This window comes from Dipodomys merriami, unplaced genomic scaffold (genome assembly GCF_024711535.1).
Source record: "Dipodomys merriami isolate MVZ:Mamm:240054 unplaced genomic scaffold, mDipMer1.0.p SCAF_5, whole genome shotgun sequence".
NCBI lineage: Eukaryota > Metazoa > Chordata > Mammalia > Rodentia > Heteromyidae > Dipodomys > Dipodomys merriami.
Genome location: NW_027206068.1, coordinates 39,253,819 through 39,362,232, shown reverse-complemented (window position 1 = coordinate 39,362,232; position 108,414 = coordinate 39,253,819). Strand labels below are relative to the sequence as shown.

The 108,414-nt window shown below is 37.0% G+C and overlaps 3 protein-coding genes across 11 annotated transcripts; 1 reads left to right on the top strand and 2 right to left on the bottom strand.

The window, feature by feature from the left end:
- Nucleotides 1–9,585: 9,585 nt before the first annotated feature.
- Fam237b (family with sequence similarity 237 member B) lies at nt 9,586–10,087 on the top strand. The gene has a single exon (XM_069997274.1). The coding sequence runs from the start codon at nt 9,586–9,588 to the stop codon at nt 10,000–10,002; it is 417 nt and encodes a 138-aa protein (XP_069853375.1). The 3' UTR covers nt 10,003–10,087.
- Nucleotides 10,088–13,112: 3,025 nt separating this feature from the next.
- Cfap69 (cilia and flagella associated protein 69) lies at nt 13,113–66,185 on the bottom strand. 7 transcript variants are annotated; one of them, XM_069996425.1, is made up of 23 exons: nt 65,882–66,185; nt 60,786–60,845; nt 59,567–59,632; nt 57,368–57,477; nt 54,984–55,060; nt 50,598–50,696; nt 48,342–48,491; nt 48,061–48,238; nt 45,264–45,387; nt 44,250–44,298; nt 44,034–44,155; nt 41,353–41,569; nt 37,818–37,982; nt 32,638–32,756; nt 30,849–30,967; nt 28,858–28,939; nt 26,807–26,999; nt 24,514–24,651; nt 23,514–23,590; nt 21,268–21,465; nt 18,706–18,792; nt 15,823–15,927; nt 13,113–15,689 (listed from the first exon to the last, which is right to left on the bottom strand). In XM_069996425.1, the coding sequence occupies exons 1-23, from the start codon at nt 65,999–66,001 to the stop codon at nt 15,519–15,521; spliced, it is 2,826 nt and encodes a 941-aa protein (XP_069852526.1). In that variant the 5' UTR covers nt 66,002–66,185; the 3' UTR covers nt 13,113–15,518. The 7 variants fall into 7 exon arrangements, with proteins under 7 accessions (XP_069852526.1, XP_069852527.1, XP_069852530.1 ...); XM_069996426.1 differs by having other exon boundaries at nt 60,786–60,859; nt 65,882–65,937; XM_069996429.1 differs by lacking the exon at nt 41,353–41,569 and having other exon boundaries at nt 44,129–44,155; nt 65,882–66,183.
- A 980-nt stretch (nt 66,186–67,165) lies between these two features.
- Nucleotides 67,166–94,231, bottom strand: Steap2 (STEAP2 metalloreductase). 3 transcript variants are annotated; one of them, XM_069996423.1, is made up of 5 exons: nt 94,129–94,231; nt 82,674–83,198; nt 80,530–81,057; nt 77,458–77,622; nt 67,166–67,250 (listed from the first exon to the last, which is right to left on the bottom strand). In XM_069996423.1, the coding sequence occupies exons 2-5, from the start codon at nt 83,163–83,165 to the stop codon at nt 67,221–67,223; spliced, it is 1,215 nt and encodes a 404-aa protein (XP_069852524.1). In that variant the 5' UTR covers nt 83,166–83,198; nt 94,129–94,231; the 3' UTR covers nt 67,166–67,220. The 3 variants fall into 3 exon arrangements, with proteins under 3 accessions (XP_069852524.1, XP_069852523.1, XP_069852522.1); XM_069996422.1 differs by lacking the exon at nt 67,166–67,250 and adding an exon at nt 71,614–74,947 and having other exon boundaries at nt 94,091–94,231; XM_069996421.1 differs by lacking the exon at nt 67,166–67,250 and adding an exon at nt 71,614–74,947.
- Between the last annotated feature and the right edge of the window lie 14,183 nt (nt 94,232–108,414).

Below are 108,414 nucleotides of genomic sequence, written 5' to 3'. Positions count from 1 at the left end.
GAACCGCGATCCTCAGATTTCAGCCTCCTGAGTAGCTAGGATTACAGGCGTGAGCCACTGGAGTCCGGCTATGGACATCTTTCTATCTAAAGACAGTAACTAAGTGATAAACTATAGGAAGTCTGATAGACTTGTGTGTCGGTGACCTTTGCATTATTTTTACATTGAACAAGCTCTGAACAAAAAAGTTTAAAAAATAAAAAGATAAAAGCCCTTACTGTTTTCATCATTTAAAGTATTTGAATTAAAAAAAAAAAAAACGGTCGTGGGGCCTGAACTCTGGGCCTGGGCGCTGTCCCTCAGCTCTTCAGCTCAAGGCTAGCGCTCTACCACTTGAGCCACAGCACCACTTCCTGCTTTTTCAGCTTTTGTGGTGCTGAGGAATCGAACCCAGGGCCCCATACATGCAAGACAAGCCCTCTACCACTGAGCCACCTTCCCAACTCTTATTTAATTCTTTTAAATGGTGGAATATTTTCCCTACTATTAAATTTGAGTTCCAAGAGGGTTTTTTTTTTTTTAATTTTTCTTTTTCTTTATCTTTTTTGCCAGTCCTGGGCTTGAACTCGTAGCCTGGGCACTGTCACTGAGCTTTTGCTCAATAACACTCTACTAATTGAGCCACAGCACCACTTCTGGCCTTTTCTGTTTATGTGGTACTAAGGAATTGAACCAGGGCTTCATGGGTGCTAGGCAAGCACTCTACCACTAAGCCACATTCCCAGCCCAAGTTCCAGGATTTTCTGCTCCCTTTTAGATAATGAGAGGTTCTAATGAGGTTCTAAAAATAAACGAACAAAAAACAGCCCGGGAGCAGGGAGCAGTGGCTACTCAGGAGGCTGAGATCTGAGGATTGTGGTTGAAAGCCTGCTGGAGCAGCAAAGTCCCTGAAACTTTTATTTGCAATTAGCCAGCAAAAAAAGCCAGAAATAGAGCCCTGAAAGCTCAAGTGGTGAACATTAGCCTTAAACAAAAAAAACTCTGGTACAGTGCCCAGGTCCTGATCCCAAGCCCCAAGACCTGCACATACAAGTGAAAATAGAGCATTGGCTCTCTTTACTTCTTGGTTTTACTGGACAGGCAGAAGACAGTGAGCTCTCTGCACAGGCTTGTAGGAAATTCCTGTCCATCTAAAAGAGCATGAAAATAGTGATCAAGTACGTATCCCATTCAGTGCTCCCAGTGGGAATGAAAGGCCTGGAAGGTTAAAAAAAAAATCTGAGTTGGATCAGGCACCTTAATTTGGTTTGAAACATCTCCATTATCTTAATAGGCAATCTGGATGCACTCAATATATTGAGTGGTTTGTGTTTTGCTTTTGCTTTTTCAATGGAGGAAATATAAAATTGGAGATTGAGGCTGAATCTTACTGAAAGCAGAAAAACATGTTTTGTATATTCCTTTGCTTCTCAAGAGATAGGAAACTTGTTATTTTTCGTGTGTGTGTGTATGTGTGTGTGTCTGTGTCTGTGTCTGTGTCTGTGTCTGTGTGTCTGTGTCTGTGTCTGTGTCTGTGTGTCTGTGGTTTGCACCAGGGCTTGAACTTAGGGCTTCATGACCTTGGTTGGCTTGCTTATTCACAGTTCACACTGTTTCTGAACCAATCCTAGCTTTTTTCACTGGTTACTTGGAGAAACTCTCAGTATTTACTGACTGGACTGGCTTTGAACCACGATCTTCCTCAGTCTTCCAGGCACCAGCCACTGGTGCGCAGCTTCATTTATCCTTTCTTAGTGAATTCATAATTCAGGATATAAAAAGGACTTAAGAAGGTGTTTAAATTATTCTTTTCTCTTTGAAACATTTTGTTATAATGACCAATGTTTTCTGGGGAACGACTTTCAGATCTTTTTTCTTTTGAAGTGTGAAGGAAATAATTGGCTCATTTTGTATTTTGAGAGCTGCTCTTAGGTGCCATTGGTTTAAGTTTGGACTTACCTATAATATCTATGACAAAAATGATTATATCTCTCCATTAATGAAATCCGGGACAGGTCGTCTTAGAAAAAAATGTCAGTAATGTCAACCTTGCCATGTCAGATTTCTAACATAAAATTATCTCATAGATGATAGTTTTTTTTTCCTTTTTATAAAAAATAAATGATGTCTTATTAGTTGAAGAAAACTCCTCTTTAAAGAAGATGAGATATATAATGTATAAAAATTACTTGGAGATCACAGAGGAATAAAAGCCAATAACTACATCAACATCACATTATTTCCTTTTAAGATACTGAAGAGTTGCAACAAGAAAGCAAACAAGATTACTTACAAAACATTGTTGTAGGCTAGATATTAAAGACTATGGCAGAATTAGAGACAGGACATAAAACTGAGTAATCTTGACCTATTTTATTTTATATCGGTACACCGGAAGTATGACTGAGTCAAAGCTATGACCCATCCAGCCCAGCATTTCATTAATAAGAATTGTACAAATACAGATGGTACCGAAATATATTATGGTAAATGACACAAGCCAAGCCCAGAAAGACAACTATGATAACATGTATTCTCAGTGATTGTGGAAGTTAAGAGATAAGCTCCTGGAAGTAGAAACCATAGAGGCCATAAGAAGTTGGGAAGGGTAAAGAAAGAAAGGACACTGAGAGATTAGATGATAAGTACCAAAATACAATTAGAAGTGAGAAGTGGAGCCTGGCGCTGTTGGCTCATGCCTGTAATCCTAGCTACTCAGGAGACAGCACTGAGGATCACGGCCGGGACAGGATATAGTGCATGAAACTCTTATCTCCAATTAGCCACCAGAAAACTGGAAGTGGCGCTGTGGCTGAAGTGGTGCAATATTTGCCTTGAGCTACAGAGCTGAGGGACAGTACCCAGGCCCAGAGTTCAAGCCCCATGACCAACCAAAAAAGAAAAAGAAAAAGAAAGAAGTGAGAAGTGGTTATAATGTTATATATCATAATTGGATAACTAGAGTCTACAACAGTACGCATTTCAGTATAACTAGAAGTGAAGTTTGTCTACACAGAAATAATACACGAGAAAATGAAAATGCTAAATACCCTTATTTAATATTGTAAATTAAATATACATATTGAATTATGAACTATACACAATAACTAAGTTCAAATATTATATATTAATTAAAAAATAATTCTAAATAATATTACATTTAGAAGCTAAAGGCATAGGTCTTTCGTAGTGCATATATTTGTTAGCATGCATAAGTCCTGGGTTTAATTCCCAGCATCAAAATCTTTGTGCTTATGGTTAATACTCAACCATGTAAGCTATTCCTCGTTTCAATTTTTTTTTGCTAGTTAAATGGATATGAGTATCTCAGACTCATTTACCTCGATTGGTTTCAAACTGAGAGCCTTATATCTGAGTTTCCAGAGTAGCTAGTCTTACAGGTGTGAGCCATGGACACACAATTCTAAAACAAATTTAAATCTTTTAAATTTAAGAAGTTGGATGCATAACTCAGTAGTAGAGCACTTACCTAGCAAGTGTGAGGCACTGAGTTAAACCCCCAGTACTGCTAAAAATATTTTTAAAGAAAACACTATCCTAAATTCATAAAAGAACAGCTACACAAGTGGCAATAGTTAATCTTGTCAGTGGGATTAGACATACCTAGCAGGAAAGTAAAGCACACTTCTGGTTGTGTTTGCCAAGGTGTTTCCAAATTGATATTAATAGACAGTATTCATCTTGGCTATGCAGAACCATTATCCAGTGGTTGGAAATTGCTAGGAAAAGAATAAAGACTACAGATAGAAACTATGATTTTCAGACCTTAACTCTTACTTTCTCCATTTCTCCTTTTTTATTAAATATATTTTTTATTGTAAAGATGTTATACAGAGGGGTTGAAGTTACATGAGTAAGGTAATGAGTACATTTCTTATCGAGCGTTGTTATCACCTCTCTTGTTTTTCCCCTACCATCCCTTCCCTCCCCTCTTCCCCTACTCCTCCCCTTCCCAGAAGTTGTAGAGTTCCTTTTCAACACAGTGTCTTGTACATCTCATTGTTAAAATGGGTCAACCTGAATCCTTATTTCCTGTCCCCTCCCCAAATTAGAAAAATGTATATACAAAATGCAAGGCACCAACATTCCTCCTTTTTAAAATTATGCTAAAATAAATCTTTATTAAAACATTGTTTGTCGGATTGTTTTTGTGAGATATCTTAAAAATGCATTTTATGAGTGGATTTCAAGCACTTGCAAATTTTCATTAAAAACTGGAAAACTGAGCCCTTCATCTGATAACTGGCATTAGTCAGAAGCAACCATTTGGCCTGCAAACCCGGAACTGGCATAACATCTGGTTTCTGAAATGAAGGAAAGATTGTACCCTGAACTTGTGAATTTGTTAGAAATTTCATGGCATGCACCCAAGTGCCTAGTTATCAAACTGCAGCAAATGGAAGTTATTCTGAAAACTGTCAGAGAGATATTATACGGTCCATACAAGAGAACTGTGATTTGAATGATTAATGATATCTTAGAATAATAATAGAGACAAGAAGATAATGAAGAGTCAATTTTAAAGTTCTGATCTATATCCAGTGAAAATGATCTCCTAGAAATAAAATGAAAAAATAAAATGAAAAAAAATCTTCAAATAAGACTAAAAATTTGTTGCCAGTGGATGTTCACTACTAAGAAATAGCAAAGAAGTTCTTCAGGCAAAAGGGAATAAAATCAGATCATGGATACAGGGGAATAAAAAATATTAGAAATTATAACATTGTATTGTATTGTGGGGTTTTTTAACATATATGAATATAATGCATTTATATTAACTATAGCGGAAAGGATGGGAGATTAATGGAATGATAATTCACAAGATTTTTACATTTTATGTGAATTGATTCAATAATAACCCAACTCATCTGTGAAAAGTTGAGTGCAAATTGTAGCCCAAATAATTCAGAGAGGAAATGAATAGCTACATACCTTCAATTTTTCAATATTTATGTCCTAATGAGATAAAACTATACTTCCTGTTTGTCTTAAAAATATTTTGAAAGGGTTAAATACTCATGATCTGTTTTATAACTTCTGAACTGAACTTTTTCTTTCATCTCAGAGTGCATTATATTCCCCTCTGTTCCTAAAAAAAAATAGTTCCTTCAATTTGTCAGCAAACAATAAGTGCTTGTTTTCTCTGCAAAGCACTGATATCAGCTTCATTTCCTGTACTCTTTTCCACAAGGTCACCTAATCACACTTTGATAAATATATTGTTACTCCGGTTTACTAGAGGCAAACTGGAATTGTAGATATTTTAAATCAGTATCTTTCATTATAATGAGTTAGAAAGTCAGAAAAAGGAAACATTATTCCTTTTGTAGGAAGCAGCACTGCTCATTCACCATGTTCCTGCTGTGTGTGTGTGTGTGTGTGTGTGTGTGTGTGTGTGTGTGTGTGTGTGTGTGTGTGTGTGTGTTTGTACTTCTGCTTTCTGGGAGTGATAGCAGTGTTTCAAAAGGAAAAATGATGCTTAAGGGAGAGGCAGAGTAAAGATGCGTGTTATGAGTAGATCTCAAGTACTTGTAAATATCAAATAAACTGGAAAACTGAGCACTTTATCTGGTATCTGGTAGTAGTCAGAAGCACCTATTTGTCCTGAAAACCTGGAAATTGTATAACACCAAAGACTGTGAGGGGGCAATCAACTAAAACTCTTCATTGAATACCCTTTTATTTTATGCCACTCACTAGAAAAATGTGAAATATTGACATCGTTTGTGTAAACTAATAAGGCAAACAATGTATTCTAATAGTAAAATAAAAAGCTAACAGTTATAATAATTCACAAATGGATGCTATTATGTAGTAAAAATGATTAGTTATAGTGATAAAAGAAAAATTATATGAAAGGGACTTAGGTATGGGATCATGGCCTAAAGCAAAGATAGTCTGTGTTTTAATTTGGAGATAAGGTTTGTGGACAGTGCAGATGTGTTAGCATGGTCATGATGGGATGATGGATGCCCTTGCTGCTTAGGAAAATGACTTGATAAAATTAATGAATGGTCAGGTGCCGGTGGCTCACACCTGTAATCCTAGCTACTCAGGAGGCTGAGATCTGAGGATCATAGTTTGAAGCCAGCCTGGGCAGGATAGTCCATGACACTCATATTTCCAATAACCTACTCAGAAAAAGCCAGAATTGGTGCTGTGGCTCAAGTGGTAGAGTATTAGCCTTGAATTAAAAGAGTTTCAGGGACAGCACTCAGGCCCCAAGTTCAAGCCTCTGCACTGGAAAGGAAGAGGGGTGGGGAGGAGAAGAAATAGAAAAATAACCCCTGGGAACAAACCTACAAGGAGGTGAAGAGCTTGTATACAATCCTGATATGCTATCAGTCAGAATATAAATTAGCCCAACCACCATGAAAATAAGTATGGAGGTTCTTCAAAAACAAAAAATAAGAGAACTGCCATATGATCCTGCTATACCACTCCTGGACTGATATCTGAAGGAGTCTAGTTCAGCACACAATAGAGATACCTGTGCCCCTATGTTTATACCAGCAATATTCACAATTGTCAAACTATGGAAGCAGTTTTGGTGCCCACCAACAGATGACTCAACAAAGAAAATATGACAAATATGAAATAGATAATTGTAAGGAAGAGTAAAATTATATTATTTTCAGGGAAATGACTAGAAGTAGAAATAGAGCAATGTAAGACAGCTTCAGAAAGATATATCACATTTCTCTTCTATGTGGAATTTAGACCTGAAACAAAATATAAAATGAATGTAAAAGAGGGGCCTGTTTTTGGGTGGAAGCCATGAGAAGGAAGTATAAGTAGAGAGTGATGGGGGAGGAAAGTGATGCCAGTATGTTATGTTCACAAATAGTAATATCACAGTGTACAATTAAAATGCACAATAAAATATAAAAATAAAACAAAATTGTCCATGAGTTATGCCACTTTTTAAGGTAAGGTCTTGATGCATAGTCCAAGTTGCCCTTGAACTTGAGAACTTCTTGCCTCAGCTTCCTGAACAATGAAATTATAGATTTTTACCACTATACCTGACATTTAAGAACGGGTTGTATGCTTCTGAGTTTTGCTACTGCACTACTTTTCACTACATTTATTCTTTTTTTTTTTTTACAGCCCTTTGTAACAGTCTAATGGATCTTCAACTATATGCTTCTTTTGATTCTGTGACATTACATTATCTTTTTTTCCCCCTCTTCTTCCTTCATTGGTTTGATTTGCAGTTTATGGTGCTCTGAATTTGAGCATTGTTTCCCAAATTCACGTTAAATCTATTTCATCCACGTAGGGAAGCAACCAGTTTCTGTCAAAACAGAAGCCTTGCAATCTAGCTGTTTTTCTAGATAACTTTTCAATATGCAAAATCAATTCATGAACCTGTGAGGACAGGTAGCCAGTTTATGAAGTTGCTAAAGCAATTGGTTTGGATTGACTTTCTATCCAGCCCCATCTGACCATTATTAGTGGGGTTTGGGTATAGATAGTCCAAATGATGTACAGAGGCTGGACTTGATGGACTGGAATGACACTTAAAGGAATGGCCCAATCTACTAGAGAAGGCTAAAGAATAGTGAGTTAAACTGTGTAACACAAACTCTGTGTGTGTGTGTGTGTGTGTGTGTGTGTGTGTGTATGTAAGTTCATATATGAATTAGTGTTAATTTAAATAGTTCCTAGTTAGACCTTAGAACCCACCAGGGAAATTTAGGATTTTAGCAGATGTCCAGCCTTAATACACAACACTGTCAAGAGAGCAGGGTGAATAGCTCCGGGTATGTTGACACATCACTGGCGATATTGTCAAAGAGAGGAAAGGAGAGGGGAGGGGAGGGGAGAGGAGGGGAGGGGAGGGGAGGGGAGGGGAGGAGAGGAGGGGAGGGGAGGGGAGGGGAGGAGAGGGGAAGGGAGGGAAGGGGAGGGGAGGGGAGAGAGAATGCCAGTGTGGAAGCCCCAGAGTTCGAGAGATGTTGGAGGAGACTGAGGCCGGCGCGGAGGGTCTAGGGGGCGGGCCTAGGGCCCCCGCGTGGGTGCGCAGGGAGAGGGCGGGGCCTCTGGCTGGGGGAGGTCTGACCCCGGATCCCCCGTCCCCCGCCCGAGAACCGGCGCAGCTTTCAGGGAGCCTCAGCCTGCCAGCGCGGGAGCGCAGTGCTGCCCGGAGGGTTCCGCAGAGCAGACCGAGGAGCGGGGAGAACGCCCCGGGCGGGACCCTGGCAACCCTCTCCGCCTTTCCCCTGCCTGCGGGGTAGATCGCGACCTCGGGGTTTCCCCCACCGGGAGCCGGAGCGGAGGCGCCCGCGTGCGCTCAGCGAGCTCGGCGTGTCCAGGGTTCCCCGACGCGCGGGACGCGCGCCTGGAGACGCACGGAGGCAGAGGTATGGATTCCCACGCGGTCCCCTCTTCGGCGTCCGATGACCCCACTCGGGGCGGAGAACACTGGGCGTGAGCCCACCTGCAAGCCGGGGGGAAGAGAAGTCACAGACTCAAGTTCCCTCCCTTTTAGAACTTGTGGTGCCATCTGGCCGCTGACAGCTCAGTCTCGACCCTATCGAACCATCTGAATACCATCTGGACGCTAACTTTCTTAGAGGGGGGTGACTCCAGGCAGCATGCATACGGGAGGTTAAGTCCTGGGTTCTGATCTGCCCTCCTCCTCTTAACTCTCTGGGCTGGCTGTCTAGGTTATGTCAGGTTCACCAGGGGTTATTTCCACGGCCAGGCTGGAATAGTAGCTCTGTGGTCATTCATTCCAATAGGGTCCGTGAGTTTCACCTATGTTGTGGAAGGGCTGATTGATGGAGCAATCACTTGGCAAAGCAATGGAAAATGTCAACACTTGACTGAATGTACTTGGCTCAACTAGTTTATAGCTTCTGTTTCCTGCTCCATCCCATATACTAGTTTTTATCTTTATTTTCCTGCTCCTTTGTGTGTTCAGCTCCAACTAGTTCCTGAACAACCTAAAATAAGCCAGAATCTATGAGGCAACTGCTCTTTTCCATTAAAAAAAGTGTATTTTTTAAAAAAAGACTTAAAATGGTGCATGAGGTATCTGTACCACTTATTAATAGATCTGTAATAAACAGAAAAAAAACTCATTGAAAACAACAAAAAGCTTCTCGTGATTACAGGAATTAGGCTGCAGTTGGATTCACTTACTTTAAATGTAATATAGTAAGAGTCTTATGGAGGCAGGAGACCCAAGAACATGCTGGCACACATCACAGGGTATTTTTCTAATCTCTCTAACCGGTAAGAGTTGAGCAAATGGTCTGTTTCTTCCAGCTGTAAAAATGTGTGAAGAAATCAGTCTTTCCTGTTTTCATGAACATGTTGGCTTTCAAAGAGAGTTGGAACATTGGTTGTGAAGTTAGAATTGCCATGCTGTTTCACAGGAGTTAGCAACTTAGAGGGAAACCATTAGAATTAAGTTGTATCATAAATATTTGATAAAATTGTAACTAATGTGATATTATAGATATGATTAAATCACTAGTTATTCAAAGTTAAATTAGATCCCCAAGTAGCTGTATAATTAATATTAAAGTTAACAATATACTCCCTCTTTTTTCCTTTTCTTTTTCTATATAGAATATGACTTCTGCCACAAGATGGTTCTGCCTACAACTGGGCTGCATTACGCTTGTTAGTCTGGTTAATTCTGACTTTGAATTTCAAAAGGGGGTGCTTGCCAGCATCAGCCCTGGGATCACAGAAGACATTGATCTCCAGTGTTGGAACACTTGCTCTTTGACATTAATAGATCTTAAGGAACTCAAGATAGAGCACAATGTGGATGCATTCTGGAATTTCATGTTGTTTTTGCAAAAATCTCAGTGGCCTGGACATTATGATATCTTCTTAAACATAGCTCAGGATTTCTGGGACATGTATATAGACTGCTTGCTTTCAAGGTCTCATGGAATGGGCAGAAGACAATTAATGCCTTCCAGGTATGATTTTCCACAGAAAACAAGAGGAAGCAATTTCAATGTATACTTAAGAAAATAGCAGGTTTAATGATGAATATAACATTTAATCCTAATTTTACATTTATCAAACAAGATAGTAACTTTGCCACAGTTTTTTTCTGAGATAATAGCCTTCATTTTTACTGATTTAATATTATTTAAAGATCTTATAAGCACTTGGAATATAACACATTTTGGTAGATCATAAAAATTACCTTATTTTCCCCATGAGTGTCCCATAAATCATTCAAACTTGTAAATTTTAATGTGTTGAAGAATTTTTAAACATCAGAAATGTTTTTAGCTTTTGGAAATCAAATTTTCCATTAGGGTTGTATGAAAAGAATGGACTCTTAAGAGTCCTTCTGAATAAATATTAATTCTCCTTGCTAATCTTTCAGAAATAAATGTCATTAAACATGAGTTTTATATTTAAGATGGGAAGCACAAAAAATACATCAAGCAAGAGACTACCACCTGAAAGCTTTACTCAGTATTTATAGGATCAAATGTTTCCTATTGTAATCACAAATACAATGTTTATTTCTTTAATGTTGATGGTTTTATTTTTACTGACATGTAATTGCTTTATTGATATTGACTTATCATTCTCATATTTCAGGCAATTTGTCAAGAATTTGATTTTAGAAAGCATCTTTGCAAAGCATCCTTGTTTAAAAAATATCCCTGGAAATAAAAATGTGATTTTTAAATACAGTAACTCATGGAGGAAAACTGTAACCAATTTTATAAAGTATTGATTTTAAAATTGTGCCATTTTTGTGTACATTATCCTAAAAAGTGATAGTTAATCTTATTCAGTATACTGTGCAACTCCTGAAATGTACATATCACCATGAAATCATATATCAAAGTCTAAAAACTTTGTTCTCATTTTTATTTTGAAAAAGAAACAACAGAGTCAATAAGAACCTTTATTTTAGTAAAGTGATCAAATGTTTTATGTTTTACATCTTATTCCAAAAATGATATAGTGCTGTATAGAAATATATCAAGCAATGAGATGACATGAAGTAGATTAGGAAATTAGAATGCTAGGAAGTGAGAACAGAAAACTAATACTTTGCAATTACAGTTTATATTAGTGGATTTCATGAATAGAAGTCTGTATCTTTTTTATAAAGGACACATGTAAATTTGGTCTGAGTTTCTCTTTTCTTTTTTTTTTTTCATTAATATAAAAAAAATTTAATTGAGCCACTGGTGATTCAGAAGTTAGGCATGGACTGCTACCAGGTTGGTTGCATGTTTTTGCTAATAATAGAGACAAATCCTTCTCAAGCTGAAATAAATAAAATGCATATATAGGTATACCACACCCAAAATATGAAAAGATGTTATGAGTTTCTCTTTTCAAAGTGAAGAGTAACTCATGAGCACATTCAAGATTTATGGGTTTAGAAGAAAAAAACAAACCACATACCTAGAGAATCCTTTCATTTCCCAAGACTATAAGAATGAAATGTATTATGTAGATTTTCATAGTGGCTATCGTGTAGAATACTGGTTTCAAACATCCTTATGATAACAGACTCTCTTCTGTGAAGGTTGATAGGCACACTTGAACTCAAACAAAGTTTTAGAAACAACAAAAATAATATGGAGAAAGTATATAATTATCTGATGGTTTGATATGATCCAAGAATAAGCTCTAAATTAAAGAGGGAGATTCTCTGAGTTTTGGGCCACTTTGAAATTCTGATGAATGAATATATATTAGATGTTCAGTAAGGACTTCACACATACACACACATTTCTGGATAGTACATGAATATTGGACTAAGAATCTTCAATATTCAAGGATGAATGGACTTCACAGTCTTTTAGGTATTCTTTTTTATTTAGTTAAAAAAACTAGAAATAAGGGCAAACATGATATTTACTTCACTATTCAAACTGAAAGGGAAAAGAATAGATTTTGTTTTTTGGTTGTGGTTCTTAAGCTCTGGGCCTGGGTGCTGTCCCTGAGCAGTTCAGCTCAAGGTTAGCACTCTACCACTTGAGCCACAGCGCCACTGCTGGTTTTCTGGTGGTTAATTGAAGATGAGTCTCATGGACTTTCCTGCTCGTGCTGGCTTTGAACTGTGATCCTCACTCAGATCTCAGCCTCCTGAGTAGCTAGGATTACAGGTGTGAGTCACCAGCATCCTTTAAGAGTACATATTTACTAGTAGTTTAAGCCAGTACTTATTTCTGGTATTCTTACCTGGGATTTCAGAGGAGTAATAATGCTATGATGCTGGTGCCACAATAAACAAGTAAATAACAATAGACAATGATTTGACAAAATTTAGTTTCAGATCTGAAAGTAAAGATCAGTAGCTCACTCAAGTCCACCTCAAATACCTTACTGAAGCCTCGCTTATGGAAACTAATACAATTTTGGCATTCTTACCACACTTCATCACAGTTTAGCACCCCTGGCATCTGGGTCCTTTGGCTCAGTGATAATCATTTCAGTCTGGTCAAATACTAAAGGGGAAAAAAATCCCCAAACAGAATAGATAAACCACTTTTAATATGAATAATCATATGCAGATCAAGTTCTTTGGCAAAAAGTATGTCAGTTGATTTTTTTCCTCATGATTCAAATATTGCTATTTTTTCTGCCTTTACTAAAACCACACTTGTGTGTGTGTGTGTGTGTCCTGGGCTTGATCTCAGGGTCTGGGTGCTGTTCCTGAGATTTTGTGCTCAAAGGTAGTACTCTACTACTTGACTTATTGATCTACTTCTGGTTTGGTTTTTTTTTTCCTGGTGATTAATTTGAGATAAGAGACTCATGAACTTCCTTTTCCAGGCTGGCTGCAAACTGCTATCCTCAGATTTTAGCCTCTTGAGTAGGTAAGATTACAGGCATGAGGCCACTGGAGCTGGTGGCACTTTTGTTTTATTTACATTTTATTTTATTTACATTATTTTTTTCTTTTTCTATTCTCTTCTGATTGATTCCGTATATTATTCTTTTCGATATGTCTTCTAATTCCCATTCCAGAATATTTGTTCTGTGATCAATTTTATCTTACTATGTGAATACATTTATCAATCAGTGAAAATCAAAACATAAGGAAAATAAAGCAATGAACTTGAGTTGACCACATTTTTTTTTAAAGAAAACCATTAATTTTTATTGCAGAATCAGAAACCATTATTATATTATGATACTGTGAATCTTTTAGCATACTCAAATAGACTGACATTCGATATGGATAGCAATCTAGCTCACAAGAAATCAACTGTAATTTACAAACACATTCAACTTAGAGAATCTCAGCAGCCTGTTAACAAAGTGCAGAAAACTTTTTTTGTTATGGTGTTAAGATCTCCAGAAACTTCTGAGTATTTTTAGTAAAGTTAGGAAAAAGCTACCCTAGTCAAGAGATAGACAATCTTTAGGTTTTAAAAACTGGTTGTCATAAACCACAATGAAACATTAGTCCTGGCATTCTTTTACAAACATTTCACATATCTAAGTTATTTATAAAAATTTAACAGCGAGGTAGAAAATACAATGAGATTTTTGGGGGGTACATTTCTAGATTGAAAATATTTTGTCTTCTTAAGCACAAGAAATCAACTGGTTGCTGAGCTCAGTATTTTGCTGCATTTGCAGAATTCCAGGAGAAGACTGCTAGAACTTAAGGCCCCTAGTATACCCAATAATTAATTTACTGAAGTGTTTATTACAAAAATGATTTAGGGTCTTTATAGGGAACTTAAGACTGTCAGGAAGAGCTCCTAGTCTACACATGGTAGAGATTCTTAGCCATGGACACTTTGAATTAATTCTGGGTATATTTGAGGTGGTATGGTGCCTTTTGTACAAGCATATTGTTAGGCATGCTTCAATCTATACCCATTTTTTTTTTGTCTTGGTAACTGTTACATGAAATCTTTATGGTTAAAGATTCCAGTGAAGGAAGAAGTAAATTCTGCCTTCTCATATTTTTTTGGGAATGGTGATAATAAAATATTTCAAGAAGGAATAAGGGGGCTAGGAAGTTGGCTCAGTAGTAGTTTGTTTGTCTCACATGCATGAGGCTCTGGGTTCAAATTCTTCAGCACCACATAAGAAGAAAAAAGCCAGAAGTAGTGCTGTGGCTCAAGTGGTAGGGCACTAGCCTTGAGCTAAAGAGCTGAGGGACAGTGCTCAGTCCCAGAGTTCAGCCCCCACAACCGACCAAAAAAAAAAAAATAAGATATATATATATATATATATATATATATATATATATATATATATATATATATTTGTGCTTGATTTTGGCCATGCAAATTAGCCAATGCTGTAAATCAGAGCTTTTTACCCTAGAGAACCAGTTGTTACACCTTTACCATTTTGCTGATGAAATAAATGCCAGTTTACTTTTCTGACTAAGAAAACAACAGATTTTTCTCTCTCCATGCACTGGACAAGAATTCAACTTTGTGCTTTCCTGGCTGGAGGAAGGGTTTGGTGGTGATGAAGATAAGAGGTGGAAAAGCCACATTGGCATCTAGAGACATGGACACTTTGCAATACACCCTGCCTTATGGCACCTTCCTTCTATTCCTTGATGAGCTACTGCTACTAGCAAAGGAAGGGAAATACCACACCCCATTCTATCTTGTACTTCCCTATTAGGGAATGAAAGTTGATTAAAACCATCTCCATATTTTCAGTGTTACTGTTTAGCTCCTAAGGTTTGTCTTATACAGCAGATAAAACTTACTTTACTATGACCAATACATTTGTTGTTGTTTATACATGGATATACTTCTGATAACAGTCACTTGATCCTGATTCCCTTTCCATATTTTGGATGGTTTTGGTCTGGTTCTGGTTTGAGATGTAGAGAGTGCTCAGATTTGACTAGTGTCATAATGAGGTAAAGAGTGGCATGTAGCTACCTAGTAAAGGGTTCCACCATGCAGAGACAGTTGCAAAAACTATTGAGAAACAGTCATACACTCTTCTGTGCTGGGTATGAACCTGAGAAAATATAAACCAGAAGCCAGAAAAGAAAAAGATCCCACTAACATAGTTGCAGTTCCTTGATAAAACAATGCTTAGACTATGTTACTTTTAGATATATATATATTGTGTGTGTGTGTATATATATATATATATATATATATATATATATATATAAATATATATGTTATGGAGCCTCTATAATAAAAGGAGAACTGAAACCCAAAAAAGCTTGTGACTAAACAATGCTTAGACTATGTTACTTTTAGATATATATATTGTGTGTGTGTATATATATATATATATATATATATATATAAAAATATATATGTTATGGAGCCTCTATAATAAAAGGAGAACTGAAACCCAAAAAAGCTTGTGACTATGGTTTCAGTCTTTTCTAGCAACTTGCCCAATTATTATATGTTGATATTCTCAAAAAATAATCTATATGCCCTTATTTTTGTAGAATTTTACTAAAATATGTACTCTAAAATATTTGCTTTGCATTTAAATATAAATATATATTTTCCTGAAAATTAAAAGCAGAATTTATTTCAAAAGGCCTCTAGTGTCTCTTATTAGGTAGGAATACTCTTTTTTGGCTCATTCAGAATTTTGACTGTTTTCACCTTCTGCAAGGCTCCTCCTCGAACAGGGAGCTTTTTAAGAGCAATATCTGTATCAGCTAGAGGGCCTCCCAATAAACGGACAGGCGTGCTTTCCACTGTTACTACCGGACCAGAGGATACCTAAAAAAGCAAATGTAAATACCTAAGTATTTTTAAAAAGTCTCAGTGAGGAAAAAAAGTTATCCTACAGAAATAACATGTTGAGGGTCTAAACTTAATATTAAGACAACAATGTGGAGGAAAATAATCTTACCGTTGTGTTAAGGCCTTTAATAACTGTTCGGTGACATACTGCATTATGTGGTCGTTCATTGTATTTGGAAGATTCTATAGCCTTTTCTTGAAGCTTCTTTGCTTTCTGAAGATTAAGTTAGAAAGGAAATAGTTGTTATTAAAGCATTAACTCATATTAATAATTACACATAAAGATTAAAGGTACATTTTATTGCATTTGGATTACTTTTTGCTATTTCTCAGGCTGTTCTGGATTTGTCTGCATTTATGCATTTAGGCTAAGAAGATAGTTATTAGTGTTAAGTTGGATCTTTTGTTAAATAAACAGACATCAGGAACCTAAAAAATAATCCAATGATTTCCTGAGGACATGGTCAGATTTGACCAAAGAGTAAAGCAGGTCTTCAGGAAGTCAGATTTCATTAACACATAATTTAATAAGATACTATATTTATATCAAACTATGAATGTTTCTAAACAGGATGTACACAAGCTACTAAATTCAATTGATTGATAACTGGCAAAGTAGCAAGACACAAAATAAACCCACAGAAATCAGTAGCCTTTCTGTATATCAAAAATGTACAAGCAGAAAGGGAAATAAGGAAAACAACTCCATTTGCAATAGCCTAAAAATATAAAGTACCTGGGAATAAACTCAATATATCAGACAAAGGTCTAATATCCAGTTTATACAAGGAACTCAAGAAACTACCCCCTCCCAAACCTAATAAACCAGTCACTAAGTGAGCATGGAAACTAAGGAGAGACTTATCAGAAGAAGAAAGAATGGCAAAGAAACATATGAGGAAATGCTCATCATCACTGGCCAAAAAGGAAATGCAAATCAAAACTACTCTGAGATTCCATCTCACTCCAGTTAGATTAGCCAGTATTGAAAATTTGAACAACAACAAATGGTGGGGATGAGGGGTAAAAGGTATCCTACTGCACTGTTGGTGGGAATGTGAATAGTAGTACCACCACTCTGGATAGCAATCTGGCGATTCTTCAAAAAACTAAACATTGGCCAGGCGTGGTGGCTCATGCCGGTAATCCTAGCTACTCAGGAGGCTGAGATTTGAGGATTGCAGTTCAAAGCCAGCAAGGGCAGGAAAGTCTGCGAGACTCTTATCTCCAATAAGCCACGCAGAAAACCAGAAGTGGTGTTATGGATCAAGTGGTAAAGTGTAAGCCTTAAGCTGAGAAGCTGAGGGACAGTGCCCAGGCACAGGGTTCAAGCCCCATGACTGACAAAAACAAAACAAAAAACCAAAAAGTAAACATGGATCTTCCCTTCAACACAGCCATGATAAAGACATGATAAAGACACCTGCACATCCATGTTCATTGCTGCACTATTCACAATAGCCAAGATATAGAAACAGCTCAGATGAGTGGATCAAAAAAAAAAAATGTGGCACCTTTAGCCAGTAGAAAGAGTGAAATAATGTCATTTGCAGGGAAATGGGTGGAACTAGAACAAATCATGTTAAGTGAGGTAAGCCAAACTCAGATATGTGGAAATTAGATATAAAAGACACTGAGATATATGATAAGTTGTACAGGACTCTAGGCATTCATACACAGTGAGACGAAAGGAGGATATTCTTAGGAGAGGAACACCAACGTGCAATACCTATCTGCATATGACCATATAAAGTAATATTTATGGATATGAACTCCAGGAAATGGATACAAGAGTTTTTTTTCTTTGTTGCTGTCTTTGTTTCCTTTATTTTTTGTCTTATTAGTTTCTTTATCTGTCCTTGGGAGGGCAAGAGGGTCACAGAAATGGACGAAGGGTGAACAATTGCAGTAGTGGTACTCATTAGATACTATATTGAAAATGAACTATATAACTTGTGTGTGAGGATGGGAGGGGAAAGCTGGGAGAGAGCCAGAGAAGGGGTGACATTGTTCAAAAAGAAATGTGTTCTTTACCTGTAATTGTAACCTTTCTGTATATCACCTTTATATTAGCAATTAAAAATTAGGATGCATAAATTATGTACCAGTTCTGTATGCTTAAATGTTTCAAACATTCAGAATAACATAAATTATATAATTTGTTCAATTGTTCCCATATCAATACTAAAGGCATAGAACAGGTGATGTGTGAAGCAACAAATGATCTTCGGAAAGAAGTTTCTTTTCATGAAAAATAGAGGTAATTGTAAGATTATCCCATGAAGTTAGGAAGAAGTTAGAAAGAAAGGGGAGGTATCTGGTAACTTGAGCAGGCTTGTTCTTATGTTTTGCTTTCTCACTTATGTTCCTCTATTTTCATGAACTAACAACACTTACCAATTCATATTCAGAGGAATATTATGTAGTATTCAATGAAATGTCCAAGGGACTCATGATAATGCAAAATGCATTATAAGATTGTTATGAGCATTTTTTAGACTATTTTCTCTTAGCTGAAGCAACTTATCACCTTTTCCCCCTAAAGGGATGTTTGTATCAACTTCCTACTTCAACTTTGAGTTCTTTCAGTAATTACACAGGGTAAAAGTCCTTGTGGGAGAGAGTACTATGGGGTAGCTGCCTTTCCTGTTTACTCTGATTCTTACAGAAAAAGAAATATTTGAATATGAAGGAAGGTTCAAAGTGGAAAGTAATGCAGTTCTCTTGCTCATTCCTGGCTATCATCTTCCTTTACCTGGGCGTGAACATCACCCTTGCACTTTCTCTGTCCTCCCAAATCAAATGCAAAGCAGCCTCTCCTGTGACTGTGAAATGCAGTTTGGGCTACTTAAATTGCATATGAGACTCTAATAATGTGTGTATTCTACAGATAGGCCATTAGAAGATAATAAGTACATACTCATTTTGAAAAATACCTGTCCTGTACAGCTGGTTATTTATAACTTTTTAAATAATAACTTTTAAATCTTACCTTTAGTGTTTTAATATTAGACGTTCTAGCCAAGAAATTTTCCCATGACTTATTAGCCAGTTCTCTTTGCTTGTTTGTTCCTTGTATCTGAAAGATAATCGAGGATTATAGTATTGATAAAAGAATACTAAAGGGCTTAGAGAAGTCCTTCTTATTTGCTTAAGGTAAATTTTAGGCTTGTTTATCAAAAAGGATTAAGTATTCATAGAACTTAAATTTTAAAAAACTCATTAAGTGACTGAAGTTTTATTTATTTTCCCATAAAAATAATGTAAAACTGATGAATATGTATTGTAAGGTCTGAACAGGGACACCTTGCTACTTCTTGGCTAAGTCTCCGCCCAGTATCTGTTACCTAGGTAATTGTCAGACCTGGAAGCAGTCACCTTCCCCTCCTGCTAAGTCATATCCTGGGCCTCCTCTGGTCTTATGCCTCCCATCTGACCTTAGGAGGGTCCCAGACACTGAGGTCACATCCAGACCAGTGTGGCCACACCTTTCCCCCACCTAGCCACACCTCTTCCTGTCCCTGTCATAGATAAGTCCTGGTCCAGAGGTGGGTTCCCCCGCCCCCCTTCCTTTTTAGGCATGCTTTTCCACCATGCATGGCAGGGGCAGCAGTTCTGTAAATAAACTTCTCCTGCCTGAATAGGGAGTGGTGTTCTCTTCATCGGCTACCTAATGAAACTACCTATTTAATATACCTTACATGTATATATATATATATATATATATGTGTGTGTGTATATATATGTATATATGTATATGTATATGTAATTTTATTTTTTTCTGGCAGCCTGGGTATTGTCCCTGAGCTTTTGTGCTTAAGGCTAGTGTTCTATCACTTGAGCCACAGCTTCACTTCTGACTCTTTTTGTAGCATTTTGGGGATACAAGTCTCATGGACTTTCCAGCATTGGGTGGCTTCAAATTGTAATTCTCAGATCTCAGCCTCTTGAGCAGCTAGGATTACAGGTATGAGCCAGCAGCACCTGGTGCATAACTGCTATTTTAATAGTAATTCTCAGCAAGACTGATTGTTTTACATGATTATCGTTTATGAAAATAATACAATCCAAAGTATACTAAATACATTATTTAACAGTAAATTCACAGGAAAAAATAAAGACATTCCCTGCTGGCTGCTGAAAATTAGTTTGGACAAAATTATGTTGGTGAAACTACTTCTAATTAAGTGTGTATCACGGCAGGCACTTTTTGTGAGTATCAAATTTGTTGTGGCCACGTAATCTAGAGAAGTGACTGGCAAACTGCACAATGTATTCTCAACAGGCTACCTGTTATAATCAACATCATTTAGTTACTTTTTTTTTTTTTTTTTTTTTTGTTGGTTGTGGGGCCTGAACTCTGTGCCTGGGCGCTTCCCTCAGCTCTTCAGTTCAAGGCTAGTGCTCTACCACTTGAGCCACAGCACCACTTCTGGCTTTTTCTGCTTATGTGGTGCTGAGGAATCGAATCCAGGGCCTCATGCATGCAAGGCAAGCACTCTACCACTGAGCCATCTTCCCAGCCCCAACATTTAGTTACTATGTCAAACATCCTGGTATTTAAAAGCACTAATGGTGATAACAAAGCAGCATAAGGTGCATCACAGAACAAACCATAGGTAAAATGGCAGGATTTACATTTTTTAAAAAGCCTTGTAAGAGTGGAGGTATGGCTCAAGTAGTAGAGTGCCAAACATGAGCATAAAAATATTTAGGAAGTAAAACTTTCGTTCAACTAGGTGTATAAGATGGAGTGGACTCCATAAGTGCACATCAACATTGTTCCTACGAGGCTGAAGATATATTTATAGTCTATGTGAAAAAGTCAAGCATTAGCAAATACTTTGGAAATCACCAAAAAGAATTTAAAGTATATAACTGTACTTATAAAAGAGCACAAAGCAGAAGTGAAGAATCACCATATCTCTGGGCAAGTTCATTTAAGAGACCTCTTACCTGCTCAAAAAAAAAGATCCATTCACTTTTCTGCCCTTGTAGCTTTAGGAAAACAACTGATATGCTCCTGATAAACCTTTACAGATTAGAAAAAGCCAAAGACCAGTTTTTCCTCTGATTTGTAGAATGGGTGCTCATAGTATTTTGGCACTGGGATGGGGATGAATTTGATTGATTACTAGTTGCAAACTAGTAAGAATGAGAGAACAGGGCCAACTTACGCTCTTATGGAATTATGCATGTAAATTCAAATAAATGATCTTACAGAATTTGTTAGATATATACATTTAAATAAGCTATAATTTTTGGAGCCTTATTGAACATTTCAGAAAATGGAAGTGATTTGGGTTCTCTTTACCTGTTAAAATATGACTATAGAAATATAATAATAATTATAATGCCATAAACATTATTGAACATATTAAAGCTTAAATTCTTAGCTCCATGATTTTTTAAAACTGCCAGAAGACACTCACAGTAAGTATGAGAAAACAAAATAAATCCAGCCTAAAATATTCATAAGACAAATATGTCCTATATATAGTTTATAGTTTGAAATTAGTATCCTGTGCTTCAAACAATAGTTTCTGTGGCTTACTTTTGAATACACTTTTTGTTCATTTTGCATATCTTGGCGTGTTTGGCTTTCAATCATTTCACTTTGCAAAGAAACAACCATCTTTCCAATATTTTGTGATGCTGTTATAATAGATTCCAAAATTGTTCTATCTGAAGTGACTGGACTTAACTTTTCCAATTTTATTTCTTCATATATTTCATTCCATATTTCTCCAACCTGTTTAACAGAAGTTTACAAAATTAAATTAGCCAAAAATAGTTGATACAATTAGGTCATCTTTTTTATGTGGGTGGTCACTCCTGTTAACATTCAAGCTTTGTTTGAGGCTGGGAAGGCAGCTTAGTGGTAGAGTACTTGCTTCCCAGGCATGAGGCCCTGGGTTTGATTCCTCAGCATCACATTAACAGAAAAAGCCAGAAATGAATGACACTGTGGCTCAAGTGGTAGAGCGCTAGCTTTGACTCAGAGACAGTGCCCAGGCCTAGAGTTCTAGCCCCACGACTGACCAAACCAAACCAAACAAAACAAAAAACATTCAAGCTTTTTAATTTACTTTTGGGGGATAAAGGGATAAGTTGTTTATTGGGAATGACTTAGGAACTAGTTACATTTGAGTATTCAGAAGTAATTTACCAAGTGCCTAGTTTATACCTGTAATGAGAGTCTGAAATCTGAAGATCATGGTTTGAAGCCAGCACAGGAAGAAAACTCTGTGTGACTCTAACTCCAGTTAAAAAGTTAAAACAAAAACAAAAACAAAAACAAAAAACCCAACTGGATTGGAGGTGTGGCTCAAGTGGTAGAATGGCAGCTGTAAGCATAACACTGAGTAAGGGTAAGGGACCCTGATTTCAAGCCCTGGAACTAGCACTAAAAGAAAAAAAGTAGAGTATAAAATGTTTTTCAGTGATTTAGTGTGTTCATTTATAAAGATCTACCACCTATCTATACCTAGTTCTCTGCCCTTTGGATTATAGTTGCTTTGTTTAGTTAGTTACCACAGAAATTGCTATTCTCAATTTTCTGAACTAGTGCTACTTTTCCTTCCTAAATCCCCATAATGAAGGCTAGGTCAAGCTGAACTGGTAGGAGAATGAACACATGAATTACTGGTACCCCATTCAGGTCGAGCACTCACTGGCCCTTACCTAGCGAAGACAAGTCACAATTGAATGTTAATTCTATGGTTCCATCGGTCAATAGCTTCATCTTATATTCTGATATGAATGTGCTGGAGTATTTAAAACTAGAGACGTATTTATGCAGCTAACAATTTGATAACTAATATTGTTTGCAAAGTATGAGCTCATTCATTAAAATTCATTCATTCAAAATTAGTAGAAAAAGGATATTTACTGAAGATTTTCTTAAAACTTCAAAAGCATTTAATTACTGATTAAAAATATAGCCAGTAGTCAACTTTATTTCATTTAACTGACTTTGGTGAAATGATGATTAATAATATATTGATAAAATAATACATAAGTGGTCTTTTATTTTCTTTTTGTCAGTTGTGGGGCTTAAACTCTGGGCCTGTGCACTGTCCCTCAGTTCTTCAAGTTCAAGACTAGTGCTCTAGGCAACAATGCTTGATAAGAAATGTACTCATTATCTTGCCCATGTAATTGTAACCCCTCTGTATGGTATTTTCATAATAAAAAAAAGAAAAGAAAAGAAAACATGAAAAAAAATACTAGCGCTCTACCACTTGAGCCACAGCGCCACTTCCTGTAAGTGGTCTTTAATAAATATAATTTATTTTAACTCCTGATGCTCTCCAAAGAAAAAAAAATATGATAAATTTCTGTAAGGTTCCTTAACAGCTCTATATCAGTAATATCATCTTCTTTTATAAATACATGGTTGGATGGAATTTTAATTTAATTTAATTTTTTTAATTTTAATTTTTTATTATTTTGGCCAGTCATGGGGCTTGAACTCTGGGCCTGGACACTGTCCCTCACCTCTTCAGCTCAAGGCTAGTGCTCTACCACTCGAGCCATAGCGCCACTTCTGGCTTTTTCTGCTTTTGTGGTACTGAAGAATCAAACCCAGGACCTTATGTATGCAAGGTAAGCACTCTACCACTGAGCCACCTTCCCAGCCTACTGGAATTTTATTCCTTGAAAAATACCAATTTAAATACAAAATAAAAACTATACATGAAAAAGCATGTGTATACAAATATGATCATATATTTTATTTCTCAATTTATTTTCTGCCACAAAATATTTTAATAATAAAGTTATTAAAATTATACTTACTTTAAAATCAAGGTATCTGTGTATGATACAGAGGGTGACAAAATCTTCAGCAGATAGACCAGGTAAATTTTCAAAATCTAAACCAAGTGTATAAAGAGAAAATCACTTTGATTCCAAGAAGCACATATTTATTGTAAAAATAAATGTAAACATTTACTTGTGTTATAATCCTGATGTATGAAAACTTTCTGTGAAAATCAGCTTCTCCTGCCAGATCATCCTTATCTAGGCATTAGAAGAGAAATCATCCTTTCTGTAAGGTTCACCAGAAAGGAAACTTCCACATGGTTTAAGCAGAAAAGAGTTTATTAGGAGGAGGGCAAACTGGGCACCCGCAAGAGATGGAGGTGTGAGGAGACTGAGGAAAAGGTAGAAGAGAAAAAGAAAGAGAAGGGGACTCGGGCTGAGCCAGACTGTATAGGAAAAGGCAGGAGGTGGGACCAGAGAGGATGCAGAAGTGATGCCTGGGAACCTCACTGTCTGAGGGAGATGTGACCAGGGTAGTTCAGGAAATGACCTCAGCAGATGAGGAAGCGACCTCAGAGGCCCGGGTCCTTTGCTGATTCAGTCAGGTGATTACTGGTTTGGGGGCAGGTGAAGAGAAGTGGGAAGGGGCCGTTCTCCCGAGCAGACCAAACACTTTCAATGTTGTGGTTAAAGATACTTCTTAGAAGCCCAAGTTTAAGAGAACTTTTTCATTAATGAAAGCAAAGACTTAAAAAAACCCCAACCCAACCCAACCCAACCTAAACCAAAAAAGACTCAAGTAATTCAGAATGTTAATGTTTAACCCTAAACATCTAAACTAACTTCAGTCCTGGCTGCACATGGAAACTTTTAAAAAGTACTGCTGACTTAGAGACTCTGTGGTCAGCATTGCTGCTTATGTATTGGGAGACAATAGAACATGCATTTATTTACATATAGGAAAGTTGATTCACGGAGGAATGGACTCTACAGTAACACTCAGAAACACAGAGGAGCAGAAGCAGCTTCTTACCTAGTTTGCCCAAAACTGCGTAAATTTTTGCTCTGATATTCTCAGCAACATCCATAACTGCAATGGATGGGCAGTTAGCAGGCAGTGGGATGATTCTTTGCTCTTCTTGAAAACTAGTAAATAGAGGGTTCTTTGTATCTAATCATTAGATAGCATGAAAATGTAAAAGGGGCAGATAAAAATGAAAGTAAATAAATAATCCTAAGGGTTTGATCTATGTATAAACTGTATTACAACATTACAACAGGAAAACAGTGCCATCTATCTCTCTCTCTAGTTATAGTTTCATATATAGTTACCTTTCTCCTCTCTTTTCCCTCTCTTGGTAGATAAAGAAGCCTAACTCATGCTAAGCAAACCCTTTACTACTGAGCTACATTTATAGCCACGCTTTGTTGAATATATAATCAGAAGTTTTCCTTTCTATTCTGTGGCAACCCATAAAGCTTTAATTTATATTACTTGTATGAAATACGAAAATCTTACAAAATTATTCACTGGCTGTGGAATTTTTATATAAATAAACTTCTAAAATTTTTGAGATCCAGAAACAAATAATGTCTGATTAACAATGTCACTTCCTTCAATTTTGTTTTTAATACTACGCTACTAATATAAAAGCTATTTTTATTATGATATAGATCGAAAGTCAAGTCAGATATCACCAGTAGATTTTCATTAAAAAAATAGTAATGTTTTATAAAATCACAGTAAGAATTTTAAAAATGTGATAGAAAGTGTATTAGAAAAGAAATCTGGGGGTTGGGAAGGTGGCTCAGTGGTAGAGCGCTTGCCTTCCATGCCTGAGGCCCTAGATTCGATTCCTCAGCACCACATAAGCAAAAAGAAAAAAGCTGGAAGTGGCGCTGTGGCTCAAGTGGTAGAGCGCTAGCCTTGAGCTGAAGAGCTGAGGGACAGCGCTCAGGCCCAGAGTTCAGGCCCCACGACCGGAACCTCCTCCCCCCCCCCCAAAAAAAAGAAATCTGGCAGAGAAAAGGAGCACATGGCATAGATACGCCATGGGAAAGCACCACTTAAGCCCATCCCTGCAGTCTTGGGGTGTCTTCTACATTAAGAATCTTGAGGGCCCTCTATATGGTATTTTCACAATAAAAAAAAGAAAAGAATCTTGAGGGCTTCAGAAGATGTAGTATTATGGAATATGTAAGAGAACAATACATTCTGACACTAAGCCTCATTAAAGTAAGATAATAAAAACTATGAACACTTGATTGATTTTTTATTAGAAAACAATATATTCTTCATGTAAAAAGTAAGTTACACAAACACTTATTAACGACAAATTGTAAAATTTGCTTCCAAGCATGTTATTTACATCCCCAAACTTTATTGGTAGGCACATGTTCCTGAATGCACTTTTAAAAGCAGCACATCTAATTAAATTTCCTTATAAAGAACTATTCGTTTTTGAGTTAAAGAACACAGCCAAATACAACTTTTGGGAACATTTTACAAAAATATAAACCTATTACTGATTTGCTTAGATTACTTCCAATTGTTCAAAGTATGTTGGTAAGTTCTTCAAAAACTTTAGAAAGTGGGGCAAAGTCTTCATATTTTCTTTAAAAATTAAAAAAAATTGTTATTTAAAGGTGATGTACAGAGAGGTTGGAGTTACATAAGTGAGGTAAAAGTACATTTCGTTTTGGACAATGTTACCCTTTCCTTTGCTTTTTCCCAGTTTTCCCTTCTGATCCCTACCCACAAGTCATATAGTTCATTTTCAACATAGGGTCTAGTGAGTATCAATGCTGCATTTGGTTAGCCTTTGTCCCACCTTTTCTGTGCCTTTCCTAACCCTCCAAAAGACAGATAAACCAACAAACAAGACAAAAAGAAAAGAAAACAAAGATAGCAACATAGAAAAAACCTCTGTATCAATTTCCTTGAGTTCATTGTTGGTTGGTTGGTTGGTTCTGGGGCTTAAACTAAGGGCCTGGGCGCTGTCCTTAAGCAATTTTTGCTCAAGGCTAGTACTCTACCACTTTGAGCTATACCTCTACTTCCAGTTTTTGAGTAGTTAATTGGATTAGATTCTCACTGGGACTTTTCCACCCAGGCTGGCTTTGAACTGTGATCCCCATATCTCAGCCTCCTGGGTAGCTAGGATTTCAGGCATGAGCCACTGGTGTCCATCTGATAAATATCATTTTATATGATAAGATGCACATATTATGACTTTGTGTTCTTCATATTATCAAATACCCTTTAATGATCTATTTCTAAAAAAATACATCTAACAGTATCTACCAACAATTATAAATATACTTACCAACAATCTTCCCATTTTTGTCCCGTTTTACTCCTAGTTCTTTTTCTTCCTTTCTCCACAATTTAATTAAAAGACTAGCAGCTGTCTGATCCTTTTTCCCTCTCCAGGCATTGATATGAGCTGCAGTTTTGGGATTATCACAAAATTCAACCATTATTCCAAGTATTAAATTGCAGAACTTCTTTTGGTTCAACTTCAGCAAGAAAACAGAAAAAGAAAAGAGTTATGATAAATATTAAGAATGATTATCTTTCTAAAAAAGGGAGATATGCTTTTCCTTGTGACATATTTTTGGAGTTTTTCTAGTATATTGCTAATACGTAGAATATGGCAAAGAAACATATAACCTTTTTTAATTTAAAGGATATTTCCTTTTATAAAAGGTACTATTACCTGCAAAGTTTTGCCTTGTTTTTTTTTTTTTGCTGTGCCTGAGTTTTTGTGCTTAAGGCTAGTACTCTACTACTTGAGCCACAGCTCTACTTCTGGCCTTTTGGTGATTAATAGAAGATAAGAGTCTACGGACCTTCCTGTTTTGGCTGGCTTTGAACTGAAATCCTTAAATCTCAGGCTTCTAAGTAGCTAGGATTACAGATGTGAACTATGGAATCAGCTTTATGAAGCTTCCTGACACACAGCAATCTCTGAATAATATCTAATTATTGCTAAAAATTATTTTGGTAATTCCAGATAAATATTCTAGAAGAGCTATATTAAGCAGACTCCTTAATGAAGAGACTTTTAAAAATATTATATTTCAGTTTTTGGAGAGGCATATGTCAAAGGCTGAAATTAAGCTGGGCACAGGTGGCTCATACCTGTAATCCTAGCTACCTATGAAGCTGAGAACTGAAGATCACAGATTTAAGCCAATCGGGGCAGGAAAGTCTGTGAGGCTCTTATCTCCAATAAACAACAAGAAAAAACCAGAAGTGGTGCTGTGGCTCAAGTGGAAGAGCACTAGCTCAGGGACAGTGCCCAGGCCCTGAGTTCAAGCACCAGGACCAGCAAAAAAAGGGTTGAAATTAATATAGAAACTTGATTAAAATATTTATAATTAAGTTTACTGGATTGATCTACAGTAAACATAAAATAACAATAATATAATAGCAAACTCATAGCAATATGTGCCTAATACATAATATGTATTAGTAATGCATATGTGTATGTACTGATGCGTATGTGTATGTACATGCACACCCAGGTTCATATGTACACCATATGTATATGTATGTGTACACAGACATACATGCAGTATCATACATTTAATCCTTCCAATGGTGTGATAAGTTAAATACTGTTGTTATCCTGATGTACAGGTGAAAATTAGTAATTTACCAATTTTCTTTCAGAAACACAAATAATGACATTTGTTAAAGTAGACTTATTATTCTGTTAATAAAATCAAGAATGGTGGCAATCATAAGACATGACATAGCTAGAACTTTGCATGAGAATCTCTCAACATTTTACATTGTCTTCCTCTGATATCATTTTGCCTATGGACCCACTTAGAACTAAGGTTTATATTATTCACAACTGCTAATGGTGACAGTCTTTAAAGGAGGCCTCAGTAGGCTGGCTCCAGCTCATCCTGTAAAATAAAACAATGGTCAAGACACACCAGGCCTCAACATACTGCCTCCAACCACACACAATTCTTTAATAATGCTTACTTTTGTCTAATGTGGACACTAACTTTTAATACTACAGGGAAGGTTATGTTATTAACACGTGTTTGGTTTCTTTTATAGATTAGTTCATCACACACAGTTGGCAAGTTGATGGAGTACAGAGAATAAACCCAAACCTCTGTCTGCTTGTATTTGGAAACACTGACCTGAGTAAACTTGATTTCTTAACTGGAGGAGTTTTTAGAGTATTTCTTTATGTGTTTTTTTGAGACTCCAGAGAGATTTGGTGTAAAAGAATACATTTGAGCATAATGAACGTGCACAATCATTCACAAACATGGGTTCTGTAATACCTGATTTGCCAAGTTTAACAGACCTACTTATCTTTTGTCTTAAAATTGTTGTAACCATACTTACTGCCAATATATCCAAAAGGAGAAAAATGCCTTCCTTTTCAAGAAAATAATCCTCTGAGGGATAACATCCCAAAATACAGCACCTTAAATTAAAGGAAAGTTACTTGTTCACTATGAAATTCATTTTGTAGAGCTTTCTGTCTATCCAAACACTCTCAAGGAAAACTTTTTTTAGTAACTGACTTAGATAACAATTGACTCTTACTTACAAACAGAACTTTGGAGAAACTTCACCAGTGTAGTTTAACTTCAACTATTCTTACGTAATACTAGTTAATTCTTCCTCCTTGGTGCCTAGTTCTTCTTCTTTTTTTTTTTTTTGGTCGGTTGTGGAGCTTGAACTCTGGGCTTGGGCGCTGTCCCCGCGCTCTTCAGCTCAAGGAGAGCGCTCTACCGCTTGAGCCACAGCACCACTTCTGTCTTTCTAGTGGTTTATTGGAGATAAGAGGCTCACGGAGTTTCCTGCCCGGGCTGGCTTTGAACTGTGATCCTCAGATCTCAGCCTCCTGAATAGCTAGGATTACAGGCGTGAGCCACCGGTGCCCGGCTTGCCTAGTTTGCCTAATGTAAGTGCACCACTCTGCTGTGCTGTGCTTTCATGGCATTATTCTGAAACATCTTCTCTGTTTTCTTTAAGAACTATTTTTTTTTTTTGGGGGGGGGTTCCGGTCATGGGGACTGAACTCTGGGCCTGGGCACTCTTCAGCTCAAGGCTAGCGCTCTACCATTGAGCCACCTTCCCACCCCTTAAGAACTATTTTTACACAGTTTATCTGCTTGTCATCTCTCACACAGTATAGGCATACCTCAAATATTTGACAATTACTGATCTTATATTTGCAGTTGAGATTATTTGCTGATGAGCCTGCAGATCATGTTGGAGTAAAGGACTGAAGTTGCTGTCATGGCTATTTTTATTGTTTTCTCCAGTGTGAATATAGCTGAAAAAGTTACTTGCTGGTAATAATGGTAGTATGGACACTCATACCTGGTTCCTTTCAGGAAGCTATGCTTATCTTCCTGGGTAAATATGGTTCTCTTTTGAAAACAAGATGCCTTGTTTCTCTGCTTGTTTCATGACCAGTTTGATGGGGCTTCTACATGGAGGATAGAGTTGGGCACTCAAAAATTCAAGAACTTTGTTCTGCCAACTTATATGGTTATTGGTTTTACTATACCTTTACGTGACTAGGCAGTTAAATCTATAAGAGTGTTCCTGGCTGATATAACCAGCTGAATTAGTGAAGAAAGCAGATGGCTCTCCCAATTTACAGTCAATTGAAGATCTGAACAGAACAAAAGGGCTGAATAAGTAAGAAATCTGCTTGACAGCTGAACTGGGATGCAAGCCTTCAGACTCAAACTGAAAAACTGGCTTCCCTTGGTCTCAAGCCTACCAGCTTTAGAGTAGAGCTCAGTGTTGGCTCTCCTAATTCTCAGGCACTCAGTCACAGAGAGGAACCACATCACCAGCTCTCCTAGGTGTGTAGCTTGTTGATTTTTTTTCTAATTTGGGACTTTTCAGTATTCATATATAATTTCTATTGATTCTGTTTCTCAAAATTCTGAAGATTTAGACATTATTTAAATTCCTGATGGTGTAGAAAAAAATTGGAAAACTTACTATACCAGCTATCCAGCCTCAGTAAGAAGATATAACTATTAAAACAACTCAATATAGAAACATCTGGATATTGGTTGCTAATTTTATCAGTAAATGAACAGAAATCCTAGAAACAGAGGCAAAGGATAAGAGCACTCTATATGAGCAACAGTGGATGCTGGTTTTCTTCTCACCAGGTCTTTTCTATTTGAAAAATAATCAATATTGTTTTCCAAATGACAATGGCATCACTTTAGGTTATCTATGAAAAAGACATGGAGAAAGTGATTTCTTTGGTAAAGTTTTAAGGGAGAATATTGATATACATAGTAGAAGAATAAGTTTTCTTCAACTGTGATTCTACTGAACTTAATTACAGTAATACTTACCAAATGCTGTCCAATGTACTAAAAAGAAGCACATTATAACCCAATCCACTCTGTAACTTCTTGGGGTCAGTTTTCATTACATGGAGAATTATATTCACCCCTTCAGTTCCAAAAATTTCCTGTTTAAAAGATTTGTTTTAAATAATTTCTCAAAATATATATGTAATATCTTATTTCTCCACTTCATCCTATCCCATGAAACTATTTTTCTATGAGAAAAATACTGTTAGTGGCAATAAAAAATTGCATTTGTAACTTGTTCTCTGGAATTTAAAACAAAGTTTTATAGAGTGAATCATTTAAAGAGAGGGCATTAATCAACACATCTACTTAATGTCGCTTCAAAATGTGGGTATTTTCTATTTCTCTCTTTAAAAAATAACTGTGAGTCTTGCCCTGTGGATTTTTCCATGTTATGATGAAAACAGTACAGAATTACATCCAATGGCTATGAGACATTAACAACTATCATAGAAGATAATGCTCTTGGAGAAAGTAGATATTTAACTAATGGTAGTTATGCTTTTATTAATTTGTATGAAATGATTACCATTTAGTATTTTCCCTTGACCAATTGTCTCTGTATTGCCTTGTTCTCATCTGGTTCCTAGCAAGCACAGACACAGGATAGAAAAACACAAGAAGTGGTACTAAGGCAGGGCGCTAACTCGATATGCATTATTCCTGTTGCCTTTCCCCCAAATCTGTCTATCTAATCATTGTGACTTTGCTTTCCTTCCTTTCTTTTTCTTTCTTTTCCCTCCCTCCCCTCCCTCCCTCCCTCTCTCCCTCTCTCTTTCTTTTCCTTCCTTCCTTCCTTCTTTTTCTTCACTTGTTTTTGGTTGGTCATGGGGCTTGAACTCAGGGCTTGGGTGCAGTCCCAGAGCTTTTTTGCTCAAGGCTATTCAGAGTTAAGAGTCTCTGGCCTTTTCTGCTGGGGATTGGCTTCAAGCTGTGATCCTCAGATCACAGCCTCCTGAGTAGCTAAGATTATAGGTGTGAGCCACTAGTTCACTCTTGTTCTAACTTTCAGATTTAGATATGAGCCCAACTGAAATCTAAACAACAGGAACAATAATACAGTTCACTTTGGAAAACTATTAATCAGTTTCTCATAATAATAAGCATATATTTACTTTGTATGTCAATCAATTCAATTCTTAGGTATGTATTCAAGAGAAATTAAAACATTATACCCACAAAAAAGCCTAGTGTGAGAATGTTCATTGGAGAATTGTTCACAATGTCCCCAAATGTCTATCAATAGGGGAATGAACAAACATATTTTGGTATACTCATACAATAGAGTACTATCAAGCAATAAAATGAAACTATTGATAATGCAGTACTAGTGATATATTTAAGAATATGTTATTTTTTCTAGGTAATGGGAATAAGTCATAAACACCAGTGATTCCAGTAAGACAGTGTTAAAGAATAGACAAATCAACCTGTGGCTAAGAGGAGGCATGGTTGCTAAGGAGATAAGGCAATTTCATACAGACATGGGAATGTACAAAGAAATGTATATGCTCAAATTAGAGTATAGGTTAAGCTGGTATATACTTGTCAGACCTACACCAAATAATCTATTTAAAATCATGTATTTTCTATGAGCAATATTTTAATTATAAAAACATTAGAATACTTTATTATACTGCAAGTGATATTAAAATAATATCTTTATTATAAAATATTAAATTGCGCTTTGACAGAATTAAAAAATATTTATAGGCTTCCTAGGTGTTTGGGAGAGCTGAACAAAATTTACATTTACAGTAATACATACCTTCCTTTGAATATGATACTCACAAAGGCCAGATAAAATAAGTAATATATCAGATTGGATTTCTAAAACAATGGCCTCTTCCTTTTCATTGGGATCCTTTATTGTATTTTTGAAGATTCCTGGTATGAAAATTTTAAAGAATAAAATTATTTTGTTTTGGTCAGTTGCTGCTGAAAAAGCTCTTCTAAAAGTTTCTTTGGCTAGAGAAACTACTTAGAAACTACTTAGGGCTATTTTCATTGTATAATAATCTAGAGGCTGTCGACAGAGTATGATAAAGACTCCTTAAACTCTTAATACTCATCCATCAGTACCCTCATATATATAGAATTCCTACATAGACCCAATTGTGTTTCCATGAATACAGAATGTCTCAATATAATCATTAGTCTCACATAGATTAATTTGTAGCACAGAACTAATGGAGTGTCTTTAAAAGATGCCCTAACAAACTGAATCTTTGCCTGCCAAACTCTCTTTAAAAGTATGTAGACATTCAAGAGGTAGAGATGAGTGCCTTCATAAATATATAACCAAAATGTATGATTGTACTTTGTCCCATCTCTTGTGGTTACAAAGCCAATAAATGTGAATGAGCTCTCTAAGTATGTCTTCTGTCTGTTACTTCTTTTGGCATCTTCTCCTTATATCTACTTGAAATTGCTCTTCAATAACTTTAGAGATCAGCATTCTCTATCCTTTAAAATCCTCCCTTTGCAATCAAAACTGCAAAGGACTTAAAAACAGTAACTAAAATGTCACTTACAATAAAAGAACCATCTTTTAGGCTTAAATAATTCACAAAAGTCATTTTTTCCCCTCTCTTAACTCTCATTAGAAAGAAGGTATGAAGTCACATTTCCAAAGAAGACACTCCCTAATAATTGGCCCTGGGGAACTATTCTTGGTCCTTTAAAGAATAAATTAAACTCGTGTAATCAGAGTATGGCATGGACAGAGGGTCTATTGTTCCTTTATCAGGGGCGCCTTCCAAAAACTCCTATGGACTGGCCCTCAGTCTCCAGTTTTCTTCTAGAAAGTCTCATTTTCTCTGTCTGGGTGTATGTTCATAGATTTGCCTGAGTCAGTAACATATAGTACACTAATATGGAATTAATTTCTTCATATTTAGGTACCCATTAACTCACTGTCTTTATCCTCTCTTTATTATAGCTGAAATCATTCTATTTCTTTGAGATTCTCTTTCTGATAATATAGTAAATATTGCATATAAAGTATCAGGACCAAAACCCCCAGTGTCTTTTCATTTGGGATGAAATTCAAACTTAAAACCTTTTCTAGCTTGGTTCCTGACTATACAATTAACCTTGCCTTATAGCATTTGTATGCATAAAACACTTAGCTATCTTTAAACATATCATCATGAATATTTTAGAACTGTTTCTCCTCATGCTCTCTTTGCTGGAAAGACTAATTTCTTTCCATTTTCAAACTACCTTTCCTCTCAGAGGTTTCTAAGATTGTACAAGCTTCAAAACCACTCACACTCATTAGTTTCTGTGACATTTACACACTATATGCCTAATTGATGGTAAAGTGTAACTTATATGATCTCTCTCTCTCTCTCTCTCTCTCTCTCTCTCTCTCTCTCTCTCCATATATATATATATATATATATATATATGTATACATATGTATGTATGTTGTTCTTAAAAGGGAGATCCTGATCCCTGTACACAGTTGCAATCCTTCAATCTACACAGAAAATATATTTACAAGGTACCTATTATATTTTTTTGAGCAGGTTACTAGAAAATCCTGTTAGATTAAAAATGAAGAGGCCGCCTTGCATGCATGAGGCCCTGAGTTCAATTCCCTAGCACCACATAAGCAAAAAGAAAAAAAGCTGGAAGTGGACTGTGGCTCAGGTGGTAGAGCGCTAGCCTTGAGCTGAAGAGCTGAGGGACAGTGCCCAGGCCCAGAGTTCAGGTCCCACAACCGGACCCCCCAAAAAATAAAAAACTAAAAATGAGGAGGCCCTTACTTTTACTCTCAAAAGTAAGCTTCTTAGCAAGAAGGTAAATGTCTTGTCCAGTCCCCCTTCCAAAAATATATTTTTTTCTATGTGCAATGGAGAGCACCATCCCTTTCTCCTAAAGACAGAAGGAAGGTACTTTGTGTAGGTCTTTGCAATAAGCATCTAGCAGTGGTTTAGTTTGGAAGCCATATATTTAAGGTTTGGCCCCAGTCTATGGTGCTATTGGGAAGTGCTGAAGGAGGATATTGTGGAAGGAGGAGATATTGGGATATTGGGAGTCTGGCCTCTTTTTGTTTCTCTTCAGTTTCTATGCCACCAGAGGTGAGTGGCTTGCCCTACCAAATGCTGCCATCATGATATACTGCTTTACCTTAGGTCCAAAAGCAATGAGCTACTGACCATGGACTGAAACTTTTGAGCCAAACTATGCATTCATTTCCTATATAAGTTGATTTATCTGAGGTATGTGTCACAGTAATACAGAGATAACACATTACATATGTTTCTTGATATGTTATATGATTGATTCTAGACTTTTTTTTTAAGGTCATGTTTTTTCTTGATTCTAGACTTTTCCTGGGTATAAAAATCTAGATGCTCAGATCCCCTGTGTAAAATGATGTAGTATTTGCATATAAGCCATGCATTTCTTCCTGTGCACTCTAACTTTAAAATGCTAAGAAAACAGTTCTTATGTTGTTGAGAAAATGACAAAAACAGTCTATATATGATCAGTACAGTTCATGCATACTTCTTTTCTTTTTCCACTTTTTATCCATGGGGGGTTGAATTCATGGATGCCAACGCCAATGATATGGTGAGTTGACTTCCTATCATTTATAGGAGGCAGCTGCTGAATATGAAGGGGGAAACCACTCTAACTTTGCAAAGTAAGGAAAAGTTAGGGCTAAAATATGATTTTTAAATAAGATGGAAATCAGCTTTAATTATGAATTGAAAATAAAAGATTTTTTGATATTTTGTTCCATAAAAGAAACTCCTTTATATGTTTCTGTTGTACTAATTCATCAGTGTTTTGATATGCCAAATGTAATGTTATCCTCTTTTAAAATGGTTCCAAAAGGCTTGACCAAAAAGTTTGATCTTATTAGTAGAAGAACAACAGTACTTTAAAAAGAGATAATCATTGATGAAATGGCCTCTGAATTGAGGATTAAAGGATTAGTGATTATGGCATTTTGATAAGAAGAAAATCTGATTTACAAAATAAAACAAAGATGAAAAATTCAAAACAAAGTAAGTTTGTAGAAAAATATTTGAGACAAAACAAATTAAATGCGATACCTATCAATATTCCAACCTCATTCTTCAAGGAAATAGAAGAGGCAATCCAAAAATTCATATGGAACAATAAAAGACCCCGAATAGCAAAAAACGATCTTTAACAGAAAGAACAGTGCTGGAGGAATATCAATACCAAATTTCAAACTCTACTACAAAGCCATAGTAATCAAAACAGCTTGGTACTGGCATAAGAACAGACCTCAGGACCAAAGGAATAGAACTGAAAACCCAAAAAGGAACCCACAGACCTATAGCCACCTAATCTTCCATAAGGGAGCTAAAAAAATAGAATGGAAGAAAGACAGTCTCTTCAGTAAATGGTGCTGGCAAAATTGATTAATCACTTGTAGAAAACTAAAGCTAGATCCTTATCTATCACCATGCACCAGAATCAACTCCAAATGGATCAAAGACCTCAGAGTCAAAGCAGACACTCTGAAAACATTACAGGATGGAATAGGAGAAACCCTAGGTCTCCTTGGCACAGGCCGAAATTTTCTTAATAGAGACCCAGAAACACAACAAATCAAAGAAAGGTTGGATAAATGGGATTGCATGAAATTGCAGAGCTTCTGCATGGCAAAGGATATAGCTAGCAAGACCAATAGAAAGCCCACGGATTGGGAGAAGATCTTCACTAGCCATACAACAGACAAGGGTCTCATATCTAAAATATACCTGGAACTCAAAAAATTAAACCCCCAACAACAAATCCTCAAAGAAACAACTGCCCAATAAATAAGTGGGCTAAAGACTTAAAGAGAAACTTTTTGGAAGAAGAAAGAAGGATGGCCAATAGACACATGAAGAAATGCCCAACCTCCCTAGCCATAAAAGAAATGCAAATCAAAACAACATTGAGATACCACCTCACTCCAGTTAGAATGGCTAAAATCAAGAACTCTAATAACAACAGATGCTGGAGGGGATGTGCACAGAAGGGAACCTTACTGCATAGTTGGTAGGAGTGTAAACTTTTCAACCACTTTGGGAGTAGTATGGAGGTTCTTCAAAAGACTCCACATAGAGCTCCCCTATGACCCAGCAATCCCACTTTTGGGCATTTACCCAAATGTTTACAAACAAGACCACACTAAAGCTACCAGCACAACTATGTTTATTGCAGCATTATTTACCATAGCTAAGATATGGAACCAACCCAGATGCTCCTCATTAGATGAATGTATCAAGAAAATGTGGTATATATACACAATGGAATTCTATGCCTCCATCAGAAAGAATGACATTGCCCCATTTGTTAGGAAATGGAAAGACTTGGAAAAATTATATGAAGTGGAAGTAAGCCAGGCCCAAAGAAACAGAGGTCCCATGGTTTCCCTTATTTGCAATAACTAGTATATGTCTGAGACAAGCAGAAACGGTTAGATAAGTTGATGTTAGGCTAAATGAACCCCAAGATAAGTATTCAAATGTTCTTTTTTCTTTCTTGTGATTGTTTCTAACATATTTATAAGATGATTTCTTTGTTGCTTTGTATGTCCCTCCCCCATAGTATAACCCCTGTTTTCACTGTATTTGATGTTGGTATTTGTGGAGGGGAAGGGAATAAAACAAATTGTTTAAATAGGGATACAGGTAGACCCCATTGCAACAATGAGATGTACAAGATGTTATGTCAAAAACAAACTTTACAACTTTGGGGGGGGGAGTTATGGGTTGGGGGAGATGGAAACGGATGGGAAGGGGAAACAAAGGAGGAGGAACAATGCTTGATAAGAAATGAAACTCATTACCTTGCCCATTTAACTGTTAACCATCTGTACGGTATTTTCACAATAAAAAAATTATGGGTATATACAGTAATTTGTTATTTTACTTTCAGAAGTAAAATAAAAACTTCCAGGTTGTATTTTACCTATCAGTTGTTGAATTGTTTCCTTTTCACAAAGATCTGTGTTTATATTCTCATCCTCAAGAGAGACCATGGCTCTGAGAAGTCTTAACGTGTAACGCATCTGGGCAAACTTATTGCCACGGCCACCTGTGCCATGAAAACTATTACCATGGCTGAAGAAAGGATCTGTGGAGAGAAATTAATAAAATCAGGTTATGTGAAAACAACTGAAACAATTAATATAAACAATGTACCAGATACCTTATGTAAAACATAAACATGTTAAAGTTTTGTTATATTTGCTTTTTATTCAGAGAAATAAATATCCCTTCTACTTCCTTTCTACTCTCAGGATGGATATCATTTGTAACTTTTGTTAGAAAATGTCATCAATTTGAGTTATTTACATTGTCCTAAGAAAATCAAGATCACTGTTTCAATCTCAGCATTAGTATTATAAATGATCATTTATCTGCTTACTAGACAAACTGCCACAATGAACATTCTGGTTTATTCCCCCCTTCCTACCACTAAGATTCTTCAAGTAACTAGTGAATTAAACAAGCATAGTCATTTTTTGTTACTGAAGTTGTCAAATGACTACAATATATAAGAAGACTGATTCCTCCCCAAGTCTGTTAAATGTGAAATGCTAGTTCATTTTTATCTTAAGTTGCACTTCTCTGATTACCAGACAGGTTGTGTGATGGAAATTATTTTTCAAAGCTTAAAATTTTCTTGTATGGCAGGTTCTATCTTTGACATGCTTCTCTATGAATTTTATTCCTTTCAACATGTAGAAGCTTTTATGAATCTTGATCCTAGCTTATCAGTAAAGGAGTAGTAAACACTTTTCAAGTTTACATTAATACATTTTTCAGACTTTTTCATATACGAATTTCTAGGTTTTATAACTGGAGATTGGGAAAACAGTTCCATTCACAACAGCCTCTGGTTGGTGGACTGGAGGTTGGGGGAGGTTAGGGAGAAATTTAGCAATAAAATTAATCAAGAATGTAAAAGACCTCTACAACTGAAACCATAAAATGTTGAAGAAAATAAAGAAGACTCTAGAAGATGGGAAGACCTTCTATGTTCATGGATTATCAAGGCAAGCATTGTAAAAACAGTCATGCTGTTGAAAGTAATCTACAGATTCAGTATAATCCTCATCAAAATTCCAATGTCATTCATTATAGAAGTAGAAAGATCAATCCTTAAATTCATATGGAAGCACAAAGGACCCCAAATAGCCAAACATTCTTGAGAGAAAGCAGGGGAGGGATGGAGGGAAAGAGAGAAAAAAAAGAGACATTCTGGAATAATTACAATACCAGACTTCAAATTATACCACAAAGCCATAATAAGAAAACCAGCATGGTACTAGAGTGAAAACAGACATGAAGACCAATGGAACAGACTAGAAGACTCAGAAATGAGCCCACACACCTACTACCATTTGATTTTTGTCAAAGATTGGAGAAAAAACTGCAACAAATGTTGTTTGGAAAACTGCAACTAGACCCTTATCTATTGCCCTGAACTAATGTCAATTTCAGAGTAGGTCAAGGATCTTAATGTAAGACCTGAAACTCTGAAATAACTACAGGAAAAAATAGGGAGAACATTAGAAAAGATGACATAGTAACTTCCTGACTTGAAATCCACAAAGTCAGCAAATAGAGCAAGAATTGACCAAAGGGATTCAATAAGCTAAAAACCTATACAGCAAATTAGTCAGTAGGTTGAAAAGACAGCTTAGAGAATGGGAGAAAGTGTTTGCTAGCTGTACATCTGACAAAGGGATCAAAAATTTAAACTTCCAATCAACAACCCAATTAATAGATGGGCAAATGAACAGACACTTCTCAAAGAAGTACAAATAGCAAATTAATACATAAAGAAATGCTCCATTTTCCTCACCATAAGGGAAATGCAAGTTAAAACAACTAAGATTTTATCTTATTCCAGACACAATGCCCATCACTAACAAAAGCAAAAATAAGATATGGGGAAGGAACCCATATACACCGTTGGTGGGAATGTATACTAGTACAATACAAAATCAGTATGGAGCTTCTTCAACAAAGCTAAAAATAGGAGTCTTTAACTTCCATTTTCTGTATGTGGAACATAAAATGCCTTAACTTGGCTCTCGAGCCATCTGGCTTGAGCCTGCTATTTCCTTTTAATGATGTTCCCTTTCTCCCTCTTTCTCTCTTTCTCTCTCTGTCTCTCCTCTCTCTCTGTTTCTGTCTCTGTCTCTCCCAAACTCCTTGCTGTACCACTTAAACAACAAAACTAAACTAAAATTAGAACTACCCTATGATCCAGCATACCACTCTTGAACATACATTAGAAGGAATGTAAGTTAGGATACAATAAAGGCACTTGCACACCCATGTTCATTGAAGCACTATTCACAATAGCCAAGCTATGGAAATAGCCCAGATGTCCTACAACTGATGAATGGCTCAAGGACAAAGTTCACATGCTTTCTCTCATATGTGGATAATAGACCTAAAAAGACAAACATAAATGTAGATATATGATTACATATAATCAATCTGATTGAAGTATGGTGTATGCATGTATGAAATGACACAGTGAAGCCCTTTTGAGCAACTAATATGTACCTTAACACAAATTAAAGGTGAAACAGGGTGCTAACAGGAGGGCAAAGGAAGAGAGTGAAGGAGAGTAAATGTGGTAAAAATACTTTATGTATATGGTGGAAATGGATCAGTAAAGCTTGTCGAGGTTGTTTTCGAAAGTGGGAAGCAGTGAGAAAGGAAGCGATAGAAGGGAGTCTGATCAAGGTACACTGCATGCATACATAGGCATATCAAAATGAAATTCCTTTGTACAACTAAGTGATATTAGTAATAAAAACAAATTTGGGCTCCAGATGTAGACTACATATGGGATCATTGCTTCTAGTTAGATTTTAAACTCTATAAAGCTAAGAATTCTTTTTCTTTTTGTCAGTCATGGGGCTTGAACTCTGGGCCTCGGTGCTGCTATCCTTGAGCTCTTCAGCTCAAGGCTAGCACTCTTCCACTTGAGCCACAGCACCATTCTCATTTTCTGGTGGTTTATTGGAGATAAGAGTCTCATGGCCTTTCCTGCCTGGGCTGGCTTTGAACCGTGATCCTCAGATCTCATCCTCCTGAGTAGCTAGGATTACAGCATGAGCCACCAGTGCCCAGCTTAAGATAAGAATTCTTATTTAAGCACAAAAATATATTAAACAGCTAAAATAGCATATGATACTTTGAGACATTCAATAAATGTTCATTGAAAAGCAGCATTAAAATATCAGAATTTATTTTGTTTTTAAATATAATTTTTGATAGACCTAATGCAAAGATTTAAATCAATTATATGCATAATTTTTATTAGCAGATGTTAAATTGTACAAAAGGGTTTCAGTAAGACGGAGACAGACATACATGCATTTATTTTTTGTTACTTGAATTAACTCTGTTGCTTTTTCTGTGCATGTATTGAGTTCAATTCCAATGATTTTTGACAGGAATCCTGAGGAGCCTCTCACCTTGATTCTCACACCATTCCAGAAATGCCAGGATTCGAGCATTTCCCTGGCATGACATATAGTCCTCTATTAACAAGGGCGCCACAGAAGACAAGGTGGCAATTGCATGTAGCTGTAATTCTTCATGCTGTGCAAGAGACCACTCAACTATTTTCTGTTTCTCAGGTTTCTTAACATAAGTGAACAAAGCCAAAACAACTTTGCCATCAATTAACAGCTATGAGAAAGGGCAGAAGATAATTTGTTAGGATATTTTAAATAAGAAAGTTAGATTTACATATTTAAAATAATCAAGAAAAATTAAAGATTTCAGATACAGGGTTTTTAAAGTCATTTATGTTTTTATACTTGGTGGTACAAGGGATTGAAATCAGGGCCTTATGCCTGCTGATACCCTATCACTTGAGCCATGCCACTAGTCATTTTTTGCTTTAGTTATTTTATTTTTTTTTTTTTTGGGGGGGGGTCTGGTCGTGAGGCCTGAACTCTGGGCCTGGGCACTGTCCCTCAGCTCTTCAGCTCAAGGCTAGCGCGCTATCACTTGAGCCACAGCGCCACTTCCGGCTTTTTTTCTTTTTGCTTATGTGATGCTGGGGAATCAAACTCAGGGCCTCATGCATGCAAGGCAAGCGCTCTACCACTGAGCCACCTTCCCAGCCCTCTTAAGTTATTTTTTCAGGTAAGTGCTCACATTTTGGGCCAGTGCTGGACCAAAATTCTCCTACCTAAGCATTCTAGATAGCCTAGATTACAGAAGTGAACCATCAAACAAGCCTTGTTTATTGACATGAAATCTTGCTAACTTTTTTCTGGGTTAGCCTCAAACCAAAATCATTTTATCTCCCATAGGTTCATATGTATACATCATTTTGCTCACCAGAATGTGGTGATCTTATTGGTAGTCATTTAAAAGTACTCCCTTTCTAAATATCAAATTTATAGGAGATATTAAAAACACACAAAATAAAAAGGCAATGAATAAATGCACAAACATTCTTTTGCTCACAAAATAAATGTTTTTGTTGTCTATAATGCTTACACATGTAACTTATCTCTTTCTTATGATAAAAGCATAAAAGTAGAAAATATGGGGTAAATAAGCCACTGGTGTTTCTTTCTTCACTCTCTTTCTTCCAAGAAAGGTGTTTTGTTTTTACAGTGCTAGGGATCTGACCCAGGACATGCTAGGCAAATATCCTACCACCTAGGTCCACCTCCCATCACCAAGGTAAAAATTTCATTGACCTGAATATAATAAAACACAATTTTTCCTGAAGTAGTGAGTATGGCTTATATGTAACTATATACAACAGAACTTAAATACACATTCCATCAAACAAATGTCAGTCAGGTGACAGGCCATGCTTAATTACATGCCCAATATTTAAAATTTTTATTGAATGTAACATTGCAATACAAGCAAAACAGATGTATACAGAAAGTTCAAATTGACAATAGAATTAATATTACAGCTGATTTTGATGGGTACAAAGTGATGTAATTTGCTGAGATTCTGCATTAAAACTATTACCACTAAAATATCCCAGCTTAACATTTGCTGTAATGATAGAGACTTAATCTCCATTATGTTTTTAATGAAAAGGAGCTTAGAAAAGTTTTAGGACTAATTTAGCTAATGGAATTGTTAGCAATATATTCTTCTAGCATTTCATGTCAACCTCACAGGAGATCCATGAATGGGGAAGATGTGTAATCATCTTTTTTGTCCAAAGGGAAATAGAAACTCAGGAAGTTTCAGCATTAAAAACAAACAAACAAACAAAAAAACCATCTAGCTAGTAGGTGATAACCCAAAGTTGGAATTTAGTCCTAGAGTCCTTCAAATTACATTATGCTGTTACATAGGATGTAAAGTAGTAAGATAAATTCATGACTAATAAAAAATTAAAGATGTGGGGCTGGGAAGGTGGCTTAGTGGTAGAGTGCTTGCCTTGCATGCATGAAGCCCTGGGTTCAGATTCCTCAGCACCACATAAGCAGAAAAAGTCAGAAGTGGCGCTGTGGCAAGTGGTAGAGCTCAAGCCTTGATCTGAAGAGCTGAGGGGTAGTGCCCAGGCCCTGAGTTCAAGCCTCACGACCGGCAAAAAAATAAATAAATAAAAGAAATAAATAAAAATTAAAGATGTTAGATTTGTGTGGAGAAAAGGCATGTTTAAACAGGGTTGAGACTGGTGTTACAGAGGCTAACTTTTTTTTTTATATGGTCAGAGACTATTTAACTGGTGTAGGAATAGAGTTAGTAATAGCATGCTTGCCTAATATGTTTGAGTCCCTGGATTCAAGACTAATCACCTTAAAAGGGAAAAAAGGGATTGAGAAACTGAGGGAAGGAGGAGAGAGCAGTGGGAGAAAGTGAGGAAACGAGGGAAATAAAACTGGATGGGTCTGTATGAACTTCTTTTATGTTCCCTTATTCAGAAGATTAAATATAATAATCATTCTCTTAGTATGTGCTTACCTCTTTTTTTTGGTTTATTTTTTTTAACATTAGGTATCTCACTGTGTATTAAAATAGAAGCAAAGGAAAATTTTAACAGCTAAACTTCAGGCTGGTAAATTTGTTACTCTTTGGACATGACATGTGCTGATCAAAGGTTTGCAGTCATGGCTAAACTCATTATAAAGAAGATGATTTTTATTAACTTTCTTGTTTCGATTACCTGTACAGTAGGTAAATCTTTACATAAGATCACAATTATATTGAATAGTAATTTCTTCAACTCAAAATCTTCATAGGTATTAGAAAACTTAATACCTTTTACCAAAGGATTTTGACTTTTAACTGTGAAGGAGAAAAAAGAAGTGAAATGAAAGCTAATATGACATACACCATTCATCAAGACAATACAAGAAGTTTAGAGTTTTATGGCTTTTACCTTCATTAAAGGTTGCAAATAGTATCAAATCCCTGGTAAAGCCACATTCCTAGTAGAAATCCATGAAATAAGATGAAAGATTAATTAGAATGACTGTTAAGCAACAAGTGTCCATCTAACCTACTACTGAAGTACATTTTATCAAATTCTTCTACTATAATTACTTTAAAATTTAAGTTCTAATACTATCAAGGAGTAAATGCACAAAAATAAAAGCATATAGCTAGACAGACTTGTAATTAACTTAATTTTAAACTTGCTTCTGATGCTTCTAAGTATTTTACATTCCTTTATGGATGCTTCACTCACAAATTAATTTCAAATTTAGTAAGAACAAAATCATATTAATCTACATAGTTCTGTAATTCATTATGTGTATCTTCAAATGGCATTGTAAGGAAGAATTACAAAAAAAAGAGTCAATGAATTTAAAGCTATATATTAATATAACAATCTAATCTGACAAATAGACAAATGAGTGAAAACAATGAACACAGACTTACATATTTATAGGATTATATAAAAAAGTCAAACGTACAAGTAATTGGATTCCTAGCCCAAGAGGGGAAGAACAGGACTAAAAATATTTCAAGAAATAAAATGACAAAAGCTCTCAAGTTTTGTTAGACTTAAACTTGTAAGTCCAAGATAGTTTATGAACCCCATGAATAAAGAAAAAGAACACAACTGGTACATCACAGTAAAACTGTTGAAAACCAAAGATAATACTAAGAATATGGAAACTACCAGAATTAAAAGTGATATATTACACAGAAAGAAAAATAATTCGAAATGATACATGCTTTTTATTAGAAACAATGAAAGCCAAAATACAGTGAAACATTATTTTTAAGTGCTAAAAGAAAACTTTTTAACCTAGAATTTTGTCCATTGACACACTTCAGGAATTAAGATGAATTAGTGATATTTTCAAATAAGAGAAAACTAAGACTGTGGTGGGCAGCAGCTATTGTATTCTCCATTTAAAATAAATAAAATTTTACTCATACTTACAATCATTGGTGCTCCAGGGTTTTGAGCTATAATTGTTGTGATCACTAATAGGTCATTTCTAAGTTGATGATCATAATGAGTGAAACCTCTCATGAACAAATTTTTAAATGCTTCCTTCAAAGCCCTAAAAATAAAACGCATTTTAAAAAATATTGTTATGGACAATATTTTGTGTCTTTAAAATTGTCTCTAAAATTTTTTGCCTCTAAAATTCCTTTGTTAAAATCCTAACTCCTCATGTAATGGAATTCCGAGAGGGGCCTTGGATGTGAAGGTGATCTTATTGTGACATTTGTCACTCTAGGCTTCACCAGAGGTGATTCAGCTGACATGGCTGGTTGGGTGGGTGTCCCCTACCTCCCTCACTGCTCCATGGGTGCTCCTCCTGAAGCTTGGTTGAACAAGACCATCCCTGATAGAGGAGAACCATTCTTCAGTGAAGGGTATATGAGTAGCTGTGCTACCCTGCTAGATCCTCCAAACAAGCTCTCAAGAGGTAGTGTCTTTGTGAGATAATTAGGCCATGAGAGTAGAACCTTCTAAAAGGGACCCCAGAGAGTTGACTTGTTCCTTTTCTTCCATATGAGGAGATAGAAGAGTAACCTTGTCAGATTTTGCTGGTTTGTGGCCTCTAAAACTATGAGAAAAAAAATTACTGTTGTTTGTAATCAACCTGCTCTATGAAACTTGGTTATAGTAGCTTGAACAAGACACTATTTCTATGGAAATACTAGTTAAGTGCCTAATCAGAAAATCTTACTTTTATATTATTCATCAAAGTGTTCTAAAGTTTTTCACATTTCCCAATCTGCCTTTAACTATGTACCAGATGAGAATGCATTAAAGCAAACTGTACATGGTACTCAAAATGACTGCTTTACTCAATCTGTAACATCCAAAACAATCCTGGTAACTTTTGACATCTTGCCTATAAATCAGAGACTTAGGTTTGGGATCAACTTTATCTTGTTTATCAGAAATGTTTTGGACTTTTGAATGTATTCATTGAGTTTCTAAAATGTATTCTGTTGGTATGCAAATTTTATGCTTGAGTTCCGTTTTTACTTTGAAATAAAATATTCAGTAGCTTAAAAAAAGATTTAATCATGCCACATTAAAGTTACTAAAAGGCTTTAAAGGACCACTTATATCTTTTGTTGAGTTTTAGGATAAAGTCCTCCCTCCCTAACAAGGTTTGTCAGGTCTTTCATGTTGTGGTACATTATTAGCTTTATCTTCATTTTATTAGGCTCTTTGTGTTCTGACCATACTCAACTTCTTTTGCGTTTGCTAAATTTCACTTTTTTTTCCCCTGCCTAGGATGTTCCCTGCACATAAAAAGTTTTCTGTGATGCTAATTCCTAATTAGGATTCAGGTACTGTTAGGAAGCATATATTAACTCTTCAAGTCTGAATGAGGTTCCCTCTATAGTAGCCATTTATTCTGTTGTCTCTTGGGACCCATGTGACTTTTCTATTAACCTTATCATCGTTTTTATTTAGTTATTCATTCATCCTCAACTTGTGGCCCTGTGAAGCTACCGTTAGCTGCTTTTTAACCAATTAGAGTATTCATTCTCCCTGGAACTGGAATGTTCACCAGCCAACATTACACCATTATAGGCCAACAGAGACTATTATTTTTTCCCCATTTGGTTGGTCGTGGGACTTGAACTCTCTGGGCCTGGGTGCTGTCCCTGAGCTCTTCAGCTCAAGACTGGTGCTTTACCACTTGAGCCAAGTGCCACTTCCAGCTTTCTGGTGTTTATTGGAGATAAGAGTCTCACGGATGTTACTGCCTGGGCTGGCTTTGAGCTGCGATCCTCAGATCTCAGCCTCCTGAGTAGCTAGGATTACAGGTGTGAGCCACTGGCATCCGGCTTGAGACTACATTTTAAGACTTTGTTTTCTTTGAGTTTTCAGGCAGCAGCTCTCCTCTGCTTAATTTAGGGTTGAGATGATGTGAGCCTTCACTTCATAGTTGTTACCATATGGAGTTCAGGAATGAAGTCCATAAAATGGATGATAATGCAGAAGAGACAAAGGATCAAGTCCTGATATTTTCTGAGTCATGTAACTTTTAGTTACATGAGCACACAAATATTCTATATTGCTTAAGCCTTTGAGTTGTAGTTTCTGTCACTTGCAAATAAGAATGGGCTGCTTCACTTCCTTCTGAAGAACAGAATATCTTGTGATCATCTTTTGTGTTTATACCACTTCTTTTCAGATGTCAATTTATTTGTCCTTTTCATCTAGATAACATTAATTTCTTGAAAATAAAGACTATGTCTGATTTGTTTCCAGTTGTATTTTCATGATCTAGCACCAACTTTGGCACAGAGCAGAAATTTGTTGAATAAATATGTAAACAAACTTGAAGGCTTACTCACATTTTATGGCTAATTTTCTTGCAATATCTGGCAAATAGTAAGAACCTCCTACAAAATTTAAGGATTAAGTGAAATAGATCTTTAATGTCTAATTTTATTTTAAACATATATAAAGATAAAAATTTAGCCTGCACATGCTACTATAAAAGATTTGCACAGAGAAAAGTGTGGTTTGACTTATCCTGCTCTTTACCACCAGCACTAATTAAAAGAAAAAGAAAGGAAGAAAAGACTGTCCTCTTATTGAGAAGATTCACTTAAGCAATGGCAAGAATATTCAGAAGTATTTATTCCAGGAATCAAAAAATTAATTGAAATAGACTTTAAGAAAGGTATCACTGTATCATTAGCAAATATAATAATTTTAAAATAAAAGATATTTCTATCTAGCCACATATACTTACAGCAAACATTCCAAGTTACTAAGCTGTTGTATGATTTCCTCCTTTGAAGACTTTTCCAATAAATTCCAAAGTATTTCTGATGAACGAAACAGAAGCTGTCCAGAGGGATCAGGGTCATTGAGGTGAGCACAGATTCTGCTTGCTGCTTGTGCTTTTAACATTGAGGCACAATTAACTTCTAAAAAATAAAATTAAAAAAAAGATTTAGGTTGTACTGTGTTAACGGTGTTAGGTGGAAACAAAATAGATGTCAATGAAGTGTTTAAGAATGCTATACAAACCAGATGTTGAGAGATGCTGCAGAACTTTAAGCACCCAAAGTTTCTCAACCAGTTGATTTTCAAGCAAGATCATTGACTGGACCATTGTTCTAGCCAGTCCTCCAACCTCAGCCATTTTGATCTTGTATGATGAACTAACTTGCTGGTAACCTAGCACAATTATTTAGAAATATGCAGTTATTTCTCATAATGGTCAAGAGAAGAGGATGAGCAATTTACCATTCAACAAGACAAATAACAAGAAAAAATTTAAAATAGTATGGCATTTAAAAATTATATACATACAGATGGGGAATCTTTTTCTGTAAAGAGCCAGGTAATACATATTTCAAGTCAAATTGTGGCATGATATGTATTGTATTAAGTGACAATAAACAATACCAAAATAAATGGAAATGGCTGTGCTCTAGTAACATTTAATATGGGGTGGGCCAGTTTTGACCTGGGGTCCATAGTGTGTGTATTTCTGATGTTAGTGAATACAAATAAGCCCACAGATTTGTAAGCAATCTTGAAACCCTCCTTCTCCAAACAATACCTTTGCCAGTCGACACAACTTTTTGTAAAACAAAATAGAAGGACTGCAAATAGTGAACATTTTCATTGTTTGGACAATGCATTTACTTCAGTGCTTTCAAGGACAATAATAACATTGTCAGAAACAAAGTAATAAGAAAAATGTAATGCTGCTCTGATAAATGCTTGTTAATGTAGTGATACTTTACAGAATCTTAGTGCATAGTAATAGTCTTATAAAAATTTCCTATTTGCAATGGCCTAAAAAAGAAAGACAGGTGCCGGTGGTTAACACCTGTTAATCCTATCTCCTTAGAAGGCTGAGATCTGAAGATAGCATTTCAACATCAGTCCAGTGGGGGAGAGGGGAAGGAAAGTCTGTGAGAGTCCTATCTCCAATTAACCACCAGAAAACTGGATGGAAGTGGTGCTATGGCTCAAAGTGGTAGACTGTTAGCCTTGAGAGCTCAGGGACAGTGCCCAGACCTGGAGTTCAAAGGCCCCTCAACCCCCCCAAAAATGTTTCTGTGTTAGGTCCTGTGAGATATACTACTTTAACTTCAGTCGTATAGGTGACTCCCTAACTACATTTAATCAAAAGGATTAAACACCTGAGAATACATACTCGGAGAGATGAAGCCATTTTTCTCTCAAAGTGATCTTAATAATTCCATGATATGTTTACTTTTGAGACCAACTGGCTTCCTTAACTTTGACACAGTTCTGTGTCACAGAATTGAAACAGTTCTGACATAGTTCTATCATGTCTATTTTGATAAATTCTAAACCTGTTTTTTTTTACCCATGCTGTTTTTAGTATAATGCCTACTACCTAGCAAACACTTTTACCTACCACATTAATATTTCAAAGTTTATATTTACTAATGTCCTCACTCATTTCTCTAGTTCCAATGTCTTCCCATTTTCTCCTAGTTATAAAAATACTATGGTGAGTTATCATATACATTCTACCCATATTAAAGAATATATTACTCAAGGTATTATTCATATCTTCTCTCCCTCCCTACACTGATTATAAACTCTACAAACTCTGGAGAAGACTCTAGAGTAATACAGTATCCTCCCAGTCTTAGTGCACGGTCTTGATATTGTTCACATTAATTTGTCATTATACACTAATATTCTTAGCTGTAACATACACATTTCTTCCTCGAAATATAATGGAGAAGAGTACCAGTATTAAAATGTTATTATCTAACTAGGTGAATAGATATTATCATTAATAAGATAATAGGAATACATTTATCAACACTATTAAGCAATTACTAATTATCAGTCCTGGGAATGTGGTTCAGTGGTAGAGTGCTTGGCCTTGAATGCATGAAGCCCTGGATTTAATTAATCAGTACCACGGCTGTGGATCAAGTGGTAGAGTGCTAGCCTTGAGTAAAAGAAGCTCAGGGACAGTACCCAAGCCCTGAGTTCAAGCCCCAGGACTGGCAAAAACAAAGTATGAATTATAGTTATATGGGTATAAATATATAAATTATGTCCAAATATTTAGCCTTCAAATGAAATTTTCATGCAAACCCCCAAACTGAAGAGAATACATGTCGTTTTTAGAGATGACTGAAGAGGTCAAGATTACAATAAAAAAGTTATTTTCAGTGTAGTTCATTTGTGAGACTACTGTTTCTTTGAAATTTAGCAGGAAGTAAGACAAAATTTTCAGTTTTGTAAAAATACAAGTTATTATTGAGAAATTATTTCAAACTCTACCTGGAATATGCTTCTTTGGAGGCTCTGCATGATAGAAGTCAATAATACACTTACAAATATGTATCCTCAGTTCAGAACTTGGTATTTTCATTAATTCACCTGCCAGAAGGATAAATGAACACTGGTGTAAGTTTATTTAAAGCATATAGTGTTACTACTAATCAGATTAAAACTATATCCTTTAATTTCATACATGCATACACAGACATATAAAGTCATACATCACTTCATGATGGAATATGTTCTGAGAAATTGTTACTTGAATTGTTAATTGAACTTCATAGAGTGTACTTACACAAATACAAGATCAAAGTAAGCATAAAACAAAATGGTTCAATTAAAACACGTGGTAATCCAGGGTGGGTGGCTCCTTCCCACAAATAAGCTCAGCTCTCAGAAGGCTGAAATAGGAGGACTGAAAATTTGAGGCCAGATTGGGGTACATAGTGTGCTCTGAGCTAGACTCAGGTACATAATGAACCATCTCATGAAACACATAAAAGAATAAAAAACAAACAAAAATAAGCAAAAGGATAACTCTAAATGATAAAAACCAGAAAATACATGAACCAGTAACATAGTTGCTTATTATGTGTGCATAGCATTTTCATACAACTGACAGTGCAGGTTTGTGAGTAATGAGATGTGATGTGGTAGTATACCATTATTACATGACAGAAATTTTTTCACTTAATTGGGTTTTATGGGTTCCCATCTTTTATGTGGTCTCCTGATGACTGAAATGTAGTAAGTACCTGGAGTGCATTACTATATCTACAAGCACATATACATATATATACTACATTTTTGAAGATTTAATGAGTTACTATTGTTGGGGCCCCATTCTAATAACAGTACTCAGAGAGGACGTGATATCCTCCTTGTAAGCATTTCCCTATCCTCACGTCAGTGACAAATGGGTATGTGACCTGTTAAACATCCATCTTCTCTAGATTAAAATTAACCCCGACCCCCATGAAAACTGAATCAGCTTGGAGGGGCTAACAAACCCAGGAAACTCAGCAAACGGTGGGCTGTGAATTCCTGATAACAAAGCTCAGAAAGCAAAGGCCAGGAGCCAGAGGGGCGCATCCAATCAGTAACTAGCACATGGGTAGCCCCCTTCCCATCACAGTTACTAACCCCGCTTTTTGCCCACCCAAACTGCGCGCCAAAACCAGCCAGAGGGACAGGCCAGCTCAAACAGCTGTCAAGAAACAAGTTACAACTCTACTGGTCACTTGCATGTGTCCGGCTTGTCCCTCGTGGTCAATATGCTATCAAAATAAGGTCAGACAATAGCCCGGGATTCATCTCCGTGGAGGTGGTCCCTGACCGGCCAGTCCATTTCCCGGCGCAAAATAAAGCTTGCTTAATTTTCGCTTTGTGTCAGGCTTGCTTTTTTTGTTCACGGACCCGATATTGGGGTGCTGCCTTAATTGGGCTACCCTATTAACTATAGGGGTTGAGAACATGTCAAAGAAACAGTAAGTACTTCACGTTATGTACTGTTTTGGCAAGATATGTGTTAGTAATTTCCTTCTTAATGAGTGAGCTAGCAAAAATGTTCTCCTTTCCTTATATGCCCTTTCCTTAAAGCTAGCTTTGCTCTTCAACTTGTTGGGAGTGTGGAGAGATTGTTTTCTAGCTAATCATCTTTGCCCACAGGCAATAATTTTAGTAGGTGGGATCAGAAAAGTGACTTCCATATTGCTAAGTCTGCTTTAGCTTTTTAATAGTCTAAAGTAGATTGCATTTCCTCCTTGGAAGAACATTCCTTGAGGTAATGTGATCCATTCGCCTTTGGTGCCTTAAGGACACTACAGTCAGCAGCTAAGCAAGCAAGGCCGAAAAGCGAGAAGGAAGTCCAAAGGAGTCTCATCCTGGTTTTAGGACAATCTGCAAAAGTTACCAATTTTATTTTCGGACCTTTCTTTTGGAGTTTGAAAATCACTAAGTAACAGGGAAAGTTTTAGGCAACAGGAATAACTAAACTTTTTGAACAAAACTACCCTAACATGCAAGATAATGGGAAATTCCTGGATTTTTCCTCTTCACCATCCTTTAGTTCCTGTAAACTTAGGTCACTTTTCACAGCTTCCTGTTTTTATCACCTTGGGGAAGAGTACCAGCTTCTTTCCTGTACAATTTCAGAATTGTATTCTAGCTCAGAAATATCCATATATCATTAGAAGAAAGCATAACTTATTAGTACATAGTACAAATGGGCAGTTATTAGTACAAGTCACACGTAGTTTTTGTTCAATACTTCTTACTGTATACAATCACTTTGGTTCAGACTTGTGTTAACAGCAATTTAAAAAGTAAGGAGAGCAGTACTTGAAGTAAGCAAGCAGTGAAGGGGGTTCATAAGAGTTCTGACGGCTGGAAATAGTAAGGTGTTCTGTTGGTGGACTGTCACTAAGCACTGAGTTGGCTGGCACTCAAGAAATGGGCACGTTTGGAATACAAATGTATGTCAATACTCTTGAAGACAACATTTTAGAATAATAAGGGGCACAGATACAATTAAAATAATGTTACCAGCGAAACCTGAATTTTTTATTGACAATGCTACCATGTCTTCTTTAGGATTGTTTTCTAGTTTAAGATTACTACTGAGGCTGGGAATGTGGTTTAGTGGTAGAGTGCTTGCCTTGCATGCATGAAGCCTAGGGTTTGATTCCTCAGTATCACATAAACAGACATAGCTGGAAGTGGCGCTGTGGCTCAAGTGGTAGAGTGCTAGCCTTGAGCAAATGAAGCTCGCAGTGCCCAGGCCCTGAGTGGCCTGGCACTGGCAAAAAAAAAAAAAAAGTTATCTACTGTAACTAAGGTTTATAGAAATAAAATCTCCCATTATGTCTTACCCCACCTACTATACAAGTTCTTCCTCTTTAACGATTCATATTTTAATTTTAATTCATATTTAATGTATCTCAATTTCTATTACACCTAGAGTAGGCAAACTCTTGATAATTTTTCACTGAACATACTTGACATAAAAGAATTGAAAAGGGCTGGGAAGGTGGCTCGGTGGTAGAGCACTTGCGTTGCATGCATGAGGCCCTGGGTTTGATTCCTTACCACCATATAAGCAGAAAAAAAAAAAAAAAGGTGGAAGTGGCGCTGTGGCTCAAGTGGTAGAGTGCTAGCCTTGAGGTGAAAAGCTGAGGGACAGCACCCAGGCCCAGAGTTCAGGCCTACGACCGGACCCCGCCCCCCGCCAAAAAAAAAGAATTGAAAATAAAAATGCCATGTTAAAAACAAAATAACATAAAAACATAAAACAACATGTTAAAAATAAAAATGCTTTTTACTCACTGCAGTTAAATCACTAAAGCCTTTTTTTGGCATGGAGTAAAATTCTTGTAACTTCAGTAAATACTTTAAAAAACTTACTGGGTTGTTCTTTTATCTTTATTTCTCCTTTACAAATAAACACCTAAATTAGTTAAGTACAAATTGTATATAGGGTTTGTTTTGGGAACATGCTGTCATGTCCCAGGGTCTGACTCAAAGAACTAGAGTTTTACTGATCTGTTTCCTAGGAAATTATATTCTTTTTCTAGAAAGTCAAGGAACAACCAACATATAGAAGCATACTTTTTTGTGATTAAGAAAAATATTTGTGGGGGCTGGGAAGGTGGCTCAGTGGTAGAGCGCTTGCCTTGCATGCTCGAGGCCCTGGGTTCGATTCCTCAGCACCACATAAGCAAAAACAAAAAAAGCCAGAAGTGGCGCTGTGGCTCAAGTGGTAGAGCGCTAGCCTTGAGCTGAAGAGCTGAGGGACAGCGCCCAGGCCCAGAGTTCAGGCCCCACGACCGGACCCAAAAAAAAAAAAAAAAGAAAAAAAAAAAAAAGAAAAAAAAATATTTGTGAACTAAACATGGTTCCTGCATCTTTATGAATGTTATGTTAAAGTTCTTAATGTTCCAGTTTGTATTTTAGTTATTTAAATCTTGGATTGTTTAAAGAAGGAAGAGGGACTCAGTGATTCTACTAATTTAGTACGAGAGTTCAAGGTTGAAAACAGAGTTATTACCGAAAGAAGAGGATATATGTTTTCAAAACAACAAAAACAGTTAACAAACATTTCATTAAATGAAGTAACATCAAGTAAGATGAAATAATATCAATTCAATAAAGCTTGAGAAAATATTTTCTTGCCTTTGCATTTAGTGCACATTGAATGTTGTTGATATCATGAAACACCTGAGCAGAAAAAAAAATACCAGAATCCTCACCTTGCACACTACAGTTAATTCTCAAGTAGAAAATAGAAACTTCGGTCTAGTTAGAGAGTACTTCTAGTAAAAATAGCTCATTTGCCAGTAGGGCCTGTCACATGCTATACCCTTCTACCTTAAGGCAATCTTAACTTACCCAGAAGTGCAAGTGAATTAGCAGTATCTTCAGCATAAGTTATTTCATCCGATGCTTTTTTTTTTAAAAAGGGCAAGCTTTAATAAAAATGAAGAATGTCAGAATTAATTTTAGTGAGACCTTTAATTGAAGCATCATTTTTAAACTGGAGAGCCAGGTATGGTGGCACACACTTGAAATCCCCACTAAATAGGAAGTAGATATATAGGAAGATTTACAAGTTTAAGGCCAGCCAAGAAAAGAGACTCTATTTTGTTTGTGTGTGTGTGTGTGTTTGTGTGTGTTGAGTGGGGGGGGCCTGGGGATGTAATTCTGGTGGTAGAGTGCTTCTCTAGAATGTGTGAGGGTCTGGGTTTAATTCTCAGTATGTGAGAGGGGCTGAAATTCTAGTTAACCATTTGAGGCTTATTTGTTTTCAAAGATCAGTGCCTTTTATTAACTGGCTTAGAAAATATCCACAAAAGAATAAAATACCTTTGGACACAAGAAAGGTATCTGGGGTTGTGAGGGATGGAGAGAACATGAAAGGGGTGACATTGATCAAGATGCATTGTACTTTCCAACTGATTTATTAAATTGCAATATATCTGTACAACTACTTAAAGTTTAAGCCGAGCACTGGTGGCTCACACCTGTAATACTAGGGACTTAGAAGGCTGAGATCAGAGGATCATGGTTCAAAGCCAGCCCAGGCAGGAAAGTCCATGAGACTCTTATCTCCAATAAATCACTCAAAAAACCTGAAGTGGCACTGTGGCTCAAGTGTTAGAGTGCTAGCTTTGAGCTGAAGAGCTGGGGGACAGGACCCAGGCCCAGAGTTCAAGCCCCACGACTGACAAAAAATAAAATAAAATAAAATAAAAAATTCAAGTTTAAAAAAGTAATTACATTAAAATGACATTTCACAACTACTATAAACTTGTTTGAAATATATACTTATAAATCATAAAAATCAGACACAAGAACCCACCATCATTAGTCTAACTTTCAAAGATTTGAAAGTTGTTCTTATTTTTTTCTCAACTTATATTAGTTATATGGGCAGTGCACAAAAGATTTCATTTTTCCATCTCCACATTTTTATAATGTATTCCAATTAATTGCATCCCTTTTCCTGCCCACTTTCCAGAACAATTACTACAGGCTTAATTTTCTATTTTTTATAGTTCTAACAATCTATTTCAATTGTATTTAACCTCATTTTCTTTGTTAGCATAATCTCCTCACACTAGTACTCATCCCCACAGGGCCTACTTCTCCTTCCCTGACTCCATCCCTTTCACTGATCAACAGCTTCCATTCAAGCTTGCTGTAATATATTATGGAATCACTCACACTCTTTTTCCTTTCCCTCTTCCCCTCTTGTATAATCTTAGTCTGATTTATATTCGACATTTATTCATATAAATATATATAAATGTACATGAATATGTATGTCATTTAGATCTAGCTTCCATATATCAGTGAAAACATATGGTATTTTGTTTTTGTTGTACAAATGTTGTCTCACTCAATATGGAAATATTGAGTGAATGAACAAAGAAAGTAACACTTCCAGCTGGATGTGTGGCTCAGCCAAACAAGCAGATAAAGTGGGCATGATATTCTAAGTTCAAACCCCAGTATGACAAATAACAAAAATTTCAAAACTGGTACATTATAATATATATCTTGATTAGTCATTATGTGGAACACAAAAACTTTATTATATCTTGAAGCATTATATATGTGGTAGAAACAACAATAGAACATTTAGCACATCATTTAAAAAATTCTCACCTCTAGTTTATATTTTAAAATATATACCAAACATAATTGGTGACATTCTATTCTTTATTAAAAGTAGGAAAATAACATAAAATAAGAATACAACCTAATTTATCTTTGAGAGACAAATTTTTTTTTCCTTTTTTTCTTTTTGTCAGTCATGGGGCCTGAACTCTGGGCCTGGGCGCTGTCCTTCAACCCTTCAGCTCAAGGCTGCACTCTACCACTTGAGCCAGAGAGCCATCTCCTACTTTTACTGCTTATGCAGTGCTGAGGAATCGAACCCAGGGCCTCATGCATGCAAGGCAAGTACTCTACCACTGAGCCACTTTCCCAGCCCTTATAAACAAATTTTCTAAAGAGAAAGTGTGGAACAAAAACAAACTAAGGATCATGAAACCATACAATTTAAAAAATTTTGGCTATCAATCTTAAACTACAAGAAAAGTGACACACTCAAAATTCTAACTGCTGGAATGGATGAAGTTTTCTGAGTTTTGTATCACTCTGCTACATGGGAAAGCATAGAATCTTTGTAATAAAAAAAAAAAAACAGAAAAAAACCCAAATCATAATACTACATGTTAATACAAAATGATGTAACTGAAATTACTTACCCACACAGTTTTAGGATCTCATATACAGATTCTATAAAACGTGGCTGGTTTTCAACTTTTATTGCACACAGATTCAGAATCTTAAATATCTGTGTTAACTCCCTTAAGGGCTTTAATATTTTTAGTTAAGAAGTTAACATTAATTTCTTTATTAATATACAGCTCATTAACATTTGTCAAAAACTAAAATATTTTATTTTTAGATATGGCGGGTCTTATTTTAATAATTATTTTGAAGTATAAAGAGAAAAAATTAAACTATATTTTTGCAGTACCATTTAATTTTTGCCTCTATCTTTATTCAAATTTATTTACACTTACCACCACTTTAGTATTTGATTATCACCTTTTATACCACATATATAGTTGGTTAATAATTTACTGTCGACAATGATTAAAAACACATTGAAAAAAATTAACTTGATGGTTAGGCTAAACCATACCTTTAATTTCTGCTCACACCTACAAATATATACTCTTTTGGAACAATTTACTCTACTGTATTACTTTATTAGCACTTAACTCAGATGTATTTCATTGTATTTAAAGTTTAAATTAGGATTTTACTTCATTTAAAACTAGCATTGAAGGAAAAATACAGCCTCTCTAAATTCAGGTAAAAGAATGCTTTATTTTATCTGTTTTAAAGACCTCTGGGTACATAAATAATTTCATTCATTTAGTTTTATGGCTAAAAGGTCATAGCAGTTATGACTTACATTTCTTGACTGAATTGTTTTATTTCTAGCTTCTTTCAAGGAGCTTCTTAGCAAGAAAAGTGACTGCTGAATATGCCAGAAATATACATCTCTGTTAACTTCCTTGGGAAGTAGCCAAGACACTACCCTAACTTCTAAAACCAGTTTACTAAAGGCATTCAGAAATAGAGATATGTGCCACCAACTGCCTAATCCTGAAAAAAATGATGGAGGTGTTGAGGGGTTAGGTTAAGACAGAAAAAAAAAAAAAAACCACTTGTGAGTACACTTTCTTGATAAATAATGCTTAAACATTCACAGGTTTTCATATTTACAACATATATAATATATAAAATATAAAATCAGGCTAAAAAAAGAAACAATTTAGATGAAATTATGTGACACATTTCTCTGAAAGAGAGGCTTGAGATATATTGAAGTAAGACAAACTAATAGTAGACTGATATATTCTTTAGAGCAAATCAGACAGCTGTCAGAGATGTCAGATCAATTCCACTCACAGTGGGGTCTACAGTCCACTGCCTCTTTGGAAATTACATTACATTACATAAATGAATATAGACAGTGGATATTTAAAACTTTTATAACAATCTAATATTCCTACGACACTTTTACTCTATTTTACAATAAGATGTTTACACAAAAAAAGCAAACTAATCACTCAGCCAGATACTGATTCTTTTGTACAGATAGCTCTTAAGTCTGAGATACACTGCTGTCCTCAAATACAAAACATATATTGAAATGTTTTGCAGATTATGTTTCAAGCACTTCTATCAACATTATCCCATCTTAATGAACATGATCTCTAATTTCTTAACAACCTCATTAGTTATCCATCTATCTTTCATAGGGTGGAGAAGTTAATAAGTTTATCAAAGTACACTGCCCAGTAAATTGGCCCTCCTGACTATATCAAAGATGTTGTATATCTATAGAAATGGGCATTATCCACAGATCATAACAATATAATGAACAGGATAATGGCCTCCCCAAGATGTTCATGTTCTAGTCTCAGGAATCTATGAATATGTTACCTCAGATGGAAAAAAGAATTACTCATATGTGCTTAAGTTAAGGATCTAATGATGGGAAATTATACTAGATTATCTAGGTGGGTCTAGTATAAGGGAGAGGAAAAGTAGATGTGATGACATATACAGAGATGAGAGTGATAACACTGGGAGGTGGAAGATCGTGAACCAAGGTATGCAGAAAGCCCCTGAAAGATGTGAAAAGCAAGGAAAGAGACTTCCCTCTGGCATCTTTAGCAGGATCAGCCCTGCCAACATCTTGACTATAGCCAAGAGAGATTGATTCTGGATTTCAGACCTCTAGAAGTATAAGGCAATAATTTATATTGTTTTAAGTCACTAAGTTAGCAATAATTTATTATAGCAGCAACAGGAAGATAATACATTTTCTAATACAAATTCTTATGTTTCAAGATAAAAAAAATACACCTATCTGTAAAGGATACAAGTCCATTTTGATAATATTGTACCATTTTCTTGGCATATTTAAGTTGTTTTTCTTCTAAATCATCCTAAAATAAACATACTATTTTAGTTTTGTGCTATTAAATCTGCTGATATTTTTAAAAATTTTTCTTTAACCTAAAAAGTAAGTAAAAAACATTAAAGTTACCAAGTAATTTTTAAATTATTATAAGCATAAAATGTTTCCTGAAACAGTGGAGGTAAAAAGAGCTATTACTTAAATTTGATTAGGAAAGTATAAATCAAAATTAGTTAATATAAAGCTGTAATTGTTTCCAGAAATCATATTAGCAATAGTTGAAGTACATTGAACTTTTTCTTTGTTGCATATCATATCAGCATTATGTATAAAAATTACTTCATTTATCTTCAAAATGCACTATTGCCGGGGTATTATTCTTCTTCTTTTCCAGAGCAGGACACATAAGCTGAAATACTTTATTTTTTCCAAAAATATTTGGATAAAACTGGTTCTGCTTGGAGTTTAATTTGGCAATTTGCTCCAGAAATAGTATTTGCATCGTCTAACACATGCTCAGTGTACTGTGCAAACGAAGTAGCTTTAGTCAACTAAAAACAAAAACAGGCCAACACATATACAGTAACGTATTTTTGTTGTTTTTGTTTTTTGTTTTTTTGTCGGTTGTGGGGCTTCAACTCTGGGCCTGGGCGCTTCTCCTCAGCTCTTCAGCTGGAGGCGAGAGTTCTACCATTTGAGCCAAATGCCACTTCTGGTTTTTGGTGGTTTATAGGCGATAAGAGTATCAGGGACTTTCCTGCCCGGGGTTGGCTTTGAATGATGATCCTCAGATCTCAGCCTCCTGAGTAGCTAGGATTACAGGGGTGAGCCACCAGTGTCGGGATAGTAATGTGTTTTTAAGACTGAATTTTTTCTGTTCTTCAAACTGTGAAAGGCTGTGACTTTTTCTACCGTCTTATTTCTTCAGTCTTACTTTAAACAAAAGACAGACTAGCCTTTCTTTACTCTTACAAATCTTTCTGTTTATAGCCACCATGGGTTTGTCTATCTCATAAAACAAATTTTCCTACTCCAGCCTTCCTAACTGCTAAAATACCCTCCAACTAAACTTAGATATGCTGTGTGAGAATTTTCAATGAAAGGAGGTAAGTGAGACATACACTCAGGGAAATAAGTTTGTAAGAAATGTAGCAGAGTAATTTTTTCTCAATACTACTTACCTTGTCTTTCTCTTCAAGTATTGTGATGATACGATGAAGGTCCATAGGCTTGAAAACACTCTAAGAACATACAACTGTTAGAATTCTATGTCATGAAAGCATATCGTGTACACTATTTTTACTTGAAATTTTTCTTTGGTAAGTTAAAAATATCTATAACAATAAGACAGTAAGGGGAAGAATAAAAAAAATGAGGCCTTATCAGAGAGCAAATACATTTTAGAGTTATAACAAAAATCTCTCTTAAAAATCCCTCTTAAATCTATTATCTTATAAACTTAATGAGTTAAATTTTAACTTGCCATAAGAAGCCAAAGAGCCTATTTGGAAAAATAGCACTTGTTCATCATGTAGAAGATAAAATTTTCTAGTGTACACATACATATTATACAAGCTTTGTCTATGTAGATATATGATAAAAACTACCTGCTAAATTATAGGTAGATGAACTAGGTATCTCCCTCTCATTTGGTATCTTCAGGGCTCCAGTCATCCACACCAGAAAACAAGAATTCAAAACTGTACAGATTTCGCTTAAGTATTTCTTTAGCTAATTTCAGTGACGTGCTTCATTATCATCTCTCACTCATTTTCACACTTACTGGTCTTCTCCCAGGCTCTGCTCTAACACCCATAGACAAGGGCTCTATGGTCAGAATAACAAAACTAATCTGGACTTAACCAATGGAAGCCATTCAATGAGCCCCCCACACTGACTGCTTATTCCATTCTTTGAGTTTCACTTAAGTTGTTACAATCCTGTTTTTTTTTTTTTTTCCGTTGCTTAATTCTCACTAGTCCTTTAGGATGAAGCTCAAGTGCCACCTCCCAAAGCACATAAAAAAACTAGAAAAATATCTCTTTTATACTCCCATAGAGCCTAATGTATACCCATCAAAATTTCCACCATTTTTTAAAAATTAAATTAAATTTTTTTGTGTGAACATACTGTACAGAGGGGTTACAATTACACGGGCAGGATAATGCATACGTTTCTTATCAAGCATTGCAGCCTCCTCCTTTGTTTACCCTTCACATCCTTCCCAGCTTTCCCCCCCCTCCCCCCCCACCAACATTGTAAAAGTCGTTTTCGACATGACAACTTGTACTTCTCAGGTTTATGTGTTTATACCGTATGAAGTCTGCTTGAGTGACAGGGCTTTTGTTTCTGCTGTTCTTAACACTTGGGCCTGGCATGCAGCATTGTTAGTTGTTCAATAAGTGCTCATTAAATGTAATGATTTATAGGTAAGTGAGGACAAAACCAGGAAATGTTATCATCGAAAGTTTAAAAACTTACAGAAACCTTGAAATTTTAAATGCAGTTGTGGCTATCTTTCTCTGGAAGATTAATGCTTTGTTGAGTGAGATTTTCTTTTTTTTTTAACTCTGATTAGGTTAATATTGCTTACTCCAGCTATGGGAGGTAAGCAACCCAAGTTCCCCACCTCCTACATTCACACTTAGTTGTACTTTAATGAAACTGTTTGAAAGTGTTCCAGGAATTGGTTAGAAAGTGTTGTAGCATGGTTCATACCATCCCTCGGCTATCATGAAGTAAAAACAAACAAACAAACAGGGTGCTCCAAGCAACAGCACAAACATCACCTGGAAACTAGAAAAGCATATTATAGTAAGATCTCCATGTGCTCCCCCCACATTAAAACCTGGGAAGTGCTGCTCTTAGAAGACATGAAACAAGCCGGGCGCTGGTGGCTCACGCCTGTCTGTAATCCTAGCTACTCAGGAGGCTGAGATCTGAGGATCGCGGTTCAAAGCCAGCCCGGGCAGGAAAGACCATGAGACTCCTATCTCCAATAAACCACCAGAAAACCGGAAGTGGCGCTGTAGCTCAAATGGTAGAGTGCTCGCCTTGAACTGAAGAGCTGAGGGACAGGGCCCAGGCCCGGAGTTCAAGCCCCACGACCGACAAAAAAAAAAAAAAAAGAAGAAGACATGAAACAACATTAAACTACATAGAAAACAGATAGAGGGTAGTGCTTGGCAAATTACACCTGATTAAGGTAAATTTTATTGTGCTGCCCATCTCCTCCCAGGGGAAATGTACTTCATCTTTAATCCATGTCACCACTACATTCTAGTAGAAAGCTATAGTACACAAGCACATGAGAGTAATACTAGAAAACCCATCTGAGAATTGTTTTTCTACTTAGCTGCCCTAGAATTTTACCTGGTAAAATTTCATCTGAGTTACTAATAGGAGGAAAAATTTAAAAAGCTGTCATTAGTCATCCATAAAAATCAGAATAGTTACCACTGATGGGCACTTAAAATGTGTGCTAAGCTCTGTGATAATTAAATGCCTTGCAAGTACTTTGAAGTTTAGTTCTTACTATTTCCATGAGGAAGGCATTTCTAAATGTCTTTACAGATGAGGAAACCAAGACTTGAAAAAGGTAATTAGAAATGTCAAAATTTCTAGTACCATGTTATAAAACCTAAGACATATGATAAACTGGTTTTTAAAGAAAACTTAGAATAATTATAGCAGCAATCATAATACCTTTTTTTTTTTTTTTTTTTTTTGCCAGTACCAGGACTTGAACTCTGGGCCTCATACTCGCTTAGTTTGCTTGATCATAACACTTTACTACTTGAATCACACTTCTGGCCTAGCTTTTTGCTAGTTTATCAGAGATGGTGACTCATGGACTTTTCTGTTCACTCTAGCTTTAAACTGTAATCCTCCAGAACTCAGGCTTAGGGTTGTAGACATGAGCACTGGCACCTACTTTATAAATGTTCTCATAGATAGAAAATTTAAAAATGGAGTGCTCAGGTAGAATATCTTTCTGTAAAAGCACAAAATGGACCAAAAATTACGATTAAAAATTCCATATTCCTAAACTGTTGTTTCTCTTATTTATTAACTGCAAAGTCATAAGCTGTATTTCAATTTCCCATAGTTCCATCTATAAGCATTTCATGTTTAATCAAGCTATCAATCTAATATTCTGCAAATAAAATTTTGGTGGCTTAGTATTTACAGTAACTGCTGTCTTCTGTAAAAGTTATTTGTGTGGTCTTTCTATATTAGGAAATCTCCAGCTGATATTTTAGAATTCCAGAAATCCATTCATTTTAAAACCAAGATAATTTTTAGGAACTCTAGTTTCCTGGATGAAGAATGATGATGCTATTGATGTCAATAACTGCCTATTTTCCATATGCAAGGCACGGGATAATATTATTTCACTTAATCTTTATACAATTACCTCCATGGACTTAGGGTAAATGATGGAGTGGCTGCACCTCAATTTCAGCCCTAAACCATTTAGCCACTGTCTCAAGCATAGGCAGAGGAAAAAGCTCCAAAGGTAGTAGTCTGAAAGGACTGGAAGCATTTAGATAGTTTCCAAGGTCTTCCCACCACAGCCCCAAGGCAGAGGTCTAAAAGTTCAGCATTTTTACTTTTACTAGTAACACTACATCTCACTCTTGGACTAAGGAAATTAGGTAACTCTTAGTTTATTTCTCATAACTTTACTACCTCATTCATAAATGCAACCACAAATTCCAAAATACAAAGCCTAAGCAATTGGAAGACTCCTCCAAGCAAACCAGTCTGTTCTATTTCATTTCTTTGGATACAAACTGCCTTTCTCCTCAGTATTTCTAAAAATGTTAAGACTTCTAGAAGTAGAAGCAGAAATGTGAATGAATGCAAATTTTTTTTTTCCTGAAAAAGATCCTAGGTCTGCTTAGAAGGAGAAATGGCAATGCAAGAAAAAAAGAATCCAAAAGGAAAGGAAAAGAGAAAGACACACATACATATACGGAGGAATACTCGTTTTGTGGTGTTTCCTATGTGAAAGTTGGGCAATGCCCTGTTAAAAGTATTTCTCCTTTTATCTTTTTACCCTATACTTGCCTGTCTCATATAACCTCTATTATTTCTTACACTGAATAAAAGAAAAAAAATGCGAGCCACCAGTCACCAAATTCACCTACTTCTCAGTTTTTCCCTGTGCTTAGGAGTCTTATGGTCTTGAGCTTCTTGGTAGGCTTCTGAGATATGGTTGCTTATAGTTCTCCCCTCCTGGACTGGAGTATCTCCACAAAACCGATTAGGTAAATTCCCCTGCCTTCAACTCTCCAACAAAGGAACTGTTGCTCTGCAAGTTTTTGCGTAAATGTCTGATGTTCCTTAGAGAGCTCAACCCTATTCCCACAGAAGATGTCTCCAGCCACCCGGCCACCCTCAAGGAACTCTCCAAGGGTCCAGGATATGAACGCAGAAGATCAGTTCCTGACGCAGCCTGAGACTTGTGAAGCCTCAACAGGAATTCCCAGCGTGGCCCCACGCCATTAGTGGGGAGGCAGCTTAGGATTCCTCTCTAGGATTCAGGGTTTTCAGTGCAATCGTGGCTCTCCAGGGATGCGTGGCTGCTAATGATACAAATGAAGTGGGGTTTCCTAACACCCTCACCAGGAATGCAGACCCAAACAGGGGTCTCCAAGTGCAAATTTTGTCAACCAAACTTGGAGGAAAAAAAAAAAAAGGTAATTTTGTATCCAAAACAAAAACACATACAAGCACAATGAAAAACAAACACAAAACACATTTTCCTCCCAATTCTCTCTAACCTCCACCCCGTTAACAATCACTTTCTAACTCCACAGTGCAAGTTTACAATAGCTGTACATTAAAGCCTGGGGAAATTTATTGTCGGTATTGAGCATATTGCTTGATATCCGAGATGTACAGCTTAAGATCCCAGCGTAAACAAAGCTATCCAATCAGGTTTCACAGAGAATCATTCATTCCTCCTCAGGGTTCCCAAAGAGCAGCAGGGCCTTGGCTACTCGGTGTGGAGAGGGATGCTCCAAGATGTCGCAGTCCCCGAACAGGTTGGTTGACGACAGCCAGTCCCCCGCCCCCTCCCCCTCCCCCCCCCCCCCCCCCCGGGGCCAGGGCACAGTCCGCAGGGACCGGCTTTGCGCGGGAACCGCCCTCCCTCCCGCAGGCCCCGGAGTCTGCACTTGGATCCTCCTTTCCGGCCTCGAGGCCTCTGCCCTGACCCCGGGCTTCTTCCCCACCGCCCGCCTCCGAAAGCACAGACGCCTGCTTGTACCTGCATCTCCTCATCCTCGGTCACCACCCCGATCACCGGGATCTGGCGGGGACTGATGGACTTGCTCCGGACGCCACGACCCGGGGCCTCGGCCGGGCCCGCGGCCTCCGCGGAGAGCATGGCTGGGGCGGGCTGGGGCGGGCTGGGGAGGCGTCTGCTCCTACACTGTGTCTGCAGCCGCTGGACTCCGGGAGGCTCCTACGGAATAGGAAAGGCGGCCTGACAGCTGCTAGAGTCGCCAAAGGTCCCGAGAATCTGGCGGTGGGCGCGAACCCCGCGCAGCAGCCGGCATAGCGCAGCCGCAGCCCACCCAGGCGCCGCCGACCGCGAGGTTGTCAACACGCCGCCGCGTTGCTAGGGGGCGGGGCCGAGCGCAGGTGCCTACGGAAAGCCGGACAGGCAAACTTCCCCAAAAAGTGATCGGTGGGCCTTTGGGCTCCAGGTGGGTGCGCTTGTGGATGTGGAGGAGGTGGGGACCAGAGATGGTGAATGGAGAGGGAGAGTCGGGGAATGGAACGTTAGGCTGCGAATGAGGCTCTGTCATGAGGGGTTGCTAAAAACAGGCATGTGTAGCACAGTGGTGAGGGTGGAATTGGGAGATGCATTCTCGGTGTTAGGATGGGCAGAATGTTGAAAGCAGAGCAGCCCACCTCCCTCACCCCAGAAACTGGAGCAGTCTCACCTAAATTCCCAGACTTGTACCTCTCTTGGACTTCAGTGACCTAACTGGACAGTTAAAACGAACAAGGCATTGTGCACAAGTTAAAAAGCTTTTATTAGGATTGGGAATGTACCTCAGTGGTAGTATTTCCCTAGCATGCACCAGGCCCTGGTATTCATTCCTGGCAAAATGAATGGGTGGGTGAGTGGCTGGTGATGGTGATGCTTAAGCTTTTAATTCAAATGATTGAATCTAGAACAAATTAGCCCTTAAGGTCTCATTTTCTCATCTGTGAAGCAGAATTGTTGCTGTGCTTGAATGAAATGATAATAGTGTTCCCTTAAATGGCCCTTGATATATCATAAACACCCAGTATGATCAAGATTATCCTCTTTACTATTTCTGGCCTTTATCCATAAGTTCTAGGTATACTCTGAATAATATGCATGGGTCAGGAGTTGAATAGAAAGTGTCATATAATGCTCACTAGTATAATTTAGCTCCAAAGACAATGATTTGGAAGTCTTAAAAAATCCTTTAAATATATATTTTAAAAAACTTCCAAAAAGTCTTAAAGATTTAGATATATCTATAAAATATATAGAAAAAGTCATGTCACTTCACTTCTCTTGGCTTCTGTCCTCATTTGTAGAATGAACAAGCTGTCATCGGTGATTTCTAGATTTCTTTCTGGCTCAAACATTGGCCCTAAAATGGAAAAGGAAAAACTAGATTGGGTCTGGTAGCACTTGATGTAAATCACAGCCAAGAAAGTAAGGTACTTTGATGAAATATTGAACAAAATTCAAGTCTCTATTTCCACATAAATCTTGTATTTCTTCTCTCCTGTCTTCTGAACTGCTTTGAGATCACCAACACTTATCAGTATATGAACACTATTCTGTCCTTATCCCATTGTACTGTAATCCATAGTTTGCTTTACTGTTTCTTAAAACCATCTTGCTGATATTTCCACATTCCTTTTGCTTTGCTTTTGTCTTTACAGCCATGCATTAGTGTCTTTAAAGCTACTCACTCTCAGGACGTGTGCAAATTTAGTAAGTTTAAGGTTACTATCACTCAGGAAGTGTGCGAAGGGTATTCTAAATGTTTTGTCCACATGACTTAACTTACTAGTGAACAGTCCAAGGACACAAAGAAACTAAAACCACTTGGATAAACACAATGGGAATCCCTTGAAGATGAGACCCCCCAAACCAATATGGTGGTGGAAAGCTGACCATTGAATCAGTTGTGTATGCTTTCTGTCTTTATTCTGGTGGTATCTCAGGATAAAGAAAAATAAATGGTAAAGGTTGCAAAAGAAAAATTTCCACTTAAAGCAGAATTTGTCCAAAAGATATCAACTGAACATTGTGTTTTATAACAGGCTTGAAGCTGGTAAAGGTCTTTAAACATCAGTGACCTTGAGAAATCAGGCTCTTCTCATTGGACCTACATGAAGGCACTTTCCTGAGTAATGAACAATGTGATATTTTCCTTAACCAACTGTCTACAGACATGTAGATTCATTGTGTCTTATATCCAGAGTGCCAGTTTCCACTGTTTAACTAGCAAACTTCATGAACATTTTGTTTCTTACACTTAGAAACCTTCACTTTTCTCACTCAGTGAAACAGTAAAATCTTCATTGGATGAGTTTCCTACCTAGCAAAATTAGTAACTCAATTCTGTAATTGTGGGGGTGGAGCTTAGATGGTATTCCTTTAGTCATTGATAAGGTAAGATGCTATGAGGATGGATTCTCAGTAAGTCACCTTGTGTAAATTACTTTTAGTTTTCCAAAGGTGCTACCCTCCTCTTTTTGATGTACATTCTACTGTTATCCTTTCTTCTCCTTAGGAGTTTGGTTCCTGGCTACTCTCAATACCAAAATCCCAGGATATCCAAGTCCCTTACATAGAACATAATAATGTGTATGACCAATGCAAGTCAACTCATGTACTACTTTAAATCATCTCAAATTACAATGTAAATGCTATATAAATAGTTCAACTGTTAATTAACAAGAAAAGTAGTGTGTAGATGTTCAGTACATTTTTCTCATACTTGCTTCACTACTGGCTAAACCCATTGATTCAGAATCTCCTATGGACTGAAAGTGCCAAGTGTACATGCCACCATCTACCATCATAGATCAATGAAAACTTGTCCTCAGGACTGTTAACAAATCTAGATTTTGAGTTTTCAGGGTTTAATGTCTGATTTTATTAAAAACACTTATTTCATGCTTTGTTTTCCATTCAGAGACCCTACTGTGCTAGCCTAGATTCTCTGAGTTTGCCGACAATGTACAATAGCCCATACATTAGTGGAGAATGTTATCTCTGGCAGTAGTTGGGAAAAAAAATGGAAGTAAGTCAGTAAAGATTGGTGGAAATATAGATGTTATTATTGTAGTCACTGCATTAACACAAATCAGTCAATTGCTTTGTCTTTTAGGATACTTTCACAAATGTCTTTTGAATTGTAGTTGGAACAGACTCTCTGGAGGAAAGGAAGGGAGGATTTATTCACTAGCTTCATCTTTTGATATATTTCCTACCCTTCAGGTAGGGGTGCTAGATTAAAGAAAAACAGAAAGGGAAGAAAGCCCGTGTAATATTTATCACAAATTTATACTAAAAAGTCATTTATTGTTCATCTGCAATTAAAATTTAACTGTGAGTTCTGTATTTCATCTATCAGTCCTGCTGTCACGATTCACATTCATATTTTCATGCAGCATCTCTGTGACACTATGCACAAACACAGAGGTTAGTTTCTCCTCCCCTGTGCTGCATTGTACAGGACTCAACAGAAAGCAGGGTGCAAGGTTGATGGCATGGCTATGACTTTCCTCTAACAGAACAGGGACATTCTAGGCCACTGCACAGGAGGCAAGGGAAGAGGGGGAGGCAAGAGAGAGGAGAGGTGTGGGAAAGCAGCACGAGGAAATAGGCATGGCTGTATGGACACAGGGAGATAAATAACATTATTTTCTGTGAAAAGAGTCCTGATTCATTATAATATCTCTAATATCTATGGTACTAGATCCTGGGGATTTAGTAATGAGTACAACAATATTCATGCTACCAGGAAGCTTACAGAATAGCTTGAATATTACAGGTAAACCAATTGAAAAATGCTTAATGAAATGATTGTAAAAATATCACCTCATTAAATGGAGGTTTCTCTAAATGACTAGTTTGGTAAAACAACAACAATAACAAAGTTACCCCTTCCAAGCAAAACTATCATTTGGATTGCTTTTATCAAATGGATACTTCCAAAAAAGATAGAAAAGCACTGGCATAACTTCACCAAATATAGGAATTATTATTCAGTAATAGCAACAATAAATTGTATACACATCAAAAAAAGAAGTTAAAACACTAAATAGATATTTTTTATTTGGGTTTTTATAAGGCAGATCTATGAGAATGGTATAAAAACATGGCATGTATTTTGGTAACAATACTAGAGATTACAGTTTTAGCAAGTATAAGCCACACACATTTACAAAGAGAACAGTATTTTCCACGCAGGTACAAAATAGACAATGAAAAAAAATCAAGGCAAGAGAAAGATTCCAATTAACAATAGAAAATCAATTATAACGTAAATTGCATGTTACCTTTTAAAAGCTTTTAAAGGTAAGCTTTATTGCCATCTATCTTATTCAACAGTGTTAAGCGGTATTATGACAAAGGACTGAATGGCAGAAAAGATTACTCTAGATTTCACATAATATAGAACTCATATCTAAATGGCTTACTTGGAGGAAAAAAACACAATGGAAGTAGATAATAGTGGTCTTTAATCTGCTTTCTGTAGGGTGTGGATTGGGCCCTCTGGGGGCAGTTGTCATAGATGCACACTATCAACAGCAAAATGGATGGAGGAAGAGGAACACACGTTGCTGTCCTTGCAGACTTCATCTCACTGGCCAGCTCTCAGTCAACATCTCTCTCTCTATATATATGTACACACACACACACACACACACACACACACACAAACACACACACACACACTCTACACACACACACACACAAACACACACACACACACTCTACACACACACTCACACACACACACATACTCTCTCTCTCTCTCTCTCTCTCTCTCTCTGCCAGGGCAGCTAGGAACAGTGACCCACCCATTGAAGCTGTTATAGAAGCAGGGAAACAGACATTGGGAGACAACTTCTAATCCTTGTTTATAAAGACATCAGCAAAACTATAGAAAACCTTAAAGAGGATCTCTAAGAGAGTATGTTCCTTAAATTGGCAATTTGGAAGTACCATAATTTGGAGAATCCATACAACCTGCCCTAACTTTGGATGAATGCATGGTGGATATTCATGTAAAGTTTAAAAAATTCTCAGTATGTGTGTTAGACTAAATACAACCTCCACCCCCTTTTAAAACTATAATATGGATAGAATCTCTGAAAATTAAACATGTTACAATTTTCCTATACTCAAAAAAAAGCAAAAGAACTCATTCATCCTATAACATTCAATGTTCAAAAGCTAGAACAGATTCATCTGGAGTTAGTCTAAATATATGGCAGAATTTTTTTACTGACTTAAGAACAATTGAGAGTTGAATATCTGATTTTCCTTACAATACATCATAAATATAACTTTACCACTGAACTAAGGTATCTATACTACATATAACATTTCTATGAGTCATAAATTTACAAAATCATTTCAATACATCATTTTAAATGTTAACATATAAAAACAGGGACTTTATAGACTGATGCAGCTAAATGTGTTCAGTGTTTACAGTATTCTGAAAGAAATACTTATGAATTATATAGAGTATTTACTTAAAATATAACATTCATAAATATATTTCAACTAAATGTCTTTTTCTGGAGAAAATATTTTATTATGAAATTGTTTAATAGCAAAAGGCAATTAAAAAGAATTAATATTTTATTATATTACATAAGAGATTAACATAAAAATTGAAGTTATTCTTGAAGCACTTTTACAGAAATAATTTTTAAAATGTAACTATAATAGGACTACAAATACCTTAATTTAGTATTATCAAATTAATCTTAAAAGTAAAATTCTTTATCAACTCAAAGTTATTCTAATTTTATGTTTATAATCAGGAGTTTATCAGTGGAGCTCATTAGCTACCTCATATGTGGAAGAGAATAATTATCTCTGAGAAATATCTGTAAATATAATTTACTCAGACTTTTACATACTTTAAAAGTTAAACAAAAATCTTGCATGTAGATAATCTGTGCTAAACTTCGAGGTATGCTTTTAAAAATAAATGTTAGTATGAATATATTCATATTTAAATGTGATTTAAAATACTTTTAATAGAGGATACATATGAAAACTGTACACAAAAGCTATGTAAGCATAATACAGCTCATGGTTATTTTCCTCATAGGAAAAAATTATTTGATATTCTTTGCATAGGCTCAAACCTGGGTATATTTCCTACATTCTCATAATTTTTGCAGGGGCACTTCTTGGGAAACAATTCTCACATGTTGTAACAGCAAACTTTAATTCTTCTGAAGCCAGAAAAAAATTATCCAAAAGTGATTATGAAAAACAATGAAAAGAAAAATAATCACAGAAACAGTAAGACCATCAAAAGTCAATAGATTTAAAATTTTAGGAAATCATTTAAACATTTAGAATTACAATGAATGCATTTTATTCTGAAACTTCAAAATTATTCCACTTTTTTCTAGCAATGCAAAGCCATTTAAAATAACACTTGTATCTTTTGTGCACTGCTTTATCAGATTTTCAACTGCCCAATTTATCTATAATAGTGACAGTTTTATATATTATTGGCTACTTAATATCTACATACAACACCTAACTAGTCATTTAAAATTTAGAACTACTTCATTGTATTTTAGTATTAAATGGTTAAAGTGTAATCTTAAGAATAAAAGGAACAAGAAAGTACTGATACGTTGTTATTTTCACTAATTCCTAGCATCAGTATATTTATCATTATCACCCTACTGAATACTTACTAATAACGCAGTCTTAATGAAAAGGGAAGAAATGTAATCAATATAAAGAAAATGGGTAGCTCAGTAAGAACAAGATATTAAACTTCACCAAACAAGAAAAGTTCAGGGAATCACGAATGATTTCCCAGAGCCATTGAATGAGAAAGGTAGATGGTACTAAATTAAGTCCATTCACTGGGCAGCTGGATTCAAGTTAATGGGTAACTCAAGAAATGATATAGTTTTAGGAACAGAAATGCATATGATTGTATCTTGTCTGCAACCTTCTATTTTAATAAAAAAGGAGAAAATGTAGGGCATCCTGAGACTTGAATGGAATGCAATTTACGTGTAGAATTTCAGCACTGAGAAATTTTATGAATAATTGCTATGATTATATGTTTCCATCAGATTTATAATTGACCACTTATTTTAATATCCTTCATGATTAGTATAAATTGCTCTCTAATGAATGGTTATAGTGGCAGAGGGGTTTCTCAGGAAGAGAAAAGGAGATGACTGCTTTTACAGAGATCTATGAAGATCTATGAAGTGTCTTCAAGTCCTCAGCAACTCATTAACACCACCATGGTCCTCTCTGATTGAGGCCTCCCTTGCATAGAGAGGCCTATGGACTCTGGTAGATCACTAGGTCAGACCTGTGTAGCTAAGTCAGGACTTCCCTACCAGAAGCAATAAATTTATGGATTGGGTATTTCCCTACGTCACTGGATGCACATAACCCACCCCAAATGATTCCTTCATATAAAAGAGAAAGTATCTAGACTGACCTTATAAATGTAATGTATGGAAATAAAACAGGGTTAAATAGTCTAGTAGTTAAAACCCCAGCTTCTAGATGATTACTACCTGGACTCACCCTGCACTTACTCATGGTGTGACCCTGAATGAATTACTTTCTACCCCCCATTTCCTTATGCATAAAACATGGACAATTACCTATTTCATGGGGTTATTGCAAGTAATAAGTAGAACAGATCTTGAATAGATAATATAAGTAAAGTGTATATAACCATGCTCTTCCCACCCCCACACTCCCGGGGAACATCAGTAAATTCCACACCATGTATGGTGGTTATTGGCTAAAGATCAATTTAATGATCAGCTGCTGAATAATTACTCATATGTAAACTTGACAACTAAGAAAAGCTGTACAAATCCCAGGATTGGTACTCTACTATATTAGACATCAGCTTTGAAAGTGAAATGTGAATCCTTTCCCTGTCAGACATATGAATTGTACAGTAAAATTGCTCTGAAACATATGAAGAACAAAATCTGTCATGAGCAGTACATTATCACTATGTATTTTATGTCTCCAATGAATTTTAAATATAATTTCATGTTTTTAAAAGAATGTGTTTGGTCACACAATCACATGGCTTTGCACAATTAATGGCTTTCTTTAAATCCTGTCTTCTGAGAAGTATAATAATCTTCTCATGAATACTTACCAAGATGCTAATGTTATGTGTCCTTTTGTATTGAGGTCTGATGGTATATTTCTACTTCTTAAGCTGGGTAAAAATTAAAATCTTAAGTTACAGGATATGGGTATATCCACTGAGCTATATTAAAAGATCCTAATTCTGGCTTTAAAGTATTTTTAAGATTATGTTACATCTAAGGACGCTACCATTTGAGCCATGTCCCAGCCCTTTACTTTACATGTTGTTTTGGAGATAGTCTCCCTAACTGGGTTGACCTCTATCTCCAGATCCTCTTTTCCCTGCCATCTAAGTAGCTGGGATTACAGGTGCCCACCACCATGCTTGGCCTTACATCTATATTATTTACTATAAATGTTTGCCTGATTATGAAATATAGTTAAAATCACAATACTATTACAATTAGCAAAGCAAAAAATAAATACCTAAATTTCAACAATACATTGGCTACAAATTTTATGTTGGCCAGTTATGACATTTTGGAAATGAACTTGAAAATATGATCACTATGTCCACTGATCTCATTTGACATGTTTCAAACAGACAACGCACTTACAACTGAACACAGAGCACAGCATTTTAACAATGGCATGAATAGAACTTCATATGATGGCATCAGTGAGCACCATTTATCATCACATTACTGTGACCTTCTCTGGGGAAAGTTGAGGAAGTGTTTCCTCAATTCCTTCTTCTAGAAATTGGCTCTTTTCCCAGCCCTTTTTAATTCTTTTAAGCTTTCGGTTGATGCACGGAAGGAGTAAAATGATCTTACCCACAATTACAATGGAGGGCAAAACAAGAGCAAGAACAAAGTTTGGTGGTGTATAAAACCTGTAGTACTCTTCTTCAAAAGCTCGCTTCCACCCGTAAATCAAAACATGGAATGTACTTATGAGTAAGGCCACATAGCCAAGTGTAGACTTGGGGCAGGGAAGAAAGGAAAAAAGAAAAATATAACAAAGAAATAAATCATTCAATCTCATAAATTAACCTATATACATAGAATGTTTATATTTTGATAAAACTACTTTGTCTAAAGTTGATTTAGCTACTCTTTGTCCTCTGCTGAATTAGGCAATTTAAAACATTTTCATCTATTTCCTATAACAAATACTGACATTATTTATTTGTGATCTTTATTTTATGCTAATAAGAGTATATTGGTATATACACACATGTATATGTATAATATATATATATACTAATAAAGGTATATGTTTAATAGTCTGAGTATTTTACTTATATCATTAAGAAAATGATTTTACAAGGCCTATTCTAGGTATATGTGGAATTATCACAATGCAACACCCTCATTAATCTGTACTACTTCAAAAGTTAAATTGAAAAACATTTTCGTGTCATTGCAAAATGACAAGAAGATGTTAACAATAAATAATGTCATGTTAGGCCTTTTCTATATTTTGGTTATTTCCTTGGAACTGATTTCTACTAGTGGAATTGTTGATCCAAACATGCAGCTTTTCCTTCAGGATGTTGATATACATTGCTAAGCTCTTCTTCATAAAGATTATTACAGTCCTACCAGTTATGCATATAAATGACCTATACATATATAAGAATATATATGTATTCATATAGATGTACATACATATGGTATATATGTACGTACATCTATTAGTATATATATATATAACACTAACATACACAGACACATATATACATATACTACTAAGAGGAAAATTTCAAAAATCCTTCAATATTAATCTATAAGTAACAATTCAAATATATACACATTGACTACACTGAGATTATTCAGAGTATTTAACTTTGTACCTTAAGTTTTAAAAGGTCAGCATTTTTCAGTTTCCTAAATTATTATGTTGAAGACAGCTTACTTGAGAAATGATTGATGTTACAAAAAATATTACATCATTATAATGATGTAATGTCTACTTCACTAGGAAAATATCAAGTCTCCAGCAGGCATAATTTGCAGCTACTCATCTAAATCTATAATGACAATATGCATCTCTTTACTACCTGTTATCAGAAGGCCTGCTATTTCTTTTCAGGTGTGATTAAGCTAGCATTTTGGAAAGTATTCTCCTTTTTCTTTTTCTTTTTTTTTTTTTTTTTTTCGGTTGGTCATGGGGCTTGAACTCTGGTCCTGGGCGCTGTCCCTGAGCTCTTCAGCTCAAGGCAAGGGCTCTACCACTTGAGTAACAGCGCCACTTCTGGTTTTCTGGTAATTAAGTGAGATGAGTCTCATGGACTTTCCTGTCCAGGCTGGCTTTGAACCACAATCCTCAGATCTCAGCCTCCTGAGTAACTAGGATTACAGGCATCAGCCACCGGCACCCAGATCCTTATTTCTTAAGGATAAATGGATTTAGGCAAAGGTATGCCCTTAATTTGAATGAGATTGTTATATATTTTTTAAAGCCCAAAATAGATGAAGAATAAAACTTGGTGTAAAATCACATGAAATTTGATGGTTTGATTTGTTGTATACACCATTTGGAGACAACAGATTTTGTGATCAAATAGGTATAGTCTGAATTTGCATTATGAATTTTAAAAGTCTGCAAATTTATTTTGTAGACATTACTGGAGAAAATGAATGTGTAACTTTTTTTTTTGTCAGTTGTGGGGCTTGAACTGAGGGCCTGGATGCTGTCCTTGAGCCTCTTTCTGCTCCAGGATAGCACTCTACCACTTGAGTCACAGAACCATTTCTGGTTTTTGAGTGGTTAATTGGAAATAAGAGTCTTATGGAGACTTTTCTGTCCAGGCTGGCTTCAAACCACAATCCTCAGATCTCAGCCTCCTGAGTAGCTAGGATTACAGGCGAAAGCCACCAGTGCTGGCGAATGTGTGACTTTTTAAAGAACACAATGGTGTTATGAGATCCCTTTATATATACTTTTAAACATTAGTTTATGACTGATATCTTAAATACATATACCAACAAGACTCACAAAGTTGGCTATCATACTTGGTAAGTCTTGTTGGTATATGTATTTAAGACATCAGTTACCTAATTGCATATAACACATGCATTAAAAAATATTACCTTTTCTCCACTTAAGTTAATGAAGATTTCCTGCTCTTTAGACTGATCAAGATGACTCAAAATATATAAAATAACTTACTCATTTGGCTAATATGAAACTGTTTTAATTTGATCTAAGATTACTCCTGTCTCCATTTCATTCTTTTAAATAATCTTTATTCTTAATATTGTAGACAGTGCTATCATAGTCTTCCTTAACAATGAAAACTAGTCTTTCTCTTATTAAACAGACTTAACTGCCCTAAGCTGGCCTGTAGAAGTATGTGTTGTTTGAGCAAAATATATAACCATGGCCACAAAGACACTGTTTTTGTAAGGAGCATATTTAAAATTCAACCGTACTTAACAATTAAATTCTAAACTGTGCAATCCCTTAACAAACAAAACCCCACCTACCTGAATAAAACTGAATTCCCTCCAGTTTAAAGCATTGCTCACTGAAGGGATGGAAGTGACTGCCAGAAGGGAAAGTAAGCCAAGGCTCATTATGCCAAAGGAGATATACATTTCAATTCTCCAGACCTCTTCCTCATTCCAAGAGTTTTCAATATTTGCATGAACCTAGCAAGAAAACAAATGTGATTTTCTTTTATTTGGTGGGATTTGAACAGATTCAGTCAGTAAGAAGAACTGGGTCACAGATGAACACATTTAAGTTGTATTCTTGCAAACTATTATGGAAAGCAGATTAGTTTGGTATTGTTTCAAGTATAAGGGAAAGGGAAGGAAATGTTAAATAAAATCAGGACTAAGACTTTCTCCTTCTGGGTAACATTGATCAAGGTGCACTGTATTTGTGCACTGTATTCATACTTTGTTAAATGGTAACTCTTTTGTACAGCTATTTAAGATAATAAAAATATGCATTTTAAAAAAGACTTTCTCCTTAGTGTATACAAGAAGAGGAAATTTCCCTCTTTTGCCATAAATGCAAGGAATCAGAAATTCTGGAGTCCAAAGCTGGTTTCCTGGACAAGAGAAAAGAGGTTTTGGTAGATTTTGTTCTGAGGTATTTTTATATGGTAGTTTAAACTTGGTCAAAAAGTTTGGTACATTGTGGCCTTAGTTTAACTTACGTTACAGTCAGGGGTTTCCTATATTCTTTCTTTCTCTCCTACCTGTATATTATGTTTGTATTGATTTATCTCTCCCTTTTTTTTCTTTCCCAGGAAGATGGGATTTTCTAAGGTAAAAGCTCTATGGATAATACCTTACAAACTCCAGTTGCCTCATTCTGTATGTACTGTTCTTTGAAACACCTTTCTCTTACATCGATAATGCATATATAATCAAACCAGACAATGAATTTGTGATCACTTGGATAGGAAATACTTTCAGAAATGGTTTATGTACTCACAAACAGTATATTAGAGCTTAAGTCAAGAGCGGAATTCTTTTGGTTGAAGTTGTGAGTTAAGTAACTTCATGGAAAACATTCTTACTAACATCATGTTAACTTTGCCTAAGTTTAGTTGGAAAAGCATAAACTTTTTCAAAAGCTATGCCTTAGCCATTTGTTTCCTGAAGCAAGAATGGCAATATCCTGAAAGAGCTAAAGAGCTCTATTGCTGAAGAAAGATCTTCTTGTTTGATATCTACCCCACACTGCAGGGTAGTAGATACTCTGATATGCCTAGACACTACAACTGGACTGATTTTCCTCCTAATTCAATTCCTCATCTCACAAATACGTTTCTTGAGTGTCTGCTTTATCTAATCACAGCATTAGACATTGGCTTGGTATCCGTGAACAACACAGAGACCTCATACAATCCAATGGAGTGAGCAGACAACAGTAAATATAATGAGGAAAACATAAAGTGTGTTATAAGAGTAGTAAGTACATTTGAAAAGAAAAAAAAAAAGAAGCTAAGAGGCTCTGAGAGTCCTGAGCTGCATTGGGTGCATATGGCAGGATTCAAAGTGTCCACTATAGGTCACATTAGAAGAAGGTGAGGAAGCTAAATATACATATATCAAAACCTGAAGTATTCCAAGGCCAGGAGGGGAGAGGCACATCTGCAATCCTGGCTTCTCAAGGGACAGAGATCGGGAGGACTGCAGAGGCTAACCCAAACAAAAATGTTAGCAAGACTGTATCTCATTAGATGTCAGTGATGTGTACCTCAGCTATTGTGGATGTGAAGGGGGAGCGAGCATAGCTCAAAACTAGTCCTGAGGGCAAGGATGGGGTGGGAAACACAAGGCCCTATCTAAAATTATTATTAAAGTAAAAAGGGATGGAACTGTGGCTCAAGTGGTAGAGTACCAGCCTAACAAGTTCAAAGCCCTGAATCCAACTTTCCCCCTCTCAAACCTTACTATTCAGCTAAGAGAAGTGGTATTTTCAGAGAGCAAATGACTTAAAGGACATGAATCTACTTACTTTACAAAATGTACTTTAGGTTTTATTGTTGAACCTTATTTAGATAATACATACTTCAACTATGTCTAATCTTATATGTATACACACACACACACACATAAAGATGTTTACACATTTGTTTTGATGCAATGTCTGGCTTTCACTGAGAAATGCTACATCAAACATTGCAGTAAAACTCTGTGCTTTCCATCTGTGCGATGGGAGTTAGTGAGATCAACCTTTACCTCATCACCAAGCCCTTCCATGAAGCTCTCTTCAGGATTCTCTTGGAGAGCTGGGTGCTAGGAAAGCTTTATTAGAGAAACTAGTATCTTTTCTGCTCTTTCATAATAAGAATTGTAAGTAGCAGTTTCTCCTTTTTCACTGCATCAGACAGGAGCAGTACAGACCCAGCTATGTAGCCAGCAGAGCTGGCCACTTTTTCACTTTATCTTGATTCTTTATTTTGTTTTATATTTTCACTGGTTCTAGTTTTATGTGTGTTTATTACTGAAAACTTCATTAATAGTTTGGGCACCATAGAAAGTTAAAAAACTATTAAAATAATTAATGTTATAACATTAACAATGTTATCATTCAATAGTGTAAACAGGCTCAGAATGTGGCTTAGTGGTAGAATGCTTGCGTAGCATGCATGAAGCTCTGGGTTTGATTCCTCAGTACCACATAAACAGAAAAAGCCAGAAGTGGTGCTATGGCTCAAGTGGCAGAGCGCTGGTAGGGCACCAAGAGGCTCTGGGACAGTGCCTAGGCCCTGAGTTCAAGCCCAGGCCCCGGAAAAAAATGTTGAAAACAGTCATAATCATAAAATATTCTTAAAAGGGGAGGATCCCCACACAGTTCTTACCTTCTCTTGTATTTTGCAAAGAAGGGGATGGTCTCTGCTTTTACCCTAAATGAGTTGCAATTAGCCACATTCTCACACAAAAGAGTGTTTAAATGATCATTCTTTCCCTTCCCTAACTAAACCAAAGAAAATTTCCATTCAGAGAGATTCTTATACCATTTACACTTCATATTTTACAGCTCATATTAATAAAGCCTTTTACTAGAGGCAGAGAATTAACAAGCACATCCAGTACCTGCTGATAAGCCATGTTGAGAAACAAGTATCTTTCTGACCTTCTCATGGGTAAGCAGAGGCTGTAGGCAACATGGACAACAGCGAAGAAAAAGCTCAGTAACCCCAGCTGTTTCCTGCACTGTAACCAGGTCTCCAACCAAGGCGGGAATCTTCGATACTTGGTGCCATAGTACAGCTGATAGGCAGCTGCCAGGAGACCTGCTAGGTACACCAGGGACAGCAAAGTGATAGCAACGATAGGCAAAGTTTTATTCACAATCTCAATAGGAATCTTGTAGAAGTCACTCTGCTGGTTTCTTGCATATGGATGTATCACATCTCTGACAAAGGAATAAAGAAAGAAAAATGTGGCCAAGCTTATGGCTACCACCACTGGCCCTCTCCAGAGAGTAAACAGTCGTAGGGGCAAATTTTCAATCTCCCTGGCTGCTGACAGTGATCCCAAGTCAACAGGAATGAAATTCAGCTGGCGAGCAAGCTCAATAACTTGTTGACGAGCTTGGATGTTGTTGCTACATATATATACCTGCAGGAAAAAGGAAGAAAGCTTATTATTACTATTGTTGTTTATAAGCATGGCAGTGATCACTTTTCCCACATAAACTACAGTGCATCAGTTGTAAGGCAAGCACTCTACCACTGAGCCACCTTTCCAGCCCCAGTACATCAGTTGTAATGACCTTGAGTGGATGCAACTAATTAGAGATGAAGCATGAATTTACAAATCTGTCTTTTAAAAAAGATACAATTATTTTATCACCATGCTTAATTTTAGTGCATACGCACATAAAGACTTTAAGATGAACTATCTTATTTGCTTACATTTAGAAGTTCTCGTTTCAGAAGCATTGATAGGACTTGCCATTTGCTTCATTCTCAAGCTGAAGTAAAAATTACTATCCATAGACTTGTATGCTAAAAGCAAATCTAAGAAATCCAGTGTGAAGTCTGGAGGCAGTGACTCCTTAACTATAACAATCCCAGCTATGAAAGAGACAAGGATTTGGAGGATTGTGGGTTGAGGCCAACGTGGGCAAAGAGTTAGCAAGTAACTCCCCTATCTCAACATTAAAAGCTGAACATTTTGGTCCATTTCTGTTATTGTAGCTATGTGGGAGGCAGAAGTAGGAGAATCATAGTCCAAACTAGCCCAGCCCCTCCTCCCACAAAGAAGTGACACTCGGTTAAGAAAAGTAACTTATGCAAAAAGGGCTGAGGTTTGTCTCAAATGGTGGAGCACTTGCCTAGCAAGCATGAGGTAGTGAGTTCAAACCCCAGTATTGCTTCTCCTCTGCTCCCCAAATCCCACCTGCTTCCACTTGCCACATATGGATCAAGATTTTTGCTTCAACCAAACTGTGGTATTGTATATTCTGTGGCTATTTTAGTCTATGTAAAATAAAAAAAGGTTCTTCTTAAGAATGATATTAAATAGTATTTTATTCAGAGATGGAACATTGTGTTACCAAGTCGCTGCAGGAAATGAGAATGAAAGAGCTAAGGAGGGAAAAGAGGGACACAAAAGGCCTATTATTTTTGCAGTTTATTTGGTTGTAATGAGGCTAGAAGTTAGTCTTGTACTTGCTAGACAAGTGCTCTACCACTTGAGCCATGCCCATAGCACCTGTAATCTTCTTGGTTTTGCTTTTTTAAATAGGGTCTCATGGTTTTGCTTGGGCTGCCTTTGGACCATGCATCTCCATTAGCTGGGCTTATAGGTAGCATGTGCCTGTGATTAGCATATTTGTTGAGATACAGTATTTCTAGCTTTGTGCCTGGGTTGGTTTTTAACTATGACTTTCCTTATCTTTACTGAGTGGCTGAGGTTAGAGGTGTCAGACACTCACTCAGTCACGTTTATTGTTTTGCAGAAGCCAAGAGAGTAAATGCAATGGGACACACTGCTCATCAACCCTGCCTTTTCTTTAATTGGTGATGACAGAAAAGTCCATGTTATTTAATATGCTTTCCATTTCAGTTTTGGAATGAAAACGTACTCTTACAAGGTCAAGACATTATCTTCATATAATCATCCCAAGTTTTGAAATAATCATTGGAAAGTGTCAGAATTTGGTTTCTGAATGCCCAATATTTGATCAACTATCAAATGCCATTTAAACAGTAACAATTAAGAGTACTTACCTGGCGGCTGGCATCCTTAGGTCCTAACTGAAGTGCCCACGCTGAGACTACATTAAATCCTTTGACAATCAAGGAATCTGGGAATAGTGAAGCCAGGTATTCAGCATTGGATTCGGGGTATTGATTTATCCTCATGTTATTGCTCACATCAATCAGGATTTTACCCACAAGTAGGTGTCTCAGGTCCCACAGGGAGGTGTAATGTTCTCTGTGTATAGCAACAAATATTATATTTGTTTTCGTCAGAGCATCTTCATGATGGGTGACATCTACCACATGAGGAAAAAATTCAGAGGCAAACTTGGGATTTCTACTTCCTATGACCACATGATAGCCACATCTAATAAGACGAATGGTCAGAGACTTGGCAAAATCTCCACTTCCAATCACACCCACAGTCACTTTCCTCGCATCTTTGATACCATTTATGCCATTAGGTAGAAAAGTTTCACTCAGACTTTTAGGGCTTCCCATCATAGAGATTGATTCCATGATATAGGCTCTCCTCAAATCACCAGGAATGTCCTACAAGAAAGAAAATAAGATGGTCACCAATTGCCTGTTAGCAGATACTAAAGCATTTCTAGGTACTGTGATTTTGTCTTACAGGTAAAATATTGTATGACAGGCAATACAACATGAAAACTAGCAAGGCAGAATTTGTAATCTAGAGAAGATATCTAATTAGAAAAGTTAGTTGTCACAAGGCAATATGCTCAAGTGGGGCTTCATGTGTTCGTTCACAAAGCACCTGGAACTCTTGTTAAAATGAGTGATTGGAAAGGGATGCCCAATGTTCTATATTTCTAACAACGTTGATGCCAATGCTGCTGCTTTGCAGACTCTCCTTTATACAGCAAAGCAGTGGGGCACAAAAAGAAAGAGACTTAAGTTTTCACACAGAACTTTAAAAACTAAAAACAAAAAACCCCACATTTCTAACAAGCATGATACCCAGCAGCTCAGCAAAATAGACAGCAGGAAAGAAATACCATAAGAGGTAAAAAACAGGGCCTTGGTACTAAGTGATAGCTCACAAGGAAATAGGAAAACCATAAAACAAACAACTAACCATGTAAACCAAAATTGTCTGGAATCATTTGAGATGAAGTTTATAAAACACCCTGTTCATCTGAGTAGGTAGTAACTTTTTCATAAAATGAGAGTATGGTAAATCAGCCAATTAAAAGAAAAAAAAAACACCTGGCACTTACATACTATTTTTAAGGAGGTAAGTATCAAAATTTTTTTAAAAAGGAGTGATTAAATAACATCATTGTCTATCATTGATCCTATGTCCTATAACTTACCATTAAGAAAAGTAGCTTCTCTAAAGAAAGGGGGTTTAGTAATAAGTTTATGGCTTTACAGTACTTTAAAATCTTGTTTTCTCCCTTTCATTTGTTGGTTACAAAGACTATAACACAGTTATTTTTCTTGGAAAACAGTTAGGCTATTTTTTATTAACATCTCAGATATTCATATGAATATTAACTTGCTCAATAATGCAAATAATATGGGCATGGATCAGTGTCACTGTTCTGATGAAAAATAATGTATCATTCTATCCCCAGGGTACAGTGACTTTCATGCTAACAGCTGAGGCAGATCACTTCTTGAGAGAATTCAATGGATATTACATGCATAGAAGGGATATTTAAGAAACCATTTTGTTCAGATTTTAACTGGAATTTGAAACAATTGAATTTAGGAAAATGCAACCTTGATCCTAGAAATTAATCACACCCAATGACTACAAATACATCAGCAAATTACACTTTGGAAAGGCAATACTATCAGTAATGTTGCCTCAAGCTCATTCCTATGTAGTTAGATATAGTAACCAAATCGACACAACTACACTGTGAACTAGGTGCTACAGCCATGCTCAGTAGGTATATGAGGAAACCTAGACAATCAGAAGAGAATTGTTTGTCCTGAGTCTAAAGGGAAAAACTGAAAGATCTAGGATTAGAACCCTGGCATTCTACCTAAGGCATGTATCATCGAGTGGATGTCAGGAAGAAAAAGGTTTTTGCCGGGGGGGGGGGTGGTGGTGGGAGGGGGGAAAGAGGGTGGCTATGGTGGTGAAAGTTATAGTTATTTCCATATTATTATATTATTTCTCCTTTGGCCATCTCATCAGCTACTCAGAAATACCCAATGATCTTAATGTCTTAGATCCTGGGAAAGGAGAAAACTCACTGTTGTTTTTTTAAATATCTGTTGCATATTTCATTTTGTTTCAGTATATAAACAGTAGTAATTATCTGCCTTCCACTGGAGGAGTCCCATACATCCAGAAGATTGGAGAGGGGGCTATCAGAGGAACTGAGGTAGTCCAAAGTGGTCAACATTTTCCTGGAGATACTGTTAGCAATTTGGGGGATCAGGAACAATTAAAGGAACCAGAAGTTATGAAATCAGTATTTATTTCATTCAAAAATTAAGGATGAAGTGACATTACCCATCTTCACTCATATACATCATATATCCTGTAAAGAAGGTACCATATTCACATACAGAGTCTCAGTCCTGTATATATACATATATATATATATATACACACACACACATATCTATACATGTATATATACACACATATAGATGTAATATATATCATAGAATTTAAGATATATTAATTTAAAAACTTTAAATCCAATGATCATGATCATAAGGCCTTAACAAAGTAAAAGCAAAACAAAAACCTGCTAGATGTCTATTTATTTTGCAAAGCTTGTTCTAACTCCTTTAAATCAGAGTGTGAACAGGTAAAAATACATTAGGACCTAATAATATCACCAATGGGTCCCCAATTAAACCACATACAGTACACATACTATATATGTGACTCTGGTGTAACATGTTTGGGCCTTCTTCATATGGTATTCCTAATGACAAGTTCTAACTGGACCCTTTAAAAATAGGCCTGTGGCTAGAATGGTAATTGCACTAATAAACAAAACTCTTTCATGAGAGTGTCAAAGAATGTAAATGCATCAGAGAGAGAGAGAAAGAGAGGGAAGACAAAGAGAAAGAGAGAGGGAGGAAAAGGAGAGAGGGAAGAGGAAAGAGCAGGAGAGATGGAAAGACCGAGGAAGGAAGAGATAGATAAATCTATAGTGGATCTGAGATGTGGATTGCTTATTGCTGAAGCACAGACAGTAGGTTTACAAATTATAGTAAATTGAGGGTTTTAAGAATAATATTCCAATTTAACTCTCAAATGGCTATAAAATATATAACTATCTTGGAGGGGAGCGGGGAGGATTGGGTGGGGGGGCAGGGGGAGGATGGGAAGGGATGGGAAGGGGAAACAAAGGAGAAGGCTATAATGCTTGGTAAGAAATGTACTCATTTTCTTGCCCATGTAATTGTAACATATCTGTACAGTATTTTCACAATAAAAAATATATATAACTATCTTAAAGATAAGGCAACAGAGGCTCAAAGAAAATCAACTGTTCACCCATGACAGTGCCATTGGCAGTGACAGCAACGATTCAAATACAAGCATCCTCAGACTGCAGTACCAACTTTACATGGGAAGCCTTAAAACTGCTTAGCATCTCTGAATGTCATATGTAACCTATACTTTGCAAAGATAATACTAACTTTAAATAGCTAAACTATGAATCTCAGTTTAAGCTACTTTTAGATAAATCCAAAGCATATATGCTTGGGAATTTTAGCTACAAAACAGATTAAACTATGATAGGAATAATTATTTTTTGATAAAAACACTCTGTGAATTTATTAATGCTTCAAAACAAAACATGACTGGTTGTTGTATAACTTTTTTTGTGTGTGCCAGTCCCGGGGTTTGAACTGAGGCTTTAAGGTCTGTCCTTGAGTTTCTTTTGCTCAAGGCTAGTTCTCTACTACTTGAACCACAGTTCCACTTCCAGCTTCTTCCATAGCTCAGTGGAGGTAAGTGTCTCAAGGGCTTTCCTGCCTAATTAACTACCAAAAAACTGAAAGTGGAGTTGTGCTTTAAATGGTACAGTGCTAGCCTTAAGCAAAAAAGCTTAAGAACAGTGCCCGGACCCTGAGTTCAAGCTCCAGGAATGGTGCACATACACGTACAAACGTATACACACACACACACACACACACACACACACACACACACACACACACACACGACTAATATCATCATTTAAGGAAAAATATGTGAAAAACTTTAGTACATTTCCATTGACAAGAATGAAGCAAGCATAATCTTATGGCATATCCACTCTGCTGTTGCTAATATGATTTTTTATGGTCATTGTATGCTTTGTTCATCAGAGATAAGGACATGGTGCTTATACTTAAAATTTTTACACTCTCATCAGGGAAAGACAGGGTGTACCTGTAATAAAAAAAGAGTATAATAATAATAATAAACACTTATTGGAAGTATATCTGTGGCTCAAAGTGTGAGTGCTAGCCTTGAGCAAAAGAGTTCAGGGACAGCACCTAGGCACTGAGTTCAAGCCCAATGAACAACAAAAAAATCAATTTATAATAGGAACTAGGTTCAGTGGTACTCACTAGACACTGTTGAAAATGAACTATACAACTTGTGAGTGGGGACAGGAGGGAAAAACTGGGAGAGAGCAAAGGAAAAGATAACAATATCCAAAAAGAAATATACTTATTACCTGACTTATGAAACTATAACCACTCTGTACATCACCTTTACAATAACAATATTTTTTTAAAGAAAGAACTAGATTGTATTGTCAAAGCATGCCCTAGAAAATTAGAAAATATTGCATGGTGTTTCTTCCTCTCCTTCAAGTCATATTTTCTCTCTCTCTCTCTCTCTCTCTCTCTCTCTCTCTCTCTCTCTCTCTCTCTCTCTCTCTCTCTCTCTCCCTTGCCTCTTTTTTTCTCTTTTTCTCCCTCCCTCTCTCTCCCTCTCCCTTTTCCTGTTCTTTCTCCTCTCTTTCTGTATGGATAAGTGTGTGTGTGTGTGTGTGTGTGTGTGTGTGTGTGTGTGTGTGTGTGTGTGTGTGTGTGAATAAACTCGTATTTCCAAACTAATGTCTAATTCACACAATTTCCACAGGGCACTATGAATGCATATGAACTTGAACTTAAAAGAAGAAAGGCCTCAAAGTAAATTTAGCATTCTGTAGCCATGCTCTGAAAATTCTGTGGCATTGTTACCTAAGGAACAATTTAACAATCTATGGCAAGAGTAAGGAGTTTTTGATAAAATTATTCGACTTGGAGAATTATCTTTAAGTCTTTCCTACTTTGGAGATATGCCTTGTCTACTTTTAGAAATCAAATGAGATAGCAATTACGTAGTTCCTTTTCCTACTTTTTATTTAACTCGTCTATAAAGGCAACGAACAGTTCCAAGGGCTACTGTTTTCAAAGACATTAGGAGGTTCTCTATGTAAAAGTGATCCTTCACTTGTTGGCAAGAAAACTTTTTCTGAGAGTGAGAGTACACACATAGAAACTAACCCCTGCTTAATAATCCTGAGGATGGGGATGCATTCTAGACATGAAGTATCAACTATCCCAGCCAAGTTTTCTGTAATTAGATGGTGAGGTGTTTTTTTTTTTTTTTCATTATTACATCCTTTGAGTTGCACGAAGATAACCCCTAATTCTCTTGGAAGTTAAATAAACAAGTAAACCCAACTGTTGTTTATCTACGACAATCACAGTGGTTTCAGAATGGGGAAAGAGTGGTTTTGTTTCGTTTTCAGGCTTTTATTTCACAAATTCTCGAGTCCTTTTAGAAAACTTGAAAAGCAAAGCTACAATTAATTCTGCTTAAAATAGGAAGGTGACTTCCTAAGGCAGTGTTTATCCCTGAGGTCACTGAACCAGCAGCATCAGCACCACCTGGGAACTGGTTAAAAATATGTGGGTTCCCAGGTTCTTCCCCCACATCCTTCAGATAGAAATCCCAGGGGTGGACCCCAACAACTGTGTCTCATAGAATTTTAGAGGTGATTATGATGCTTGTAAAATTTTCAGAACAACCCCAATAGTTTAGTCTCCATTTGCTGTTTGTATGAATATTAAAATAAGATTATTAAATATGTAGATTAAATATTTATTATTAAATATGTAGATTAAATATTTTAATCAGAGTGTTAAATTCTTTCCTTCAGCTAACGCTTGGGTAATTTGAAAATCATTTCCCCAAAATTATCAGTGAAATTATTACTTTTATTAAAACTACATAGGTTTACTCATTGAAATTCTATTTATGAACTACTGCAATTACAAATGACTTATTAATATGTTAGACATGGATCTGAGTGTCTGGTTTTTATGAGAGCAACTAAAGAATCTTCAGAAAACACAATAGCATTACAGTTACACTTGACTAATTCAAACTTTCCAGGATTCTTGAATAACTAGAATTTTAATAAAACAAATTCAAAATGAGTATTTCCTACGGCATTTTTTAGGTTCATATATATTCAATATGTAGCTTTATATGGGCATGAATCCATCATATTTCTAGGTTCTAAATAACCAAAATAAAATTTTATGTTCACCACATTGCAATTACAAGGACGGGGGGTGTTCCAATTCATGTCAGAAAGATTTTCAACAAAAAACTTTAAATCTAGGTTACTTCAGAAATTAAATTAATATTTTCCCCCAAAGACATCAATTAATAAAATTTTAAATTTCATCCAACAAATTAAAACATCTCCCCAAGGCTTTCTCCTCTATGTTCTTTGATTGCTAGTGCTGAGGAGAATGTTGTATACATCCATCAAGACACACAAGTAACCTGTATCTCAAGCAGATTCTTGTGTGCTTTGCATACCTGGTTCATGTAACCCAAGTTAGCATGATCATGTGGTATGTCTAAAATGAAGTGAGTCATAACACATCACAGATTGCTAAAATAAATTCCCCCACCTGATAACCCTTCCACATACAGTATTTTGTGATGAAGATCCCTATTATTACTAACAAAATGCAGGATTTTCTGTGTTACAGTAATTCACTTATGAATACACAGTTCTACATTCTAGCTTCCCTGAAAGCCAATTTCCCTACTTTCAATTCCTTACCACTTAACAAGCAATATGTGTCTGTGGTTACAAATGGCACTAATAGCTGGGTGTCAGTAGCTCACACTTACAAATCCTAGCTAAATTTTAAACCAGTCAGGGAAGAAAAGTCTCTGAGGCTCCATCTCCAATTAACAAGCATAAATGCTGGATGGAAGTTGTGGTTTAAATGATAAACATCAGCTATTAACAAATAAGCAAACCAAGGGCATGATGCACTAAATTCAAGCCCTAGTAATGGCTCACACTGGCCTGTGTGTGTGCAGACACACACACACACAGAACCAGAGAGAGTGATCAGCTCTGGGCATCCCTAGTGATTGACCTCAGTTTAGGAATCAGTCTACCATCATGATCCATCTATCCATCCATCAATTGCAATCTCTCACCTACCAAACCTCTTACTGAGAACTATCTACTTGACATTCATCTGATGCTCCAATGACACAGAACAGGACCTCCTGATGATATTATTAACATGATGAAATTAAGAACATTGACACATTCACAGCAACTTAAACATTTCACTGAAGTATAATTTACTCCATTCTGAAAATATAATACAAATATACAAATAAATAACTTTCACCAACAGTTAGCTTATTAATCAATTTTTATTGGCCTAAAGTAGTCTCCTCTTTAAAAAACAAACAAATCCTATTTCCATCAGTTTTCTGAAAACCCTACTAGTGAGTGGATGTGGTCAGAGTTTAGCTGCCTTGGCTTGGTGCTATGATAGTAAGGGAGGTCCCATTTAGGTGGGTGGAAAGTCTCAATACAGCTTCTTTTCACAATGGTCTCAACAGAGTTATGGAAGCAAAGCATCTCAATGTTAGCTGTACATGGGGCAACACTGTCACTTTTTCTCCATATTTTTTTTTAAATAAGTTGGGAGATAGAGCATGGGCATTACGATTTTTATAGATTACCAGGTGTGATGAATATTCATCCAAAGTGGACAGCAACTTTACTAAAACATTAAGGATTCAACCCAATAACCATTTTGTCATTTAGAGAGTAGAGATGACTGTTTAGATCCTCACATATGTCCATTTGTTTTACATTGTTGTTTGTAACAATGAAAATAATGCTGGCAAGAGCATATAGCTGCTCTTGAATACGGGACACCGAAGATGATGGATGCAGTCCTGTCTCCTTTCCAGGCCCCAGCAGCATCCCAAGGCTCACTTGCTATTTTGCAATTTCCTCTCTTTGCTTTCTGAGAAGGGCAATCGTTAGTCATCTCACCCCACAGCACATGTTGTTCACTTTGTTCCTGTTGTTGTATAATATTCAAAATTCAGAGTGTTCTGAGGATAGCATCTTTTCTGTCTCCTCTACAAGGGGACATCACAGGTCCTGACCTGGGAAAACCACAGTTGGCAACTAGACTGACTAGAATAGAAAACTCAACGCAAATATGATTCCTGGCAGTTCTTGTTAAAATGTACATTCACAGTTTGTCTAAGTGTGGGATGATATTGAATTCTGCATTTCTCACAAGCTCCTAGGTGATGCTTATTGTGCTGGTCTATGAGCCACACTTTGACTAACAGAATCCTAGTCTTCTCTTTTGATGGTATTTACAGGCAATCTAGATTACCTGTCAAACTATGACATTTATAGAAACTTTTGTTTTTGTGGCATTGAGGTGATAGGAGGTTTCTAAAATCATCTGTATCCTCTTTCTTGGAATCGTATTTCCTTTTGTTAAATGAAAAAAAAAACAGGTTGTACTGGTCTCCTTTTGTTTGTAATTCTTATTGCTACATAGTGAGGGTATGCCATCATTTTACATTTAAACTTCAACTGCAAGAGCTTCATTTGCAGTGGTTTAAGTAACACAGGCTCCTTGAAATTTCAAGGTCACATTGAATTTTTTGAATAGATGTTTGACTTGTTGTATCCATTTAATACTTAAGAGCATATACGCAAGGTAAGACAATTCAATTACACTCAGCTCCACAACCTCTTAATGGTGTTTGTTTTTTGTTTAGAAGGATTCCTTGACAATCCTCTAACTGAATGGTAGATGTTTGCTAATTTTGAAAGAGTCTAATATATTTACTATCTCTGTCTCTGTCTGTCTGTCTGTCTGTCTGTCTGTCTGTCTCTCTCTCTCTCTCTCTCTCTCTCTATATATATATATATATAGATATATATATATATGTATACACACACGTATTACTTTCCTAGAAGTACCTAGGACAGTAATTAGATAATAGTAAATCTATAGGAGCTGTTCTCACAGGCTTGATGATACAACCTGGTGATTTGGCTAGATTATCAAGAAGCTGAAACTCTTTGGATTCATGGGGTAAGTAGGTACATTCTTTGCAGGCTTACATACATCTCTAATAAACATCCCATTCTTCTGAGGCTTCTCACATCTCATGACCTTCTCCCCAACTATTGTCATCCACTGACTTTAAGCTTATTCCTATCACTAGAGACTGTCCCCTCATATACACAGTCATTCTTTGTACCCCAACAATGGCTGTCATCCCTCTCCAAGACTTCATCAGCTGGGGGATGGATCATTCAACCTCAGGGTCTCTTGCTTCTTCAATTCATCAAAGCAATGTTCCTGCTTCTACTCTGCCTAGTCATTCACTTCCTGGTATCTCCAAGCACTATCTGCTAGCCTTCCAGTAATCTTAGTTTTAATCAGAAACTGAATCTGATCTATGTACCTCACGTTCCTTGTCACTCTCCATCAACCTGTTTCTAGTTTTTCTTTAAACCTATTTCCCTTGTAATTATTTGATGTAACTGCTCTCTTCCCTCACCAGCCAATAACATGCTCCTTGAGGGTAGAACCATGGTTTTTTTGTTGTTACTGCGTCCATAATGTCTGGCACAAGTAATCAAGCATGCAATACATATTCTTTGTTGTTGACTGCATCAAAAACATGAGTCAACAAAGATGCAATGGGTTTCTAGGTCAAATCTCACTTATTGCTGATCAAGACGTGTGGGCCCAAAGGGATTAAGTGTCAATGTTTTCCTCAGGTCAATGTCCAACTTACCTCAGTACTATGGTTACAGGCTAAGCAGGGAGTAAATGCATGTCTTGATACTCCTACTATTGTTTATTACAACCACAGGTGGAATATCTCTATCAATCCATCTATCACTTTAATTTCTTATGTGTAGCATTTTTTTTCAGTATTGAAATTCAGTTATGCTCATTCACCTTAAGTATCTTTTCCATGGTAACAGTATAATAAAATGTGACTTGGATATAAAGCCTCCACAATCCCACCCTCCACAATTAGCTGAATTGATCGTTATTGATACTGTCTCATTCCCCACCCCCAACAGACTGACTAGCTGCAGAATTTGCAGCCTGGCCTAGGGCAGCCTGTGGCCAGTGGATTTGCTCTTTTTTTTAACCTTTGAGAGGGAGTGAGTGAATGAGAATTAATTGTGGTTTGAGACTTTAAAAAAAAGAAACAGACCAACAGAATAAAGAAATAATAAAAGGGTGCCGGATGGGGAAATGGTTTGGAGAGAACTAAAAAGGTTCCTAGCCATGGGGGGCTGTTAACTCAACTACAATCTAGGTCAGAAGGGCAAGAAGTGGAGACAGGAGTCAGAATTTTATTTCTCCTGAAGTGAATAACAACAATTGATCAATTAACCACGGCCTGGAATAAGTTTTTTTTTTTCCATTAAAAAAACTATCTGCCAGAGGAATGAAAACTGACATCAATCTTTCTCCACAGGATGGTGGTGGTGGTGGTGGTGGTGGGGAGATCATAAATCGAAATCTCTGGATTTTTTTTTTAAACAGCTCTATCTTTCTGCTCTATTTTAAGAGCAAGATTTTTAGGGCATAATTTTCAACAAGTTTTGGCTGAGACTGAATACAGAGCTCAAAGACAATTTAGGACACTCAAAGAAGGGGTCAACTGCTATAACAGAAAATGGCCTAATCACACCAATTATTACTGGGCAATAAACAAAACGCCTCTGGGAATACTTGACCTGTTCGCAGTGCAGCACTGCATCAACCCAAAGTGGCAGGCAGACACACCACCAGCGGGGTGAAAGTTACCTGGCTGGCTGTCCTCTGCCTGTCTGGGGACATCCTACCTACGTGGGGCAATGTCTCCCCTGGCCTCCTTTCTCCTGGGCCCAATCTCAGGACTTCTCTGGAGCTCCAGGAAGACCCAGAGGCGCACGCGGGGGGGGGGGGGGGGGACGGAATCGGTGGCAGACACCCTTCTGCACCCCTCCTACTCCCCACCCAGATGTCAGGCACCCCGCCAGCCCCGGGGTGGGCAGTGGGGCGGTGGGGTGGGGGGGATGCCCTGGGATGGCGCGGAATGCGGGGAGGATGGATGGTGCGGACTGCATCTTGACCCTCACCTCGGCCACCTTCACCACCTCCTCCCCAATCCGCTCACCTCCGCGCGCTCCGCGCCGGCCAGGGGGAGCCTGGCAGCTCTCGGGCTGCGGCGCCGACTTTCCCAAGGGCCGGGCCGGGCTCCAGGGCCTGCGGACGGCACCTCCGGCTGGCGGCTGCGGGGTGGGCTGTCTCGGCCGGTCGTCGCGCTCCGGCGGCTTCCCCGCCTCCCGGAGCTGGATCGCGTAGCGCGTGGGGGGGCGGGGGAGGAAGGGGAGGAGGGAGCGGTGGGGGAGGAGGAAGGCGGGGAGGCCGGGCTCGCGGTACCCGCGCGGCGCCGCTAGGGGCTGCGCACCCGGGGGTGCGGGTCGCGGAGCGGGGACCCCCCGCTAGCTCGCAAGGCGCGCGCCACCGCGTGCAAGAGGCTGGGGGGGAGGAGCGGAGAGCTCTTGGGGGGGGGATGCCGCGAGGCTCCCCTTGGGCGTGGGGCGCAGCTGAGAGTCCCTTATGGGGGAGGGTAGCTGTAGGATCACCAAGTCCCCCCACCCCCCTTCCTTTTTCCACCGCGCGGCTTTGGAGGGCGCGGGGACCGGGCTTCCACCGGTACGCACCCCTCCCCCGCGCCCACACCTCCCTACTCCTAAACAAGCTGGAAGAACAATTCTTTTATCTTTCGCCAGGGTTAGGTCCCGGGAGGTGAAGGCTCCGGGGCGCGCTTTCCTGCGCCGGGGTGCGGGGGCTCCTCGCCTCCGAGGACGGCGCGGGGCCAGCCTGCGGACTCGGACCTTCACTCCGCCGCCGGGGCCGCGCGGAGCTCGGGTGCTGGAGGAGAAGCCGGGGAACCGCAGCCCGCAGGCAGCAGCCCGCAGGCAGCAGCCCGGCGTCCCGGCGAAAGCTGCCCGGCTCCGGAGAGCGCGGCGGCCGGGGTGCGCTCGGGGGAATCTCCGCTGTTCCGGGCAATCCGGGCAACTTCGACCGGGGGGCGGGGAGGGATTCCTCGGTAGATCTGTGTTTGTGAACGGTGTCAGGGGAGATCCGAACAGAAAGTCGATTTATCGGAGGAAAAAAAACCCCCAACCCCCCAAACTCGAGAATCGGGGGAACATTGTTTTAAGACGTTTAGTAAATTTCCATTTCAGCAATTAAGTTTAAAAATTATCTCTCCCCGTGGTTTATTAACTAGGGGAAAAAAAGCAAACAGTAAAACGAGAAGGGGGTCTTGGATCGATCCTCGGGGCGCTGCCCTTTCCCCTTTCTAGGCCAGACACAGATTAACATCCACAGGTGCAACTTGGGAAACACATCCTTTGTTTGCCTGAAATGCCTTCCTCCCCCCACCGACAAATAGAATTAAGGTTTAAGGTTTAGGCATAAACTAAGCTTTTAGTGGTGTGTCAGGGGCGTTAGTAATAATGACTTCCATTTCGGTAGCTGGAAAAAAAGAAATTTGATACTTTTAAAAAAATCATTTCACTTCACTCTCAAATAATGAAATTAGTGGGGTTTTCCTAGCATCTGTGAAGTTGATGGATTTTAGTGGTTAATGAAAATAAATGGCTTCTGTGTTGCTAATTGTGTGTGTGTGTGTGTGTGTGTGTGTGTGTGTGTGTGTGTGTGTGTGTGTGTTTTAGTATTGGGGCTTAAACTAAGGGCCAAAGTTCACTCCCTTAGCTTTTTCCACTCAAGTTTGGCACTCTATCACTTGACTACACCTCCACTTCTGGCTTTTTTTTTTTTTCTGGATAATTAGAGCTAAGAGTCTGAAGGACATTTTTGCCGGGATGGCTTTGAACTGAGATCCTCCTGTCTCAGTTTCCTCAGTAGCTAGGATCACAGGCATGAGCTAACTCCACTGTCCCATTTGTGTTGTGTTTTTAAAAATCCAATATTGTGATGGAATTTTCACAGAGTTATCGAAAGACATAACAAGCTCTAAGAATCTCAAAACCATAAGTTACTCTATAAAATCATTTTTAAAATGTCTTAATATGGGCTATGATTATCCAAAAAATAAATATGGGAAATCACTTTATTCCCAAGGAGAATGAATGAGTCAACAATGTGCAGTTTCCGGAAGGAAAATCTGCTTTTTATGCTTGAAGTATTAAAATAAGCAAACATCTTGAAGGAAAATCCAATGTTGCCAAATACGTTCCCAAAGATTACTCATGTTGATGCAAAGCAGAATTCCTTTTGGTTCATTTCATGGTAACTGTCATTTTTACCACTGTTTTATGGTTGGTGTTTCAGAGGATAAAGATGATTTCACAAGACTTTTCCAGGTCATGATGTGCTGCTGTCTGAGAAATCTTGTCAGTTCCCTGAGGTAGTAATTTATTCCACTGAAGTGTAGCAATAATTTATTAAATGAATCTCTAGTGGCCTCGAGGTGTTAACACAGTTTTTATTTGAAGTTATTATTCTATTGAATAGCTTCAGAATGATAGTTCCCAACATAAATTTAAGCATGAGTCCACCCAGATGCACCTCAGCAGCTCACATACTATGAAAATATTTATTGAAGTCCTGCTATGTACCCTAGCTGGGGCTCTAGAGAAAATGGCAAAGAAGATAGAATTACTGAATCTGATGAAAGTTATAGTTTGGTGAAGAAGATAAATTAGTAAACAGTGCAAAGGAGCGGACACAAAGTTATTTATACAAGTAAAAGGTTATGCATGACAAGCAACAGTAAACTTTAAATAATCGAAGGACTGTCTTCAGTTAAGAGATTCTCTATGTAGATGAGTAAATATAGGGTTATGAGAATTTCTGCAGTAAATATGTTCATTAAACCCATTCTCCACAAATCCCCAAATCTGTAGGGAACATTTACTTTTTCAACCATGTGTATTAATAAAATAGAATGCTTCTTTGTGAAATGCTCCTATTTCTAACAAATCCTTAAACATAAAATTCTGTTAATATTACCTGATATTTACTTTCACACACTTCAGTAGATTTGCATATAAACACTGTTTGAAATAGATTCTGTTTGCAGACAGAAATAATATAGGCACATGTTTAAATCTATTAAAGCATATCAAAGTACATCTGTATAAAACAGACATTTCTAATTAACATTGTTTCATGAATGTACAAACATGGTTCAGTCTATTGTTGTTGTTATTATTATTAAAGTAGTTGTACAAAGAGGTTACAGTTCCGTAAGTCAGAGTATAAGTACAATTCTTCTTGCTCAGTGCCATCCCATTCTTTGTTCTCCTAGTTTTTTCCCTCTCCTGTCCCTACCATCAAATTACATAGTTCATTCATAACATTGTACATTGAATACAATGGCTACATTTGCTCATCCTTCCTCCCTCCATTCCTGTGCCTCCACCTCTGACCATACCCAAAACATGTTTCCACTTCCTGGTATTAGTTTTGATAAATAGTACATTAGCTGTTCAGAAGAGTTATACCTTTAGATTGAGTCTTACTACTCTTGATGACCTGGCAGAACATAATATTTGTATATAGTAAGCCTGCTTTAGAAAAAGCACATTTTCTAATTACTTTCCTCCTATAAGTATTGCTTGAATTTCTCTGAACAATTTACTCTTTGGGCTATAAAGTGAACAGAATATTTCTTTGGAGAAAATTCTGGAATATTGGCTTAATAAACTATTTCTAAATATGAATTTCATTTTTCTATCAATTTAAATGTTAGGAAAAATATAGATGTATTCTTATCACTTAGATTCAGTATCTCATAGAAGTGAATTTTATTATTTATATTTGTGATAGTAGATTAAGTAAGCTTTAAAATGCTTGCAATTTAAATCTGTTCACAAGTAATAACAAAAATATCTGAAGAATCTGTGTAATTTTGTCATTAGTTAATGAAGGTTCTTGGCACCAGTTCCTCTTAATATCTTTGTGAATTTCTTTGAGTTAATTTTCTGGTAATCATAAAGCATTTACGTTAAGTTATTAAAATGTTCAAACTGTAAAAATTGGCTCAAGATTTAGGATTAGAGTAGGTCAGCAAAGTTAGCTTCGGAACAATATTTAGATTGTAGGTATTTTTTAAGGATTTACAGTTCACCATTAAATTCTTAAAACATGTATTTAAAAAAATGATCCAGGCTTGGTGGATGTTCTGCCTCTCTCTAATTTTCTGGCATCAGTATTACTGTACAATTAAATGCTCCAAAGTAGCAGAGGGTATAGAGTCATAAGCAGGGCATATTGAAATCGGCTATAGATTGAAAAATGAATTAGAAAATTCCCACTTGCCTACAAAGTCCTCAAGAACAATTTTGGGTTTTTTTTCCTTACCATCTTCAAGCCATCCTATTCTTTTTTCTTTCTTTCTTTCTTTCACTTTTTGGTTCGTCATGGGGCTTGAACTCTGGGGCTGGGCACTGTCCCTGAGCTCTTCAGCTCAAAGTGAGCACTCTACCACTTGAGCCACAATGCGACTTCTGGTTTTCTGGCAATTAATTGGAGATAAGTAGTCTCATGGACTTTCCTGCCTGGCTTTGAACCCCGATCCTCAGATCTTAGCATCCTGAGTAGCTAGGATTACAGGTGTGAGCCTCTGGCTCTGACTATCCTATTCTTTTCACGTTACTTTAGGTATCATCTTGACCAGTCTTTATATAAAATGCTCTAGAAAGCACTGCGGTAGCTGGTCTCTCAATGAATTATCACTTTGGGTATTCATGTTCTTGTGCAGTTTCCCCTACACCTAGGATGCTCCCTTATAACAAATTAGGCATTGCTTCCAATAATAAGTAGTATGGTGATACTTGTGACTTCCAAGGACAAATCACAAGACTTGCTGTTTCTGCCTTGGGCTCTTCAAGGGAAGCAGATGGGGTATGAGTAATATACCAAGAGCAGCACATGGAAGAAACCTGAAGTAGTCTTATAGAAAGGCCACATGAAGGGATTGTGCCCACCAACTCTCACTTGTTCTATTGTACCCAGAAGAGGGAAAATTGTGTGAGTGAAGAAAGTATCTTTGGTGTACAAGAGGAAACCTTGAATCCCAATTCGTGGCAAATGGTGAAAACTCCCAATGGAATCACCAAGCTGAGGGCAGTAATTCACAAACATGGGAAAGAGAATGACTTATAAGCTGTTTAAGAGGAGTGATAAACAAACAACACAAAACACAAACCATCATTATCATCATCATCTTCATCATCATTATTATTATTACTATTATTATTATTATTTTAGTGCCAATCCTGGGACAGGCTTGAACTCAGTGCACGGGTGCTATAACTGAGTTCCTTTTGCTCAAGGCTGGCACTCTATCACTTGAACTATACCTCTAGTTCTGGCTTATTTGCTGGTTAATCAGAAATGAATCTCATGGACTTTCCTTCTCTGGCTGGCTTTGATCTGTGATTTTCCTACTTCCCTGAGTAGCTAGGTTTAAAGATGTGAACCACCTTTAAACTGGGCTCATTTTCATTTTTTGATTAGTAATATATATTCTATCTCACATGAATGGCTTACAAACTCTTAAAGCACAGATGTAGGCGTCTTTTATAGTAGAGATTTCTTCCTTGTGCTATTATTTTTAAGATCCACAAAGACATTATTTCATGGTTTCATACCATTTCATCATCTTTTTGATGTTCTGCTTAAGATAGTGGGTTCCAGAAATAATGAAATCTCCAACATAAACCTTGCTATCAATGCCTGATGAAGGCAGCCAGCTTTAAGCAGCAAATCCAGTGCAGTTTCAATAAACACAAATGCTTGACCTTCATGACTGTAAAGGGATCAGCGAAGCTTAGTAACAGAGGAATTATTAAAACAGGAGTCAGTGCCAACTCCTGCTATTATCTTTTTAAATGTTACTATGTTGTAAAATATATTTAATTTAGTTCACTTATTTTAATACACATTTCAGTAAAACACGCACATTTTATGAATCCAAATCCTGTTATCTCTGAAAAAGAAGTAATTTCTTTCTAAAAAAATTAAACATTAAAAAATTAAAGAACAGTCTCTACATAAATTAACTGTTATGGAGAAAAGTATTAAGAATTTAAAAGCCACATGAGAAAGTCAGTTAGGAAAAAAACAGAAATAAGTATCCAGTTTTTTGTGAGGAAAAGAAAACTTATGCTTGAAAAAAAATGAAAGCAGTCTGAAAGATAATTTTTATGTATAATTTTTTAAAATACAAGCTTAGCAAACAATAAATGTCTTAAATATTATAAATCATGTCACATAAATTCAGAAGAGAAGTAAAAATTTAGGTTCCACTACATGGGGAAAAAAAGAATACTTTTTTTTAATTAAATTTTTTTTGTTGGTGGTGGTTGTAGGCTTGATCTCAGGGCCTGTGTGTTATCCCTGAGCTTTTTTGTTCAAAGTTAGCCTTCTACCACTTTGAGGCACAGCACCACTTCTGGTTTTCAGGTCATTAACTAGAGATAAGAGTCTCAGGGACTTTCTTGCTCAGGCTGGCTTTGAACTGCGATCATCAAATCTCAGCCTCCAGCTTAGCTAGGATTATAGGTGTGCGGCACTGATGCCTGGCTAATACATTTTTTAATAGGAAGGAAATGAAATTGCTTTATACATAGAGTACCAACAGAACTTCTGTAGTGTTTTTTTCTTTTTATTTATTTTTTTGCTGGTCATTACTACTAATCCATTCTAAAATATTTATTGAATGCTTTATGGGTGCTACTGTCTAAAGGAAAAATAGACTATATATACACATACATACCTATGTATATATAGTCTCTCTCTCTCTCTCTCTCTCTCCACACACACACACACACACACACACTTCATTATTGCTTCCTTCCTTTAGCCTGTGATCTGCTTAGGTCTGTCTGCCAGGTATGTGACAATGTACTGCCCAAAAGCACCAGGCAGAAGAGCAGAGTGGAAAGTGGAGCTCAGAGGTAAAGCTCTTCATTTTACACTTTGATTCCAGCAGTGTTCTTTTCTTTGCACATATATATTTTCTAGCTACACCTTGTGCATGAGGTAAGATGAATGTGTGTGTATGTGTTTATATGTGCTTACAGATAAGCACAAAACATAGAGAGTGTTTAATAGTGATGGATTTTGTAGGAAAAACTAAAGTAAGAAAAGTTAATAAGGATGTGGCAGGGAGGGCCTCCAAGATGACATTTTAGTAGGAAGTGAGAGATGAGTAAGTGAGCCATGTGGACAACTAGGGAAAAAGAGTCTGGGAAGGGATGAAGTCAAGGGGGAAAAAAACCACAAGGTCAGATGAGCTGTGTCCAGAGAGCTGGTTGATTTGGCTGGAGCAGATCAAGTGAGGCTGAGTACTTGAAGGTGAGGTCAAAGAGCCTGAGCAGGGTATGGGGGTGAGGGGAGTGCGGGGGAGATTTGTTTAGGAGCCTGCAGGCTAATAAGTAACATTTGATTTCTACACTGAGTGAGAGGAGATACTGGGGGATTTAAGTAGGCACCACAGGACTTGATTTATATCTTAACAGACTAACTGGAGCAATAGTTCCCAAAATAAACAGAAGGCAGACAAAAGTGTAGGCGGGGGAGTTAGGGGACCACTGGAACCACAAGGTGTGAGTGATATATTGAACAGAGAATGCAATGGACTTGGGGAAATGTAGAATTTTCAAAGTATTCTAAAGGCAGAGCCCATAGAACTTGGCTTACACTCCTGAGCAGTGTGTGGGTAATGTATAATGAGCTCTGGAGAAAGTTAAGGGTAGAGATAACAAGTAGGGGCTTGGATATGTGTGTGAGTGGGGTCAGAAGAGAAGACTGATCTAGTGGTAATAACATATTGGCATTAAAATATTTAAGTATGAGGTTCTCCAGTGGAGTAGGAGTAGTTAGAAAAAAGAAACTCCAAGGACTGAAGTTTGTGAGGAGAGAGAAGAGAGTACATTTTTTAGAAAATGAGGAAATATTAGTGTGGCTGGAGGAAATGCAGGACAATGAGCATGTCCTAACAGCCAAGTGGGAAGAATATTTCAGGGAGAAAGGAGTGGGCAGCTATGTGTGTGACATAGGATGAGAATCAAGTGATTCACTTCTGAAAAATAAACTTACAGGGCTGGGAAGGTGGCTCAGTGGTAGAGCGCTTGCCTTGCATGCATGAGGGCCTGGGTTTGATTCCTCAGCACCACATAAGCAGAAAAAGCCGGAAGTGGTGCTGTGGCTCAAGTAGTAGAGTGCTCAGGCCCCAGGACCGACAAAAAACAAAACAAAAACCCTTACAGATTAATAATAACCATCAACCCCCCCTCCCAGCAATTCTAAAGAAAAAATGATGAAGTAGAAGTGTAGCTATTCAGCCTGGCAATAGTTCAGGTATATACCTCAAATGCTTTTACCTGGGAACATATTTACATTCCTAAAATTTACTGAATAACGCCCCCCACCCACCCACACACATACCAAGAGCTTTTATGTCTGTTGGTTATCTCTGTCAATATCTATCTTAGAAATTGAAACTGTGAAATTTAAAGCATTTACTATTTTATTTGAAAATGACAACTCAATGATATATTAGCAGATATAAAATATTTTCCTGAAAAATTACTGATTTCTAAAACAAGTGAGAGGAGTGACATTGTTTACTACAATTTTGCAAGCTAATGTCGGGCTCAGGAGAGAGGAGAGAATTACCTTCTTTTTTTTCTTTTGCTGGTCATGGGGTCTGTACTCTGGGCCTGGGCACTGTCCCTCAGCAATTCAGCTCAAGGCTAGTGCTCTACCACTTGAGCCACAGTGCCACTTCTGGCCTTTTCTGCTTACGTGGTGCTGAGGAATTGAAACCCAGGCCTCATGCATGCAAGGCAAGCGCTCTACCACTGAGCCACCTTCCCAGCCTGAGAATTTCCCTCTTATATATGCCTCTCATCAGATCTGCACTCATATCACAGAGGCAGACACAATAGTACGATATTATACTGTTTTGCAGAGGCTATGTGGGCTCTGAAAACTGGGAGAAGGAAATAAAAAGCCTAGACTAGTCTTTTATTATTTTGCCATTTTTAAAATAGATGACCTGCCTACGTGCCAAAAAATAATTTCTTTTTAAATTTTTATTTTTTATTGTGAAAATACCGTACAGAGGGGTTACAATTACATGGGCAAGGTAATGAATGCGTTTCTTATCAAGCATTGCTGCCTCTTCCTTTGTTTTCCTTTCCCATCCCTTCCCATCTCCCCCACCTTCACCCCTTCAATAATTTTTTTTTAAAGCAAGAGATTGACATACCTAAGAATGGGAATGGTTTCTATCTCTTGAGAGTCAGAGTAAGCTCCAATTGTGAGGGAAACACACTTGAAGGATGTCTGAATCATTTTGCCCACCGGTTTTAGAGATGGACTACAACTTAAACATAACTTTCTAGTGAACTTGAACTAAATTCAGAACAACCTACTCATTTTTATAATTAAAAGATCCTGTGGTAGAAGAGCTTCATGTAGGGTTTGCTCCAGGGTCCAATCCTTATAGCAGAGAAGAAGTCATCTTCCTCCAGGGTACATGGACTATCCTGGGAAAGGTTGAATTACAGGATGAAGAATAACTAAATCTGAACAGGAAAAATTAACAAATGTTTAGAACTGTAAAGCATAAATAAATAAAATAAATGTTTTGATCAGTGCTTGTTAGCCCAATGAGCTCCCTTCCCATAGCTTGGCATGCTCCTTCCCCTCTCCACAGCTATAGCATAGTCCTTTCCTAGGCAACACTAGGCTCATGTAATAAAGGCAGTAAATAATCAGCCTCTAACCCCCCTTTGCCTTGAGATGGCACTCCTCTGGGGCAGCTACCACCGTATAAGGCAACAAGGGCACCTTAGAGTGACCTTCAGGTCTGGGCAGCTGCAGGACTCCTTATCTACTCCTTGGGCAGCAGCTGTAAATCCTAGTCTGCCATGATGAAGCTCTTGGGCCACAAGTCTACACTAGGGTCTCCGCTACCCCTCCGACCCCTCCTTGGGTTATATATATTGGCCACCTCAGACAATAGCCAGCACTTCTCACTCCTCTCTTGTGAGGAGTCTTGCTGGTCCCTTTACTGGCAATAAACCTTTTCTTTGTTCTTTGTACCTGGATGTCTGTATGGTTTTCTGGCAAAGTCTAATATGCTCTAACAGTATTTTTCATACTCAGCTTCTAAAATTCTTGTTTGTCCTGTTTGAGTTTTGCGAACCTGGGTTTCTAGCTAGCAGTAATGCAGCTTAAGAGGCATAATGATTTTATTATACTCCCCAATTATTTTGTGCTCATCACATACTAACTTGCACTGTAACTTTTGGAAGTGAGATATTTTGATTCAGTAATAAGACATCCTTTAAAGTGGAATACCATTCTGAGAAGCAGTGTTAAAAACTTATTGAATAACTGACTTCTAATCTTGTACACTTCCACACTTCATAATTAGGGCTAGATTGATATTTCATATTATTGCGGCTTTTTAACTCTTATAAGTTATTTTTATTAAGTTTTCATATTTTTTCCAATTTACAAACGGATAAAGATAAAATATATTATGGAACTTTTCCAACCTAATTATGATGATTGTAGTGAAGGGTCCCACACATCCATCCCGGAGGACCATGCAGAGGCAGGCAGGCACAAGAGAAAGATTATTATAAGGTTTATTAGAGGAGCCATATATCCCCCAAGAGGGAGCACATGGCCAAGAGGGAGCACCATCCAGGTAACAGGAGGGATCTGAGGATTGGAAGTGAGGTGAATGGGAGCCCAGGAGGATCTGGGTGGAGAGAGGAAGGGACCAGCTGTATGGTGGGAACTCCAGGGATGGGAGGGGCTCAGGTTTGGGTGGAGCTACCAAAGGTCTGCATAATGCTTACAGTAGTATATAGTTTATTTTAAAAAACTATGAAATTATTTAGATACTTGAAAATTTTCCTTTATAAGCCTAAAAGCTCTCAGGGAAGTTATTCTTGTAATAATCTTATAAAGTTTCCTTAAACAGATTAAATTGTGAAGTAATTGCATGCTTTCATCTTGATACAGGATAGTTAGGAATAAATTACTTTATCATAATTATAATAATTTTGGATGCTTTTATACTTCTGAGGACTTATCTAACCAGTTTGATTAAATTTTCATGACATTTTTGTCTGAATGTCAGCTTTAACTTTTTAATACTACCCACATACCATTTTCTGCATGCAAAACTCTTCTAGCTTGTTGTATACCTACAGGGATACAACCTAACAAATGGTTAAACATATAACATAACTATGCTGTGTATTTGTAAACAAGCTCTGGGTAAAGTGCCCACTAAAAATAAAATACAAGTAAATGCAAAGTTTTTGAAATCTATAGTACGGCACAGGACTTTTATTTTTTATATTTATTTATTTATTGTCAGTCATGGGGCTTGAACTCTGGGCCTGGGCACTGTCCCAGAGCTCTTCAGCTCAATGCTAGCACTCTAGCACTCTACCACTTGAGCCACAGCACTACTTCCGGCTTTTTCTGCTTATGTGGTGCTGAGAAAATGAACACAGGGCCTTGTGCATGCAATGCAAGCACTCTACCACTGAGCTACTTTCCCTGCTCCCTCATGTTGCTATTCTTTCTAGAGTAATCTCTGGATGATTTGTATATTTACAATGTTTGGCACAGTTCTTATTCATAATAACAAGAACAGTGTCTTAGTGGATATTTGGTACGGATGTAATGATTAATTTCATGTTGAGTATGTGTCAGTATTCTTGACCTTTCATGATGAAGTTCAGTAGCATGAATATCCTTTTGGCAAAGCATCTTTTCAGGTAGGATACTGTGTATACACATTTCTACTAGGAAGGAAAATAGACAGTAGAAGCCAAAACTCAAGGAATTCTGGCCAAAGATATAAACAGCCAAATTTTCTCAGAAATGGTTTCCTAGAAGCAATTTATATTGACTGTGCTTCAGTCCAAATAGGCTTCTTTAAAAGCAACATAGCACTATGTGGTAAATCTAATCATTATAGTTAGCTAGCTTGGAGAAGAGGTATTTAAGTGTTGCCTAAAAACAGTTGAATCATTGGATCAAGAACTTAATTGATTTTGGAGTTAGAAACTTGTAATAGAAAGTGCATATATGTTCAGAAGTGGAATGTTTTTCTAAGCATTTAGCATCCTTTCTTCATGTATAGATTTCTGTAGGAGCTAACGTGTTGAAGGAATTTTCTTCAAAAGTGTGTTATTGTATAATGACTAAAGAAAGAATCAATGGGGGAGAATAATGGAAGGGGTAACACTGATCAGGATAAGTTGTTCTCATAACCTGGCTAATGGAATTGTAACTTCTTTGTATAATTACTTAATAATAAAAAAAATTTTAACAAGCTACTTGAAAGGGAGATTTCAGAGGAACGTGGTTTGAGGCCACCACAGGCATAAGAATTTAACAGACTCCATTTCATTCCAGGCCTGTTTGCAGTGGCACATGATGTCATCCCCAGTGACATGGGAACAGTATGACAGAATTACCTCTGAGCTCTTTCTGCTATACCCATCGGGAGATGTCTTTTTCTTTAAGGATTCTAATGCTGGCCATGGCTATCTTTCCTGTAGTGTAATGTGATGTCCTCTAAGATGGCCTCCCATGTATTCACTCCTACTCATGCCCTTGTAAACTCCTCTTCTATATCATATCAGCATTTGACTGGGTGAGGAATGAGATTACGGCAGAAGGGATGGTATGTATTAGTGAAACTGCAAAGATAGAGATGCTATGCATTCCAAAATGGAGTAAATAAGACTTGATAAATGATTTGATTTTTTTACACCTTCAGGAACACAATAGGTTTGAGTTGGGCCAGATTATTATATGATTAATATACATAAAAATGTTTGGATTCGGGCGCTGGTGGCTCACGCCTGTAATCTTAGCTACTCAGGAGGCTGAGATCTGAGGATCGCAGTTCAAAGCCAGCCCGGGCAGGAGAGACCGTGAGACTCCTATCTCCAATAAACCACCAGGAAACCGGAAGTGGCGCTGTAGCTCAAGTGGTAGAGCGCTCGCCTTGAGCTGAAGAGCTGAGGGACATCGCCCAGGCCCAGAGTTCAAGCCCCACGACCGACCAAAAAAAAAAAAAAAGTTTGGAAAAGGCTGGACAGAGTTCTGCCAGTTGGAGTAGAGCTTGCCAGCCCAGAGGCAGAGATGCAAAGCTCATCAATAAAATACTAGCCAACAGAATCAAGAAAGAAATAAAAAAATACATTATGACCTACAGATACAAGGCTGGTTTAATGCACACAGACCAATAAATGTAATTCACTATGTTAATAGATTCAAAGAACCACATGATCATTTCAATATATGCAGAAAAAGCTTTTTGACAAAATACAACATCCATTCATGTTTAAAGCTTTGGAGAAGCTAGGAATGGAAGGAATATTCCTTAAAATAATAAAAGCTATATATGACAGACCCACAGCCAACATTGTACTGAATGGGGAAAAATTAAACCCTTTTCTCCTAAAATCAGGAGCAGGGAAGGATATCTACTCTCTCAATTCCTCCACAATATAGTTCTGGAATTCCTAGCAGAGCAATAAGGCAAGAAAAGGACATAAAAGGGATTCATTCAACTATCCTAATTTGTAGATGACATAATCATATCTAAAGGATCCAAAAAGCTCCATCCTCAAGCTCCTAGAGCTGATCAGTAACTTTGACAGGATACAAAATTACCCAAAAAATCAATAGCCTTTCTGTATGCTAACAATGTATAAGCAGAAAGGGAAATCATGAAAATGCAATAGCCTCAAAAGAGTAAATACCTAGGAACTAACGTACCCAAAGATGTAAAAAATTTTTATAGCAAAAACTACATAAAACTTAAGAAAGAAATCAAAGGGGACACCAGGAAATCAAAAAAGCTTCCATGTTCATAGGTAGACTCAATATTGTGAAAATGACCACACTGTCAAAAATGATATACAAATTCAATCGAATCTTCAGCAAAATCCCAATAATTTTCTTTACTGATATAGAGAAAACAATGAAAAAAATTGTATGGAACAATAAAAGCAATTCTAGTCAAAAAGAGCAATACAAGTGGTATCAAATAACCAGACCTCAAACTCTATTACAGAGCCGTAATAACAAAAACAGCTTGATATTGACACAAAAATAGACCTGAAAATAAATGGTATAGATTAGAAGACCCAGAAATTAAACCATATGATTACCATTATGGTAATCTGATATTTGATAAGGTAGCCAAAGATGTACTATGGAAAAAAATTGCCTTTTCAATAATTGATGTTGGGAAAACTGGGCATTCATATGCAGAAAACTAAAAGTGGATCACTGTTTGTCATCATGCACTAATATCAATTAAGGTGGATCAAAGACCATAACATCAGACCCAAAACTTTGAAAC

Excerpts from the sequence above, each read along its gene's own strand:
- Fam237b (XM_069997274.1), top strand. The coding sequence starts at position 9,586 with ATGACTTCTGCCACAAGATGGTTCTGCCTACAACTGGGCTGCATTACG.
- Cfap69 (XM_069996425.1), bottom strand. The coding sequence starts at position 66,001 with ATGCTCTCCGCGGAGGCCGCGGGCCCGGCCGAGGCCCCGGGTCGTGGC. Across the intron at positions 57,478-59,566 it reads AATATTATCAAAATGGACTT|CCCTTAAGGGAGTTAACACA; the intron begins GTATCCTTTACA and ends AAAATATTAAAG. Across the intron at positions 41,570-44,033 it reads AAGATTTACCTACTGTACAG|CTGTTAATTGATGGCAAAGT; the intron begins GTAATCGAAACA and ends CCTTTCTCATAG.
- Steap2 (XM_069996422.1), bottom strand. The coding sequence starts at position 83,165 with ATGGAATCAATCTCTATGATGGGAAGCCCTAAAAGTCTGAGTGAAACT. Across the intron at positions 77,623-80,529 it reads TCAACATGGCTTATCAGCAG|GTTCATGCAAATATTGAAAA; the intron begins GTACTGGATGTG and ends TTTTCTTGCTAG. Across the intron at positions 74,948-77,457 it reads GGGAATTCAGTTTTATTCAG|TCTACACTTGGCTATGTGGC; the intron begins GTAGGTGGGGTT and ends CCCTGCCCCAAG.